This window comes from Apium graveolens, chromosome 3, assembly GCF_009905375.1.
Source record: "Apium graveolens cultivar Ventura chromosome 3, ASM990537v1, whole genome shotgun sequence".
Lineage (NCBI taxonomy): Eukaryota > Viridiplantae > Streptophyta > Magnoliopsida > Apiales > Apiaceae > Apium > Apium graveolens.
In genome coordinates, this window is record NC_133649.1 from 123,857,745 (window position 1) to 123,992,780 (window position 135,036).

A 135,036-nucleotide genomic window follows, 5' to 3' on the forward strand; every position below is an offset into this window, starting at 1 on the left:
AGGCCTATGTGGACTGCATAGAAAAAGGCCCTCATGTTCCAATGAGAGCTGCAACAGGAAACGAGCCATCAGTTCCCAAGCCAAGGCATGAATGGTCTGATCCTGACATTGAACAAGCCAGGAAGGATAAAAAGGCCATGAATATTCTGTTTAATGGAGTTGATACAGACATGTTTGACAACAATATCAACTGCAAAACTGCCAAGGAAGTCTGGGATACTATACAGATAATCTGTGATGGCACTGAGCAAGTTAGAGAAAATAAGATGCAGCTCTTGATTCAGCAATATGAGCATTTTCACAATGAGGAAAGTGAGTCACTCACTGACATTTTTAGTAGGTTTCAAAAACTACTAAATGCTCTCAAATTGCATGGAAGGGTCTATCAGACTAAAGACTCTAATCTGAAATTCCTTAGATCTCTTCCAAAGGAATGGAAACCAATGACAGTCTCATTAAGAAACTCACAAGATTATAAGGAGTTCACTTTGGAGAGACTGTATGGCATCCTGAAGACCTATGAGCTTGAAATAGTAGGATGAAAGGATGGAGAGAGGAAAGAAGAAAGGAGGATCCATTGCACTAGTTGCTGAGTTGGAAAAGGAGAAGGAAGTGAAGATGGAAGCTGTTGAATCAACTTCAAAGGTCTGTGAGAACAAGGGCAAGGGGCTTGTAATAGAAAGTGAAGATTCATTGAGCCAAGATGAAATAGAGGACATTGATGAGCACCTAGCATTTCTTTCCAGGAGATTTGCCAAGCTCAAGTTCAAGAAGAACTTTGGAGCAGCCAAGCCAAATAGAAACATGGTGGATAAGTCAAAATTCAAATGTTTCAAATGTGGCTTGGCAGTGCATTTTGCCAATGAATGTAGAAAGTCAGATTCCAGTAAAAAAAAGTTTGAGTATGTGGATTATAAGCAAAAATACTTTGATCTACTCAAACAAAAGGAAAGGGCTTTTATTACACAAGAAAATGACTAGGCAGCAGATGGTCTGGATGAAGATGAAGATGTCAGCTATGTCAATCTAGCCCTAATGGCCAAGTCTGATGAGACAGAGACAAGTTCCTCAAGCAATCAGGTAATTACCACAAACCTTCCACATTTATCTAAAGCTGAGTGTAATGATGCCATAAATGACATGTCTACAGAGTTATATCACTTGCGTGTTACACTTAAGTCTCTTACTAAAGAAAATGCTAAAATCAAAGAAAATAATCTGTTTTTAAGTGAGAGGAATAATGTGCTTGAGTCCCAGTTTATTGATTTTGAGAAATTAAGAATTGAGTGTAAGATTGCTAAGGAGGAATAAACTGAGTCCTTGAAAAAGGAAGAAATTTTAAAGAAGCAGCTCGAGCGTGAACAAGAGGTGATTAAAGCTTGGAAAACATCCAGGGATGTCCATGCTCAGATCACCAAAGTTCAAGGAATTGAGTCTTTTTATGATGAAGCCTGGAAAAAGAACAAAGAGAAACTAGAATCTAATTTGGTAGATGGTCTGCTAACAGATGTAGACTCGACGGATGATGAGGACTATCCGTTGGATAACAAAAAGTATTATCCGTCGAATGATGAAAATCCTCATCCGTCGGCTGTGAGCAAGCCCATTAGCAAAGCCAAACTAATTAAGCTGAATGAGAAGTATGGGTCTGTTTCCAAGAACTTTGTTTCAGGAGAGTCAAGTCAAGTTAAGAAAGGGAAAAGGCTAATGTTAGTCACATGACTGTCAAACAGTTAAGTGACAGACTTGAGAAAATTGAGGTAAAAACAGAGCCTAAAAGGAAAAACAATAGGAATGGTAAAGTGGGGATTAACAAACACAATAACTACACACCTGATAAATATGCTCCTAAAAAAATCTGTGTCAAGTGTGGTAGTGTAAATCATTTATCTGTTAATTGCAAATCTGCCATGCCTACTCCCATGTCTGTTCAGTCTCAATTTCCTAACATGAATGCATAGTTTGCTAATATGCCATTTGCACCTAATCCTTATTATGCTGCATATAGTATGCCACAAATGCCATTTAACATGCCTTACTGGAATAACATGTTTACACCAAGCATGCCATTTCCTGTTAGTCATAATATGCATGATAATTCTGTTGCAATGAATGGTTTCAAAGGTCCAACCCAAATGACTAAGGATGAATCTGAAATTCCTAAGTCAAATGAGACAAGACCTAAGAAACAGAAAAAGAAAGCTAACAAGGAAGGACCCAAGAAAACTTGGGTACCAAAATTAACTTGATTTGATTTTAATGTGTGCAGGGAAACAGAAGGAATCTTTGGTACTTGGATAGTGGTTGTTCAAGACACATGACTGGTGATTCTACCCTGCTCACAGAGTTTAAGGAGAAAGCTGGCCCAAGTATTACTTTTGGAGATGACAGCAAAGGTTATACTGTGGGATATGGCTTGATTTCAAAGGACAATGTCATCATTGAGGAGGTTGCCTTAGTGGATGGTCTCAAACACAATCTGTTGAGTATCAGCCAGCTTTGTGACAAAGGCAATTCAGTAACCTTCAACTCAGAAGCCTGTGTTGTGACTAATGAAAGAAGCAACAAAGTGGTACTCACTGGTGTGAGAAAAGGAAATATGTACCTAGCTGATTTCAACTCATCTAATGCAGAATCTGTAACTTGTCTTCTCAGTAAAGCAAGTCAAGATGAAAGTTGGCTATGGCACAAGAAGCTATCCTATTTAAACTTCAAGACCATGAATGAGCTGGTAAAGAAAGAACTGGTAAGAGGCATTCCTCTAGTGGAGTTTTCAAAGGATGGACTGTGTGATGCCTGCCAAAAAGGGAAGCAGATCAAAGCATCATTCAGGAAAAAACTTGATTCAATAATTGAAGAGCCTTTGCAACTGCTTCACATGGATTTGTTTGGACCAGTCAATGTATTGTCTATCTCAAGGAAAAGATTTTGCCTAGTAATTGTAGATGATTTCTCAAAGTTCTCTTGGACTTATTTCCTAAAGTCTAAAGATGAAGCTAGTGAAATCATCATCATTCACATAAGGCAAGTCAACAATCATCCTGATTTCAAAGTTAGAAGAATCAGGAGTGACAATGGAACTGAGTTCAAGAACTCTGTCATGAGAGCATTTTGTGAGGATAATGGGATTCTGCATGAGTTTTCAGCAGCAAGGACTCCACAACAGAATAGAGTAGTGGAAAGGAAGAACAGATCACTTATTGAAGCTGCAAGGACTATGCTTGAAGAATCTAAACTACCAACATATTTCTGGGCTGAAGCTGTAAATCTAGAAAGGATAATGCTGTAAACTACCAATAAAACTTCAAATCTACATATTTCTAGATTTGCTTGAAGAACAGATCACTTATTGTGCTTCATTGGTAGTAGATTTGCAAGGATAATGCAGGCAAATTTACTACCAATGAAGCACAAAACTTAACATCTGTCGAGTTGCATAATACTTCATCCGTCGGAAGGCAATCTGCGTTATCCGTCGGGAGACAACCTGCCTCATCCGTCGTTACTCAAAATTCACCATCCGTCGGGTTATCAAAAAGTGCAGGAAGTCAAGACATATCACCTACAGAAAGTTCCCCTTTCTCAAATCATAGATTCACAAACTCAGGGGGAGTTTCAATTAGTCAAAACTCAATTACACATCAAGACAACAATGAGGTTTCTTCATCTAGAGCTAATCTACCTCGACAAAGGAAATGGACCAAAGATCACCCCTTTGAGCTCATCATTGGTGATGTCTCTTCTAAATTTCAAACAAGAAGAGCAACTCAGGAAGAATGTCTATACAACAGCTTTCTGTCAAAGGAAGAACCAAAGAAGGTAGAAGAAGCTTTATTGGATCCTGATTGGATTTTAGCTATGCAGGAGAAGCTAAACCAATTTGAAAGGAATAATGTATGGAAGCTGGTACCCAAGCCTAAAGGAAAGAATCCAATAGACACCAAGTGGGTATTCAGAAACAAGATGGATGAAAATGGCATAGTAGTCAGGAACAAAGCTAGATTGGTTGCTAAGGGCTATTGTCAGCAAGAAGGAATTGATTTTGATGAAACATTTGCTCCTGTTACAAGACTTGAAGCCATCAGAATCTTCTTAACCTATGCAGCCCATGCCAATTTCAAGGTCTATCAAATGGATGTCAAAAGTGCCTTTCTAAATGGAATTTGGAGGAAGAAGTATATGTCAGTCAACCTCCTGGTTTTGAAGATCCAAATTTTCCAGAATATGTCTATTATCTTCTGAAAGCACTTTATGGACTGAAGCAAGCACCTAGAGCCTGGTATGACACTTTATCAAAGTTCCTTTTGGAAAATCACTTCACAAGAGGTACTGTAGATAAAACTTTATTTTTCAGAAATGTTAATGGCTCTAGTATACTTATTCAAATTTATGTAGATGATATTATTTTTGGCTCTACAGATGAGAAACTTTGCAAAAAGTTTGCCAAATTGATGCAAAGTAAGTATGAAATGAGTATGATGGGAGAACTAACTTACTTTTTTGGTTTACAAGTTAAGCAACTTAGTGATGGAATATTCATTAGTCAAACTAAATATATTTTTGATCTTTTAAAGAAGTTTGATCTAATGGATTGCACATCTGCAAAAACTCCCATGGCCACAGCAACTAAGCTTGAATTAAACACTACTGAAAAGTCTGTGGATATTTCAAGTTATAGGGGCATGGTTGGCTCACTTCTGTACTTAACAGCCAGTAGGCCAGATATAATGTTTGCTACATGTTTATGTGCTAGATTTCAGGCTGATCCTAGAGAATCTCACTTGATAGCTATTAAGAGAATTTTCAGATATCTCAAGGGAACACCAAAACTTGGCATTTGGTACCCTAGAGATTCTGGTTTTGATCTAACTGGTTATTCAAATGCAGATTATGCAGGTTGTATAATTGATAGAAAGAGTACAACATGAACCTTTCAATTTCTAGGAAACAAGCTTGTGTCCTGGTTCAGTAAAAAGCAAAATTCAGTTTCTACTTCTACAGCTGAAGCTGAATATATTGCTGCTGGCAGTTGCTGTGCACATATTTTATGGATCAAAAATCAATTGCTGGACTATGGCTTGCAAGTTGAGAGGATTCCAATTTTCTGTGATAACACAAGTGCAATTGCCATCACTGAAAATCTAGTGCAGCATTCAAGGACAAAGCACATAGATATCAAGTACCATTTCATAAGGGAACATGTAATGAATGGTACTGTGGAACTACATTTTGTTCCACGTGAGAAGCAACTTGCAGATATCTTTACCAAGCCACTGGATGAATCCACTTTTTTCAAGGTTGGTAAGTGAGTTAGGTATGCTTAATTACTCTTAAATCTATCTGAGTTATTTTGCAAGTTGAAATGCAGCCAGAAATTTAATTGATTTTTCAGTCTTGGATGAAATTTTGGCTAAGTCAAAATTTACATCTCGACGGATGACCCTTATCCATCGACTTTGATCATCCGTCGACACACTATTTGCTAATAAAAATCAATTACTTTTCTGGAATATCTTATGTCTCGACGGATAACAGTTTATCCTCATCCGTCGAATTGTCTTAATCTCAGCCGTTAATTCCCTGAACATTATCCATCGAGTATACTTACAGTTTGTAAGCATTACACGACGGATAATGAGTGGAATTTTTACAGTTTATTTTTAAACGGCTATTTTAGGCAATTTCTATTGGTTAATTATTTTTATCAGTTATTTTTGAGATAGTATAAAAGCTTATTTCATTGCAATTGTTTTCTTTTATCATTCTCAAATTCAACTGCTCTTATTTCATTCTCTCTCAAGCAATTATTCTCCTTCTCTTCAAGCTTTCATTCTCAAACAATGGCACCTGTAGTAAAGATTATGTCTTAAACTGGGTTCATTTATGAGAAGAACAATTTCACTGCATTGGTCAATAAGGGTATTCAGCAATCAGAGGACTATCACAAGATGATGGACTTTGTGAAGAATTGCAAGCTAAATTACGCCATGCTGGAATCACCCACAATCTTCTGTGAAGTTGTTGAAGAGATGTGGACCACTGCAATCTACAACTCTACTGACAAGACCATCACTCTAACCATCAAAGGTAATGAATTCTGTATCAATAGTGATGTGATAAAAGCATGTTTCAAAATTCCTGATAATAATGTGACTTCACCACACAATGACACTGATATTATCAATATGCTTAATTCCATGCATTATGCACTTCCTACTTATAAACTGAGTGATATTAGGAGAATGGGTCTTAGGAAGGAATGGAGTTTCATGTGTGATGTAGTTACTAGGGTTTTCTCTGGAAAAGTCAGTAATTTTGATTCAGTGAATATTTCCATGCTTAACATGCTATACATGCTAGTTACATATAAATTTTATAATTTCAGTGATCTTGTCTTGTTTGAGTTAGGTTTTAAATTAGGTGAGTTAGCTAAAAGAGGGAAGAATGTGTATTATGCTAGATTTTTCATGTTATTGGCTAACCACCTCCGTGAAGAGATTGTGCTTGAGAACCCAAACAACAAACTGGTTTGTTGGGTTCAAGAGAAAAGACTCATTGCAGATTTGAACAGGGCCAACCATCACAAGGATGTGCCAATGTTCTACTTTCCTGTAATACAGGCACCTCAGGTAAGTGAGGTAAGTTCATCCATCTCTACAACTATTCCAACCTCCACAATTTCTTTGAGTTCAGGAGTAGCTATGGCAACTGTGCCAATGACCAAATAGTTGCCTACCAAAGCCTCCAAACCTACTGCTATTTCTAAATCTAAATCAAAGAAAACCCCCTCTGGTATCTCTCAAAAGATGCCTGTTGAAAAATCCACCAAAGCCAAAAAGGGAAGTGTGAAGGAGGGTAAGTTAGGTGAGAGAAAGGGTGAATATCAAAGAAACCCCAAGAATAAGGTTGGAGAGTTGAGTGAATCCCAGCCTAGCCACACTGCAGTTTCCCAACAAACTGCAGTGCTTAAAAAGGATAAAAGCTCACTTCTAGCTGCATCCTCCCAAAAGGATGTAGTTATTGAACAAAGCTCTCAGCCAAGAGCACAGGCTAAAAGGGTTAGGGACACAAGCTCACCCCAAACTTATACAAGAAAGAAGAAATCTAAAACCTCTGGGGATGCATAGGGCACACACACAGTGCAAACTGGTGCTAAAGACACAGTCCCTGCACTCTCTCAAATTCAGTTTGATGTGGCTCCAATAAATGTGGAGTCACAGCCAAAATCTCTAATTATAGAAGCACCTCATACACCATACTCACCAACAAACTCTCTGGAAGTGGATATGATAAACACTTCAATTCCTGATTCCCCTTCTTTGACTCTGTTGGGGAAGCCAAAATTCAGTGTAAGTGAGCATCATCTTTTAGATGATTTGTTGGCTCACTTGCCAATTCTTTCAGAATCTATTGTGACATCTGTTCCCCAAATATCTTCAATCAGCACAGAGTCAACAATAGTTTCTCTTCCCAATTCATTCATTTCTACTCTCTCGACGGTTATTGCTCATCCGTCGAGTAGTGATTGTATCCCAATGGATAAGCCTAAAAGCAGTTATCCGTCGGATAACATTACCACTCACTCGATGGATATCACTCATCCGTCGAGTATCTCTGCACAACTTCAAGCTTCAATTATTTCAAGTACAGAAAATTTAGTGGTTGTATAGTCACTTTTAGGATTGAGAGAGGAGAGTGTCTTGAGTGAGAGGCTGGGTTGCTCCCAGGCAAAAGGAGAGGAAATGAGTGAAAATCTGCAATCCATTTCTTTAGGATTGGCAAAAGGGATTGAGAATATGGATTCTTATGATATGATTGAGCACCTTAAACGTATGTTTGAAGGACAGGCTCGTCAGGAGAGGTTTGATACTTTCAAATCGTTGTATGCATGTAAGCAGGGAGAACGTGATCTGGTTGGACCGCATTTTCTAAGGATGATTGGGTATATTGAGTACCTTGCCAAGTTGGGTGCCCAAATTGCCGTGGAGCACCAGATTGACCTAATTTTACAATCTTTAAACAACAATTATTCTCAATTTGTGATGAATTACAATATGAATGAGATAGATAAGAACCCCACCGAACTATTGGCTATGTTGAAAACTGCTGAGACCAACGTTCAGAAGACATCCCCTGCTCCCATGTTGATGGTGAATAAGGGGAAGGCCAAAGGAAAGAGTAAATGGAAAGGCAAGAGGAAGATGGGATCTAAATCGAATGCCAATCCGAAACCTGATCCGACCAAGGCTTTGAAGCCTAAATGTGGTGTTCCAAAGGTTGGTGATTGTCACTATTACAAGAAACCAGGTCATTGGAAGATGAACTGTCATGTATATTTGGAGGATCTGAAGAAGAAGAAGGTTATTGTTACTGCTTCTGATTCAGGTATTTATGTTATTGAAGTCAATTTGTCTACTTCTACATCTTGGGTATTAGTTACTGGATGTGGTTCTCACATTTGTATAAATGTGCAGGAACTGCAGGGAAGTAGGACATTGGCGAAGGGAGAAGTCGACCTAAGAGTTGGAAATGGAGCAAAGGTTGCTGCTTTAGCTGTAGGGACTTATCGTTTATCGTTGCCCACTGGGCTTGTTTTAGAACTAGATAACTATTTTTACGTACCTGCGATTTACAGAAACATTATTTCGATTTCTTGTTTGGACAAGAAAGGTTTTTTGTTTTTGATTCAGAACAATAGTTGTTCCTTTTCATTCAATAATGTTACCTATGGGATTGCACGTTTGTTTAATGGTTTATATGTTCTTGATATAGGTACTCCTCTCTATAACATAAATAATGATAATAAATGTATTAAGATGAAAGACTCAAATCAAACATACCTTTGGCATTGTCGTTTAGGTCACATAAATGAGAAACGCATTTCCAAATTACATAAAGATGGTTACTTGGATAAGTTTGATTTTGAATCATACGAAGAATGCAAATCTTGTCTCATTGGTAAAATGGCTAAAGCTCCTTTTACCGGACAAGGTGAAAGGGCCACCGAACAATTAGGACTTATACATAGTGATGTATGTGGTCCATTGCGTACGATGGCAAAAGGTGGCTTTTACTACTTCATTACTTTTACTGATGATTTCAGTAGATATGGATATGTGTATCTTTTGAATAACAAATCCGATTCTTTTGAAAAGTTCAAAGAATACAAGGCTGAAGTGGAAAAGCAAACAGGGGAAAGTATAAAAGTTCTACGATCAGATCGTGGAGGAGGATACTTAAGCCTTGAGTTTAAAGGTTTCTTGAAGGAGTGTGGTATCGTATCACAACTTACTCCTCCTGGAACGCCTCAATGGAATGGAGTTTCCGAGAGGAGAAATCGTACCTTGTTGGACATGGTGCGATCGATGATGAGTCTAGCAGATCTTCCAATAAGTTTCTGGGGTTATGCTCTAGAAACGGCTGCATATACACTAAACCGAGTTCCAACTAAATCGGTTCAAAAGACTCTATATGAGATATGGACTGAGAAACGTCACAACATGTCTTTTATGAAAGTATGGGGATGCGAAGCGTTTGTGAAATGCTTGGTGTCTGACAAGCTGGGACCAAAATCAGATAAATGTTATTTTGTGGGATATCCTGAAGAAACTAAAGGGTATAGTTTCTATAATCCTACCGAGAACAAAGTGTTTATTGTTCGAACCGCTGTATTTCTTGAAAGAGAGTTACTTTCAAAGAAAATTAGTGGGAGGACTATAGATCTCGATGAAGATCGAGTTGTACAAAATAATATTGAACCAAAGTTGGAAAATGGGCAGGAAGTACATCAAGATGTTCCTGCTCCGGAAACACAGGTTGTTCATAGATCTAGTAGGGCTCGTCATGAGCCAGAGAGATATTATGGATTTCTCTTGACTCAAGATGATGATGTAATGCTCATAGATAATTATGAGCCTCTTACCTACCAAGATGCTATGAACAGTCCAGACTACGAGAGATGGCTAGAGGCCATGAAATCCGAAATGGAATCCATGTATCAAAATAAAGTATGGACTTTAGTTAATCCACCTGAAGGGGTAAAACCTATAGGGTGCAAGTGGGTTTTCAAGAAGAAAACTGACATGGATGGTAAAGTACAGACCTATAAAGCGCGACTGATGTCAAAAGGTTTCAAACAAGTTCATGGTATAGACTATGATGAGACCTTTTCACCAGTTGCTATAGTCAAGTTCATCAAGATTTTGCTAGCAATAGCTGCTTACTACGACTATGAGATTTGACAAATGGATGTCAAAACCGCTTTCTTAAATGGGAGCCTTGAAGAGGATGTATACATGATACAACCTGAGGGTTTTGCCGATCCTAAGTTTTCTAAGATGGTCTGTTAGTTGCTTCGATCTATTTATGGATTGAAGCAAGCCTCAAGGAGATGGAATCGTCATTTTGATGAAACAGTCAAAGAATTTGGCTTTATTCAAAATGAAGATGAACCATGTGTTTACAAGAAGGTTAGTGGGAGCCACGTGGCATTCCTAGTACTATATGTAGATGACATATTACTAATAGGGAATGACATACCTTCTCTATATGCTGTTAAGACTTGGTTGGGAAATAGTTTCTCGATGAAGGACTTATGTGATGCTACCTATATATTAGGGATCAAAATCTATAGAGATAGATCAAGGAAATTAATCGGCCTAAGTTAGAGTACATACATTGACAAAGTATTGTATCGTTTCGGGATGCAAGAGGAAAAAAGATGATATGTCCCAATGTCTCATGGGATATTGATCTCAAAAGACAACTGCCCTAAATCATTAGATGATAAGGGCCGTATGAGCAAAGTTCCATATGCTTCGGCAATTAGATCTATAATGTATGCGATGATATGTACTCGACCTGATGTTTTGTATGCCTTGAGCATGACGAGCATATACCAGTCTAATCCTGGCGAGGGTCATTGGACAGCAGTCAAGAATATTCTTAAGTACTTGAAAAGGACTAAAGATTCATTCTTGGTGTAAGGAGGAGATGATAAGCTGGTTGTAAAGGGTTACACTGACGCCAGCTTTCAGACAGACAGAGACGATTCAGTATCTCAGTCAGGTTTTGTGTTTTGCCTTAATGGAGGTGCTGTAAGCTGGAAGAGTTCAAAGCAAGAGACAATAGCTGATTCTATAATGGAAGCTGAGTATATTGCTTCTAGTGAAGCAGCCAAAGAGGCTGTTTGGATACAGAAATTCATAACGGGACTTGGTGTGGTTTTATCGATCACAGATCCAGTTGATCTTTACTGTGATAATAATGGAGCCATCGCGCAGGCTAAAGAACCGAGGTCCCATTCCCGGGCATAGCATATACTTAGGAGATATCACCTCCTTCGAGAGATTAATGAAAGAGGAGATATACATATATGTAAAGTACATACTGATGATAATGTTGCAGACCCACTGACTAAGGCTTTGTCGCAGCAAAAACACGAAGGTCATACTAGTTCCATGGGTATTAGATATCTGGGTGATTGGCTCTAGTGCAAGTGGGAGATTGTTAGTGTTTGTGCCCTAGAGACAACACTATTATATTTATATTATGAAACATTTGGATTATTAATTCTGATTATATGGATTATTCTTTAGTAATTTATTATATCTTTATTTTCTGCGATAAGATGTTAGATTAATAAATGTCCTTGGAATATGATATGTAATTTTATATCTCTAAGTACGTGACTTAGAAATGAGATTATGAGAATAGTATCGATATTCCTAAAGATCCCTAGTCGAGTATTATTATTAAGGGACAATAATAATGTATTAAGACTAGTGTGAATGTTGACTGATGATCACATCTCATTGATCATAGGGGTATAGTGATACTAAAGTCAAAACACAGGCACATGTATTATATACATGGTGCTGGAAGACCCAATGTGAGATTCTACATGTCTGTTGTGTCATAAGTAATTCTCACAGTGATAATGATGTATTGGTCCTTAGACTTGAAATCATTATATTTCTATATGAGAATTAATATACTTTGGTTGCATTAAAAGTTACCTTTGACCGGGTGATGATAAAAGTGTATAGGATATATTATGAATCATATGAGAAATATGAATGATCTAGAAAGGATTTAACCCTCCTATTTTAGGAGTGATATTATTGGCCTCTTGTTTGAGTTAGACTATGAAATGCATGGCCATGATCAAATGTTGGTTTGATGTTATAGTCTACTCATCGATCAAGGAAACCTGGATTAAATTATGAAGATGAAGACACATAACATGCCTCGAGTTTAATCTATAATATATAGTTAAAAGGATTATAGTACATTGTACATTATACACAAAAGGTTTAATCGATCACCGATTTAATTATTATTACTTGGGTAACAATGATGTATTACTAGATGTCGCTCATTGTTTATGATTTTAAATTAGATTTAAAATTGTTGCCAATGTAATAATAACCTAAAGGGTCGCACAAAGAATGATTGGAGGATTATTTAATTTAAATTTAAATGTAAGTAATTCGAATTATTTGTTATTAATTAAGTGTGACTTAATTAAATAAATAGGAAATTCGAATTTAATAATAATAATAATAACTCTAAAATTAAGTTTAGGGTTGGAGGCCCAATAGCTCTTGCCTATATAATATCTTTTTCTAATAGATTTAGGGTTACACATTTTATTTGATAAAACATAAACCCTAGCAGCTTGAAGAGAGATAGAGAGAGCAAGAAGGCGGCCTCAAGAACGTGCTAGTACACACCCATCCTCCGGGAGATCATTCGTGTGGATACCTTCAAGGCATAGATCGTTCCAGTGACGGGCTACGTGGTGATCATTCAAGACCTCCATCTTTCCATTAACGTAAAACTTCTTAAGGTAAACATACTGAACTACGAATTCAATATTATTTTTCGCATGGATCCTGTGGAGGGTTTCGAATTTTAAGATTTAAATTTATGTTTTCGTTGCATTTATGTGCTAAAAACCCTTCAATTCTAATAATGATGAAGATGAGGAAGTTGGAAATTATGCATTTATGGCCTTGGAGAAAGGAGAGTCATCCTCAGCAAAAGCACATGTACCAACTCTTACCACCATTGATTTAAATGTGAGTCAATATAAGGAAACTGTTGAAAAGATGAGCACAGAAATGTTTCACATTCATACAAGTATGGTTGCTACTAATGAGGAAATTAGCAGACTAGCAAAGATCAATGAGAAGCTTGAAAATGAGAAACAAGAAACTGAATTGTTGCTGGTAGAACTTGAAGCTGTGAAACAAGAAAATGCATATCTAAAGAACAAGCTCAAGTGTGCCAATGAGATTGAAGAAATGTTGAGGGAGAAGCTAGAAAAGAATGAAGTCAAGTTGAAATCTTTCAGGAATAAATCTGAGTTGGTTGGAAAATACCATGAGAAGAATAAGCCATGTTCTAATATAGCTATTGGTCTTGATTATTATGCTTTGAACAACAAGAAGAAAGAAATAGGTGGCAAAGGAAAAACAACAGAAAATGAAGATGTTCCAGCTATGCTAAAAAAGGTTGGTTCACCTATGTTCAAGGCATGTGAAGTAGATTTCAGTGAAGAAGAGTTGATCATAAATCAAGAAATTGCTGATGAAGACAATGAGAAGAATGCATAAACAACTCTAACTTCTTCAGCTGAGAAGAAGTACATGGTCAACCAAAATTCCAAGAAACCTGTCAAGGAAATGAAAACTGAAGATGCAAGAAAGAAAAAGAAAAATAGAAATGGGAAGACAGGGATAAACAAAAGCAACAACTTTGCTTATGTTGCAGATGCTCCAAGAAAACAATGTCAAATATGTGGCTCTGTAAATCATCTAACTCACCTTTGTAAAAAGGCTGTTAGCAAGCCAGTAGAAGGAGCATGCAAGTACAATGAAGCAAATATAAATGATCCCCACTCATTTTGTGACAAGTTTGATTGCATCCCTTGCAACATAAAAGTGATGAAAAGTTGCCACAAGCTGAGAGTAGATCTCAAAGAAGTCAATATTAGATCTATAGCTACAAGGGAAAATGCACAAACATCGATGAATGCCATTATTTCTGAGACTTCTAACTCTACTTCTGATAAATCAGTGAACAAGAAGAAAGTACCCAACATTGCTTAGGTTTCTAAACAAACTTCATCCTCATTGTATGCAGGGAAAAATGAAGAAGGTCATATGGATCATAGACAGTGGATGCTCCAGGCATATGATGGGTGATAAGACCATTCTATCACAATTTGAGGAGAAGGCTGGACCTTTGATGATCTTTGGAGACAATAATAAAGGATTCACAATGGGATATGGCAAAATTGTTTCTGGAAATATTGTCATTGATGATGTAGCATTGGTAGCTGGTCTTGAAGTAAATCTTCTCAGTGTCATCCAGTTTGCAGATTAAGGTTTTAAAGTTCTTTTTGATAAAGAAGAATATACCTTCATCATCAAGAAAACCAATGAAGTTTCTCTAAAGGAGCAAGGAAAGAAAGCCTGTTTGTTGCAGACTTGAACTCAACAAATGAGGATGGAATTTGTTGCTTTTACACCGGAAAAGCAAGTTATGGCATAAGAAACTCTCACATCTGAACTACAAGGCAATCAACACTCTGGTCAAGAAAGAGTTAGTGAGAGACATGCCAAAATTAGAGTTTGACCAAATTGAAGTATGTGAAGCTTGTCAGTAAGGAAAAATGAAAAGATCAAGTCACACATCAAAAACTGTGAATTCCATAAGTGCACCTTTGCAACTTATTCACATGGACCTATTTGGGCCAGTAAATGTCTTATCAATTTTAAGAAAGAAATATGCACTTGTGATGGTGGATGATTTCTCAAGGTACACCTGGGTAGAATTTGTGCACTCCAAAGATGAGTCTCCACACATCATAATTGAGCACATAAAGAAGATAGAAAAATAGGCTGAAGATCAAAATTGTGTGAAGAGATTGAGATGTGATAATGGGACAGAATTCAGAAATGTAATACTGAGTGAATTCTGCAAAGACAAAAGCATTGTTCAAGAGTTCTCAGCTGCTATAACACCTCAACAAAATGGGGTAGTTGAGAGAAAGAATAGAACATTAGTATAGGCTGCTAGGACAATGCTGCAAGATGCCAAGTTGCCAACTAGTTTTTGGGAAGAAACTATTAACACTGCATGATACACTCAAAACAGATATCTCATTAACAAGATTCATGGAAAATCACCTTACTCAATCATGTCTAAGAGAAAGCCTACTGTAAATCATCTTCATGTGTTTGGAAGCAAGTGTTATATTTTAAAAGACAACTCTGAATATGTGGAAAAATTTGACTCAAAGGTTTTTGAAGCAATTTTTCTGGGATATTTAATGGAAAGAACTGCCTACAAGGTCTATGTAATTGATCAAAAGAAAATTATGGAGAGCACATATGTGACTTTTGATGATGATAAGTGTCCAGGCTTGGAATACCTTGATGATAATGAAGCTGAAGCCCTTGCATTTGAAAATCTCAACATTGACAGTGATTCTGCTGAAGAGGCTGAAATCAATGTACAACAGATGATGAATGAAGAGACCACTGAACAAGAAAATCATGAAAATAGAAGCTCACCTCATACACCTAAATTTGATAGCACAAACTCAGGGGGATAAAGTGAAGAAGGTTCTACTAGTCATACCAATAATGGAGGAAATGATGGCGGCACCAGTCAACAAACTCATACCACAAAATGGGACAGGAGTCAAAATCCAAATGCAATAATTGGTGATCCCAATGCTGGTGTAAGGACTAGAAGTGCAACTGCTAATGAGTGCCTACATGCTTGCTTTCTGTCTCAAGTAGAGCCTAAGAAAACTAAAGAATCTCTAATGGATCCTGATTGGATATCTGCTATACAAGAAGAGCTTAATCAGTTTGAAAGAAACAAAGTTTGGGAGTTAGTTCCTGCATCAAGGAACAAATGTATAATTGGAACAAAATGGGTATTCAGGAATAAGATGGATGAAAATGGTATAGTCACCAGAAACAAGGCAAGGTTGGTTGCAAAAGGCTTGAAAGGCATATGTCATAGCCTATTTGTTTATTCAAGGATTTAACTCAACTCAAATAAGGATGTAACAAGTAAATATTGGTTCTATCGTCAAAGAGATCTCACTAAGTAACATATGTCAAAGGATTAAGTAACATTGTTCATCTACAGACTTGAGGACTTAATTCACTGGAAGAAGCTCAAGAAATTGATCAAGCCTCAATGATATAAATCAAGATTGTGGATTTAATCAAGTGACAGAGATCTCGTCAGGGTATCAATTAATTACAGGGATTTAATCTGAAGAAAACCAAGACATGGAGAAACATCACAGAAGTTAGTCATTCATGAACCAGACAGTACATCGAGTGTCAACATTGAAGTGGTGAAATGGATTCATGATTTTCAGAAGATTGTCAGAAGAATGGTTGCTGTTCAAGAATAGTATTAATTCTCTATTAATTAATTAAGTCATATAATTTAATTAATAAAATAAATTATATCTGCAAAGATTAATTTATTGATTAATTGAATTAATTGGTTAATTAATTCTAAATTAATATTATGCATTTTTCAGAAATGATTTTGAATTAATATTCAAAATTAACTCAGCAAGACAAATATTTGAACTGGTATGACAATTGGATTGTCATACCGAAAGTCTTTCCAAGTCTTTTTAGATTGTCTTGCCGATAGTCTTTCCAGCTTAAAGGATTGTCTTTCCGATAGTCTTGCTAGTTCAATCAATAGTCTCACCGATTGTCTTGCTAGTTCAAAAGGATTGTCTTGCCAACAAATCAAGTGGTTGTTTGATTACTCAAGTACAAAAGCTGATTTTCAACAGAAGACAATTGAATATCTCAACCAACTGAAGAACACAGAACAAAAAACAGAGAACTTATTGCAATTTCTCAGGACATTAATTTCTAGTATTTATTGTTAAATCTAAACCACTAGAAATCCTTCTCTTGTTCTTGTGTAACTATCTAGCGGATCAAAATCCCTAGAACTTAATCTCAAATTGCTTTTAGCATTTGATCTTTTTATTTCAAAAATAGAAAAAGTTCATGTCGAATTTATTCTAGATTTGGAATAATTTATTTGAGATTAATCCCTTGTAAACGATACCGTTGTTGTAACACCTTTCAAGTTTAATAATAGTTTTATTTAACTTGAATTTTGTTTCACTTTTTTATTCCGTATTTTATTCGATTAAACGGTATAGTTTGTATTCAACCCCCCTTCTACAAATATATTGGGACCTAACAATTAGTATCAGAGCCTTCTGATTAACGAACAAATCAAGATCCTAGACTTTTGTGATTCTTCCACTCCTTAAATTTTTATTTACTCAAAAATTCATAATGACTACACAAAAAGTTGGAACCGTTAAAATTCCACTGTTCAATAAAGAAAATTATATCATGTGGAAGAAGAAGATGCTCTTGTTTTTACAAGTTGCAAATCCCAAATATCTGGACGTGTTAAAGAAGGGTCCAAAAATTCTGATGGTTATTGAACCAGAGGTTATAGAAGATGATGTTGTAATTACCAAAGCTAGAACCTATTTAAAAGATCCTGAGGATTTTTCTCCTACTGAAAAAGAAGAAGCCTCCTTGGATGCCAGCCTTCAATTAATTTTAGTTGATTCCCTTGATCCCTTGATGAACAGACATGTGATGAACTGTAAAAATTCCAAACACATCTGGGAAACTATTGAAGTGATTAATGAAGGCACAGAGGAAGTTCGGGAGAACAAGTTAGAGATCCTAACCTCTGAGTATGAACATTTTAAATCCAATCCAGGAGAAGGAATCACTGAAGTGTTTGAGAGGTACAATGCATTGATCAACAACCTGAACATAAATGGAAAATATTATTCAATCAGGGAGGTCAACAAAAAGTTCCTTTTAACACTGCCAACTCATCTTGAACATAGAATCACTGCCATAAGAGAAGCGAGAGATCTGAATGAGATTTCTTTGGAAAGGCTCTATGGTGTGCTAAAAACCTATGAGTTGGAGCAGATTCAGCAGAAGGAAGTCTACGGAAAAGGAAGAGTGGTCACCACGTCTACTGCTCTAGTAGCTGAAGAACAACAACAACAACAATCTCAACAGTCAGAGAGAATGGTACAGTCTTCCAAGGCTGAAGAAAATGTGATAGTAGCAGAATTTGATCCTCCTACTACAAATCAATCATGAGATGATTTTTACTCCTTGGAAGAACTGGAGCAATTGGAAGATGAGTCAATGGCACTGATTGTTAAGAGATTCTCCTATGTCAGATTTAAGAGGAATCCCAAGTTCAAGTACAAGTCCAACTACAACAGATTCCAGAAAGGTGGATCTTCATCCTCTAACACCAGCAGTAGTGGATACAAAATAGGGATGGTTGATCAGAGCACCATTCGATGCTTTAACTGCAATGAGTTGGGACACTTTGCCACAGAATGCAGGAAGCCAAAACAAGTTAGGAAGAACTCTTATGATTCTAATCAGAAGAGTAAATCTGAAAGGGCTTACCTGGCAAAGGGAAGAAGCTGGGATGATACTGACAGTGAAGATGAAGAAGTTGGGAATCTTGCTCTTATGGCTAGTGATACAAACACCTCATCGTCAAGAAAAGAGGTAAAATTTACTGATGCTGAATTAGTTTATCATCTAGGAGGCTCCTTAGATTGTGCTCGTCGTGATAATGAAATGTTAACTCAACAAATCAAATACCTTGAGAAAGAGGTCAATGAATTAAGGCTTGTGCATATTAATCAAGATAAATTAAAAGAACAAGTATATTTTCTAGAGAATAGAGTTGATTGTTATAGACAACTCGAAACTATTCTCAAAGACAAGATCACCGGTCTTGAGACTAAGGTCAAAGCTTACTTTAATTCTTGCTCTAAGGCTACAGAGTTCTACAATAAGCAAGCTATTAATCAAACATCTGGAGTAGGTTATGATTATAATGTTGCTATTGGAGAATTAGGCATAAACTCCCCTCCTCATGTTTGTGCTAAAGGTAGGGAAGTACCATATGTGCTTAAGGGTATTGATAAACCCCTCTATAAAAAATCAATTGTTGAACCATTTGATGAGACCTCTTTTATTATTCAAGAAGAAATACGTGCTGAAGATCTTGCTAATGAGAAGGTTGTTTCCAAGTCAAGTGTGTCGAAAGTTCCAGTCAAAGTTGTGAAAGCAACTAAGACTAACTCAGACACACCTGAGTTGGATAACAAAAATGCCATGCCTACCATGCATAATTTGCATGTTGCTAATTTCTCTCATAAAGTATGTGGTGTTTCTAATTGCATGTCTTGTGCTTTTAATTTGATGGTTGCTTATTTTAATGATAAGCACGTTTCTAGTGATAAGACTACTCATCGTCAGCATATGAATAATAAGAAGCATAATAGGTCTAAGACTGCTAGTCCTCCTAAAGCTAGAAAGGAGACATTTGTGCCTAAGCCTAAACAGAAATTTGTCAAGGCTGTTTACAAGGTCAAATGTCTAGTCGTTGAGAAAGTTGAGAACATAAAAGTTAAGAATGTTGTTTTGCCTGATAAAGGCCAATTCTACAAGTATGCCGGACCCAACCAAGTTTGGTTCCGAGTTAAAATTAACAAGTAGAATAAATAAAGAAGATAATGATAATAACAATTACATAGAATTAAGCAAGAAATATGGTAAATATGATAAAATAAATTTGCAAATGAATTTTTCATTCATGAAAAATTCATTAGTAAATTCATTCAAGAACAGATCTCAGATATCACTAAAGCTATTCAACATACCCAATTTCCCAACTAATCTGGTAAATGTGGATTCATCAAGAGGTTTAGTGAAAATATCTGCTATTTGTTCTTCTTTTGGAACAAAAAATAGTTCAACAGTACCATTTATGATGTGCTCTCTAATAAAATGATACCTGATGTTAATGTGCTTGGTCCTTGTGTGCTGCACAAGATTGTTGGTGATGGCTATTGCACTTGTATTGTCACATAGAATAGGGATTTTGTTCAATACAGAGCCATAGTCCCGTAGCTGATTCCTAATCCACAAGATCTGAGCACAGCAGCTTCCAGCAGCAATATATTCAGCCTCGGCCGTTGAATTGGAAACTGTTTACTGTTTCTTGCTGTACCATGAGACTAGTATGCTACCTAGGAATTGACAACTCCCTGAGGTGCTTTTCCTATCAACAACACTTCCTGCGTAATCTGAATCTGTATATCCAACAAGGTTAAAACCAGATTCTTTAGGGTACCAAATACCTAGATTTGGTGTTCCCTTAAGATATCTCAAGATTCGTTTAACAGCAACGAGATGAGTATCTCTAGGATCCGCTTAGAACCTTGCACATACGCATGTAGCATACATAATATCTAGTCTACTTGCAGTAAGATAGAGTAATGAGCCAATCATACCTCTGTAGCTTATGACATCTACCTTAATGGAGTTTTCACATGGTCCAAGCTTGACAGCTGTAGTTGACGAAGTCCTTGCTGATGCAGAATCCTCTAGATTGTACTTTTTGAGGAGTTCCTTGAGATACTTAGATTGACAAATTAATTTCCATCTAACCTTTGATTTACTTGTAATTTAAGAAAGAACTTCAGCTCTCCCATCATGCTTGTTAGGTCACACACACTGTAGAGGGGGTGAATACAGTGTATAATATAATCAAATCGAACTTTAATATCTTAAGTAACAGAAAACAAACTTTATTGAAACAATAAACTCTGTTACAGTATGGAACTGTTACCTTTCAGTGATGAACAAATATCACGAGAGCTGCTAGGGTTACAATGAATAATCTTCTTGAATATGATAACACTTATAGTGTAAACCCTATGTCTGTGTTTATATACTACACAGTTACAAGATAATCGCTAATTGATATGGAATATAATTCTGCTTCCTAAAATATATCAATCAGATATCTTTTCTTCCAAGTATTCCATTCTTCACGGAACTCCTTCTTCATGCGTATCTCTTCTTATGTATCTCGATCTTCTTTCCTTTAATCAGCTACTGTCCTTATCTGAACGTCCTTCAGAACTTAAGTTCTGATATCCATCTTCTGATGATTATCTCCTGATAATATAAGTACTGATATCCTTAAGTACTGACTTCCAGTAAGTACTGATTTATCCTGTTAAAGTAAGATCTGAAAACTAAACATAAATCATATTAGCCATGACATTATCAAATATATCTAACAATCTCCCCTAATTTATAAATTAGCATAATATACAAGTTTAATAGATATTTGATGATGTCAAAAACATTAAGTACAAATGCATGAGAATTAGACTAGATAACTACAACTAACAGTCCTTAAAGCTTTACCAATATTTAACTTCTGATAACAACTTCAGTCTGTTCAAATATCAGAATTTAAGCAGTTGTAGATCTTTGACTTGGCTTCATTATCTGATCTCTCTGATGTCAGGAGTTGTTCTGAGATAGTTCTTCAACAAACATCTCTCAGTATATCTAAGTTTATCAATCATTCTCCTTTTGGCATCTTTAAGCTCTGCAGTATCTTCACCAATTTGAAAGATTACAGCTCTGAGATCATTGATCTTTGCTTTTCTTATATTTTGATCCAGTCTGATCAAATAAGCTTTATCAGACTCAAGATTGAATTCCACAGCCCTGTACCCTAGAAAGGTAGTTATAATTTGAGCAGAATTGGGCTTCATTTCAACTATATCACCCTTGTGATCTCTGTACTTTGGAACGTATGTGCTGTCAAACTTAACAGAATAAAGCCTTTTCTGTCTCTGAATCTGATCCTTCAAATAGTTTGCAGCAGTCCCTGTCAATCTGTCATCCACTTGAAGTAAGAATAGTACATGCTCCAATTCTTCAAAATACTTCAACGGAATGGCATTTTGTCTTATATGATAAACCCTACCATCTGTCATGAAATACAACAAGATGTATTCTTTCAAGTAGGTATGGTAAACCATTTGTACAGATTCCAGTTGATTCAATCTCTCAGGAGTTGCTCCAATACCTAGTTCATTCAAGGAAGTTGGATCATTGGTAGTGTTCTATATTCTTCTTTCATCAGCACTTCCCAATCCAGTTTTATCTCTTGCTTCCTTTCCAGTAACTACTCTAGCTTCAAAACCACTTGCAGTAGTCTTCAAAGGTTGAGTCTGTTTTGCTTTAGTGAATCCTGGTAGGAGTGTCTTTGGTCTATCTTCTGATATCAAGTTAACTTGAGCTATGTCAGAGGTTACTTGCTTCTTCTGAATATCAGAACTTACAATTTCTTGACTCTGAACAACTTGAGCCATGTCAGAGGTTGTTTTAAGAACTTTACTTGAAGTCAGAGCAAGATCATCCTTTTCATCAGTAATTTCTTCATTCTCAGGAGGCACATAAACCTTGATAGGTTCACCAACCTTTTCTTTACCCTTGGATCTTGGATCTATCTGTGGTTGTGATCTAGCCAATGTTGCTTCAGAATGTGTCCTTTCTTTGATCACAATGCCTTTGAGTTTTGGAAGTGGCTTTTTACCAGAAGCTTCAGATTTAGATGTGACTTTCTTTGATTTAAGCCTGGCTTCTTCTTTCATTAAACTCTCCAAGTCCATTCCTGGATTTTCCTGAAGAAATAACTGTCTTGACATTTCTTTATCAAGATCTAAAAGTTCATCAGAACTTATCCTTTTACTAGTAGCAGAAGTTATTCTTTTCCCAGTATCAAAACTTGTCCTGTGACTAGCTTGTCTTGATGTGAATCCTCTACCTTGACTATGACCTCTACCCATTCCAGAGCTTCCTCGATCATCTTTTCCATCATCCTTCCCTTTCAGTGTCTTGTCAGTCTTGCATTTGGACTTAATTACTTTCTCCCCTTTTTGGCATCAGCAGGTAATAGAAGAGAGACAAGCAATTCCACTGAAGATTGGATGTCATTAAGTTGTGATTACTGAGAAGCTTGATTTTTCAGAATATCACCAATCTGAGCTTGTTGATGGTCTTGAGTCTTCTCAATAGAAGCAATCCTGTCAAAGGTAGGTTGGAAGAACTTTTTCTTATCAATTTTCCAAACTTCTCCTTGCTTAATAAATTCTTCCTGAATCTTGTGAAGCTCTGCACGAGTAGTTGAATGCAGACCTTGTAGATGTTTAGTACTCAATGCAGTGACTCTAAGCTGGGTTTTGAAATCATCAGAATTTAACATTTCATCAGCTTTAGTCAAGTGCTCAGCAAGATGAATATCATTTGGAACACATGAAACTGAGATCCATTCCTTAGTCCACTCCCGTCCTGCAGGAGTTTCACTCCAAGGTACTGGTGCTTCTCGGGTAACAAACTTCTTAATAAGTTCAGACTTAAGAATAGTTTGTTGAGGAGCATGTCCTGAAGGACCTGCTGCATCAACATCTGCAGTTGGAGCAGCATCACCAGTATCTCCAGCATTTGCAGCATCAGAACTTAAAGAATCAGTATCTTCTGATAAAATAACAGTGTGTGTAGCAATGGAGGCTTCAACATCCTCTAATTATTGATCTGGTTGTAAGTTCTGATCAACAGCCATATCCTGATGCTCACCTAAAGTCTGATCATCAGCATCATGATGCAGAGAAGGTGTTGTAGATAACTCTGGAGTTTGAACAGCATCAGTAATAGGTGTTGTTGAAGGATTAGTTGCTGTTGGAGCTTCTAAGAGAATTACTTCAGGCACAACCAAGGTTTGAACATCAATATCAACACTTGTGCCTGGATCAACAGGAGACACGGATGGTGTGTTAGCCTTTTCAGAAACAGCTTCCTTAGATAGAGTTGATGGAGAAGAAATGACTGTAGCAAATTCCTTGTCTTGTGAGATCAGAGATTCCTGATCCCCTTCCTTAGCTGCTTCCTCTTCATCATCTGAAACTGGCCTTTTTACCCTCTGTTTCTTGTATCTCTTTGTTGATTTGGATTCCTTGGGAGTTTTAGGAACTGTCATTCTTCTAAGCCTTTTGAGAAGCCTAGATCCCCCAATTCCAGAATCCTTGTGAGATGTCTCTTTCTCAGCTTCACCTACAACAGGTTCTGAAGAAGGAACCTGGTCCTCAGTATCAGATTCATCTCTCAAGGAAATCCGTCTTCTCTTTTGAGGTGTTTGAGGAACAGTCTTTGTCCTCTTTGGCTTGGAGGATGAAGGCTTCACAGTAGGTGCTGAGGATGAGGGTTGAATAGTCTGTGAAGTGGAGAGATAGGATTTGAGATATTTCCTGAGGGTAGGTTGAGTAGAATGAGTGGTAGGTGCTGAGGATGATGGTTTTTGAGTGTTTGTTGTTGGTTGGACATCAGAGTAAACAGATCTATAAGTATCAGGATCAGCATTTACTAGGATCTGTTTTACAGACTGAGGAATCTGTAATGGTCTAACCACTGATTTCTTAGCGTCAGCATGTACCAGGTCATTAAAGTAGCGTTTTGCAACTTTAAAAGGTGGGGTTGAGGAACTGACTAATTGAGGTTCATCAGTACAAAAAGTATAAATAAGTTGACAGAATCTAGCAAAATAGACAACATTCCTATCCTCTGTCATCCTATCCCCAATAAAACCAATTATACCAGTTGTAAAATCAAAATGAGTTTGATTTATAATAGCATACCCGATGTGCTGACTCAGAATTGGGATAGCATCAAAATTCGAACATTTGTTCCCAAAAGCTTTAGTGATGCAGTCGAAGAAGAAGCTCCATTCTCTTCTGATATGAGCCCGTTTCAACTACCCAAGTTTTGCCAAACTCTTTTCATACCCCAAATTTGCCATTAACTCCTGAAGAGCTGATTCTTCTGGAATTGAAAAGGTACAACCTTCTGGGAGATGTAGAGCCTTGCGTATTGTACCAGGAGTGACTGCATAAGAAGAATCACCCACTTTGAAAACAATACTAGGAGTGCCATGTCTACCACCATCATCAAAGTGCCCAGTCCGCCAAAACGTCAGAACTTGTTGGCTCGAAAAGACTGAAGGCTGGGTTAATGCATACCCAATCTCACTGTGTGCAAGAAGATCTTGCACAAAATGCAATTCAGATGGAGCTTCAGCATGATCAAGAATTGCAGCATAGTTGTTTGGAACAAACTTAGCTCCATCAATGATTAAATCCTTAGGTGCCATGTGAAAAATTGAGATTTAAAAGTGCCTGTTAGGTGTTTGATAAAATGTCTGTATGAAAAACCAACGTGAGAAGAAGAGAGAAAGAGAGAGTAAAAGCAAGTAGAGAGAAAAAGTATGAAGGAAATAAAAGATTAAAGAAATCCTCTCTCTGTCGTACTTATACTCTGGAAAAAAAAATGTTATCGTTGGACACCTGTCAGACATGCAGTAATAACGGATAGTTACTGGGCGCGAGAAAACAGTAATCATTACTTGCCCACTTGCCTGTTTTCAAGGAAAAACCGTTCCACTTACCCAGATATTCCATTAATCAAGGTGAAATAGTTTTAATTCAAAATTGAAACCGTTCCCACTGATTTAATTATTTTTGACTGCATCATTAATATTCTGAAAATAAATCAAGTGAAAATGACCAAGATAAATCAGATGAGTAAGTGCTGATAAAGAAAAATCAGAACTTAAATTAAAACAGAATTTATATGGTCATCAGAATATGAATAATTATCAGGATTTATCAATGCATTACAAAATAACTTAGAGACAAAATCTTGAAACAAAAACAAATTTCATTAATATATCAAGAGAATACATTCATGAAATTGAAATTACATCAGTACTTATACAAGATTTCCCTAAGCTACTAAACCTAACATCAACAGCCTTAGTCCTAGCTCAAGAAGCAGGGCAAGGCTGATGATGAAGAAAAACAGGAAGAAGAAAATAAATCATTTCTTCTTCCTACTCTCGACAAACAGAATGGCGAGTCGGATGATTCGCTCTTGCTGGCGGAGAGCTTCCAGCCTTTCCTCCTCCAATCGCTCCAGATGGCGATGGTAATCCATATAGAAGAATAGGAGGTGGGTCAGTACCTCCTGTGGGACAAAGTCCCATATCTCCTTAGGAATGGCCGTGACGTGCCATTCCTGCTGCCAATCAGCACGGCTTAGCTCCATATTAAATGTTTGGTAATTCAAAAACATGTTGTATCTGACCATTGTGTTTTTGAAAGAAAAAGTATGAAGGTAAGTTTGTGAGAAAGAATTTGATGAGAAGGCTGATGTGAAGTGGTTGCTTATATAGGCAAGTGAATGCCAGGAGACGCAAAGGAATTTAATGCTGACAGGTAGAATTAATTCTACTTCATCTCCCTAGACTTGGAAAAAGAATAACATTCATTGGAAAGAGAAAACATGGTTTAATGCGCACAAGTAACAAGTAAAAGTAGACTGTTCAAGTACGAATACCATTAACCCTAACCATAGTGACTATTAATCTTCCACTTCAACATATTCTAGTTTGAACCGAGACTGTTATCAAATTTTATCCACAGATAAGTCAAGTAAAGAATTTAGACTGTAATATCAGAACTTAGACTTATATCAAAACTTAACAGTCATCAGAACATAATTTCTTAACTCGAAAAATAAATGCTTATCTGAGTAAATCCTCATACAAGTTCTGAGTTATACTCTTCAGAACTTAATCTTTAGAATATGCAACCATAACTTGTCCTCAGAATTAGTGCAAGGTGACACAATGACTGTTTATCTAAAACAACATAGACCACCACAGTAATTTTCATCATTCAGATGGAGTGATTAGTGTGTGCATCAAGCTAAATAGCAGACAAAGGGTAAAGTCTGATTCACTTTAGTACATCTTAGAAATAAGGCATAACTAAAATTTTGCTAAAGAGCTGTCATTATCCTGAAACCTACTGATGAATGAGTTCATGCTTGAGTCCACCTCAACTGTTTTATGCTAATTTTATGCATCTTTTTAAATTCTATTTTACAGTGGCTTCTCAGTGTAAGTGAGTCACGACTGCTTATCAGAATTTATGCTATTATCAGAGTATTTCTCCAGTAATCATAGAGTGTGAAAAGTCACCAAGAAAATATTTTGCTTTTCTGATGCATATTTACTTAATACCAGCAATGCACTTGGGTCGTCCCTTCCACATTTTTACTCTAGATCTCAAAGGAGTACATGATTTTATTCTTTGATCCTTTTGGTTTTTCTTTTGATAAGTGAGGTTTATCAGCACTTAGTACATTCAGCAGTTTTACTAGTATCAGAACTTAACAGATGAGTAGCATTATTCTAATTTGTGACTTAGTAATAAGATAAACAAAGTAAACTCAACTAAGCTCAATTATCAGAATTTGCTTGTGTCATAAAATTTCCACAGAAATAATTACTTCTTACATGGGATCATTTGTTTATTGAAGACTACTAGGTCAGTATCTAACACAATTATCCTCATAGGATTGAATGGTTACTTAGACAGACATATCACTTATCAGAGTTTAGAAACATATATCAGACAACAGTCAGTACTTAAACACATTTATCAATTAATCACATAATACACAAAGAGATTAAATTCTGTAAATACTGATCATAAAGTATGATAACACAGAACAAGACTAAGCAGATTTAGAGAAAGAACCTGAAATCATTCCAAGTTCATTTACCAATCTTGTAAAAGTGGCTTCACACAGTGGTTTTATGAAGATATCTGCTAGTTGTTGATCTGTTGGAACAAAGTGCAATTCCACTGTACCTTCATCCACATGTTCCCTTATGAAGTGGTACCTGATGCTGATGTGCTTTGTCATAGAGTGTTGAACTGGATTACCTGTCATAGCAATAGCACTTTGATTATCACAATAAATAGGGATTTTGAAATATGTTAACCCATAATCCAGTAACTGATTCTTCATCCAAAGAATATGTGCACAATAGCTTCCTGAAGCAATATACTCTGCTTCTGCAGTTGATGTGGAAATTGACTTTTGTTTCTTTCTTGCTGAACCAAGAAACCAATCTGCCTCCAAGGAATTGGCAGCTTCCACTTGTGCTTTTCCAGTCAATTTTGCAACCTGCAAAATCTGCATCTGAGTAACCTATTAGTTTAAAATCTGATTCTCTAGGATACCACAATCCCAGATCAGCTGTTCCTTTAAGATACTTAAAAATTCTTTTCACAGCTGTTAAGTGAGGTTCTCTTGGATCTGCTTGAAATCTTGCACAAAGACAGGTAGCATACATGATATCAGGTCTACTAGCAGTTAGATAGAGTAGAGAGCCAATCATACCTCTGTAATCAGTAATATCTACTGATTTACCAGTATCCTTATCCAGTTTTGTTGCAGTGGCCATGGGAGTGGATGCACTTGAACAATCTTGCATTCCAAATTTCTTCAGCAAGTTTCTGGTGTACTTAGTTTGACAAATAAAAGTGCCTTCTTCTTTCTGCTTGACTTGAAGGCCCAGAAAATAGCTAAGTTCCCCCATCATACTCATCTGATATCTTGACTGCATCAGTTTGGTAAACTTCTTGCAAAGTCTGTCATTTATTGACCCAAAAATGATATCATCAACATAAATCTGGACCAGAAGTAAGTCCTTTCCATGGTTGAGGTAGAACAGTGTTTTGTCTATTGTTCCTCTGTTGAATCCACTTTCCAGAAGAAACTGAGCTAAAGTCTCATACCATGCTCTAGGAGCTTGCTTAAGTCCATAAAGTGCTTTATCAAGCCTGTAGACATAATCTGGATGTTTGGAATCTACAAATCCTGGAGGTTGTTCAACATATACTTCCTCCTCCAATTCTCCATTGAGAAAAGCACTTTTCACATCCATTTGAAAGACAGTAAACTTTTTGTGAGCAGCATAAGCCAAAAATATCCTTATGGCTTCTAACCTAGCAACTGGTGCAAATGTTTCATCATAATCAATTCCCTCATGTTGAGAATATCCTTTTGCAACCAGCCTTGCCTTATTCCTTGTAATTATGCCATCACTGTCAGTTTTGTTTCTGAATACCCACTTTGTACCAACAACAGATCTATTCTTTGGTCTTGGCACTAGGGTCCAGACTTTGTTTCTTTCAAATTCATTCAACTCTTCCTGCATTGCTTGCACCCAATCAGCATCTTGAAGAGCTTCTTCCACTTTCTTTGGCTCAGTCTGAGAGAGAAAAGAATTGTAAAGACATTCATTTGAAGTACATGTTCTAGTTCTGACACCTGCATCAGGATTTCCAATTATCAAATCAGGTGTATGTGATTTTGTCCACTTCCTTGCAGATGGAAGGTTTTCTCTAGAACTGGATGCTCCCCCATGATCCATGCTGTCTTCAATTTCATTTTCTGATGCTCCCCCTGAAACTATGCTCTCTGAGTTGGATTCTTCAGAATTTAGATTTTCAGCACTAGCAGAACTTGGCTTATCAGAACTTGACGAATCAGAACTTGAAGAGCCAGATGTATGTTCTGATGTTTCTTGAGATGTGGTAAGATCTTGAGTATGCTCCCCCTGCATAGGTGCATCTTCCTTTGACGTAGTCACCACATTTTCAATAACATCAGAGTTTAATCCATCAGAGTTTACAGTATCAGGACTTAGACTGTCAGGATTTTCAGTATCAGAATTTGAGTCTTCATTTTCAAATCTCAGCTGATCATGGTCAATGAAATCTTCAAGACCAGTAATCTTCTTGTCATCAAAAGAGACATTGATAGATTCCATGACCACTTTTGTTCTCAAATTATAGACTCTGAAGGCTTTTGTGGAAAGTGGATATCCAACAAAGATTTCTTCATCAGCTTTTAGATCAAACTTGGATAGTTGTTCAGGATGAGTCTTGAGAACAAAACACTTGCATCCAAATACATGAAAGTACTTCAGATTTGGCTTCTTTTTCTTCACCATCTCATATGGTGTTTTTCCATGCTTGTTAATGAGTGTTGCATTTTGAGTAAAACAAGCAGTCTGCACAGCTTCAGCCCAGAAATAGGTTGGAAGCTTTGCTTCTTCAAGCATTGTACGTGCAGCTTCAATGAGAGTTCTATTTTTCCTTTCAACAACTCCATTTTGCTGTGGAGTTCCAGGAGCAGAAAATTCCTGCTTTATTCCATAGTTTTTGCAGAACTCTTCCATTATCAAATTGTTGAACTCAGTGCCATTATCACTCCTTAAGATTTTCACAGAATCTTTGACCAATTTATCCAGATGTTTGACATGATCAATCAAGATAGATGTAGTTTCACTTTTTGTGTGCAAGAAATACACCCATGTATATCTGGTGAACTCATCCACTATGACCAACGCATATTTCTTCTTTGCAATAGACATGACATTCACTGGACTAAATAGATCAACATGTAGTAGATGATAAGGCTCAAGAATTGATGATTCAGTCTTGCTCTTAAATGAAGATTTTCTTTGTTTGGCTTTCTGACAGGAATCACAAAGGCCATCAGGAGCAAATACTGACTTTGGCAGTCCTCTCACAAGATCTTTCTTGACTAGTTCATTTATATTGTTGAAATTTAAATGAAAGAGTCTCTTGTGCCAATTCCAGCTTTCTTCAATTGATGCTCTACTCATCAGACAAATTGCAGAACCATCAGTACTTGTTGAAAGCTTAGCTTCATAAATGTTACCACGCCTATATCCTTTCAGAACAACTTTGCCTTTAGATTTACTCACAATTTCACAGTGTTCTTCAAAGAAATCAACATGATAACCTCTGTCACAGATTTGACTTATACTCAGCAGATTGTGTTTAAGTCCTGAGACCAGAGCTACTTCTTTAATTATGACATTCCCAAGATTGATATTGCCATATCCCAATGTTTTTCAAATGTTGCCATCTCCATAAGAAACACTTGGGCCAGCCTTCTCCACAAAGTCTGATAGCAGGGCCATATTTCCAATCATATGTCCTGAACATCCACTGTCCAGAACTAGAATGTTTTTCATGTTGCCCTGCAATCACAAAGACCACTAATTATTAGTTTTAAGGACCCAGACTTGCTTGGATCCTTTGGTCTTATTAATTTTGTTAACATTTGCAGCGGATTTAACATCAGAGTTTATGTTAACATTTTTCTTATCAGAACTTACACTATCATACTTTGAATCAGAATTTACACTAGAAGGAACAATGGAAACTTTCTTCAAAAAGGTTTTATTTGATAATAATCATAGTACAAACTATGATATTCCTTAAGAGTATAAATGGAATGCCATAAACTACCACAATGAAAACAAGGATTTTGTGGTTTGTATCTAACAGACTGACTCTTAACTCCTGATTTTGAAGGTAAGGAGTTAATATTCTTATTCTTCCTGCAAAAAGAAGCCAGATGGTTAGAACTTCCACAGTTATGACATGTTTTCCTAGGAGCATCAGGAACAGGTTTATAATCATTGCTTTTATTCACACCTTCCTTTCCATTCTTATTTTTCCTAGGTGATTTTACCTTGTTTGCATTCTTAACATCTTTCAGCTTATGTTTAAGCTGCTTCTTTGTCATTAAGCCTATGTTTACTTTAGCTGTCTTTTCCTGTTTTAGTTTGTCAGAAGTTAATTCCTCTTTAACTTCTGATTTCTCATTTTCAGACTTTACAGTTACAAACTTAACAGGTTTTAACTTTGGCTTTTGCTTAACAACAGGCTTAATTTCTTCAATTCCTTTATCATTCTTATCCTCTCCATAACCTAAGCCCTCTTTCCAGTTTCCACTACTTAGCAAATTTTGAGTTGTTTTGCCAGAGTTAGTCCAAGTCCTGATAATCTCTCTTTCATTTTCTAACTCAGTTTTTAGAGATTCATTCATTTTTAGCACTTCATCCCTAATATAAAAAGCATCATCTCTATCCTTCTGAGTTTGATGGAACATGACTAACTCTTTTTCTAAGAAATCATTTCTTTTCTTAAAAGCAAGATTTTCAGAAGTTAATCTTTCACATGTTAAAGTTTGATCTCTATAACTAACAAACATGGTTTTAAGATATCTTCTCAACTTATTAATATCATCAGTATGAAAAGCATAAGTAGTTTGAGGTACCTTTGTTTCAGCAGCTTCAGAACTGCTCTCAACACTTTCTTTATCAGCATTTGCCATCAATGCATAGTTCTCCTCACTTTCAGAGTTTGAGGTGTCTGTCCAGCTTTTCTGCTTTGTGACAAGAGCCTTGCCTTTGTCACCCTTTACCTTCTTGTAATCAGGAGATATGTGGCCTTTGTCACCACAGTTATAGCATTTAACATTGGTATAATCTCCTCTGTCAGACTTTCCTCCTCTGCCTTCAGATCTTCTGAAATTCTTCTTATCAGAACTTATGCCTTTCCTGGAAAACTTTTTTCCCTTCCTGAACTTCCTGTATGCAATCTTTGTGATTCCTTTCACTATAAGAGCACACAGCTTCATCATCTCCTCATCAGCATCAGTCTCAGGCAAGCTTTCAGAATCTGAGTCATCATCACTTTCAGAACTTGATGACTCAGTTTCAGACTTTATGAAAAGAGCTTTACCCTTGTCTTTCCTTGAGGAAGCTGCTTTGGGGGATTCTTCTTCAGCCTTAAGAGCAACTGTCCTTGACTTTCCTCCTTTCCTCTTGCTTCTTTGTTCCATCTCAAGTTCATGAGTCTTGAGCATTCCATAGATTTCATCAAGAGTTGTTTCATCAAGATTGTAGTTGTCTCTTATTTTCGTTGCCTTCAAATCCCAGCATTCAGGAAGAGCTAACAGGAATTTAAGGTTTGAATCTTCAAGATCATACTCTTTATCAACCAATGACAAATCATTCAAAAGTTTGACAAATCTATCATATAAATCATTCAATGACTCATTAGTCTTTGAGTCAAAATGTTCATACTCTTGAGTGAGTATTATCTTCCTGTTCTTCTTAATTGTGTCAGTTCCCTGACACCTTGTTTCCAGAGCATCCCATATCTCCTTAGCAGTCTTGCAGTTGATTACCCTGTTTGACATTACATTATTAATGGCACTATGCAGTAAGTGTCGTACCTTAGCATCCTTAGCAATTGATGCTATATCTTCAGCAGTATAATCACTCTTCTCCTTTGGTACGGTCTTTGCTGCTTCACCTGCAACTGCAACAGCGAGCTTGGTTGGTTTGTGAGGCCCTTCCTTGATTCTATCAAGGTATTCTGGATCTGTTGCTTCCAGGAACATGGTCATCCTTACCTTCCATATGGGATATTCAGATGGTCTTAGTATGGGAACTCTGATAGTCTCATACCGACTTTGGATTTGTGTCTTTGGAGGTTCTTCAGTTTTTGTAGGCTTAGTTGGAGTTTCTGTGTTAGACATGATTGTGTTTGGATCTTTAACTGTATGTGTGTTAACAGATTATCTCTGATACCACTTGTTAGGTCACACACACTGTAGAGGGGGGTGAATACAGTGTATAATACAATCAAATCGAACTTTAATATCTTAAGTAACAGAAAACAAACTTTATTGAAACAATAAACTCTGTTACAGTATGGAACTGTTACCTCTCAGTGATGAACAAATATCACGAGAGCTGCTAGGGTTACAATGAATAATCTTCTTGAATATGATAACACTTATAGTGTAAACCCTATGTCTGTGTTTATATACTACACAGTTACAAGATAATCGCTAATTCATATGGAATATAATTCTGCTTCCTAAAATATATCAATCAGATATCTTTTCTTCCAAGTATTCCATTCTTCACGGAACTTCTTCTTCATGCATATCTCTTCTTATGTTTATCTCGATCTTCTTTCCTTTAATCATCTACGGTCCTTATCTGAACGTCCTTCAGCACTTAAGTTCTGATATCTAACTTCTGATGATTATCTCCTGATAATATAAGTACTGATATCCTTAAGTCCTGACTTCCAGTATAAGTACTGATTAATGATTAAGTACTGACTTATCCTGTTAAGTAAGATCTGAAATCTAAACATAAATCATATTAGCCATGACATTATCAAATATATCTAACAATGCTCATTTCAAATTTTATGTGCATTAACTTAGCAAATCTCTTACAGAGATTATCATTAGTAGACCCAAATATTATATCATCCACATAGACTTGGACTAATATAGTATCATTCTTTTGCTTTTTAGAAAAAGAGAGTTTTTTCTATAACACCTCTAATAAAGCAATTTTCAATAAAAAATTCAGAGAGAGTGTCATACCATTTTCTCGGAGACTGTTTGAGACCATAGATAGCCTTGAAAAGAAAGTAGACAAAATCCAAATGATCTGGATCTTCAAAACCAGGAGGTTGATCTACATATACCTCTTCATCCAGCTTTCCATTCAGAAAGGAACTCTTGACATCCATTTGATAAACTTTAAAGTTTGAGAATGCTGCGAATGCCAGAAATATCCCGATGGCCTCTAGTCTAGCCACTGGAGCATAGGTTTCATCATAATCAATGCCTTTAGCTTGAGAATACCCTTTACCTACTAGTCTTGCTTTGTTTCTTGTAACCACACCATCTTCATCTAGTTTATTTCTGAATACCCACCGAGTACCAACAGTTTTCTTGTGTGTAGGTCTAGGTACCAGTTTCCAGACTTGTTGATGTTCAAACTAATTAAGTTCATCTTGCATAGCAATCACCCAATCTGGATCCGTCAGTGCTTCTTCAATCTTCTTAGGTTCCATCTCAGAAAGAAATCCTGAGAACAGACATTCATTTTGAGTAGCACGTCTAGTTCTAACTCCAACATCTGGATCACCAATAATCAATTCAAAAGGATGAGCTTTATTCCAGACAGTCTGTCTTGGAAGATTTGATCTTGATGATTCTCCTTGAAATTCATTGGGATGTTATGTCCTACTAGTTGATCCTTCAGCATCTCCCCCTGAGTTGTTGTCAGGTTGACTTGATGATTCTTCGTCAGTAGCAGTGGTATCTCCATGGTTGCCAATGTTTCCATCACCATTAACTTGAGTATCATCATGATTAACATGTTCTTCACCAGCAACAACCTCAGGTTCTTGATCATGTTCTGATTCTGAATCTGACATATCATCAAACTTCAGTTTCTCAGAAGGATCTTCAGTTTGTATATTAGGGAGTTTAGTGTCATCAAATGTAACATTGACACTTTCAGTTACTTTGTGTTGATCAATGATATACACCCTGTATGATCTTCTTCCATATCCAACAAAAATACCCTCATATGCCTTTGCCTCGAATTTACCATGACGATCATCTCCATCCTTGAGCACGAAGCATCTGGCACTAAATACATGAAAGTATTTGATAGAAGGTTTCTGTTCATTCATAATCTCATAAGGAGTTTTCATGAAGTCTTTGTTGATTAGAGTTCGATTCTGAGTATAACATGCAGTATTGACAGCTTCAGCCCAAAAGTAAATTGGAAGACCTGATTCACTTAACATAGTTCTAGCAGCTTCAATCAATGTACGATTCTTCCTTTCTACCACTCCATTTTGCTGAGGGGTTCTAGGAGCTGAAAATTGTCTGGAAATCCCTTTGTCTGTACAGAATCCATTGAGAAGTGAATTCTTGAATTCTGTTCCATTATCTTACCTTATAGCTCTAACAGGAACATTAGAATCTAACTCGATCAACTTGATATGATCAATCACAACTTGTGGTATTTCATCCTTAGAGTGAAGGAATAAAACCCACGTATACTTGGAATAGTCATCAACTATCACAAGACAGTAACACTTCTTTGACATCGAAAGAACATTTACTGGACCAAACAAATCCATGTGCAATAATTGAAGAACACCAGTTATGGAGGATGTGTCAGTGCCTTTGTGACTTGCTTTCTTTGACTTTCCTTTCTGGCAAGCCTCACACAGTCCTTCTGGGGAGAATTCCAGCTGAGCCATACCTCTGACCAGTTCTCTCTTGACAAGAGAATTCATTGATTTGAAATTGAGATGGGAAAGTCTCTTGTGACATAGGCAACTCTCATCTGAAGATGCCTTTGCATAGAAACAATTGACTTCAGGATTGCTTCCAGAGTTCATGTCAGCTACGAACAGATTTCCTTTCCGGATTCCCATCAAGGAGGGTTTTTCACTTATCTTGTGCAGAATCTGACACTTCAGCTTGTCGAATAAAACATTATAGTTGTTGTCACAGAATTGACTAATACTAAGCAGATTGTGTTCAAGTCCTTGCACAATATACACATTTTCAATGATAACATTACCAGCTTGCAAACATCCATATCCCTCAGTTAGACCTTTGTTGTTATCTCCAAAGGTAATCACTGGGCCAGCTTTCTCAACCACATTTGATAGCAGGGCTCTATCTCCGGTCATATGTCTTGACGATCCGCTCTCAAGAATCCACACTATCGGTTCCACCTGTTTAATGCCCTGCAATACAAATGGAATATACCAATATTTTTCTATGAATTTTATTTGCTAAAATTCAACAGAAATCTGTTTTTGGAATAAAATATAATTATTTCTGAGTATTTTAATTTTGTAAATATATTCTGTGTAAGTGTAAATTCTGTTTATATTTGGTTTATAACTGCAAGGACAATCAGCAAGACTTTTGGAAATTGTCTTGCTGAAAGTCAATCCAGTTCATATGTGTTTTATTTAATATTAAATTTTCAGTATAATTTTATACTGGCAAGACAATCAGTATGACTATCAATAGTCTTGCCAGTTATAAAACTTATATTATATATATATTTCTTTTTATTTTGTAATAGAATGATAATCGGTATGACTATCGATTGTCTTTCTAGTATATTCGGTTTAAATTCATATTATTTTATACTGGTATGACAATCGGTATGACTATCAGATTGTCATACCAATTATTTGTATTTTTTTTAAAAAAATAAAATAAAACCAACCGTTTGCCTGGTATGACAATCGGTATGACAATCCCTGATTGTCATACCAGCTGTAGTACTTATACTTACCAGTTGTGTGTATACTTTTCTATCAGTTTTCTCTTCAATTGAACAGACTCCTCGTTTTTTTATTATTATCAAAACCGCCATTGTTCAATCTTCCTGCTCGAGTTTTTACTCAGCAAACCAAACTTCAATTCTGATATATATACACACGTATATACATACAGGAGTGCTGCCAATTTTTTTTTTCTTTTTTTCAGTTCGTTTTGTTTCTTCTCTTTCTCAAATCAGTTCTTGTTTTTTTTGGTATTTCAATTTGGTTTTGTGTCTTGTGAGTTTGCACATCTGATTTTGTGAGTTAAGAACATTAACGAGATACATTTCTTTCTAAATTTTTCGGATATAATTGACTTAATTCGAATTATTAATTTTTTCTTAAAAATTCGAATTTTCTTAATTTAATTCTTAAAATTATGAAAGTGTGTATTTTATTATATTTTTAATGGCTCTCAATTTCCAAATTGTCTCGCATAATCATGTTGGTTATTTTAATCCAGAAAAGTGTGATATGGAAAAATTTAAGCCGTGGATTAGATTTTTAAATGACCATTAGATTGTTAGCTCTGCTATTAAATCAAATGTGCTATTAAATATCGATCTGCTTAGACTGATTTGCACAACTTCTACTGTGGCCGATGATTCTAAATCTTTTTCATTCACTGTGGCAAACACACAGTATGTAGTTGATGAAACAGTCATCAATCGAGCGTTAAATTTTCCAATGGACAATTTCTGTAATTTACCCTCTGAAAATGAGATTTCAAACTTTTTCCATGCCATTCACTATCAGGGGGTGATTAATTTAACCAACCTGTCTAAATCCAATTTGGTTTCTGAATGGGATATTTTCTTCGATACACTTTCCAAAGTGTTTGCCAACTGCACTAAATCCAACTTTCACAACATCACTTCCACTCTGCAGTATATTGGTCTTGCGGTTGTTTTCAATCAAAGGATCAATTTTGGAAAACTACTTTTACCCATTCTTCTGAGATGTCTCACTTCAGCTTTGCGTGATCATTCTACGAATCGTAGGGTTTCCTGCTACTACGCTCGTTTTCTTATGCTTATAGCAGAACATCTTCTCACACCTGAGCATAAGGCTCTTTTTGCTAACTCATCAGTAGCTGAACCCCCTCCGGTAAGCAAAAAGATCTACACTCGCCAAGACACAACCTTCAAATTCATGCAAGTTCCAGTACTTGTATCTGCTTTCATGGCCACTTTCATTCCTTTACCAATTTTCAATCTTCCCGGTCATGAACAACAAGCTCAACCTCCAGTGGTTCAAGCCACCCAGGCACAAACATCTGATGCTCTTCCACTACAGGTAATAATTCCTCACTCTTAAACTATTCCTACTTCTGTTGAAAGATCCCCAGTGGTTGATAGGGCTGACCATGAAGTTGTAGAACCGCAGCTTCAATCCCAGGTCATAGAGCCAAACACAGAGTCACAACCTGTCTCAAACTCTCCCCCACTAGTCTAAAATGTTACCGAGAAGGTTAGTAGGAAGTAGTGTGTTTCTGGATGTGAATGAACCCTCAGCTCTGCCTCCTCCCAAGAAAAGAAGAACATTTACTGAGGCATCTGAAAACCCATCCTTGTCCTCCTAACAGGACATTGACTTTGAAATGGCCAATGAACAGTTACTAGAGACATTCTCTCAACAGGATGAATCTATTGAAATTCGCCATAGGGCCACGAAATCTTGTACTGAGTCAAGCACACTTCCATTACTCACAATGGAAGCATACAGACCAATAGATGATACCCAGGACACAGAGAGAGGAGTGCACATTGAGTCGGTTACAGTGCCTGCCATAGTTACGGCAGAAGAGCAGTCACATGCTTCAGAGGGAAAATCTGACTCTCAACCACCTTTAATAGAGTCATTTTCTCCCCTCCCAGATCCAACACCTCTGGCTCCCTCACGGGATTCTCCACTCGCAGATTTATCTGGTGAAAGTGGAGGGCAACTCGGTCAATCTATCCCTGAAGCAATTCAGACATCTATTTCACATGAAAAGATAGATTTGACTGAGGATCGGGACTCGCGAATTCCCATTGCACCACCACTGACCTCTCTTGAAGAGGCTAGGGTGATTTCAATTGCAGGTATAGAAGACCAGCAACAGGATGGCTCCTCACGAGCAATTATATTGAGAGATACACAAGGACGTGAGTTGAGTGAACCAAACACGAGAGATATTTAGGTGAGCGCACACACAGACACAAACACTGAAAATTTGTTAGCTCAAATTGCTGCTCTGAAAGAACAACTTGCAAAAAGTCAGGCTGAGGCTCAAACATTCAAAGCACAAGTGGTTGAACGGTCTTCTTCTTCCACCTCTGTCAACAATCAGCTGGCATTCATTAGAAATGATATCTCAGCTTTCAAGACCACTGTGATACCAAAGCTTAATTCCATTCAGGAATCTCCAACTTTATCAGCCGACGATATTGCAAACTTCTGCTCTCTCCATACTAGAATGAATTCTCTTGAAGACCTAGTTGAAATGAATCATTCACTGGACTCTTCTAGATTCGTGAAGATAGAAAAAGGGCATGGAACATCTCAATGAAGGGATGAAGCACTTGTATTTCATGATCAAAAATTCTCACTGCCCTAATGAAGAACAAAGGACTTTCTTTGAAGGGCCGTCTGGTGGAGGCTCAGGCTCTGGAGGTAGTGGAGGTCAGGGAGGGTCTAAAGGAAAATCTGTAGAGGATTCCTCAACTAAGGGGGAGAAGCAAGGGAGAAGTGGAAAGGGTAAAGAAAAAGATTCTTCTGCTGGAGACACAAGGAAAGCTGATGATGTCTACTATAGTGGAGAACAAGATGACTTTGATATTTTTGACATTCCCACTGAACCATCTTGGAAGATAAAGATGGTTTCTTTGAAGCTGAGGAGGAAAGTAATTTTGAAGAATGGGAGGAGGAAGCTCAAGTGGATCATGTTTTGAGAAGGAATTTCAGCAGCAGTAGTTAGAGTTGAAGAGAAAAGAAGCAGAACTTAAAAAGATATCTCAGATCATTGACATGAAGAAAGACATCCAACGAACAGAAACTCTTGAAAAGCAACGTCTTCATGACATTAAAGCTAAAGAAAGAAGAAGAGATGTCAAACTGAAGATTGGTGAAAAATGGGATGAAGAAAGAAGACTTATTGATATACCTCAACTGAGTACAAACAATGATAGGGAGTTTCTACATCTTCTCGACAGGATGGAAATTTCTAATCCAAAAAATGATGTGTACATGAGTGCTATCAAGACTAAAGTCTCAAGGATCACAACTGCTTTTGACAGATCTCTAAATGAAATGAGCATATTTATATATTGTCAGAGTGAAGGATATTTCAAGGTATCACTTCATCTGTTGGAGAATCGTTCTTTATCAGAGATTTGGGTTCTTCTCAACAAAGTCAAAAGAAGCTCATAATTGAATGAAGTCCTTTGTGAAAGGCTAAAAGAGTTTGCTAATAGGGCTAGTCCTCAAGTGGTCAACTTGCCTTTTCAAGTAAGATTCTTTAAGTCGGACTGTCTTTAAATCTGCCAGCTCGATTCACAATCCCTTAAAGACTACTCTGCTAAGCATCTTGTCTGGATGGAACATCACTTAAGAACTGCTGGATACTCATCTGAGTTGAAAACTAAAGCTGCTGATCTGATTCAAGCTTATTCTGAAAAGAACATTAAAAGGTATAATCAGTTTAAGAATAAGCTGAAGTCAGTTGGAGTTCAACCAGTCAGACCCGCCAGCTTCACTTCAGAAAAGGATCGTGTCTTTGACAAGGAATTGCTTCAAGATCTGGAAGAAGGTGAATTCGGAAGGGAAGACAACTGAATTCAATTAGCTCAAAACTTAATGTAATATGCTTAGAGCTTTATGAATCAAGATAGAAAAATGTAGTCATATGTTCAGTCTATAGGAACATCTATCTTGTATTCACTTGTAAATTTCTTTTGGAATCTGGAAAATGTTAAATATAATCCAGAACTTTTCTACTATTTACTTTGCATTACTGTTTATATCTTTTTCTTATTTGTTAGTTGAGTTATCCTCTAGGTATTTGTTGTTATTGTCTAACAAACAAACAGGGGGAGATTGAAAGGCATATGTCATAGCCTATTTGTTTATTCAAGGATTTAACTCAACTCAAATGAGGATGTAACAAGTAAATAGTGGTTCTATCGTCAAAGAGATCTCACTAAGTAACATATGTCAAAGGATTAAGTAACATTGTTCATCTACAGACTTGAGGACTTAATTCACTGGAAGAAGCTCAAGAAATTGATCAAGCCTCAGTGATATAAATCAAGATTGTGATTTTAATCAAGTGACAGAGATCTCGTCAGGGTATCAATTAATTACAGGGATTTAATCTGAAGAAAATCAAGACATGGAGAAACATCACAGAAGTTAGTCCTTCATGAACCAGACAGTACATCGAGTGTCAACATTGAAGTGGTGAAATGGATTCATGATTTTCAGAAGATTGTCAGAAGAGTGGTTGCTGTTCAAGAATAGTATTAATTCTCTATTAATTAATTAAGTCATATAATTTAATTAAGAAAATAAATTATATCTGCAAAGATTAATTTATTGATAAATTGAATTAATTGGTTAATTAATTCTGAATTAATATTATGCATTTTTCAGAAATGATTTTGAATTAATATTCAAAATTAACCAGCAAGACAAATATTTGAACCGGTATGACAATTGGATTGTCATACCGAAAGTCTTTCCAAGTCTTTTTAGATTGTCTTGCCGATAGTCTTTCCAGCTTAAAGGATTGTCTTGCCGATAGTCTTTCCAGTTCAATCAATAGTCTCACCGATTGTCTTGCTAGTTCAAAAGGATTGTCTTGCCAACAAATCAAGTGGTTGTTTGATTACTTAAGTACAGAAGCTGATTTTCAACAGAAGATAATTGAATATCTCAATAAACTGAAGAATACAGAACAAAAAGCAGAGAACTTATTGCAATTTCTCAGGACATTAATTTCTAGTATTTATTGTTAAATCTAAACCACTAGAAATCCTTCTCTTGTTCTTGTGTAACTATTTAGCGCATCAAAATCCCTAGAACTTAATCTCAAATTCCTTTTAGCATTTGATCTTTTTATTTCAAAAATAGAAAAAGTTCATGTCGAATTTATTCTAGATTTGGAATAATTTATTTGAGATTAATCCCTTGTAAACGATACCGTTGTTGTAACACCTTTCAAGTTTAATAATAGTTTTATTTAACTTGAATTTTGTTTTACTTTTTTATTCCGCATTTTATTCGATTAAACGGTATAGTTTGTATTCAACCCCCCTTCTACAAACATATTGGGACCTAACAAGGCTATTCACAAGAAGAAGGAATTGATTATGATTAAACTTTTGATCCAGTTGCAAGACTTGAAGCAATAAGGATTTTTCTAGCATTTGCTGCACATTCAAACTTTAAAGTGTATCAAATGGATGTCAAAAGTGCCTTCTTAAATGGTGAGTTGGAAGAAGAAGTTTATGTGAAATAGTCACCCGACTTTGAAGATCCAGAATTTCCAGATTTTATGTACAAACTACTCAAGGCTCTATATGGACTAAAGCGGGCACCTAGAGCTTGGTATGATACATTGTAAAAATTCTTACTTAAACATGGTTTTACTAGAGGTACCATGGACAAGACTCTCTTCTACAAGAAGTATGGTGATGATATGATCCTAGTTCAAATCTATGTGGATGATATTATCTTTGGTTCTACAAATGAAAAGCTTTGCCAAAGATTCTCTAAGCTTATGCAGAGTGAATATGAAATGAGTATGATGGGGGAATTAAGTTATTTTCTTGGACTTCAAGTCAGTCAAAGAAGTGATGGAATCTTCATCAGCCAAACTAAGTATGTTAAAGATTTATTGAATAAGTTTGGCATGGCTGATTGTTCACCTGCATCTACACCTATGTCTACAACAACAAAGTTAGATGAAGATAAAAAGGGCAAGAGTGTAGATATTTTAAGCTATAGAGGAATGATTAGATCATTTCTTTACTTAACTGTAAGTAGACCAGACATCATGTTTGCAACATGTTTATGTGCAAGATTTCAAGCAAATCCAAAAGAATCACATTTGATGGCTGAGAGGAGAATTTTTAGATATTTGAAAGGAACTCCAAACTTGGGATTATGGTATCATAAGGGAACTGGTTTTGAATTTGTTGAATACACAGATGCAGATTTTGTTGGATGCAGGGTTGACAGAAAGAGTACTAATTGAAGCTGTCAGTTTCTAGGACAAAGACTTGTATGCTGGTATAGAAAGAAACAATAATCCGTTTCAACTTCTACAGCAGAGACCGAATACATAGCTGCAGGAAGTTATTTTGCTCAAGTGCTTTGGATTAGAAATTAGCTAATGGATTATGGCCTAGTGTTACACAAGATTCCAATCATGTGTGACAATACTAGTGCTATATCTATAGTGGCTAATCCAATTAATCATTCTAGAATAAAGCACATTGATGTAAGGTACCATTTTATTAGAGAACATGCTACAAATGGTACCATTGAGCTTATTTTTGTTCCAACAGAAAAACAATTAGCTGATATTTTTACTAAGCCTTTGGATGAAACAACTTTCACTAGACTTGTAGGTGAAATCGGAATGCTTAATTCTTCATCCTAAGGCAAGAACTCAACTAATGTTTTGCAGTAGATTAATTTCTAGTAAATCAAAATTCATTTGAATAATTGGAAGTTAACTGAAATATGAATTATAAATATTTCAGAAATCTCTGCATATTTATTTTTCAATATTCAAAAATCAGCTTGGAATTTTTAAAATTTTAAGTAAACTGTCTGGATGTTGATTTTCATTTTCAATATGTAAAATTAGCACAAGGCAGAATCAAAATGTTCAAAAGTATATTGATAACTGAGTTCTCGATAAGTCAAATTGACTTATCGACAAGTCATTTTAAGACTTCTCGAGTGAGTTCTCGATAAATCATTTTCTTGACTTCTCGAGTGACTTCTCGATAAGCTTTATTATGACTTATCGATTAGTCATTGTAGAGTTCTCTAAGTGTCAATTCATAGAGATCTCTACAAGTATAATTTTAGACTATATATAACTCAGAACTGAAATAATTTAATCCAATAAATTATTTTGGTAAAATACTTTTGGCAAAATTATTCTAATTTTATTTTGATTTATTCAAATAAAAATTATAAACAATTCAGTCCACTTTGGACAAATTGGGTATTTATTTGACATCTCAATAAGCTTATTTTTAGTTCTTTACAAGAATAAAACAAAATGACTTATCGATATGTTTTTCACTTCTTAAAATGACTTCTCGATAAAAAAAACTCCAAACGTCTATTTCTGAGTTCTCGACAAGTCATTTACTTTTACTATAAATACCCAGACATCTCGATACACATATGCTTACGCCTTTGAGAACTCTAAGTGACCTAACTTTTTCAATTCCAAACCGATTTCTCTCTCATTTCAAATCCTTTCTCACTAATTTTTCTTACCCATTCGCCCTTATTCAACAACAATGGCACTCAACATTATTAGAGCTGTAATCCCAAAATAAGGAACCAACTATCTTGCTTTCACTGATGCTAACCAAGCCCCTGACAGTTTCAAGGGGTTTGTGAAATTTTTGTCTGAATCTTATCTTGTAGGTGCTCTAATTGCTAACCCAGTCCTATACTTGGATCAACTGCATGAATTCTGGACAACAGCTGTGGTGAGAACTGTTATGAATGACAAATATGTGTCCTTAGTGGTAACTTGCTCAATTGGAGGCCAATAAATAGAGTTCAATGAGCAAGATGTGAATGCAGCTTTGGGTCTTCCAACTGCAAATCTAGTGGAGGTGCCTACACATGACAAGCTAGCCGAGTTCAAGGATTTCATCAACTATGGTAAAAGAATAAACCTGGCAAGTCTGAACAAAACAAACCTAAGGAAGGAATGGTCCTTTGTGTTTGATTCTATAGTAAGGTCCTTCACATGTAGGAAGACATGATATGACAACATCTCAAGTGTGGTGCAGATGCTGGTGTTCTCAATAACTCACAACAAACACTTAAATGTTGGTCTATTAATCCTGGAAGAACTTACCACCAGGCTAACTATGCCCCAATCTTCTAGAGGTAAGGAAATTTTCTATCCTAGATTTATTATGTCTACTTTAAATCATAAAGTATCAGACATACATTTGCTGAATGGTATAGATAACACTAAAATAGGCAATTGTAAGCAAGTGTCCAAAATTATATTTGGTTCACTTACTACAAAGAATAAGGTAACCGCGAGTCTGAAAATCACTCCATTCATAATGGAGAGGTTTAAGACTTACCCATACCCTATGCCTGACATGAGATCAAATGCACAATCTAGTACAACTATGGTTCTTGAACCTGTAGAAGTACAAATACTAGAAAACCAACATGGGCCTTTCCAAGCTGAGACCATTTCTTCAAAACCAAGAGCAGCTAGGAAACTGACCACTTCATCCTCTCAAAAGGGTGAAGTGATTAAAAATAAGAGAAAGAAGATAACCCTTACAGTACTGAATGAGAGTGGTGAGGAACAAACACCAACTGAGTCACCCTTGGTCAAAAAACCAATGAAGGCTAAGCAAACTGAGTTGACCACTCTAGACACCTCTGCATCCTCTCAAAAGGATGTAGTTGTAAACAAGGGACTTGAACAGACTCTAAGGGCATCCTCTCAACATGGTATCTCTATCGAAAAGAGCATTCTCCCAAATGCACCTTGTAAAGAGCCCACACAACCATCAATTGAGAAAATGCAAGTGTATGAAAGGAGAAACAATAAAGGCACACACAAGGAGAGCATATCTCTTGAAGATCCCTCATCCATTCAGGGGGAGCTGCCAACACTCAGTCCTAAGCTATAAAATCTTATATCTAATATTTCTTCTTCCTACACTAAAATACTTGAATCGAATCCTCAAGTGACTTGGTTCAAGAAACCTTGCTCACCACCCAGACACCAAATTTAGTTGGTGAGGGGCTACATGCTGGGATAGACCTTGATGGCACCAACACAAACATAGGGGTTTCATCAGTTTTCACTGAAGACCATGTGACAGACACAAATGCACCTTCATGTGCAAATAAGTCTTCACAGACTGTTAGGTTTGAGGGTAGTACTCCCGAGGGGGAGCTATCTAAATCCTCTCCAATTTAATTAGAGGTTCCTGTTCCAGGAAACAACTCCCCTCAAAACCCTGGCTGAAATTGCTCTGACAATTGAAGCTGGGAGTACAATTGCCAATGACCCTGTTATGGGAGAGGCAAGTATAGCAAATTTAAGTGACAGTTTGGTGCAAGACACACAAGGGTTTGAGGCTGTTGCAAATGACAATAGCACAGTCAAATCCCCTCCAATTCACATGGAGGTTCCCATAACTAGTGAGGAACAACATCCTGCCACAACCACAGTGCAAACTGTGAGTCCAACTGTGACTCATGTCACAGGTGTTCCTGGCTCCTCTCCAATCCAAATAACTGAACCCTCAAACTCATAAAAAACTCATCTAGTCTCTAACTGGCTACAAAAAGCAGCAACTCAACCTACTCCTGAAGATTTCAGGGTTGATCAACTAGCAGGACTTGCACAGATCTCTCAACTACTCCATACATCAGATATGTCTAATCAGAACTATCAAGAAATCATGTTATCCTATCAAATAGATGTGGAGGACCAACATGCCAAAATAGTAGATGAAGCTGGAAAAGATGCAAACTGTGATGCCTGGTTGGATAAGGAGTTCAAGATATAAATGGACACACTCCTTGCACAGTTTAGAGAAGAGTATCTCACTATTCTAGGAAGCAATGCCAGATGCCTGTCTCCATAGGAAGTCTATGATGCATTAAATAAAGTGACTAAAGCTTAAATCAAGGCCTTTCACAATTTTGGAAAGGCCCTCACTGTCACATTAACTGGCCATCAAGATAAAATTATAGGAATGGTGAGGAGAAAGATGGATGAGATAATACCCTCATAGGTAGAGATCAAGAACCAATTCAAAATATTTTCAGAACAAATGTAAAGGTATGATCTAAGTGGGGTGGATAATAGTGTGACACGGCTGAAGGAATCTTTTGTAGCTCTACACAAGGTAGTTCAAGGTCATATAACATATTCTAATAATATAAGGTGGAAGTTGGATCAAATGCACACTGCAAGATACCCTCATTCCCCTTTGGTCATTGACGAAATACAGAAGCATGTGCAAGCTTCATTTGGACCATCTACTTCTACATTTATTTCAGGATCCTCTACTCAAGATATTCAAGATCTCGAGGCATATATTGCTTCTCTAGAGACCTCAAATGCCTCCCTAAATGCACAGGGCCAGGCTTTGACTTCTCTAGTGAAGAGTCAACAAACAGATATCAAAACCCTGGTGGACTCTCACAAGCATCTCCAAATGCAGAATTCTGTTGTTTTGGGGGCCATTATGGGGAAGCTCAACACACCACTGCCCTCACTACCTGAAGAAATAAGGCCAGAATTACAAACTCCCCTACTCATGTGTGTCACCAAGACTAAGGGGGAGATTGAGGCTAGGATTCAACAATCCAGGGATTCTAAATCTAAGTCGAAAGAGCCTATTCAGGTTGGTCAAAGCTCTTCACATGCTCAAGTATTTCATGATGTTGGAAAAGTTAGACTTCTAAAGGCTGCAGAAGGACCAAATCAAGACCAAGAATTCAGTGAACTTCTTGCAGTACTAAGGATGTCTCTTCAAAATAACTACATCACTTAAAAGAAAGCATTGGCCAAAAACATCAACTTCATTAGAGAAGTGGTTGTGAAAATAGATAATTACTTGGAGAAGAGAATTATTGTGAATATCAATGATGGTGGTGTCGACAGATGTTTTCAGATGTCTCTTCCAAATCTTAAAACCTTAAGAGCATCTAAACTGGATGTAATGATTGAAAGAGTAAATCCAGTTATTCCAGAGGACACCCAGCTACTAAAAGAGCTAAAAAATGCACATATAGCAGCTTTTATAGAAGCCTATTTATACAAACAAAGGGGCTGTCTACATCTGTCCAACAACCAAACAATGCAAACATCTCATTGGCCCTAAAAACTGTGTCAGATCAAATATGAGACTGATCATGACTTTGCAGTCTGATCTTAAGTACAAAAGGAGCAAGAAGCATGAGGATGTGGAGATGATAAAGATCTTAGATAGATACCTAATGAACTATGACACCATGTTGACAACCACTAAATTTAACCTAAAAGATGACAAGGATGATGATGAGCAGAAAATGATGAATAAAAACCTTCTAGCTCAAATCCAAGTCAATCTTCAAGAGTAACTGGCAGCAAGGATAAGAAGCAGGATGCGAAGAAAGGAGATGACAAGAAGAGAGATGAAAGGAGGAGGAAAAAGAAGAATGATAATCCAGGACCACACCAACAGACCCTAAAAATCCAAACCAACCAAGCTCAACCTTCAAAGCCAACAAACTCATACACTGAACCACCTCCTACCTTAAAGCCTAAATTCTCATACAAACAAACTGCTAACACCTTTCTAAAAATACCAATCACCTCAAGCCAAACATTTCTCAAGAAAATCACAAACCTACCTCCTGTCAAGCCATCACTTAATATTCACTACAAGTCTATTGGGAGAAAATATAAGAAAGTGTAATTTACTGAGAGGGCCATCTGGAACTGTTACAAGCAAAGTGATTTTCTTCCTCTAAACTGGTGCATCTCAGATGAAGACTATTTTCAACATATGCTGAAGAAATGGTCAGAGTTTGGGTTATAACACTAAGGGAAATAAGAATCTACTATTAGGATGGGTCCTTCACTTTTCTTGGCAGCAACTTAATGGACACCTTTTCAACCACAGAGATCAAGAGAGTGATAAGCTTACTAAAGGACAAGAATACTGCAACCAAGGCTTAGAGATCTGTTTTAGCTGAATGGGTGATAGAAAGGGAAGAAAGAAGAGCAAGAAACAAGGCTGAAAGTTAGGAGAGGAAGAGAAAGTATGATGAGGAGATAGAAATGTTTATTAAAAGATCTGATGATCTCAAGGCAAAAGGGATGAGCAGAGTTACCAAGGATGGAAGATTTCTAAATGTCAAAGCTGGTTCAGTCTCTAGATTTATGATTGATTTGCTGAGTGGTTACTCAAACTTATGGAAGCTCTAAGAGGGATACCAATTATAGAGGAACTGGAAATTCTTGTATACTTAAAGGACCTTATTAGAGAAGAAACAGGAGATACAGTATTTGTCTAATTGTAGCTTGGGGTTAGTCTTGTTAACATGCATGATTTTGTGATAAACAATCTTCTCACAAATTGGGGGAGATTATTGTGCAAAACATTCTTGTACTATAACAAGACAAAGTCAAATTGGCAAACCTAAGTAAGTTCTATTGTAATCTAAGTTTGCATTTTGTATTATAACATTTATGTCTGTAAAAATGTAAATAGACTAGACTGGAGTATTTTCTGTAAACAGTCTCAAGCCTAAGAATAAGATCTGGAAGAAGATCATGAAGATCATGCCTCAGAGAAAGTGTGAAGAAGCTTGGAGTTGAATAAATCTGTTTTGTGAAAAATATTCTAAGTCAAGAAGTCTACAAGTCACATATTGTGTGTTATAGAGAAGTCATTCGAGAACTCCAGAATGACTTATCGAGAAGTCAAGAAAATGTAACCTCTGGAAAAATTACGTCTATATTATATCATATTTATAATAAATTATGTGTATTAATGTGTCAGTTATGTGTAATTAACCGTCAAACCCTAATTATTATATGTTACGTGCATTCTGTGTCGTCCCAGTATTTATAAGATATTTTTCAGATATTATTTGCATTTATAGCTTCCATATTAAAAGTTATACGACCCGAATCATGATTTTATAGATGATATTTCAAATAAAATAATGGGCCCTATTTTTCATCAAACGACTTTTACCATCGCATTATTCTGAACATCTAGGTATATTATAAATTTTCTCGTTTCGCGAAAAGTGACTTTTTCGGGCCCCATTGGGTGTTAAAACCCCCACAAAAATCACATTTTTATTTTTATAAAATTATAGGACTTTCATTTATACCATTTCTTTGTATTTTTGTATTATTCACAATTTTTAAGAAATTTTGGCATATATATTGTATATATAATATTTATAAATTAATTTTTAATACTCAAAAATTATAAATTTAGGGGCTTATTAATTTTAAAAGATGTAGAATTAGGGCCTTAATTTTAATTAGGAGTATTAATTTCAATACTATAAATAGCCTAATTATCAATTAATTAATTAAAATTCAGAAAAATCAGAAAATTCTCTATTTTTCGAGTCGGGATTTTCAGAATCGGGTCGAGAATCAAACCGTGATTTCCAGCTGATTTCTGCATCAAATCGTGTGATTCAAGTACTCAAATCGAAGGTTTTGATCTGTTCTTTCTGTTTCTAGCATCAATTTCACGTTTTAATTCATTGTTCTTGATTTCTGATTAATAGGGTTTATGTTCGAATTAGGGTTTTTTGATTCTAGGGTTATTATGATGTTTTGATGATTGATATAGCTTCCTGATGTTATTTGCAATCGATTCATGGTGTTTAATTCAACAAATCACGTCTGGATAGCAAAGTTCGATTATTAGGGTTTATGTTCGATTTTCAAAACCTAGCTTCGTGATTTCAGTGAATATTTAGTTCTTGTAATGTCAGGGCTTTGATTATTTATGTTCATAGCTTTGATTTGCACTATAAAACATTAAGTTTCATGTACGATTCTGTGATTTTGATTTGTGGTCGGAGTTAATGTCGGTTTTGGTCGGAGATGGAGATTCAAGGATGTTTTTGGTATGTTTTGGCTTGAATCAGAAGGGTGAAGTGATTTGGAATAATTTGGACTTAAAAACCGAACCAAACGAAGCTGTTTTGGGCATGAATTAGGGTTTCGGGAATCCTGGTCGGTCGCCGGATTCTGGGCAAATCCCGGCCAGTTCATCCCCAACCCGGGATGTTCTTGGTGACCCGGTTGCAACCCGGTTTGCAACCCGGGTTTGATCTGTTTTTGTCAGAATTCCAATTCTGACAACTGTTTCTGGAAATTATTTTTATTTTTATTTTAATTATAAAATCAGTTTTATTTATTTTATAAATTAATTAATTAATTATTTATTTAATTGATTTATATTATAAATAATTCTGAAATATTTTCTAAAAAAATCAGATATAATTATTTTCTTAATTAATTATTATTTATGTATTATTTATTTATTATTTATTAATTATTTAAAAATGATTAATTATTTTGATAATTAATCAAATAATTTTCAATAAATCATAATAAATTCATTTTAATTCGAAAAATTATAGAAAACTCATTTTTAGTTCTGATTTTTCTTAAATAATTATTTAAAAATTATTTTAGGATTTAAAAATTAGTAATAATTATTTATATTGATTAATAAATTGAATTATCAGTATTTAATTGATATTAATTAGACTGTTAGTCCGATTCGAGCGAAACGAAAGCCCTTTGACTCAGAAAAATGAATTATTTTTATTAAAATTAATATTAAAACCTAATTTCTTCTAGAAATTAGGTGACCTTGTTATTTATTTGATTTTAAGCCGAATCACGTACCAAGACGAGTCCGATAAATCCCGAAAAATAGGAAATGAGCCAGATAATGATCGGTTAAGCGATCAGCGAGTCGATTTTGATTCTAAACATCATTTTTAACTATAAAAATGATTATGTGGCTTATGTGCTTATGTGTATAATGTGGTTACTCGAGTCTTACTTGCTAATATATAATATACGAGTCAGTCATAAGGGCATGGGTAGACAATAGGAACGATGTGAAGTCGGTTCGAGACACAATTGAAGTACGAATTGACTAAACCAGTCTATTTCTTTAACAGAAGCTAAGCCAGCAGGGCAGGTTGAGCCGGTGATAGACGAAGGTGACATAATTGAAGTGAGTCGCGCAGAAGGCAAATTTTTCCCCTATTCTAATTTCAGAATAGTGATATTCCTCAGATTCATATCACACTTGCACTCTTTTAATTATTGTTCATAAACACTGATACACACTTGTTATTCTCTTGATTATATTTCATTTTTATTCTTGATTTTTCCTTTTTCTTTGAATTCCTTAATCATATTCCAATTGATACGCATACACATTGGTATATTCTGGTGATTAGAAAATATCAAAGCATACCAATTGTTCCGGTTGCTACTCCATGGACTGGATAGTGATATTTTAGGGATTAGGTTTTACTTAACCCTAAGGACCGGGACATAACCGGATCGTTGAGATGGGCCGTAGTGCCTGGGTGCCCGACTAGATCTATATAGTGGGATATAGATCTGCACTATATCCTGGCTGATCAGTAGGGTATAGATGCGAACTTGTGTCCAGTTTAGTTCGTTTACATTCGCCAGCAGTGGCCTTCTTTCTATTCTCGCGGGGTTGTATCTTTGTAGATATACCCAGGTTACCGATTCATTTAAACTGCTTTAACACTGTTTATAATTTTCGGCCTTATTGAGCAATTTTAGGCTCACCCCTTTTTGTTGTTATTCACCTTATTGTTTTCAGTTAAGAAGGAATATGAAACCTATCAGGACTCGAGTGGTAAAGAAGCGGGTCAAGCCTCGGGATCCTCTCATACCCAAGGTGCTGATCCCAATCTAGGAAGAAAGCTTTGAGTTACCCGAACAGGTGGAGTGTAGATAGTTAGTGTGTGTGTTTGAATAAAAGATGAAATTAGTTTAAAATTGGTTAGACAATGGTTTATAATAAAGAGAGTTTGTATGATTTTGAATTTGGTTTGTAATAAAGTAGTTATTGGTTCTTATTTTCATACTTCAACCTAAAAAGATCCTGGTTAGTGTTAAAGGGGTTTAGATATATTTCTTTATTATTTGTTATTCAGATTGTACATGTTTGGTGATTAGCTAGTAACCCCCAGACTTATACCCCGGGTCTGGAGGGCGTTACAGGTTTGGCATTAGAGCTGTAAGTTTGGTCCCTGAAAATAAGAACATTAGGATTAAGATAAGATATGGAGATCACATAGGATAAAAATAGTCAACTAGGAAGAGTAGTGTTAGGATTTAGGAAAGATTAGGATATGAAGGTGTTAGTTCTAAGAATGATTTAGTGACCTTTTTTCTTTCTTATATTATTAGATGGCATCTTCAGGATATTCAAGTTCATCCGAGAGGACTGTGACAGGATCAGTTACATCAGTGGTTCCACCAGTGTCTGAGTATATGTTTCCACCTCTTCCACCTCCTCCACTATTGCCTCAGGAGCCAGCACCACCAGTGCCAGGGATAGTTCATGATCCAGTAGAGTTGTTTGATCTGTTAGAGTTCTTCGAGCCGATGTTTCCACCTCCATTTCCAGTAGAACATCAGTTCATGCCAGTGATTGAGCCAGAGCTTCCACAACCACTAGTATTACCTCCTATTCCAGTACAGGCTCCAGAGCCAGAGATATTACAGATGGTTCCAGTCGAGGGTATGGGTGAGCATGAGGTAGAGTTACAGTTGGGATCCCTGTTGGATTTTTAATCGCAGCGGGACGTGGAAAAACACTTTTACACATACAAAATCCAAATAAAAGCATATAAATCGTGAATAAAAATTCGAGGGATCGAATCTAACCTTTAAAAATAATTCAGAGATAACGATCAGAGATCCTTAGCAGTTGCTCCTCAAGTGTGAAGCACTCCACCGGTATCCACCAAGAAAACGACTTTTAGGAGGAGGAGGAGGTGGAGAGAATTTGGTTTTCTAAAACTTTTGGGTTTCTGGGGTAAGAATAAAATAGGGTCTATAATAGTATATTTATAGGCAAAATTTTCAGCTGAAATTTTCCCATAAATATTATTATTATTATCCCATTTATTATTCTCATTAATAATTAAAACACCTTTTAATTATTAATCCTTTTTCTAAACACTTTAGAAATAATTCTCTCTCTTGATTTAATTTCCAAAAATTAAATCCTTAATTAATAATATTAAGAACTTTTCTTAATTAATTTATAATCAATTAAATCTCATTTAATCAATTATTAAATTTGCCAATTAATTATTTATTTCACAAATAAATAATTATTTAGCCATTATTAATTAATTCCTCCACCATTAAATCATTCTCTTTTTATGGTGTGACCCTGTAGGTTCAATATTAAGCCGGTAGTAGAAATAAATAATAATAAAACTATTTTATCATTATTTATATAAATTCTCTAATTTATTAAATATGATTAATTAATTAATCACATTTATTCTACATCGTGAGTGATGCTTCTCAACATATCGCGACTATCCAGATAATATGAATTCACTGCTTAGAATACCAAGAACCTGTCAGTGAATAGTTACCGTACAATAAACTCCTTCTACCCTACAATGTCCCGATTAAATGCAAGGCATGGATCTCGTGTCAAGCCTATCTAATTTAATCACTTGCTTACCATTTACTATGCGTAGTTCTATGCAAATTAGAAACTCCTTTCTAATTTCATTTACTCTGGCCAGAGATTCCTGAACTAGCATAAGTGGATCAGCCTTGAACATTCACTTCCTTCACTGGAAGGGGTAGATCCTTTATTGATCATACACTATCTTCGTGTACAAATTCCTATACCCAGAAGAGCCCTAATAATTGTCCCTGGAGACTAAGAACTAAACCAAAGCATAGTTCAGTGTACACAAGATGACTATGATGACCTCAAGTCTAAGGATACTTGTACAACTATCACTAAGCGAACAACTGCTGAGACGTGAGTGAACTCCATCAGTTGTTCAGCTGGGCGAGTCATGTTCAGTGAACTTATTCTATAATAAGCACCTACATACTAGCTATAGTGTCACCACACAAATGTCTATGAGAACAGACATCCTTCATAATGAAGCAAGCATAGTATGTACCGATCTTTGCGGATTATTAATTACTAGTTAGTAATCCTATGACCAGGAACTATTTAAGTTTAGAGTTATCATCTTTTTAGGTCTCACTATTATGATCTCATCATAATCCATAAAAAGCTTTACTCTAAACTATGATATATCTTATTTAAACACTTAAATAGATAAGGCCCGTAATAAAAACAAAACAAGTCTTTATTAATATCAATGAAATCAAAACAGATTACATAAAAGTTATTCCTAAATCCTAATACATGATTGGACTTAGGACATATTCCTTTCAATCCCCACAACAGGGTGTTGTAGGGATACCAAGAGTTCAGTCACAGAAGTCAGTAGGACATGTTGCACAACCACACATGGTACCGTAGCATGACTACAGTATGATGAGAGATGACGTCGAGTATTGGAGAGCCCAGTGTAGGGAGGTTATGCACTTGTTTGATCAGAAAGACCGAGGACCATTAACCGCGCTACAGCTAGATTATATGATGAGGCAAAGGTTACAGTCTACCTTGATGAGTACTATATGGGAGTTAGATGCTTTGACACATGACAGGCCGCCTTCTTTTGTGGAGTTTTATAGGATTTTCCGTTTAGCACAGACGTTGGTTCAGATACTCCGAGATGAGTTGAGGCGTATACCGCCGGGATTATGAGATTTTGACTACAAAGGACTGACGTAGTGGAGATGACAGATGTACATAGATGCAGCCTAGTATGGTGTAGTGAGTAGTGTATTTGTGTAGTAGTTAGCCTGACTTGTATACCAAGCATTCACACCCGGAGCTGGTGTTAGATATATAAAATGAACTTTTTAAATTTTCGTTTATTTAAATTTCAGTCTTTACAGTTTAACAGCATTTACCTTTATTTTATTGTTTTACAGCTTTTCGTATTTTAAATTCTGGAAAAAAAGAAAAAAAAAGAAAAAAAAGAGAAGAACAAATATTTCATTAACTATTTACATTTCCTGCCTTTATATTAAAGTAAACTATTTATACTTCTTGGTTTTATATTAAGCAAACTGTTTCCGAACTATTATCCAAATTTTGTTAATACATGATAAATTTTGTTTTCTTACCTACTGTCAATTGTTTAATAAACTGTTAAAAAGATATCACTTGTTGTATTATCAGCAAATGACACCCAAGATAAAAAAACTAGGACTGAGACTTCTAACAGCAACTCCGAAGAACAGACCAATGATACCATTACCCAAATATTCCATCTGATGCAACAACAGATGGTAATGATGCAACAACAGATGCAGCAACAACAGCAGCAGATTCAACAACAAATGTTACAACAGCCATCGCGTCCTGAGCCCCAGATGCCACCAGCTATACCTATTGTTACTTTCAAACAGTTTCAGTCGGTTAAACCTCCAGAATTTGAGGGAACAGCAGATCCTATTAAGGATACCACTTGGTTGAAAGAAATAGAGAAATCATTTGCGCTAGTGAAGGTAGGTGAAGACCAGAAGACTGATTTTTCTAGTTACTTGTTGAAAGGGGAAGCAAATTATTGGTGGGAATCTAAGAAGGCTTTAGAAGGTGAAGATGTTATTGCATGGGATATGTTTAAAGAGCTGTTCTTAGAAAAACATTTTCTTCGCTATGTGAAGAATCAAATGCAGATTAAGTTCTTGGAATTAAAGCAGGGAAGTATTCCGTGACGGAGTATGAAGCCAAATTTACTGAATTGGCTAGATTTATTCCAGAACAAGTTGATACTGAAGAAAAACGAGTTCAAAGGTTTCAAGAAGGATTACGACCGTGGATCCGTGGACAAGTTGCAGTTTTTGAATTAACGACGTATACCGCCGTAGTCCAGAAAGCCGTGATTATTGAGGGAGAAAGCGAAAGATCTCAGAAGGAAAGAGGACATGGAAGTTTCCAAAGCCACTCCAGCAGGAAGCCGGGATTTCAAGCCCGAACAAATTTAAATTTCAAAAGAATAGGACAAGGTATCTAGAAAACAGGTAATCATTTCCAAGCCCCCAGCCAGCAGGGAATTGTCAGAGTCCTAGTGTCGTACTGTAAGATTTGTGGACAAAAACATACTGATGTCTGTATCAAAGCGGATGTGACATGTTTCAAATGTAAGTAGAAAAGACACTATTCTAACGAATGTCCAACGAGAAAAATAACAGAAGTTACCTGCTTCCAGTGTGGAAAGAAAGGGCATATGCTAGGAATTGCAAAGGACCAGCAATGACAGCTGGTATTCCGAAAGTGTTGACATTACCTCCTTCACCGCTACTTAATCAACCCAGAGCAAGGACTTTCAACATGACAATGAAAGAAGCAGTGCAACGTGCTAGTGTAATTGTAGGTACGCTTTTGGTGAATTCCGTAGATTCAAAAGTATTAATTGATTCTGGAGCTACTTGTTCATTTATTTCTGAAGTATTCCTTGATAAGTTATATTGCGAAATTGAATGGTTGGGCGAGACGTTAATTATAAAATTAGCGAATGACGACCAAGTTCCGGTAGATCGAGTGTGTCCTGCATGCGATATAGAAATAGCCGGACATCATTTCTCCGTAGACTTGATTTTTTTTTAAGTTAGGAGAGTTTGACGTCATTTTGGGAATGGATTGGTTTGCTTTTCATAACGCTCAGATCGATTGCGCGAATAAGAAAATAAAATTGTGAACTGCAGAAAATGCACCGGTAATATTCAAAGGTGAAAAACAACGGAAGAAATTTCTGAAAGTAATGTAGAATAAACGATTGCTTCGACAGGGATGTGAAATATATATAGCCTACGTGTTAGATACCGAGAGAGGAAGTCCCAAAATAGAAGACATTCCAGTTGTATGTGAATTTCCTGACGTCTTTTCAGACGAGCTTCCAGGGTTACCGCCAGACCGAGAAATTGAATTCACGATTGATTTAGCGCCAGGTACAGAACTAGTTTTGAAAGCTCCATATCGAATGTCACCAGTCGAGATGAAAGATTTGTTAACGCAATTGCAAGATCTTCTAGACCGGGGCATCATAAGATCTAGTGTATCCCCGTGGGGTGCACCGGTATTGTTCGTGAAAAAGAAAGATGGCAGCATGCGATTATGCATTGACTATCGGGAATTGAATAAGCTCACTATCAAGAATAAGCATCCTTTACCAAGAATCGACAATTTGTTCGATCAGCTAAAAGGAACCGCATGAGTTTCGAAGATAGATTTGAGATCGAGTTATCATCAATTAAGGATTAAAGCGGAAGATATCCCCAAGACTGCATTCCGTACTAGATATGGACATTATGAGTTTATGGTAATGGCATTCGGTTTGACCAACGTGCTAGCATCATTCATGGATCTGATGAACAGAGTATTCAAGAGGTACTTGGATAAATTTGTGATTGTATTTATCGATGACATCTTGATTTACTCAAAGACGGAAGAAGAGCTTGCCGAGTACTTAAGGATTGCTTTGGAAATTCTAAGGAAGAAGCAACTGTACGCAAAATTCTTGAAATACGAATTTTGGTTGAAGGAAGTACAATTTTTAGGGCACATCATCAGTAGAGAAGGCATTCAAGTTGATCCAGCAAAGATTAAAGTTGTGTTGAATTGGGAATGACCGAAGACACCAACCGAGGTACGAAGTTTCTTGGGATTGGCAGGATACTATACAAGATTTGTCAAAGATTTTGCGAAAATAGCAACGCCACTGACCAAGTTAACTCAAAAAAGTGAAAAGTTCGTATGGGATGACAAATGTGAAGAAAGTTTCGAAGAGCTGAAGAACCGGTTGGTAATCACACCAGTACTCGTATTACCAGACGAGCATGGAAATTTTGTCATTTACAGCGACGCTTCATATCCCGGATTAGGATGTGTACTGATGCAACACGAAAACGTCATCGTATATACTTCGAGACAACTAAAACCTCATGAACATAAATATCCTACGCAAGATCTGGAATTAGCAGCAATCGTATTTGCATTGAAACTTTGGAGACACTATCTCTACGGTGAAAAATGTGAAATCTACATGGATCATAAAAGTTTGAAGTACATCTTTACGTAGAAGGAACTGAACATGAGACAACGCTGATGGCTAGAATTGATTAAAGATTACGATGTTAAGATCAATTATTATCCAAGAAAAGTGAATGTTGTGGCAGATGCGTTGAGCCAGAAAGAAAGATTGAATCTGTTAACTTCATGTGAAGAATTAGCCAAGGAATTTGACAAGTTGGAAATCAAAATTCGTGTTCCCAATGAATCTACTAAAGCTATCTATGCTATGACTTTTCAACCGGAGTTACTAAAAAAGATTCGACGCTGTCAAGAAGAAGTGATGAGTCAAGATGACGACTTAACAGGAGAAGAAATTACAACCCAGAAGGATAATGAAGGAATCTTACGCTTTGCATCAAGAATCTGGATCCCTAATGTGGCCGAGCTAAAAGAAGAAATATTGCGAGATGCGTACAGTTCGAAGTATTGCATACATCCAGGAAGTACAAAAATGTACCGCGTTCTAAAGGAAAACTTTTGGTGGCCAAATATGAAGAAGGAGATAGCAGAATGGGTAAGTAAATGCTACACATACCAGCGAGTTAAAGCAGAACATCAACGTCTGAGTGGATTATTGCAACCATTGGATATTCTGAAATGGAAATGGGAACATCTAGTGATGGATTTTGTAGTAGGACTTTCGAGAACTAAAGCAAATCATGATGGGATATGGGTAATCATTGACAGACTAACAAAATCGGCACATTTTCTACCGATTAATGAAAGATTTTCTCTCGACAAGCTAGTGCACTTGTATCTCAAGGAAATTGTGATGCGACATGGAGTTTCAATATCTATCGTGTCTAATCGAGATCCCCGTTTTAATTCAAGATTTTGGAGACAATTTCAAGAATGTCTTGGAACTAAATTAAACATGAGTACCGCTTATCATCCGCAAACCGATGGGCAGAGTAAAAGAACTATCCAAATAATTGAGGACATGTTAAGAGTTTTTGCGATTGATTTCGAAGGTAGTTGGGATGAGCATTTACCTTTGGTTGAATTTTCTTACAACAAAAGCTATCATGCAAGCATTGGGATGCCACCATACGAAGCGTTATATGGAAGAAAATGTAGATCACCAGTTGTTATGGATTAAAAACTAATATATACAATTGCTGTATTTATTACTAAGGAACGTGAGCTTCAAGGCTCGATTTGACTGCTCTTGTGTTTCATGACTCAATCTGCCTTAACAAGATGCCTACGTACCTTGCTGATTGCCAAGGATCAAGTCAAAAAACGTAAATCTGATTTGTGGGGTGAGGCCCCTTATATAGATGCTGGTGGTCCTCGAATTGGACTTGATATAAGAGACTTGGTGGGCAAGTCTCATAATTAGAATGGACTTTGGAGTCCTAAATAGTAGGAAACTGATTCCTTATCCTTTTAGGTCCCTCTGAGGCTAATCTGCAAGGATTTATATCCTTATCGGGACTCTTCTCAATAGTTGATTTTCCCTTATTAATTAATTATGAAATTAATTAATATCAAGGTTTCTAGGCCTTCTTTGTTCCATCAGGCCTGATCTGGTCCATCAGGCCTGATCAATGTGTTGACCTTTTTGGTCTGAATGTCATACATCTTCTTATTGGGCCTTGCAGCCCAAACCATTTATAATTACTGTAATATTTAATTATGTAACCATGATTTATTTATCCCTATCATTTGCCCCCAACTTTTGGGAAACCGTATAAGATTTTGCGAAAGTTAAGTTCATTTATTCCCTTACAGTGTATCGTTTTGCGTAAAGTGTGGAGCGACCTACACGTTTACAATGATTTACCTTGTACGCGGCTCCAGGGTTTCTTAAAAAACTTCCTTCCCTATTTTCTTACCTTTTCCCTATTTTTAGGAATTTTCTGGTATTTTTTCAGGAATTTTCCCTTTTTCCAGGTTTTTTCCAATTTTTCTGCAATTTTCCACAAATATTTTCAAATTTCCAGCCCTTTTTCGACCAGGATCCTAATCGAAATTTCGACCTGGATCCTAGTCGAAATTTGGGTCAGCTTTACAATCCTGGTCGAAGGACTTTGACTAGGATCCACGACCTGGAATTCGACCAGGATCCTAGTCGATCTTTCGACCTGGATCTAGGTCAAAATTTTGTTCTTGATTTGATTCCTGGTCGAAAGGTTTCGACTAGGATTTACGACTTGGTCTTCGACCAGGATTCTAGTCGACTTCTGAACCCCATACTTAAAAAAAGTTGTGCTTGATTCGACCTCAATCCTGGTCTTGATTTCGACCTCAATCCTGGTCATGGTTTTGACCTCAATCCAGTTTAATTATAACCGCAATTTTCGGGTGTCTGTTCGAAGGATTTCGAGCATAATTCACGATTTGAAATTCAACCTGAATCCTGGTCTTTTATACCCGTTATTTTCGGGGGTCTGTTTGAAGGATTTCGAGCAGAATTCACGACTTGGAATTCGACCTGAATCCTGGTCTTTTATACCCGTTATTTTCGGGGGTCTGTTCGAAGGATTTCGAGCAGAATTCATGACTTGGAATTCGACCTGAATCCTGGTCTTTTATACCCATTATTTTCAAGGGTCTGTTCGAAGGATTTCGAGCAGGATTCACGACTTGAAATTTGACCTGAATTATGGTCTTTTAGGGCTTCCATCTAATCCATTTTTAATTGGGCCTCTGTTTGGGCCTAGCCTTCTTTTTTGGGCCTTACATCTTTTAAGGCTTTTATTAGGGCATTGTATTTTTCCAAATCCTAATTGGATTTGGGCCTTTTTAATTCTTACTGGGCTTCTCCCAAATCCTAATTGGATTTGGGCCTTTTAACTCTTATTGGGCCTCTCGGATCTGGGCCCTTCAACTCTTATTGGGCATCTTATTGATCTGTGCTTAATATACCAAAAATACCCTGTTTAGAATTCTCTAGAATTCTTTGGAATTTTCTGGAACGTTCCTTTTTCTGGGCTTTTTTCTTTGGGCCTCTATCCTTAATGGGCTTTTGTCCCTTCGACATCACTTTCCCTCCTATATAAAGGAGTGAAGAGAGTCCACTGCTCCTCACTTTCTCATTTCCAAATTCTTCTCCTTTCTTCTTCTGTTAAGAATCTTAGAGCAATAACAGTAAGTCGGAGTATCCAAGCCTTTTTTAGGAGCATTTCTTCAGGTAAAATTCCTCCCTTTACTCCTTGTTCATGTTTTTATATTGCGTGCACTTCTAAAATTATCTCTTTATGTGCCCCTTTTTTTTCCAGATGGCTGATAAGAAAATGATTCGTTTGGCCAAGATGAACGTGGCCAGAAAGTTAAACGAATTCTCAATTCGATCAAGGTACACTTCCTTGATCGATATGATCAATACCCGAGGCGATGAGTACCCGTCCGATGCGCATCTAGACGTGCACGACCATATTAGTGCCTTGCGGGATCCAAAGGAGCTGGAAAAATTGAGTAGCTGCTTCAGAATCAACGAACCTTTCAAACTGGTTCTTGCAGGTCCGGCCGATAAGGCCTGTCAGTGGAAGAAGGACGCATTATGTGTCTACAGGTATACTCTAAGGGCAGGTATCAGACTCCCCTTTCACCCGTTCATCCCTCTTTTGCTAGCTGATGTGGGCATCAGCCCTTGCCAACTCCCCCTAATTCTTGGAGGCTCATTCTGTGCTATCTGTCGCAATGCGCCAAGCACAATGTCCGCACTTCTGTTGCTGTTTTCAGAAAGATTTTTCAGTTCAAAAACAGCCCTGATAAGAGTCCGGGTTGGGTTTCTTTAAACCAGCGCCCTACTATTCCCCACATTGTGAACGGGAAGTCATCCCTGACAACAACTTGGGGTGGAAGAAAGATTTTTTGTTCGTCTTTTGGGAGGGTGGCGATTGGGGCACCCTATTTCGATCGTCTTTTGGGCTTGCCGTTGATGGGAGCCCAAATGATATAATTTTGTCTGAGGAGGAGGCTAGAGCTTTCAACCTCCTAACGCAAGATAATGGGACTTCCCATTCTTGGGATCTTATCAGGGAGACCGTTCTTGTAGAACGCGGCCTTTCTCCTGTCCCTAAGAAAAGTAAGTTTCCTTCCTTATTTATCTCTTTTTTATTTCCTTCATTTTCTATTATACTGATTCCTCAACTTACTTATCTCATTTGTTGCAGTGGCTGAGAAAATTGAGGAGGCTACAAAGCCTAAAGACCTGGAGATAACCAGGATGAAGCATGCTGGAAAGGTCTTTAAAGACCCGTGCCTTGGGGATCGCTTCCCGGAGTTCCTACTCCAAGCAATGGAACCAGGCGAAGAAGGCCTCAACCAAGTTTTGCGCACCAAGCAGAAGCCAGGGTCTTACTTTCAACCTACTTGGGGAATCCGGGGCAAGGATTCAATTGTTGGCAGCACAACGCTTGCCAAGGAATGGTCTAAGCATTCCATTTCCCCGGTCGACTATCAAGACTTTGTCCTTCAACAGGACCTAGAGGGGAACGAGCTTTTTGGAGCTCAGGCTTTTGCTACGGTACGTCTTTTTCCTTTGCCCTTCATAGTTGCCTTTCCGATTTTCCCGTCTCATACTTTTGCTGTGTTTCTTGTAGGCGAACGCTCATTTTCAGGGGGCGATTCACCAAGCCAAGGCTTGGAAGGTTGGCCTGGAGGACGCGAACAAGAAGTTGGAGGAGGCCAACCAAAGAATAGAGGCCCTTGAAGCTCAACTTGCCTCTTCCAATTCTGACCTGGAAACGGCCCGGGCCGAAAACGATATCCTGAAGGCTCAAAAGGATAAGGCCTTTGACGGCTGGATGGACACTCAGGAGTTTAAGGACTTAATGGTGGAGCACGACGCCCTCCTACACCCAGTTAGCTATAAGGAAGGCTGGGATGCTGCTATGGAGGTCATTCAGGATGAATTTCCAGAAGTCTTCGAGCAGTCCTCCATTCCTTGCCCTGTGCGAGTTCCAGAACTTGGGGGTGTTACAGACAAGCTCGCTGACCTGATCAAGGATGGCCCGTCGGGCAGCCAAGGCCAAAAGAGGAAAGAGTTTGAGTCTAGCTCCGGAGAGGAGGAAGCTTCTTCTGAAGAGGAGTCTGAGCCCGTTGCAAAGAAGGTCAGGGTGGAAGAGCCTCCAAAGGCAGCGTCTCAGAAACCATCGTCTCCCGCAGCATCCAAAGCGCCCGAAGGCAGTTCTGATGAAACCTCTACGGGGACTACCGAGGGGACGACTGAGACGTCCGAGGGGATGACTGAGACATCCGAGGAGACTTCGGATAGTGGTTTCGAAGAAACCCAGCCTTCCAAGGCCTAAGTTTTTTTATGTGTTTCTTCTTTATTAGACAATATCTGAACTTTGTAATTGACTTTTTGTATTTTGCCCAAATATCGTCATATTTCTTTCTTGATTTCTCAAACTCAAGTTTATAACTTGGTTTTATCTTTCTCAATGCAATCAAATCTAATAAGCCAAGATTAAGTCGAAGATTTTATGTTATAACTTGGTATTCTGGATACCTTACATAAGATGGGTTCAACCCTGATAAACATATCTTATATATAAAAAACCCTAAACAAGCAAAGCTTCAAGGTGCTTTTAAACCTACTTGTCATACTGACAAGTGAGAATCGTACTTCAACTATTTTACACATAGTAAACCTTCAGGTTTTGTGCATGCCAAGTTCTCGGGACTTCAAAACCATCCATAGTCTCCAGCTTGTAGGTTCCTCTACCCTGAACGCTCTTGACTTTGTACGGCCCTTCCCAATTTGGGGCAAGTTTCCCTTTCTGCCCTACACCAGAAGCTTCCACTTTTCTCAAAACCAAATCACCTTGTTTAAAGAATCTTTCTTTAACCCTTAGGTTGTAATAGAACGAAGCTTTTTTCTGATATTCCATTATCTTCACATATGCCTCATCTCGTACTTCATCAATTAGATCCAGGGCTAACCTTTGCCCTTCTTCATTTTCCTCAGCATTAAAAGCTTGAATTCTGGGGGAAGAATGTGATATCTCTACAGGAACAACTGCTTCTACACCATATGCTAACATGAAAGGAGTTGCCCCAGTCGTGACTCTACAGGTAGTCCTATAGGCCCATAGTATGGGGAGTATTTCATCCACCCAATTATTCCTTGACTTCTCGATCCTCTTCTTTAGTCCATCTAGGATTATTCGATTGGCCACTTCCGCTTGCCCATTGGCTTGCGGGTGAGCCACAGATGTGAATCCTAACTCAATTTCATTTTCCTCACAATACTTCTTGAATTCCTCGTTATTGAACTGTGTTCCATTGTCAGTGACTAGGATGCGGGGAATTCCATACCGGCACATTATACTTTCCCATAGAAATTGTGCGACCTGCTTAGTTGTGATCTTGGCCAAGGGTTTGGCTTCAATCCACTTGGTGAAATAATCAATGGCCACAATCAAAAACTTTCTTTGTGCCGTGGCCATGGGGAAAGGCCCCAGAATATCCATTCCCCACATAGCAAAGGGGATGGACGAGTTGATAGAGGTCAGCATCTCGGGGGGTTGTCTAACAACATGTGCATGCTTCTGACAGCGGTCACACTTCTTCACATATTTTTTTGCATCAGCCATCATTTCTAGCCAATAAAAGCCTAAACGGGTTATCTTATGAGCCAAGGCCCTGCCCCCCAAGTGTTGCCCATAAATACCTTCATGCACTTCTTCAAGAGCCAAGCGTGCCTCATCGGGCCTGAGACACCTTAAGTAAGGAACCATGAAAGATCTTTTGTACAGAATCCCATCTATCAAAAAGTACCTTAGTGCCCGAACATCTAACTTCCGTGCTTCAGTTGCATCGCTTGGCAACCAATCGGTTTAAATGTGAGCCTTAATGGGATCAATCCATGACGTCCCCAGGCCTATAGGAGCCACAAGCTTAACATCTATGCTTCGTGTCTTCAAAACACGGAAGTACACACTTCCTGAACTTTCTTCTATCTCGGATGAAGCAAACTTTGATAATGCATCTGCCTTAGCATTTTCCTCCCTTGGAATGTGCTCAACATGGAATTCATTAAATTGGGTCATCACAGCCCTTACTAGGCAGACATACTTAGCCATCGTATCATCCCTTGCCTCAAATTCTCCCTTTACCTGGGATATGATCAGCTTCGAGTCTCCACGGACCTTTAAGTTTTTGACTCTAAGTGTTCCAGCTATGCCAAGACCAGCTATCAAAGCTTCATATTCTGCCTCATTATTTGTGGTTGGGAAGTCTAGCTTCATAGTATACTCAATTAAGAACCCATCAGGGCTTTGTAAAACCAATCCTGCTCCACTGGAGTTTGTTTTTGATGCCCCATCAAAATAGAGAACCCAATATTCTTTCTCCTTATCATCCTTCTCTTTGTCCCCATTATCGACTCCCTTGTCTTGAGGTATGGTATCTTCCTGCCCCTGACTTCTTGGTTGGGTATGGTACATTCCACCACGAAGTCAGCTAGTGCCTGGGCTTTTATTGCCGTTCGTGGCTTATACTTGAGATCGAACTCTCCCAGCTCTATAGCCCACTTAATCAATCTCCCACTTGCCTTGGGACTGTGAATGATATTTCTCAGGGGCTGATTTGTTAGTACCTCAATCTGATGAGCCTGAAAGTAAGGATGCAACTTTCTCGAAGCCATTACCAAGGCTAGAGCAAATTTCTCAATAGTTGAATAATTCAACTCAGCACCATGTAGAATTTTGTTGACATAGTATATGGGTTTCTGGATTTTCAATTCCTCCTTAACCAACACAGCGCTCAAAGCACTTTCTGAAACGGCTAAGTACAAGAATAAAACTTCATTCAAAGCTGGCTTGGCCAACAATGGGGCCTGGGCCATATACTTCTTTAACTCTTCGAATGCCTTCTGGTTTTCCTCATTCCATACAAAGTCCTTAATGTTCTTTAGTGACTTGAAGAATGACAAACACTTGTCTCCTGACTTGGAGATGAATCGTCCTAGCGCAGCAACCCTTCCTGTGAGCTTCTGAACATCCTTGATGGTTTTTGGTGGTTCCATGTCAAGATTGCCTTTATTTTATCAGGGTTAGCCTCTATCCCTCTCTTGGAGACCATCGATCCCAAAAATTTTCCAGATCCTACTCAGAAAGCACATTTTGTAGGATTTAACATCATCTTGTGGTACCTCAGGACCTCAAAAGCTTCCCTCAAATGGGTTATATGATCAGTCTTTACTAGACTCTTGACTAACATGTCATCAACATAGACTTCCATAGTCTTACCAATAAGATCCTTAAAAATTTTATTTACCAACCTTTGATAGGTGGCTCCTGCATTCTTAAGACCAAATGCCATAACAAGATAACAATAAACACCAAAGTCAGTGATGAATGATACCTTTGGAATGTCATCCTTGTGCATCTTAATCTGATTGTATCCGCTAAATCCATCCATGAAACTCAGCATCTCATGCCCAGCAGTGGCATCAATCAAAGTATCAATCCTTAGCAACGGAAAATAGTCTTTAGGGTATGCATCATTCAGATCAGTGAAGTCTATACACATCCTCCACTTTCCATTAGCCTTCTTCACCATTACAGGGTTTGCTAACCATTTCGGAAATTGAATCTCCTTAATGAAACCAGCCTCTAAGAGCTTCTCTACTTCCTGTTTTATAGCCTCTTGTCTTTCCGGGGCAAAGTTTCTTTTCTTTTGTTTCACTGTCTTCCGGCTTGGATCCACATTTAACTTGTGAGTAATCAGCTCCGGGTCTATGCCTGGCATATCAGCCGCTGACCATGCAAACACATCACTATTTTCTTGCAAAAATTTCATCAACTTCCCTCTAAGGGGCTCCTCTAATGTGGCTCCAATGAAAGTCATCCTCTCAGGATTCTCAGGGTCTAAAGCAATCAAAACCAAGTCTTCTGCTGGCTTTCCTCTCTTCTCATCATTTTCTCGGACATCCATATCTTTAATAGGAAGAACCTGCCCCCCGACTCCATCTGCCCTCAAAGAGGCCACATAACAGCTTCTAGCCATTTTTTGATCTCCTCTCTCTTCTCCAATCCCGTCCTGGGTGGGAAACTTCATGACTGAATGATAGGAAGAAGGGACTGCCTTGAAGGCATGTATCCCTGTTCTTCCCATGATAGCATTATAGGTTGAACTAGCTTTTACCACCACAAAGTCCAACATCTGCGTTGCTTGCCTTGGTTCCGTACCTATGGTGGTTGGCAACTTGATTATCCCTTCCACAGGACATTCTACTCCTGCAAATCCATATATCGGCATGTTGGTTGGTGTCAACTGGGAGTCGTTATACCCCATCCTTAGAAAGGCGTCATGGAGCAAGATATCCACTGAAGCACCATTATCCACAAGGACTCTCTTGACCGGGCTATTTCCTATTATCGATGTTATGACCAGCGGGTCGTCATGAGGAAACTTCATACCCTCTAGGTCAGAATCATCAAAAGCCAATGTTACTTCTGTCCCGGCCCTCTTCGGGGCTTCTCCAACAATATGCATAACCTCTCTAGTATATGCCTTTCTGGAATTTTTGGATAATCTAGCAGCAGTTGGACATCCAAAGATCGTGTTTATCACAGGCCCTCGAGGTCGCGGCCCTCCATAAATTGTGTTTATAACTGGTCCTCTAGGCCGGGGGTTTTGCCCCTGATCGTCTTGGTCCCTCCTACGATCTTCAAAGTTCTTCCTTCCATTATTATTCCTGTCCCCTCCTTCTCCAGTGTATTTGTTCAATCTTCCTTTTCGAATGAGGAACTCAATTTCATCTTTCAGCTGCCTACACTCATCGGTGTCGTGACCAACATCTTTGTGAAATCTGCAATACTTTCTCTTGTCTAGCTTGGCAGGATCAGCCTTCAGGGGCTTAGACCAACGAATATCTCGATCTTTCTCGATTTCCATCAAGATCTGGCTTCTAGGAGCATTCAGCTTAGCGTATTCGATGAACTTTTGCCCAGGTCCTCCCTTCTTGGGGGTTGAATCAGGGTTTTGCTCGGTTCTAGGATACTTGTCCTTAGCGATATACTCCAGATCAGTCTTCCGCTTCTTGCCTACAGCGGGCTCACTACGGTCTTCCTCATGCTTTCTTCGACTTTGATATACTTCCCTGCCCTCTCCTGGAGCTGCAACATGCTTTCAGGGGGGCGTTTGGCCAAGGACATCTTAAAAAAATCATACCTAGTTCCTTGTTGCAGTGCTATCATGGCTACCTTATCATCAAGGTCTGGGACTTTTAAAGCCTCCTTTGTGAAACGATTCAGGTAATCTCTCAAGGATTCCTTTTTCCCCTACACAATGCTCATAAAAGATGCAGAACTTTTCTCATGAACTCTCCCACTGATGAATTGCTTAATAAAAGCCTGGCTTAATTCTCTGAACGACACAATAGAGTTTGGGGGCAAGCGACTGTACCACCTTTGAGCCATACCCGACAGGGTTTGAGGGAAGGCCCGACACTTTATAGCATCATTCACGGGCTGCAACAGCAGTGCATTAGAGAATGTTCTAACATGATTAGCGGGATCTCCCGTGCCATCATAAGCTTTGATAGTTGGCATCTTGAACTTCCTTGAGATATGGGTATTCATTATTCCTTCAGTGAAGGGTGGAGTAGGATCATCAGGATCTCCAAGGGGAAAAAGATTGTTTGGATCAGCCCTTAGGACAACAACCCTTCTCTGCACCAGACCGTCCAGGTCTATGATGGGAGGAGGATTTCTCACTCTAGGAGGTGCTTGGGGTCTGGTAGTCTGGTGCGCCTCCAAGTCGCGCCTCAGCCTTTGAATCTCAGCCTCATGAGCCGTGATCCTTTCCTGCACTTCTTGGGGATTCGCCCCTTGGGTGCTTTAAGGGTGTTGGCTTCCATCAGCCATCGGCTCTTTGCCAGCATGCCTCCTTCTTGGGGCCACTTCATTATCCGAAGATTCGGAGTCTCTCTCAGTGTAAGGACCAGCAAATTCCCGATCCTCGGGGATAGGAGCCAAACCTCGTATATAGGGGGGCGATTGCCCTCGTGCTTCACTTTGCCCATAATGTCCGCTTCTTCCAACCTCGGGGTAAAGGGGCATCCCATAAGGGGGGTTAGTAGTAATAACGGTTGAATATTCATACCCGATGGGTCGAGAATTCACAGGTACATGTACTTGTTGAACTTGAGGATTCGTACCTTGAATAGCCGGTGGAATCGTCCCTTGTGGCTGAGGTTGAGTTGCCCCTATCTGGGCTTCCCCTTGAGTAGATGCATAAGTTGAGTGAGGGGGTATCTCTACGGTTGACGAAATCACTTGGGCTGTCCCCGATGGTGTTCCTTCCTCCAGAGCTCTAATTGTTCTCTGTGTTCTCGCCATGGTTGTTGTTGTGCTTTCCCACAGACGGCGCCAAATGTTATGGATTAAAAACTAATATATATAATTGCTGTATTTATTACTAAGGAACGTGAGCTTCAAGGCTCGATTTGACTGCTCTTGTGTTTCGTGACTCAATCTGCCTTAACAAGATGCCTACGTACCTTGCTGATTGCCAAGGATCAAGTCAAAAAATGTAGTTCTGATTTGTGGGGTGAGGCCCCTTATATAGATGCTGGTGGTCCTCGAATTGCAAGTCTCATAATTAGAATGGACTTTGGAGTCCTAAATAGTAGGAAACTGATTCCTTATCCTTTTAGGTCCCTCTGAGGCTAATCTGCAAGGATTTATATCCTTATCGGGACTCTTCTCAATAGCTGATTTTTCCCTTATTAATTAATTACGAAATTAATTAATATTCAGGGTTTCTGGGCCATCTTTGTTCCATCAGGCCTGATCTGGTCTATCAAGCCTGATCAATGTGTTAACCTTTTTGGTCTGAATGTCATACATCTTTTTGTTGGGCCTTCCAGCCCAAACCATTTATAATTACTGTAATATTTAATTATGTAACCAGGATTTATTTATCCCTATCACCAGTATATTGGGATGAAGTTGGAGAACGCAAGGTTTTGGGTCCAGAATTAATTCAACAGACTAAAGAAAAAATAAAACTTATTCGAAAGCGACTAGATGCAGCACAAGATAGATAACACAAATATGCAGAGCAAGCTAGGGAGGATATGGACTACCCGGAAGGAGAGCACGTGTTACTCAAAATATCGCCATGGAAAGGATTGACCAGATTTGGCAACAAGGGTAAATTGAAGCCATGATACGCCAGACCATTTGAAATTTTGAAGAAAGTGGGAAAAGTTACGTACGAATTAGCTTTACCGCCTCATATGCAGCATATTTATAATGTGTTTCACGTGTCAATGCTTAAGCGATATAATCCCGATTCTAGGCATGTAATAGAGTATGAACCGTTAGATATCCAACCTGACTTGTCTTTTGTAGAATAGCCGGTAAAAATTTTAGATCAGCAAGAGAAAGTGTTGAGAAATAAGTATGTATCTCTAGTGCGAGTTTTGTGGAGAAACCCTATGGTTGAGGAATCAACCTGGGAACTTGAGAGTGAGATGTTAGAGAAATATCCTTATTTGTTTTCCTAGCGAGATTCTAAGGACAGAATCCTGTTAAGTGGGGAGGATGTAATGTCTGGAAAAATTACGTCTGTATTATATCATATTTATAATAAATTATGTGTGTTAATGTGCAATTATATGTAATTAACCGTTAAACCCTAATTGCTATATGTTAAGTGCATTATGTGTCGTCCCGGTATTTTTAAGATATTTTTCAGATATTTTATTTTACATTTATAGCTTCCATATCAAAAGTTATACGACCCCATCATGATTTTATAGCTGATATTTCAAATAAAATAACGGGTCTTATTTTTCATCAAACGGCTTTTACCATCGCATTATTCTGAACATCTAGGTATTTTATAAATTTTCTCGTTTCGTGAAAAATGACTTTTCCGGGCTCCATTGGGTGTTAAAAACCCCACAAAAATCACATTTTTATTTTTATAAAATTATAGGACTTTCATTTATACCATTTTTTGTATTTTTGCATTATTCACAATTTTTGGGAAATTTTGGCATATATATTGTATATATAAAATATTTATAAATTATGTTAGGTCACACAACACTATAGAAGGGGGTTGAATATATTGTTTATACAATCAAATCGATTTCAACACAAGTATGTAACAAAGATCAAGTATATTCAAATAAACTCTGTTACAATGGAACTGTTGTTCTCTCTCAGTGATGAACAATATCACTAAGAGCTGCTAGGTTATAATGAATAATGTTCTCGATTATAATAACATTTATAGTGTAAACCCTAAGCTGTGTTTATATAGTACACAGTTACAAGATATCTTCTAATTGATATGGAATATAATTCTGTCTCCTAAAATATATCAATCAGATATCTTCTACAATTCTTCTAGTCCTCTAACTCTTCATATCTTCTTTTGTTTTAGTCCAGATCTTCTCCTGTAAATCAGCCACATTCCTTATCTGAAGTCTTCCCGCACTTAAATCCTGATATATATCTTCTGACGCCTTAAGTTCTGATATTAGGTTCTGACTTCAGTAAGTTCTGATTTCAGTAAGTCCTGATAAGTCCCGTTGTTAAGTTCTGAAAACTAAAAACAAATCAGATTAGACATGACATCTCAAATATATCTAACAATCTCCCCCAACTTGTAAATTATGAAAAATACACAAGTTAATAGATTTGATGATGTCAAAAACATTTAAGTACAAATGCAATAAAAGTTATTTAGACAACTAACTACAACTTACAGTCCTTGTAGCTTTAACCAATCATACTGAGTCAATCTGAATCCAAAGTGATTCTTGACAAAGTTTGATATCAGCTTTTCTTCTTTATTCCTCAGGACTTGAGCTATTGTAGCTTTGACTTGCTCCATCTCTTCGACTTCCAATCTGCTAGATTGCAGTCCTAAGTACCGAGAAATGGTTTCTTTCTAAACCATCACCAAGTCTGATTACTCTTGGATGGGAAGAGTCTTCATTGTAGCACATACATTTCTCTTTCAGAATCACTTCAAGTTTAGCAGAATCCTTCTTTATTGGAATTTCACTTCCATCATCTTCAATTATATTAGGAATAAATTCTGTAACCCTTGATCCAGAAATTCTTGCTTTATCCCTTATAGTCTTCATGATGAAATTTGACCATCTCCTAGTAATCTCAGACTTTATTTTTAAAAGATAATGAAAGAATTGAAGTACTTTCAGAGATTTGTTCAGCACATCTGATTCTGACATTTGATATGTTCTTCCATCTTCAAGAAATAGAATCAGATTTTCTTTGAAATTATGCTTATCATGAGCATCCAGTACCACTTGAACAGATATAACCTTATCAAGGTGTTTCTGTGTAACTTCTTCAAGAGGTTTATTAGTTAACAAAAATGGATCTCTTGTAAGTACTTCAAATCCTGTCTTGATTTTGGCTTCTTCAGAACCTAGTCCAGCTCTGTCTCTTACTTCTCTGGATTTCAATCCAACAGTCATGAAATCAGATAGCAGCTGGCTTTTCTTAGGATCTGATGGATTAACATTCTTCCATAGGAGTTTTCTCTTATCAGTAACTGTTAATTTATTCTTATCAACTTGAGCACTGTCAGAGGTTGATGTCTTGTTGACTTGATCATGATTTGCTGTTTCTTCTGTAGCTTGCTATTCTTCATTCTGAACAACTTGAGATATGTCAGAGGTTATCTTGGTTTCTTCTGATATCTTCCTTCTTTTCAGAGTTTGAACAGTTTCATCTACTACAGCAGCATCATCAAATACTTGAACCAGTTTGTATACTGGTTTCATCAGGATTTGAGGAATCTTCATCTCCTGTGGCTTTGTAGGTTCATCAATCTTTCCTTTCCCCTTATCTTTGGGATCATTTTCAACTTGTGATCTTGTCTTGGGCTTTGAAGCCTCAGAATTTGACTTTTCCTTGACCACAATGCCTTTTTCCTTAGGCTTTGGAGGTTTCTTTGCATCAGAAGCTTTAGACTTAAGATTTTTCTTCTCAGCTGCAAATCTAGCTTCTTCCTCCTTTAAATTCTCTAAATCCATTCCAGGATTATGCTTGAGAAAGAGTCTTCTAGAAATTTCTTTATCAAGTGTCTGAATCTTGAGATCTTTGTAATAGACTGTAGTCTCTCTTCCCTTGAGCTTCAGAGTTTGCAAGAACTTCTGAGAGTCTTAACTTTCAGCTTAAATCAGAACATCAGAACTTGATCTCAGATTTTGATTATCAGAACTTGCTATCAGAGCTTGAGCATCTACAGCTTCAGAACTTGTCTTCTTCTGTGTAGAAGTAGAAGATTTTCTAACATCAGTAATTAGTTTCCTGGAAGAAACTTTGCTGCTTTGCCCTTGACCTTGACCTTTTCCCTTGCTAGGGTTTCCCTGGTCATCTTCTTTGTCATCCTTCTTCTTCAATACTTGACTAGTTGAGCATTTGGACTTAACTACCATCTCCCCCTTTTTGGCATCATCTGGTAGTAGGAGAGAGAGAAGAAGTTCTACTAATGATTGAATTTCATTCAGTTGAGCTTGTTGAGAGGCTTGATTCTTCAGGACCTCAATAATTTGGGCCTGTTGTTTTTCTTGAACCTTCTCAATTGCTTCAACTTTCTCATGAATAGGTCTGATAAGTCTTGACTTGTCTAATTTGAGAGTCATATCTAGCTTTTCAGCTGATTCCAGAAGTTTATCAACCTTGGCATGAGTTGTGGAGTGCAAACCTTGAAGATGTTTAGTACTTAGAGTTGTGACTTTGAGTTGTTTCTTGAAATTAGAGTTTGTTAATAACTCATCAGCTTTAGCAATATGCTCTGTCAGAATTTTTGAGCTTGGAATGAAATCAGATTCATTCCACTTCTTGGTCCACTCAAACCCTCTGTGAGTTTCTTCCCAAGGAACAGGAGCTTCTTTTTCAACAAACTTTTGAATCAATGCCTCCTTTCCAAGAATGGGAACATTTACTGGGAGCACTGTCTCCAGAACTTGCTAACATCTCCTCATCTTTTGATAACACCAGAGTTTGTGTAACTGAAGGAGATGCTGTAGCAGCTTCATCTAAATTCTGATCTTCAGGTTTCAGATCCAGAATTGGTGTAGATGGTAACTTAACCTGTAAGATTGGAGAATTAACAGTAGATGGATGAGCTGCAATTGGAGCTTCCAGATAGAGCGCAGTTGGAATGTTCAGCCCGTGGATGTCAATTTTAGGACTTAATCCTGAATCTTCAACTGTTGTTTCTTTAACTGGAGAGACAGGAGGTGTAGTGACTGTTTCTGGAACAGTGTCTTTAGCTTGGGATGGGGATGGCAAAGCTTCAATTACAACAAGTTCTGATGAGATCAGAGATTCATGATCCCCTTCCTCAGCTTCTTGAGTATCCTCAGAATGAGGTTGTGCCAAGTGCCTTCCTGCTCTCTGTTTCTTTGATCTCCTGGATAGTGAAGGAGTTGCCTGAGCAGCATCAGAACTTATAGTTCTTTTCCTCTTCAAAATATTTGAACCCTCAGCTTCAGTCTTTTTCTGATTGGCTGACCCTTCAGCTTCTACTGTCACAGGTTCTGATGCATGAACCTAGACTTGCTCCTCTTCTTCATCAGACTCATCCCTCAGTATCATCCTTCTTCTCCTTGGTGGAGATTTAGGAACTGATTTTGCTCTTGAAGGTTTGGGTCTTTATGTTGTAGAAGATGGTTGTGGGTGAGATGATTGTGCAGGTTGGAAATATGTTCTGACGGTAGGTTGTGGTTGAGAAGTTTGAGCTGTTTGTGTAGTGGTTGTAGGTGCTGATGGAGGTTGGGATGGTTGTACATCAGGATATATGGCAGTATAGGTGTTTGGATCAGAGTTTACTAAGACTTGTTTGACTGATTGAGGAATTTGGAGGGGTCTTAGTACAATCTTCTTATTATTAGTAGATAATAAGTCAGTGAAAGCCCTTTTAGCAAGTTTAAAGGGTTCAATTGTCTCACTAAAATTCTGAGGTGCATCAGGACAACATAAACTGTATATAAGCTGACAGAATCTAGCAAAATAAACTGTGTTTCTACCTTCTGTCATCGTATCACCTATGAAACCTAGCACAACACTAGCAATATCAAAATAAGTTTGATGAATTAGAGAATACCCAATTTGCTGACTCAAGATTGGTATAGCATCAAAGTTGGAGCACTTGTTGGCAAAAGCTTTTGTAATACAGTCAAAGAAAAAGCTCCACTCCCTCCTGATGCGGGGTCTCTTCAATTGACCCAGCTTTTTCAAAGACTTTTCATAGCCCAGACTTGCCATCATTTATTGAAGAGATGGCTCATCAACTATTGAACTGAAAGTGCAGTCTTCTGGAAAATGTAGTGCTTGTCGAACAGTTGATAAAGTCACCACATGCTCATCCTCCCCTATTGTAAATATGATGCTTGGGGACCCATTTGCACCACCATCATCATATACTCCCGACCTCCAAAACTCCAGAATTTGCTTCCCTGAGAGAGCCTGGGGTTGGGTCAGTGCATAGCCAATTTCACTTCGAGATAGAAAATCTTGGATGAAGTGAAGTTTTGATGGAGCCTCATCCTTGGAAAGAATAGCCATGTAGTTATTAGGAACAGACTTGGCTCCATCATAGATTAGATCTTTGGGTGCCATTTCTGTAAAGAAATAAGTGAGAAAGTGTTTGTTTGCAAGGTGTTTAATAAAATGCCTGTAAGAAAAATGGCTTTAGAGAATATTAGAGAGTGATAATAAAAGAGATTATAGAATCAGAAAAGTAGGTAAAAGATTGTAAAATCTTTTAACTCCCATATATATACTCTCTCCACTCAATAGCTCTTTTTGGAAGTAAAACAGACATTTTACACCTTTCAGCCAGTAAATAGTTAAAGCAGTAGTTAGTGGGCACGAGAAATAAGCAGTAATTATTGTGCACATGCAGTTGTCAAGGCAAACACGTTTCTCACTAACCAAATGATTATGACTGTTTTTATCTCACTTAATTATTTTCTGATAAAATATGACCGTTACAGTAAAACCACAAATAAGTCAAGTAAATAAATAATGCCACATAAACATCAGAGTTTCCATCAGGATTTGCATCAGAACTTGACTATTATCAGAATTTAACGGTCATCAGAATATGGCTTCTGTACTAAAAAAGTGAATATATGTTTCTGTGATTCTTCATACAAATACTGACTTGTTTCCATAGAGTTTAATCATCAGAACTTTCATCAGAACTTGTCCTAAGAAGTTATGCAAATAATACTCAACTGTTTGTCAAAAACAACTTAATCACCACAGTAATTTTCATCATTCATATGGAGTGAGAGTGTGTGCATTTGCAAATGATCAGAAAATGATTATAGTCTAATAAACTTCAGTATATCTTAGAAATAAGGCATAACTAAGAAAAGTGCTTAAAATCTGTCTTTAATTTTGAAGTCTACTATAGAATAAATATATGCAAGAGTCCACCTCAACTGTTTGTGCTCATTTTATGCATCTTTTGACATTCTTTTTACAGTGGCTTCTCAGTGTAAGTGAGTCACAGTTGCTATCAGAATTTATGCTATTATAAGAGTATTTCTCCAGTAATCAGAGAATGTGAAAAGTCACCAAGAAAAATTTATTTGCTTTTCTAATGCATATAACTTAATACCAGCAATGCATTTGGGTCTTCCCTTTCACATATATTACTCTAGATCTCAAAGGAGTACATGACTTCAATTTTCTTTTCTTTTCTTTTCTTCAGATAAGTGACGCTTATCCAGCATGTAGTTCATCCTTAAGATTTACTGACATCAGAATTTGACAGATAAGAAGCAAGAATCTAGTTTGTGACTTAGTAATAAGATACACAAAGTAAATTTGACTAAGCTCAAAATCAGAATTTGCTTGTGTTAATGAATTTCCACATAAACAACTAATTCAAACATGAGAATTCTAGTATGTTGAAGACTACTAGGTCAGCATCTAGCACATTAATCCTTATTGGATTGAATAGTCACAGAACATTCAAAACACTATCAGAGTATATGGAATCACATCAGATAACAATCGGTATTTAATATATTATAGTTTAAGCACATATTACATGGAGATAAGATAATCTGTAAACACTGATCATAAAGTCTGATGCATGAGAACAAAAACTAAGTAGATTTTGAGAAAGAACCTGAAACCATTCCAAGTTCATTTACCAGTCTTGTAAAAGTAGCTTCACATAGTGGTTTGGTGAAGATATCTGCTAGTTGTTGATCTGTTGGAATAAAATGCAATTCCACTGTACCTTCCATCACATATTCCCTTATGAAATGGTACCTAATGCTGATGTACTTTGTCATTGAGTGTTGAACTGGATTACCTGTCACAGCAATAGCACTTTGATTATCACAGTACACTTTGATTATCACAGTAAATGGGTATTTTAGAAAATTCTAATCCATAGTCCAGTAACTGATTCTTCATCCAAATAATCTGCGCACAACAGCTTCCTGCAGCAATATATTTTTCTTCTGCAGTTGATGTGGAAATTGATTTCTGTTTTCTGCTAAACCAAGAAACCAATCTGCCTCCAAGAAATTGGTAGCTTCTACTAGTGCTTTTCCTGTCTATTTTGCATCCTGCAAAATCTGCATCTGAGTAACCAATTCAATTAAAATCTGATTCTCTAGGATACCATAATCCCAGATCAGCTGTACCCTTGAGGTACTTGAAATTCTTTTCACAGCTATTAGATGAGGTCCTCTTGGATCAGCCTTAAATCTTGCACAAAGACAGGTAGCATACATGATATCAGGTCTACTTGTAGTTAAATAGAGTAAAGATTCAATCATACCTCTGTAGTTAGTAATATCTATTGATGATCCAGTATCTTTATCTAACTTGGTTGCAGTGGCCATGGGAGTGGATGCAGTTGAACAATCTTGCATTCCAAATTTCTTGAGTAAATTTCTGGTGTTCTTGAATTGATTTATGAAAGTACCTTCTTCATTTTTCTTGACTTGAAGTCCCAGAAAAAAGCTAAGTTCTCCATCATACTCATTTGATATCTTGACTGCATTAGCTTTGCAAACCTTTCACAGAGTTTGGCATTTATAGAACCAAAGATGATATCATCAACATATATCTATACCAAAAGTAAGTCCTTTCCATGGTTGACGTAGAACAGTGTTTTATCAATTATGCCTCTGTAAAATCCACTTTCTAGAAGAAATTGAGCTAAATTCTCATACCATGCTCTTGGAGCTTGCTTAAGGCCATAAAGTGCTTTATCAAGTCTGTAGACATGATTAGGAAATAATGGATCTACAAATCCTGGAGGTTGTTTAACATATACCTTTTCTTCCAATTCTCCATTGAGAAAAACACTTTTTGTAATAACCCCCAAAATTTTGAACTTTTTGTAACCCTTATGAATAGTGTTTTTACTGAACAAGAAAACTTTTCATGCCACACTATGTAGGGGTTCTTATATGGATATTCTGAGATTTTATTGGTACTCTATATGATATATAAGTGTATGTAAAGATCGTCAGAATCCAAATCCGAACACTTTGATTTTTCCCGAAAATCCACCAGATATCGAAAGAATTGAGTATAAGGTAACAGGATAAAAAGAATTTAAATTCAAGGATTTTAATAGAGGATCATAAAAAGGAATATAATGTATTGAGAAAGGTTAAGGGAACCTAAATAATAGATTCCGGGTATGATCCCTCAAATGATAAACGAAAATGAAAGTTAAGCGAACCGTATAACAGATCAGCGGTCATTAGCCAAGTAATTAGAAGCTAATCAAAGAGATTAGAGGGGATGATGTCATCCAACCAATAAGAAGAGGGCAAGTAAGGGATGATGACATAATAAGGTGACATAAGCATGACATAAGGGGGAAGGAGGTGTGGTTGATTTAAAACCACACAAAGTTCATGGTTAAAAAGGTAATTAACCAAAATCAAACTAAAAACAACCAACCAACAATCATTTCACCCAAAACACAAAAAAATCATTTCATTTTCTTCATCTTGCTCTCGGATTTTTCTTCTTAAACCAAGGAGGAAAATTTCAAAACCCTAGCTACACACCTTCAAAAATCAAGAGGTTTGTTTCTTTAGCTTCCATAATTCATAACTTAGATGAGCCATAAGTTTAAGCTCAAGATTCCATGATTTTCATAGCTAATTAATTCACCAAAGATTAGGGTGAATAGTGTTTTCAAATTTTAACTTTGTGTTTCTTGATTTCATTTGCAAGATCAAGGTTATATAAGGATAGATCAAGGTTCTTTGACGCTCCCTAGTAACTTTCCACCCTCCAAGAAAGGTATAAATCTTCTCATCCTTTAGTAATAAGTTTGAATGTTGAAGTTTGGAGATGGTTTGGATGGATGAGTAGTAAATTGAATGATAATAAGCATGATTTGAGCTTAATTGTTAAGTAGTATTAGTTGAATTTGGAGATGTTATAATATATGATTGGATTGAGATCCTTGAGATTATTATGACTAAAATCAGTAGCTTTGATGTGTATCGTGAGTTGTTAATTATTGGTAGTTGGATTGATGTGAATTGCAGTGTTTTAAATTTGGGAAATCGCGTAAACATAGCCGTCGTAATGTCCGATTTACTTTAGACTGCTTTTTTTCATAACATTAGGACCCGAGAACTCCCCGCTAGGTTTTGGCCATTGCCATGATTAGTTAGTTCATGTTACGATCTTCGTTTTGATATGTGGTTCGTTTGATTCCAATGTACGGTTTAGGAGAAATGGCCATTTTAAGTAACGACGTTTCGCGAACCAACCATTACCCCTCGCCTTACTTTGAAACATAGGTTAAAGACCTTAAAGGACTAATTGGAGTATGAAACATTTATGTAAAGTGTAATAGGCAGTTGGTAAGACACTCGCGAAAGAACTGCCTTAAAACTCGTAATGGTTAATTTATTAAAAATGGTGGAGCCGAGGGTACTCGAGCGACTTAAGAGAATCAGTAAGTGCGAAGCGAGCGTTAGAGTCTAATTTGGTTAAAGTATAGATTTACAAGTGACTTTGGTTTAATTACAACTTATATGTTGTTTATAGGTTACCAGACTCGTCCCGAGCCATTTGTAACCCCCAGTCGCTCAGGCAAGTTTTCTACCCGTATAACTGTTGTTGTGATGTACATGTGTATATGCATGATCTTGTGATAAATGCATATTTGTTATTAGCAAATTCTTGCGATATATTGTAGCATGTGATATGGTATATATGCATGCCTGTTTCATATTCTTGATTTATAAATCTGTTGGTTCAAATGCTTATTCTTTGCATAATACCTATGCTAGAGATAAGCGGTATTTGCGTATACCCTTAGTATAGGGGATAAAAAGGTGAACATTTTTCTAAACCGGGAGTCGATATTCCTGAGTATAATATATATATATTTTCATATATATATGGATATAGTTTTTAAAACTATTAATCGAATAAGGTTTACTCGATAACTTTATACTATTTAATGAATATTATTTCGAATATTCATTCGGGGGCTTATGACTCCTTTTATTTTATTTTAATGAATATTATTTCGAATATTCATTCGGAGGCTTATGACTCCTTTTATTTTATTTAATGAATATTATTTCGAATATTCATTCGAGGGCTTATGACTCAGTTTATATTATTTAATGAATATTATTTGAATATTCATTTGAGGACCTATGACTCCGATTATTTGCTGAGATATATTCTTTATTTTATTAAAGAATAAGGTGTCGATAATCAAACTTACTTTTGATTATTCAAATAAAGATAGTACTTTCGTATAAGTATATCTTTGGTTATTTAATACTCGTTTCAAGTATAAGTTTTACAACTTCTACTTCAATTATTTGTATAAAGATTATTCTTTATGGGAATATTATTTAAATAATAATATTCAGATATTTTGTAATATATTGGGACTGATTTGCTTTATTAAATCAGCATTACTCCAAACACTCTTTAAAGTGTTTTCGAGTCCTTAAAATGATTTTCAAAAGTAAGAGCGGATCCCCAAACTCAATTTTTTTATATATATTTAAGATCTTCCTTTTTAAAGAGGATTTAAATACTCGCTCAAAACCAAAGGGATCCGGCTCTGTGGTGTATTTTATATTCGCAACAAGGTTGCAGGTTTTGGTAAATGAATTAATTACTTACCCAACGTTCGGGAAGTAAGTTTATCTATCGAGTCGGCATAAGCAACATGGGCTCAGTGGGCGTCCATGATAGTGTAAGTGGCTCAGTGGGAGTCCATCAAATGCGTAAGTGGCTGAGTGGCAGTCCAGCATAAGGTCCTATTGCGACCAGGGTGATGACCAGTGGGGAATTCGTCCATCTACTAGTAGAAAAGGTTACTTATTGGTATCTTTGCCTGATCAACAAGATATCGGGTTTATGCCACAATTCTTTTTCCTTCCAAAAATTTATTGGATGTTACAAACTCTGTTCATACCTTACATGGCAGAGATTTTCAGGAAATGTATAAAGAAGATGTATATGTGGATATATATATCGGAACTTAATGAAGTATATCATAACTTCATTTCCTTCAATAATACTTCAAAGGTTTAATCTATTCAAATCTTGCCTTGTAGTCTCATCTATGTGATGAAATGTTGAAAGCTCATTATACTTTGAACAACGGTAGTTCAAGTAGCTTTATAAATGATATAAGTATAGTGAAGTAATTGGTAACTTCATCCCTTATTTTTACTTATATCCAGTAAGTAATTATCTTGCACTTGATAAAAGATTCTAGTAAGTTATCCTTTTAGATACTTGCATTATTGTTTACACTATATATTATCTTGCGAGCTATAATGCTCACTCTTGCTTTATTTCTTCATCACACAACAACAATTAAAAAAGATGGCCAGACTCAAGCAGACCCAGCGCAAGAGCGTGGGAAGCGCCCTGTGCCTTCCCGTTGAGATCATAGCTGCTATAGCTGCAGAGGTAGATCTATCTGTAGATCAGACCTTCTACTTTTGGGAATCAATTATGTATAATTATAACTTGTGGCAGATAATGGCAATTAATTATAAACTTATTAAGTAATCATTTTGGGTTGTAATAACTTTTAAATTGTGGATTCAAAGACTTGTACTTATTTCAATTTCATTTCTGAGACTATAATGGGTTGTGGTGTGTGTTAGTGTGGGGTCACAGCTTGAGGTTATTTATTATTAATTCAGTTAAGTGATATTGTGGAAAGAAAGACCGTGACGACCCGGATCCCTGACCCCGGATCTGGGGGTGTTACGGAAATGGTATCAGAGCTAAGCGTTATAAACCTCAGAGATGATGCGACTATATAATAATAAACTCACAAAGATAATAAGAACTCTTGCCAAGTTAATGGTCGGACTACTTAAAGTAGTGCTAACAGTTAAAACCCTTACGGGAACCCTTATAAGTATCATGATAGTAACTTAGCTCGTTTAATGTGTAGGCTCACGAGATGGAGGACCCTGAGATGTTCAAGCGTGAGCATGATGAGGCACTGCTAGATGTCGAGGATCAGGAGGAGCCTGAGATGGAGGAGGATGAGGAGGACCCCTCAGAGGAGTCAGAGACAGAGGTCATTGCTATTTCGGATGAGGAGGACCCGGATGAGGTCCCAGTAGCTGAGGAGCGTGTCGGACCTATGGTAGTGTACACTGGTACCCCTTTACCCACACTTCCGGTGGTCAGAGCTCCTACCCCTCCACCACTATCTTGGATCCCCTATGATGACAGTTCAGAGACCCATACTTCCGAGCCTAGGCAGACCGAGGAGGCACCCCCAGCGGCTCCGGATTCACCACCTCTCGACCCTGCCCATAGGCAGTCTTTGTTAGCCCACGGCTATGTTCAGGATATAAAGAGGACCCGAATGGCTGTTGCTGAGGCCCGGCTGGATGAGGCCAGGAGGGAGTTGGATGCGGAGAGGGCGGGTAGGCATACCCGAGCTTATGAGACTAGGGCTGCTATACCCCGATCCTTGAGGAGGGAGCTGACGGGGATAGAGCTCAAGTCCCGAGCGAGACTCAGATCGCTCTAGGGGGACAGGCATGGTAGGATCTCCAGGCGGCAGGCCGACTATATCTTCCGTCATGCGATGGAAAGGGTATGGGAGCTGACCCGCTCCGGTGTGTGATTCAGGACTGATGATGGGATAGTCTAGTTGTCTAGTTAGTCGAGGCCTTAGTAAGAGCCAATTTTCCGGGATAGTTGACTTGTATATAGCATCCCTTTTTCTGACTAGACAGAGAGACTATTGTGTATGACTTTTGGGACAGATGGCTGTAGCACTGTTGTACTTTTGACCAGATCAAACTATGTATTTCTCGTATTATGTATATATTTGTTTCCTTTCAGTTCAGTTCCTTAGTGACGAGATCACTGTTTTTATCATTATTTTTACTGTACTTCTTATTAGAACTGTCATAATATAATAGAATTGTGAGATACATTCTCCCCATTATAGAACTGTGCAAGGCACAATGTTGTGTATGATTGTGACCTAACGTTGAATTTCCCCAAATAATTATCAGTATCATGCCGCCAAGAAAGATTGGAACTAGGGCGAACCCTGGATCTGAGGACCAAGGAAGCCATAACCAGGACGGTAGGAACCAGGAACACAGTGAAGAGGAAGATGAGGATTATGTAGAACAGGATGACTCCCTGTATAAAGAGGAAGAGGAAACATATGATGTTGAGGGATTTGAGATAGAGGCTGAAGAAGGAGAAACTGAGGTTGAGCAACCAATACCAAACCCAGGCATGGATCCCATGGGCCAGTTCATGCAACTACTAAGGTAGAACTTGGAACATCAACCCAACCCACCCCCTCAAGGAAATAACAATGCTGTGGCAAACTCTTTCAGGGCTTTTAAGTCCCTTAAGCCACCTGAGTTCCACGGATCAGCCGACCCAGTTGAGGCAAGGGCATGGTTAAAGGAAATGGAGAAATCCTTTGAGATTTTGAGTACCGATGAGGCACAGAAGACTATATTCTTGGTATTCTAAGCAGTGAATTCATATTATCCGGATAGTCACGATATGTTGAGAAGCATCATTCACGATGTAGAATAAATGTGATTAAATTGAAAGGAATATGTCCTAAGTCCAATCATGTATGAGGATTTAGGAATAACTTTTATGTAATCTGTTTTGATTTCATTGATATTAATAAAAGACTTGTTTTGTTTTTATTACGGGCTTTATGTATTTAAGTGTTTAAATAAGATATACCATAGTTTAGAGTAAAGCTTTTTATGGATTATGATGAGATCATAATAGTGAGACCTAAAAAGATGATAACTCTAAACTTAAATAGTTCCTGGTCATAGGATTACTAACTGGTAATTAATAATCCGCAAAGATCGGTACATACTATGCTTGCTTCATTATGAAGGATGTCTGTTCTTATAGACATTTGTGTGGTGACACTATAGCTAGTATGTAGGTGCTTATTATAGAATAAGTTCACTGAACATGACTCGCACAGCTGAACAACTGATGGAGTTCACTCACGTGTCAGCAGTTGTTCACCTAGTGATAGTTGTACAAGTATCCTTAGACTTGAGGTCATCATAGTCATCTTGTGTACACTGAACTATGCTTTGGTTTATTTCTTAGTCTCCAGGGATAATTATTAGGGCTCTTCTGGGTATAGGAATTTGTACACGAAAATAGTGTATGATCAATAAAGGATCTACCCCTTCCAGTGAAGGAAGCGAATGTTCAAGGCTGATCCACTTATGCTAGTTCAAGAATCTCTGGCCAGAGTAAATGAAATTAGAAAGGAGTTTCTAATTTGCATAGAACTACGCATAGTAAATGGTAAGCAAGTAATTGAATTAGATAGGCTTGACACGAGATCCATGTCTTGTATTTAATCGGAACATTGTAGGGTAGAAGGAGTTTATTGTACGGTAACTATTCACTGACAGGTTCTTGGTATTCTAAGTAGTGAATTCATATTATCCGGATAGTCGCGATATGTTGAGAAGCATCACTCACGATGTAGAATAAATGTGATTAATTAATTAATCATATTTAATAAATTAGAGAATTTATATAAATAATGATAAAATAGTTTTATTATTATTTATTTCTACTACCAGCTTAATATTGAACCTACAGGGTCACACCATAAAAAGAGAATGATTTAATGGTGGAGGAATTAATTAATAATGGCTAATAATTATTTATTTGTGAAATAAATAATTAATTGGCAAATTTAATAATTTATTAAATGAGATTTAATTGATTATAAATTAATTAAGAAAAGTTCTTAATATTATTAATTAAGGATTGACAACGATCAGAGATCCTTAGCAGTTGCTCCTCAAGTGTGAAGCACTCCACCGGTATCCACCAAGAAAACGATGTTAAGGAGGAGGAAGGAGGTGGAGAGAATTGGGTTTTCCAAACTTTTTGGGTTTTCGGGTTCGATGTGGGTTGGAATAAAATAGGGTCTATAATAGTGTATTTATAATCTCACTATTATGATCTCATCATAATCCATAAAAAGCTTTACTCTAAACTATGGTATATCTTATTTAAACACTTAAATAGATAAAGCCCGTAATAAAAACAAAACAAGTCTTTTATTAATATCAATGAAATCAAAATAGATTACATAAAAGTTATTCCTAAATCCTCATACATGATTGGAATTAGGACATATTCCTTTCAATCTCCCACTTGTACTAAAGCCAATCACTCTGGTATCTAATACCCATCCTGTCATTATGACGATCAAAGTGACTTTCATAAAGTAGCTTTGTGAGTGGGTCTGCTATGTTGTTATGTGTGTCAACTCTAATTCAATACAATACAAGAAATGTTACCGCGCTCCCACTAACCCTTTTGTAGACGCATGGTTCATCTTCGTTTTTGATAAAATCAAACTCTTTGATTGTCTCATCAAAACGAATGTTCCATCTTTCGAGAAGCTTGCTTTAAACCACATATGGTTCGCAGCAGCTTACACACTAGGTTTTCATTTCCCTTGGAAAGAAAACCATCTGGCCATCTGCCAGATTTCATAGTCGTAGTAAGCAGCATTCGCAAGCAAAATCCGAACTGATTTTAACAGGGCTACAGGTAAAAAGTTTCATCAAAGTCAATCCATTGCCTTTGTTTGAATCCTTTTGCCACAAGCCTGGCCTTATAGGTCTCCACCTGGCCATCTGCTATAATCTATCTTTTGTATACCGTATACATAGATTCCATTCTGGATTTCATGGCACTATGCCATTTCTCTGAGTCAACACTACTCATAGCCTCATTATAGGTCACAGGGTCGTCATTATCAATGATCGACAACTCATTGTCATTCTCAATGACAAGGCCATAATACCTCTCAGGTTGGCGAGACACTCTCCCTGATCTATGAATGGGCTGTTCCACAAAAGGTTGTTCAGTCAGAACAGGTGTTTCCACTTGAACCGTAGTAGTTTGTGCTTCTTGAACTTCATCAAGTTCAATTTTGCTCCCACTGTTTCCTTCAAGGATAAACTCCTTTTCCAAGAAGGTAGCATGTCTGGATACAAACACCCGATGATCGGTGTAAAAGTAATACCCTAAAGTCTCTTTAGGATATCCCACAAAACTACATTTTACGGATCGATATTCCAGCTTATTTGGGTCGACTTACTTGACATAAGCTGGACATCCCCAAATCTTAACGTGTTTAAGACTCGGTTTCCTTTCTTTCCATATCTCATACGAAGTTTGAGGAACAGATTTTGGAAGGCACCTTATTCAGTAAATATGCTGAGGTTTCCAATGCATAACCCCATAGGAATACTGGAAGATTTGCATAGCTCATCATGGACCGAACTATGTCTAACAAAGTTCGATTTCTCCTTTCAGATACCAATCTGGAGGAGTCCACTGGGAGACTATACCATTTACTTTGAGATAATCCAGAAACTCTCCATTCAAGTATTCACCATCTCGATCTAATCGAAGAATTATAATACTATGTTTGGTTGTTTCTCCACTTCATACTTATACTCTTTGAACTTTTCAAAGGCTTCAGACTTGTGTTTCATCAAACACATATCCGAATCTAGATCTATCATCTATGAAAGTAATGAAGTATGAAAATCCACCCATGGCTTGCGTAGACATTGGTCCACATACATCTGTGTGTACCATTCCTAGCAAATTTACAGTCATCTCTCCATGTCTACTAAATGGAGACTGCATTGCCACTACAAAGTGAGATTTTCATCATCCCTTTTCTTTTATTAGTTTGTTCAATCTGAAATAAATTATGTTACATACATACAGACCATTATTTAAAGTACCACGTCCATAAAGAATATTATATCTAAGAATAGAACATTCATTATTCTCAATAATAAATGAAAATCCAGCCAAGTCTAACATGGGAATAATATTCCTCACAATCGAGGGAACAAAATAACAATTATTTAAAACAATAGTCTTGCCCGTAGGCATATGTAAATGAAATGATTCTACATCTTCAGCAGCAACTCTTGCTCTATTTCCCATCAGTAGAATCACCTCCTCTTCCTCAAGAGTCCTACTTCTCCTTGGTCCCTGCAACAAATTGCAGATTTGAGAACCACAGGCGGTATCTAATACCCAAGTAGAAATTTGATTTAATGACATATTCACTTCTGTCATGAACATACCTGAATCAGAAGCGGTAGTCTCACTACCCTTCCTCTTCTTCAATTCTGCAAGGTAAACCTTGCAGTTCCTCTTCCAGTGCCCCACCTTGTTACAGTGAAAGCAAACAACTTTGCTCTTGGGGTCTTCAGCTTTTGGTGGAACCGGCGTTTTCTCACCTAATTTCTTCTTCTTGGAAGAGTTCCTCTTCCTTTTCTTAGGATTGGAACCTTCACCAATTAGAAGAACAGAACTCTTCTTAGGGGGAAAATTCGATTCCGCAGTCTTCAACATGTTGTGGAGTTCAGGCAGGCTGACATCCAACTTATTCATGTGAAAGTTCACAATAAACTGCGAGAACGAACTCGGAAGCGATTGCAAGACCAAGTCTTGGCTCAGCTCCCCATCCATGGCAAAACCAAGTTATCCAAGACGTTCAATCAAATTGATCATCTTAAGTACATGGTCGTTCACAGATGATCCCTCAGACATCCTACAACCGAACAGCTCCTTCGATATCTCATATCGAGCTGTCCTCCCCGCCACATCATACAACTCTTGTAGATGCAAGAGGATAGTGTGAGCATCCATATGCTCATGTTGCTTCTGTAGCTCAATGTTCATGGAAGCTAGCATGATGCATTGAGCAACATTTGCATCATCTATCCACTTACGATACACAACATGTTCATCATTATGTGCATCACTAGCAGGTTCAGTAGGCTTAGGTGAGTCAATCACGTATTCCAGCTTCTCAATCCTGAGAACAATTCTCAAGTTTCGAAGCCAGTCAGCATAATTAGGACCAGTCAATTTGTGAGCATCTAGTATGCTCCTGAGTGATAGTGCAGAAGATATAACGTACAAAGTAAATCTGTAAATGATAAACACATAACAACACTTAGCAAATATTCGATTTCATTTCAAAACACTATATGAATCGGGTCTTTATTCATAAGTGGCTCCCACTAGTTTTCCTAATTTATTCAACCCCCTACGTGAAAAATTAAGCATTCATAATGCTAGTGGGAATAGGGTTCCTACATTCCATCACACAACCTCGGCTGTGGCACGAAACACCATGTAATGTTCAATAGGCAGACAACTCTTGTCAATTACATCTAATGTTATTCCCTAATCAAACTTTAGCCTCTTGAATAATTGAGTCACGGCTGTGGCACGATAAACTCAATATTCTAAGTCAAGTCTAACCCAACATTCCGTACAGTTGAATCAGTCCCCAAAGGCCCACGGCTGTGGCACGTAACGACCTTTAGATTCTTATTCAATGTACACATCTCTATGTAATAGACAAGTATTTCTTATTTCGAAATCAAAGCCCTCGGCTGTGGCACGAAACGACAATGATTCAAAAATAAGAACTACTTTCTACCATGTTGGAAGGCTATGACGGACACAAGCCCGTTGTGTCATTGGCCAATTACTACTTGATATTATTTAATTTTAGAGGGATTATATTACGTTACAATCATAATCATATTATAAAGAGATTAATCCTTTTAAATTAAATATTTCAAATCAATAATCAATAATCAGATGATTCCCAGATCGGGTGGAGCATTGTCAAGAGGCGTCACTTAATAACCCTTTCTTACAGATAGAAATCTGTTGTTGACAGAATCATCCTTTCTCTCATATCGAAAATTTATATTCAATTACGTGTTTCACAAACACAAGAATCTCATGATTGTATTCATAATATTATTATTAAGGTTATGAAATAATTTCACTATACTAGGTTGTCTAACAAACGCCTTATATTTATTTAAGTTCACCTAAATCTATCATCGTATGATAAACTAAGCATATATCACATATATCAACATGAATAAACATCAAGGTAGGCATGTTACATCATCTAGCACATAGAACTAAGCATTATACATCTCTATGTATCACATAAAGCATTTAAAAGCAATTAAAACAGTCAAAAACAACTTTAAAACACTTCATGGAAATATAAACAGTTCAAAACTTTTATATAAACTAAAATTGATCACTCCATTAGATCCGTCTCGAAAAAACGAATCCAACGGTATATTGCACGCCTAAAACGTAGTTACGAAACTCCCAGAAAATCAATTTTAAAATCAACAGAAGGGCTGTAACGCATTACAGGAACGCGTTACAGGAATTGTAACGCATTCCGGTGATGCGTTACACCCTTTTTCAGCCATTAAAGGGTGTAACGCATTCCGTGAATGCGCCACAGGTGTGTAACGCATTCCCGGAATGCGTTACACCCCTATATATATATTTTTTTTTCGCCGCCTGACTTTTCTTCTCGGTTAACGTGCATGACAGACCTGCCATGTCTGTCTCCTCCGTGCCATCAACAGAAATACAGCAGACCACAGCAGGTACAAGCAGATGCAATATATATATACTTACAATCAATTTATATATATAAATATATATGATTTATTTAATTACGAATTTAATTGATACAACTTCAAAAATTCATAATAAAAAATCTATACATCATAAAATTATGAAAAAAATACCCAGACGATCTACAACACCTGTAGAACCCAGATCAACATTCAAAATTATTCTGAGAAACGATTTCTCATCAGACAAAATTAATCCATGATATAACTTGTAAAAATCATAATTAATTCATACAAGCACATAAAATTCTGAAATTTTTACCACAGATCTATATGCATACAACCTTGTTCTGATACCATTGTTGGATTTTAAACGCAGCGGGGGCATGGAAAAACACTTTTACACATACAAAATCCAAGTAAAAGCATATAAATCGTGAATAAAAATTCGAGGGATCGAATCTAACCTTTAAAAATAATTCGGAGACAACGATCAGAGATCCTTAGTAGTTGCTCCTCAAGTGTGAAGCACTCCACCGGTATCCACCAAGAAAACGATGTTAAGGAGGAGGAATGAGGTGGAGAGAATTGGGTTTTCCAAACTTTTTGGGTTTTCGGGTTCGATGTGGGTTGGAATAAAATAGGGTCTATAATAGTGTATTTATAGGCAAAATTTTCAGCTGAAATTTTCCCATAAATAATATTATTATTATCCCATTTATTATTCTCATTAATAATTAAAACACCTTTTAATTATTAATCCTTTTTCTAAACACTTTAGAAATAATTCTCTCTCTTGATTTAATTTCCAAAAATTAAATCCTTAATTAATAATATTAAGAACTTTTCTTAATTAATTTATAATCAATTAAATCTGATTTAATCAATTATTAAATTTGCCAATTAATTATTTATTTGACAAATAAATAATTATTAGCCATTATTAATTAATTCCTCCACCATTAAATCATTCTCTTTTTATGGTGTGACCCTGTAGGTTCAATATTAAGCCGGTAGTAGAAATAAATAATAATAAAACTATTTTATTATTATTTATATAAATTCTCTAATTTATTAAATATAATTAATTAATTAATCACATTTATTCTACATCGTGAGTGATGCTTCTCAACATATCGCGACTATCCGGATAATATGAATTCACTGCTTAGAATACCAAGAACCTGTCAGTGAATAGTTACCGTACAATAAACTCCTTCTACCCTACAATGTTCCGATTAAATACAAGGCATGGATCTCGTGTCAAGCCTATCTAATTCAATCACTTGCTTACCATTTACTATGCGTAGTTCTATGCAAATTAGAAACTCCTTTCTAATTTCATTTACTCTGGCCAGAGATTCCTGAACTAGCATAAGTGGATCAGCCTTGAACATTCGCTTCCTTCACTGGAAGGGGTAGATCCTTTATTGATCATACACTATCTTCGTGTACAAATTCCTATACCCAGAAGAGCCCTAATAATTGTCCCTGGAGACTAAGAACTAAACCAAAGCATAGTTCAGTGTACACAAGATGACTATGATGACCTCAAGTCTAAGGATACTTGTACAACTATCACTAGGTGAACAACTGCTGACACGTGAGTGAACTCCATCAGTTGTTCAGCTGTGCGAGTCATGTTCAGTGAACTTATTCTATAATAAGCACCTACATACTAGCTATAGTGTCACCACACAAATGTCTATGAGAACAGACATCCTTCATAATGAAGCAGGCATAGTATGTACCGATCTTTGCGGATTATTAATTACCAGTTAGTAATCCTATGACCAGGAACTATTTAAGTTTAGAGTTATCATCTTTTTAGGTCTCACTATTATGATCTCATCATAATCCATAAAAAGCTTTACTCTAAACTATGGTATATCTTATTTAAACACTTAAATAGATAAAGCCCGTAATAAAAACAAAACAAGTCTTTTATTAATATCAATGAAATCAAAACAGATTACATAAAAGTTATTCCTAAATCCTCATACATAAAAGTTAGATTCGATCCCTCGAATTTTTATTCACGATTTATATGCTTTTATTTGGATTTTGTATGTGTAAAAGTGTTTTGCCATGCCCCCGCTGCGTTTAAAATCCAACATATATTTGCTACCTACCTTTTGAAAGGAGAGGCCAACTACTGGTGGGAGGCCAAGAAAAACATGGAGACAAATGCTATTATAACCTGGGAGAGATTCAGTCAGTTGTTTTTGGGAAAGTATTTCCCGATGTTTATGGAAAACCAGATGGAGCTCAAGTTCTTGGAGCTAAAGCAGAATAACTTATCTGTAGCAGAGTACGAAGCGAAATTTACTGAGTTATCAAGGTTTGTGCCGGAATTTGTGAGCACCGAGGAAAAGAAAGCTAGGAGGTTTCAGCAGGGACTGAAACCGTGGATTCAGAATAGGGTGGCAATCCTTGAGCTTACGGATTATGCCACTCTGGTGCAAAAGGCAACAATTATAGAAGCCGGAAGTGAACAGATGCAGAAGGAAAGAGAGAAGAAGGGAATAAAGAGGAAAAGTATGAGCATGGGTGGAGGTTCCGCAGGAAGGAGCTTCCCAACTAGATTTAATCGAGGAGCAGTGTCCCTACCGGGAAAGAACATTGGGTTTAAGCAGCCAATGAGCGTGAATGTGAGCCAGAGTGGCCAGAAGTCAAGAATGTCCTATTCCAACCAGTCTCGACCCCCATTGCCAGCCTGTAACACTTGTGGAAGGATGCACACTGGGGAGTGTAAAGGAAAGCCAGTAACCTGCTTTAAGTGCGGTCGAGAAGGTCACTATTCAACTAAGTGCCCTTCATCAACCCCTGCCGTCATTCCAACCACCACTTGTCATCAGTGTGGACGCCCGGGTCATTGGAAGAGGGAATGCCCAATGAACAAATCAGCAGCTTCAGGAGCCAGCAGGGCTGCCTCCAATAAGCCACCTACTGCGAGGACTTTCAACATGACAGTCCAGGATGTTATGAAAGACTCAGATGTGATAGCAGGTTCCCTTTCTCTAAATTCAGTCAGTGCAAACGGTTTATTTGATTCGGGAGCAACTAAATCTTTTATATCAAAGGACCTTGTGCGTAAGTTAAGACTTAAGGCTGAACCCTTGATAGAACCCTTGCAAGTAGAAATAGCCAATCATGAAATTATTCCTGTTAACCAGATTCACCCCGCATGTGAGTTAGGCATAAGGGAGTAATCTTTTAGTGTTGATCTTATTCCTTTTAAATTAGGGGAGTTTGATGTAATTTTGGGAATGGACTGGCTATCTAGCAATGATGCTCAGATAGACTGTAAGGGGAAGAAAGTTAAGTTAAATATCCCAGGAAAGAAAGAAGTTATATTTAGAGGAAAGAGGCAGACGCAGAAATTTTTGACTATGGCCCAGGCCAGAAGGATGCTACGAAAAGGAAATGAGGCTTACCTAGTCTATGTGGTGGACACGCAGAAGGAGGTGCCCAACTTACAAGATATTCCGGTAGTCAACGAATTTGAAGACGTATTCCCACAAGACCTTCCAGGATTACCACCCGATAGAGTGATTGAATTTGCTATTGAGTTGGCCCCAGGGACGGCGCCAGTTTCAAAAGCACCTTACCAGTTAGCCCCATTAGAAATGAAGGAATTAGCTACCCAATTGCAGAAACTTTTGGATAAGGGTATGATAAGACCCAGTGTGTCTCCGTGGGGAGCACCAGTGTTATTTGTAAGGAAGAAGGATGGGAGCATGAGGCTGTGCATCGACTATCGAGAGTTGAACAAGCTAACCATAAAGAACAGGTACCCGTTACCTAGAATAGACGATCTGTTCGACCAGCTAAAGGATGCTGTTTATTTTTCCAAGATTGATCTGAGAACTGGATATTACCAACTAAAGATTAAACCCGAAGATATTTCCAAGACAGCGTTCCGTACCAGGTATGGGCACTATGAGTTCTTGGTAATGTCCTTTGGATTAACCAACGCCCCAGCAGCTTTCATGGACTTAATGAACAGAGTATTTAAGAAGTACTTGGACAAGTGTGTGATAGTTTTTATCGATGATATTTTAATCTACTCAAGGACTGAGGCAGAACATGCAGAGCATTTGAGGATAGCTCTAGGAATACTCAGAGAGGAATAGTTATTTGCCAAATTCTCGAAGTGTGAATTCTGGCGGAATGAAGTACAGTTTTTAGGACATGTGATCAATAAAGAAGGAGTATTGGTCGACCCCTCCAAGATAGAGGCGGTCTCAAATTGGGAAAGGCCAACCACACCCACAGAGGTAAGGAGTTTTATAGGATTGGCCGGATACTATCGTAGATTTGTACAGGACTTTGCAAAGATCACAGCCCCTTTGACACGACTTACTCGTAAGACAGAGAAGTTTGAATGAACGGAGAAATGCGAGAACAGTTTTCAGGAATTAAAGAAAAGGTTGGTAACGGCCCCGGTGTTGGCATTGCCAGACGGAAAAGGAGATTTTATGATATATATCGCACAAAGGATTAGGGTGTGTGCTTATGCAGCACGGTAAAGTGATTGCGTATGCGTCGAGACAACTGAAGGAATACGAGATTAGATATCCTACTCATGACCTTGAGCTCGCAGCAATAGTTTTTTCCCTAAAAATTTGGAGGCACTACTTGTATGGAGAGAAGTGCGAGATTTTCACAGATCATAAGAGCCTCAAGTACATATTTACGCAGAAAGAGCTCAACATGCGCCAGAGGAGATGGTTAGAGCTAATCAAGGACTATGATTGTGAGATTCTTTATCACCCGGGGAAAGCCAATGTGGTGGCTGATGCCCTTAGTAGAAAAGAAAGACTCAGAATGATAACGACTTCGGAAGAATTGATAAAGGATTTTGAGAGAATGGAAATAGAAGTAAAGGTAACCAGAATCGGAACTGAAAAGCTGTTTGAGATATCAATGCAGCCAGAGTTATTAGAAAAGATTAGATTGTGCCAAGAAAGAATGATGAATGAGGGCAGATAGTCAATGACTGGAGAAGAGATCCATACTGAGAGAGACAATAAGGGGATAATGAGGTATTCCTACAGGATTTGGGTTCCGAATGTTCAAGAACTTAAAGACGAGATTTTGGATGAAAGTCATAGTTCAAGGTATTCCATTCACCCGGGAAGCACCAAGATGTATAGGGATTTGAAGGAATATTACTGGTGGCCCAACATGAAGAGTGACGTAGCAGAATGGGTAAGCAAATGTTTGACTTGCCAAAGAGTAAAGGCAGAGCACCAGAGACCCAGTGGACTTTTACAACCCCTGGAGATTCCCGAGTGGAAATGGGAACAAATAGCGATGGATTTTGTTGTAGGCTTGCCAAGGACAAAAGCCAATCATGACGCCATATGGGTGATTATAGACCGACTGACAAAGTCAACTCATTTCATTCCTATCAATGAGAGATACACAGTCAATAGACTGGTGGACATTTACCTTAAGGAAATAGTGACGCGACATGGAGTTCCAGCGTCCATTGTCTCAGACCGAGACCCCAGATTCAACTCCAGATTTTGGAGGAGCTTTCAAGAGTGTGCGTGGACCAAGTTAAATATGAGTACCGCGTACCATCCCCAGACGGATGGGCAGAGTGAAAGGACCATCCAGACACTAGATGATATGTTGAGAGTCTGTACAATAGACTTTAAAGGAAGTTGGGATGATCACTTGCCGTTGATCGAGTTTTCTTATAACAATAGCTTTCATGCTAGCATCGGAATGCCGCCTTATGAGGCCCTGTACGGAAGAAGGTGTCGATCTCCCTTATACTGGGATGAAGTAGGGGAGCGGAAGATGCTCGGACCCGAAGTGGTCCAAAGGACCAAAGACATAGTGGATCTTATCAGAGGGCGGCTTGTAGCAGCCCAAGACAGACAGAAGAAGTATGCAGACCTAGACCGAAAGGACAAGGAATATGAAGTAGGGGACTTAGTACTACTAAAAGTATCCCCTTGGAAGGGATTAATGAGATTCGGAAAGAAAGGAAAACTAAGCCCAAGATACATTGGACCTTTTGAGATACTAAGACGGATTGGGAAGTTGGCTTACGAGCTAGCCTTACCCCCGAACCTACAACAAGTTCATAATGTGTTCCATGTGTCAATGTTAAGGAAGTATCATCGGGATGCCAGACACATAGTGAAGTACGAGCATGTGGATATGCAACCAGATCTGACTTACGTGGAGAAACCAATAAAGATTTTGGATAAGAAGGAGCAGGTGCTTCGGAACAAAGTGATCAAGCTAGTCAGAGTGCTATGGCAGAATCATAATGTGGAAGAATCAACTTGGGAACTAGAGAGCGCAATGCTAGAAAAGTACCCCCATTTGTTTACTATTTGATTCCGGGACGGAATCCTTTTAAGGAGGGGAGACTGTAATAACCCCCAAAATTTTGAACTTTTTGTAACCCTTATGAATAGTGTTTTTGCTGAACAAGAAAACTTTTCATGCCACACTATGTAGGGGTTCTTATATGGATATTCTGAGATTTTATTGGTACTCTATATGATATATAAGTGTATGTAAAGATCGTCAAAATCCAAATCCGAACACTTTGATTTTTCCCGAAAATCCACCAGATATCGAAAGAATTGAGTATAAGGTAACAGGATAAAAAGGATTTAAATTCAAGGATTTTAATAGAGGATCATAAAAAGGAATATAATGTATTGAGAAAGGTTAAGGGAACCTAAATAATAGATTCCGGGTATGATCCCTCAAACGATAAACGAAAACGAAAGTTAAGCGAACCGTATAACAGATCAGCGGTCATTAGCCAAGTAATTAGAAGCTAATCAAAGAGATTAGAGGGGATGATGTCATTCAACCAATAAGAAGAGGGCAAGTAAGGGATGATGACATAATAAGGTGACATAAGCATGACATAAGGGGGAAGGAGGTGTGGTTGATTTAAAACCACACAAAGTTCATGGTTAAAAAGGTAATTAACCAAAATCAAGCTAAAAATAACCAACCAACAATCATTTCACCCAAAACACAAAAAAAATCATTTCATTTTCTTCATCTTGCTCTCGGCTTTTTCTTCTTAAACCAAGGAGGAAAATTTCAAAACCCTAGCTACACACCTTCAAAAATCAAGAGGTTTGTTTCTTTAGCTTCCATAATTCATAACTTAGATGAGCCATAAGTTTAAGATCAATATTCCATGATTTTCATAGCTAATTAATTCACCAAAGATTAGGGTGAATAGTGTTTTCAAATTTTAACTTTGTGTTTCTTGATTTCATTTGCAAGATCAAGGTTATATAAGGATAGATCAAGGTTCTTTGAGGCTCCCTAGTAACTTTCCACCCTCCAAGAAAGGTATAAATATTCTCACCCTTTAGTAATAAGTTTTAATGTTGAAGTTTGGAGATGGTTTGGATGGATGAGTAGTAAATTGAATGATAAGCATTATTCGAGCTTAATTGTTAAGTAGTATTAGTTGAATTTGGAGATGTTATAATATATGATTGGATTGAGATCCTTGAGCTTATTATGACTAAAATCAGTAGCTTTGATGTGTATCTTGAGTTGTTATTGATTGGTAATTGGATTGATGTGAATTGGAGTATTTTAAATTTGGGAAATCGCGTAAACATAGCCGTCGTAATGTCCGATTTACTTTAGACTGCTTTTGTTCATAACATTAGGACCCTAAAACTCCCTGATAGGTTTTCACCATTGCCATGATTAGATAGTTCATGTTACGAGCTTCGTTTTGATATGTGGTTCATTTGATTCCGATGTACAGTTTAGGAGAAACGGCCGTTTTAAGTAACGACGTTTCGCGAATGAACCATTACCCCTCGCCTTACTTTGAAACATAGGTTAAAGACCTTAAAGGACTAATTGGAGTATAAAACATTTATGTAAAGTGTAATAGGCAGTTGGTAAGATACTCGCGAAAGAATCGCCTTAAAACTCGTAATGGTTAATTTATTAAAATATGGTGGAGCCGAGGGTACTCGAGCGACTTAAGAGAATCAGTAAGCGCGAAGCGAGCGTTAGAGTCTAATTTGGTTAAAGTATAGATTTACAAGTGACTTTGGTTTAATTCCAACTTATATGTTGTTTATAGGTTACCAGACTCGTCCCGAGCCATTTGTAACCCCCAGTCGCTTAGACAAGTTTTCTACCCGTATAACTGTTGTTGTGATGTACATGTGTATATGCATGATCTTGTGATAAATGCATATTTGTTATTAGCAAATTCTTGCGATATATTGTAGCATGTGATATGGTATATATGCATGCCTGTTTCATATTCTTGATTTATATATCTGTTGGTTTAAATGCTTATTCGTTGCATAATACCTATGCTAGAGATAAGCGGTATTTGCGTATACCCTTAGTATAGGGGATAAAAAGGTGAACATTTTTCTAAACCGGGAGTCGATATTCCCGAGTATAATATATATATATATTCATATATATATGGATATAGTTTTTAAAACTATTAATCGAATAAGGTTTACTCGATAACTTTATACTATTTAATGAATATTATTTCGAATATTCATTCGGGGGCTTATGACTCCTTTTATTTTATTTTAATGAATATTATTTCGAATATTCATTCGGAGGCTTATGACTCCTATTATTTTATTTAATGAATATTATTTCGAATATTCATTCGAGGGCTTATGACTCAGTTTATATTATTTAATGAATATTATTTGAATATTCATTTGAGGACCTATGACTCCGATTATTTGCTGAGATATATTCTTTATTTTATTAAAGAATAAGGTGTCGATAATCAAACTTATTTTTGATTATTCAAATAAAGATAGTACTTTCGTATAAGTATATCTTTGGTTATTTAATACTCGTTTCAAGTATAAGTTTTACAACTTCTACTTCAATTATTTGTATAAAGATTATTCTTTATGGGAATATTATTTAAATACTAATATTCAGATATTTTCTAATATATTGGGACTGATTTACTTTATTAAATCAGCATTACTCCAAACACTCTTTAAAGTGTTTTCGAGTCCTTAAAATGATTTTCAAAAGTTAGAGCGGATCCTAAAACTCAATTTTTTTTATATATTTAAGATCTTCCTTTTTAAAGGGGATTTAAATACTCGCTCAAAACCAGAGGGATCCGGCTCTGTGGTGTATTTTATATTCGCAACAAGGTTGCGGTTTTGGTAAATGAATTGATTACTTACCCAACGTTCGGGAAGTGAGTCCATCTATCGAGTCGGCATAAGCAACATGGGCTCAGTGGGCGTCCATGATAGTGTAAGTGGCTCAGTGGGAGTCCATCAAATGCGTAAGTGGCTGAGTGGCAGTCCAGCATAAGGTCCTATTGCGACCAGGGTGATGACCAGTGGGGAATTCGTCCATCTACTAGTAGAAAAGGTTACTTATTGGTATCTTTGCCTGATCAACAAGATATCAGGTTTATGCCACAATTCTTTTTCCTTCCAAAAATTTATTGGATGTTACAAACTCTGTTCATACCTTACATGACAGAGGTTTTCAGGAAATGTATAAAGAAGATGTATATGTGGATATATATCGGAACTTAATGAAGTATATCATAACTTCATTTCCTTCAATAATACTTCAAAGATTTAATCTATTCAAATCTTGTCTTGTAGTCTCATCTATATGATGAAATGTTGAAAGCTCATTATACTTTGAACAGCGGTAGTTTAAGTAGCTTTATAAATGATATAAGTATAGTGAAGTAATTGGTAACTTCATCCCTTGTTTTTACTTATATCCAGTAAGTAATTATCTTGCACTTGATAAAGGATTCTAGTAAGTTATCCTTTTAGATACTTGCATTATTGTTTACACTATATATTATCTTGCGAGCTGTAATGCTCACTCTTGCTTTATTTCTTCATCACACAACAACAATTAGGAAAGATGGCCAGACTCAAGCAGACCCAGCGCAAGAGCGTGGGAAGCGCCCCGCGCCTTCCCGTTGAGATCATAGCTGCTATAGTTGCAGAGGTAGATCTATCTGTAGATCAGACCTTCTACTTTTGGGAATCAATTATGTATAATTATAACTTGTGGCAGATAATGGTAATTAATTGTAAACTTATTAAGTAATCATTTTGGGTTGTAATAACTTTTAAATTGTGGATTCAAAGACTTGTACTTATTTCAATTTCATCTCTGAGACTATAACGGGTTGTGGTGTGTGTTAGTGTGGGGTCACAGCTTGAGGTTATTTATTATTAGTTCAGTTAAGTGATATTGTGGAAAGAAAGACCGTGACGACCCGGATCCCTGACTCCGGATCTGGGGGTGTTACACTTTTCACATCCATTTGAAAGATTTTAAACTTTTTGTGAGCAGCATAAGCGAAAAAGGTTCTTATGGCTTCCAATCTAGCAACTGGTGCAAATGTTTCATCATAATCAATACCCTCCTGTTGAGAGTAACCTTTAGCAACCAATCTTGCTTTATTTCTTGTAATTATGCCATCACTGTCAGTTTTGTTTTTGAACACCCATTTTGTGCCAACAATTGATCTGTTCTTTGGTCTTGGCACTAGGGTCCAGAATTTATTTCTTTCAAATTCATTTAACTCTTCCTGCATTGCTTGCACCCAATCAACATCTTGAAGAGCTTTATCCACTTTTTTTGGTTCAGTCTGAGATAGAGAAGAGTGATAAAGACATTCATTTGATGTTGTTGTTCTAGTTCTGACACCTGCTTCGGGATCTCCAATTATTAAGTCAGGTTTGTGTGATTTGGTCCACTTTCTTGCAGATGGAAGTTGATTTCTAGAACTGGATCCTCCCCCATGATCCATGCTGTCTTCATCAGCATTTTATGATGCTCCCCCTGTAGTTATGCTCTCTAAGACTTCAGAATTTGAGTTGGATCCTTCAGGATTTGAAGAATCAGAGTTTCCAGAATTATCAGAATTTGGCTCATCAGAACTTGATGAATCAGAATTTGAAGAGTCAGTGACAGGTTTTGATGCTTCTTAAGAGTCTTGAGTTGTGGTAGGATCTTCAGCTTGCTTCCCCTGGACAGGTGCATTTTCCCTTGGAGTAGTTACCACAATTTCAATGACATCAGAATTTAACTCGTCAGAACTTACATGATCAGGATTTAGGCCATCAGAATTTACAGAATCAGAATTTAAATCTTCATTTTCAAATCTCAGCTGATCATGATCATTGAAATCTTCAAGTCCAATAATCTTTTTATCATCAAAAGATACATTGATAGATTCCATGACAACCCTTGTTCTTAAATTGTAGACTCTGAAGGCTTTTGTGGAAAGTGGATATCCAATAAAAATTCCTTCATTAGTTTTTAGATCAAATTTTGACAGCTGTTCAGGATGAGTCTTAAGAACAAAACACTTACATCCAAATACATGAAAGTATTTCAGATTTGGCTTCTTTTTCTTCACCATCTCATCTGGTGTTTTTCTATGCTTGTTTATTAGTATAGCATTCTGTGTAAAACAAGGAGTCTGCACAGCTTCAGCCCAAAAGTAGGTTGGCGGCTTTGCTTCATCAGGCCTAATTCGTGCAGCTTTAATGAGAGTCCTGTTCTTTCTTTCTACAACTCCATTTAGCTGTGGAGTTCTAGGTGCAGAAAATTCCTGTTTTATTCCATGCTCTTTGCAGAACTCTTCCATGATTGAATTCTCGAACTCAATGCCATTATCACTTCTTATTATTTTAACATAATCTTTGACCAACTTATCCAGCTTTCTAACATGATCAGTTAGAGTAGATGCAGTTTCATTCTTCTTGTGCAAGAAATACACCCAAGTGTATCTTGTGAACTCATCCACTATAACCATAGCATATTTCTACTTTGCAATTGATATGACATTGACTGGACCAAATAGATCAACATGTAGTAAGTGATAAGGCTCAAGAATTGAGGATTCAGTTTTGCTCTTGAATGAAAATTTTTTTTGTTTTGCCTTTTGACATGAATCACAAAGGCCATCAGGAGCAAATACTGATTTTGGCAATCCTCTCACAAGATCTTTCTTTACTAGCTCATTTATGTTGTTGAAATTTAAATGAGAGGGTCTCTTGTGCCAATTCCAGCTTTCTTCAATTGATGCTCTACTCAATAAACATATTGCAGAACCATCAGAATTTATTGAAAGTCTGGCTTCATATATGTTACCATGCCTGTAACCTTTCAGAACCACTTTGCATGTAGAATTACTTACAACTTCACAGTGTTCTTCAAAGAAATCTACATGATAACCTCTGTCACAGATTTGACTCATACTTAGCAGATTGTGTTTAAGTACTGAGACAAGAGCTACTGATTCAATGATGACATTCCCAAGATTGATATTGCCATCTATATAAGAAACTCTTATATAAGAAACTCCTGGTCCAGCTTTCTCCACAAAGTCTGATAGCAGGGCTTTATTTCCAGTCATATGTCCTGAACATCCACTGTCCAGAACTAGGATATTTTTCCTGTTGCCCTGCAATCATAAAGACCATTATTGGTTAGTTTTAAGGACCCAGACTTGCTTGGATCCTTTGGCCTTTTTAAGTTTGTTAGCATTTGCAGCGGATTTAATTTCAGAGTTTATGCTAACATGCTGTTTATCAGACTTTATATCAGACTTTGCATCAGAATTTACACTAGAAGGAATTACACTAACTTTCTTCAAAGAAGGTTTTATTTGATAATAATCATAGTACAAACTATGATATTCCTTACAAGTATAAATGGAATTCCATAAACTACCACAATAAAAACAAGGATTTTGTGGTTTAAACCTAACAAACTGACTCTTAACTCCTGATTTAGGAGGTAGAGAGTTTATATCTTTATTTTTCCTGCAAAAAGAAGCAAGATGGTTAGAGTTTCCACAGTTGTAAAATTTCTTTCTAGGAGCATTAGGAACATGCATATAATTATTACTTTTATTCACACCTTCCTTTCCATTCCTTTTTTTTCTAGCTTCCTTTACCTTGCTCATATTTCTAATCTCTTTCAGCTTATGCTTAAGCTGCTTCTTGGTCATTAAGCCTATGTTTACTTCAGCTGGTTTATCCTGTTTTAATTTGTCAGAAGTTGACTTTTCTTTTACTTCTGTCTTAGAATCTTTCATCTTTTCAGGATCAGACATAACAGTTTTTGCTACAAATTTAACAGGATTTACCTTTGGCTTAACAGTCAGTTTAACACAAATTGGCTAAATTTGCACGGTTCCTTTCTCACTTTTATCATCTCCATAACCTAAGCCCTCTTTCCAGTTTCCACTACTTAGTATATTCTGAGTTGTTCTGCCAGAGTTAATCCAAGTTCTGATGATCTCTCTTTCCTTTTGTAAATCAGTTTTTAGAGATTCATTCAATTTTAGCACTTCATCTCTAACATACAAAGCCTCATCTCTTTCTTTCTTAGTTTGATGAAGAAAAACTAATTCCTTTTCTAAATAGTCATTTCTGTTTTTAAGAGCAAGACTTTCAGATGTTAATCTTTCACATGTTAAAGTCTGATCTCTAAAACTAATGAACATGGTTTTAAGGTATAATCTCAACTCAGTAATTTCATCAGTATGAAAAGCAAAGGTTGTTTGAGGTACCTTCAATTCAGTGGTGTCAGTACTGCTATCAGCATTTGCTATCAAGGCATAGTTCACCTCATCTTCAGAATCTGAAGTGTTTGTCCAGCTTTTTTTCTTTATGACAAGTGCCTTGCCTTTATCACTTTTTCCTTTCTTGCAGTCTAAAGATATGTGGCCTCTTTCACCACAATTGTAGCATTTGACATTTGAGTTGTCTCCTTTGTCAGACTTTCCTCCTTTGCCTTCAGACTTTCTGAACCCTTTCTTATTAGAATTTCCACCTTTCCTAGAAAACTTCTTGCTCTTTCTGAATTTCTTGTAGGCTATCTTTGTGATACCCTTCACCATAAGAGCACACAGTTGCATTATCTCTGCATCAACATCAACTTCAGATAAACTTTCAGTTTCTGAATCATCATCACTAGAATATGATGACTCTGAATCAGACTTTATGATGAGAGTCTTTCCTTTTCCCTTCTTTGAGACAACAACTTTAGGAGACTCCTCCTCAGCTTTAAGAGCAACTGTCCTTGACTTTCTTCCATGCCTCTTGCTCCTTTGATCCATCTTAAGTTCATAAGTCTTGAGCATACCATAAATTTCATCAAGAGTAGTTTCAGTAAGGTCATAGTTGTCTCTTATGGTAGTAGACTTCAAATCCCAATTTTTAGGAAGAGCTAAAAGGAATTTTAGATTTGAATCTTTAAGATCATATTCCTTGTCCACCAGTGACAGATCATTCAAGAGTTTGACAAACCTGTCATATAAATCAGTTAATGACTCATCAGCTTTTAAGTGCTCATACTCTTGAGTGAGTATAGTCCTCCTGTTCTTTTTGATTGCATCAGTTCCCTGGCATCTTGTCTCCAAAGCATCCCATATCTCCTTTGCAGTCTTGCATCCAATTACCCTGTTAGACATGACATTATTAATTGCACTATGCAGCAAATGCCTTACCCTTGCATCCTTGGCAATAGATGAGATATCTTCAGGTGTGTATTCACCTCTCTCCTTTGGTATGGTCTTTTCTGGTTGATCAGCAACTGCAACAGAGAGCTTGGTAGGCTTATATGGTCCTTCATTAATTCTGTCAAGGTACTCTGGATCTGTAGCTTCCAGAAATATAGCCATCTTTACTTTCCATATAGGATATTCAGATGCTTTCAGTATGGGAACCCTAATAGTCTCATATCGACTGTGGGTTTGAATATTTTGAGTTTCTTGAGTTTTGGTGGGCTTCGTTGGAGTTTGTGTTTCTTCAGACATGATTGATTGTTTGGATCTTTACTGTATGTGTGTTAACAGAATAGCTCTGATACCACTTGTTAGGTCACACAACACTATAGAAGGGGGTTGAATATAGTGTTTATACAATCAAATCGATTTCAACACAAGTATATAACAAAGATTAAGTATATTCAAATAAACTCTGCTACAATAGAACTGTTGTTCTCTTTCAGTGATGAACAATATCACTAAGAGCTGCTAGGTTACAGTGAATAATGTTCTCGATTATAATAACACTTATAATGTAAACCCTAAGTTGTGTTTATATAGTACACAGTTACAAGATATCTTCTAATTGATATGGAATATAATTCTGTCTCCTAAAATATATCAATCAGATATCTTCTACAAGTCTTCTAGTCCTCTAACTCTTCATGCATATCTTCTTTTGTTTTAATTCAGATCTTCTCCTGTAAATCAACCACATTCCTTATCTGAAGTCTTCCCGCACTCAAGTCCTAATATATATCTTCTGACGCCTTAAGTTCTGATATTAAGTTCTGACTTCAGTAAGTTCTGATTTCAGTAAGTCCTGGTAAGTCTTGTTGTTAAGTTCTGAAAACAAAATACAAATCAGATTAGACATGACATCTCAAAAATTATAAAATTAGGGGCTTATTAATTTTAAAAGATGTAGAATTAGGGCCTTAATTTTTAGTAGGAGTATTAATTTAACTACTATAAATAGCCTAATTATTAATTAATTAATTAAAATTCAGAAAAATCAGAAAATTCTCTATTTTCCGGGTCGGGATTTTCAGAATCGGGTCGAGAATCAAACTGTGATTTCCAGCTAATTTTTGCATCAAATTGTGTGATTCAAGTACTCAAATCGAAGGTTTTGATCTGTTCTTTCTGTTTCTAGCATCAATTTCACGTTTTAATTTGTTCTTGATTTTCGATTTCTATGGTTTATGTTTGAATTAGGGCTTTTTGATTCTAGGGTTATTATGATGTTTTGATGATTGATATAGCTTCCTGATGTTATTTGCAATCGGTTCATGGTGTTTAATTGAACAAACAATGTCTGGATAGCAAAGTTTGATTATTAGGGTTTATGTTCGATTTTCAAAACCTAGCTTCGTAATTTCTGTGAATATTTGGTTCTTGTAATGTTAGGGCTTTGATTGTTTATCTTCTTAGCTTTGATGTGCACTATAAAATGTTAAGTTTCATGTACGATTCTGTGATTTTGATTTGTGGCCGGAGTTAATGTCGGTTTTGGTCGGAGATGGAGATTCAGGGATGTTTTTGGTATGTTTTGGCCTGAATCAGAAGGGTGAAGTGATTTGGAATGATTTGGACTTAAAAATTGTACCAAACGAAGCTGTTTTGGGCATGAATTAGGGTTTCCGGAATCCTGACCGGTCGCCGGATTCTGGGCAAATCCCGGCCAGTTCATCCCCAACCCAGGATGTTCTTGGTGACCCGGTTGCAACTCGGTTTGCAACTCGGGTTTGATCAGTTTTTGTTAGAATTCCAATTCTGACAACTGTTTCTTGGAAATTATTTTTATTTTATTTTAATTATAAAATCAGTTTTATTTATTTTATAAATTAATTAATTAATTATTTAATTTATATTATAAATAATTCTGAAATATTTTCTAAAAAAATCAGATTTAATTATTTTCTTAATTAATTAATATTTATTTATTATTTATTAATTATTTTGATAATTAATTAAATAATTTTCAATAAATCATAATAAATATATTTTAATTCCAAAATTATAGAAAAATCATTTTTAGTTCTGATTTTTCTTAAATAATTATTTAAAAAATATTTTAGGATTTAAAAATTAGTAATAATTATTTATATTGATTAATAAATTGAATTATCTGTGTCCAATTGATATTAATTAGACTGTTAGTCCGATTCGAGCGAAATGAAAGCCCTTTAACTCAGAAAAATGAATTATTTTCATTAAAAATAATATTAAAACCTAATTTCTTCTAGAAATTAGTTGACCTTGTTATTTGTTTGATTATAAGCCGAATCGCGTACCAAGACGAGTTCGATAATTCCCGAAAAATAGGAAACGAGTGAGATAATGATCGGTTAAGCGATCAACGAGTCGATTTTGATTCTAAAAAATTATTTTTAACTATAAAAATGATTATGTGGATTATGTGCTTATGTGTATAATGTGGTTACTCGAGTCTTAATTGCTAATATATAATATACGAGTCAGTCATAAGCGCATGGGTAGACAATAGGAACGATGTGAAGTCGGTTCGAGACGCAATTGAAGTACGAAATGACTAAACCAGTCTATTTCTCTAACAGAAGCTAAGCCAGTAGGGCAGGTTGAGCTGGTGATAGACGAAGGTGACATAATTGAAATGAGTCTCGCAGAAGGTAAGTTTTTCCCCTATTCTAATTTCAGAATAGTGATATTCCTCAGATTCATATCACACTTGCACTCTTTTGATTTTTGTTCAAAAACACTGATACACACTTGTTATTCTCTTGATTATATTTCATTTCGATTCTTGATTTCTCCTTTTCCTTTGAATTCCTTAATCATATTCCAATTGATACGCATACAAATTGGTATATTCTGGTGATTATAATATATCAAAGCATACCGATTGGTCTGGTTGGTACTCCATGGACTGGATAGTGATATTTTGGGGATTAAGTTTTACTTAACCCTAAGGACCGAGACATCACCGGATCCTTGAGATGGGTCGTAGTGCCTGGGTGCCCGACTAGATCTATATAGTGGGATATAGATCTGTACTATATCCTGGCTGATCAGCAGGGTAAAGATGCGAACTTGTGTCCAGTTTAGTTCATTTGCATTCGCCAGCAGTGACCTTCTTTCTATTCTCGCGGGGTTATATCTTTGCAGATATACCCAAGATATAACCAGGTTACCGATTCATTTAAACTGCTTTAACACAGTTTATAATTTGCGGACTTGTTGAGTAATTTTTGGCTCACCCCTTTTTGTTGTTATTCATCTTATTATTTTCAGTTAAGAAGAAATATGAAACCTATCAGGACTCGAGTGGTAATGAAGCGGGTCAAGCCTCGGGATCCTCTCATACCCAAGGTACTGATCCCAATCCAGGAAGAAAGTTTTGAGTTACCTGAACAGGTGGAGTGTAGATAGTTAGTACGTGTGTTTGAATAAAAGATGAAATTAGTTTAAAATTGGTTAGACAATGGTTTGTAATAAAGAGAGTTTATAAGATTTTGAATTTGGTTTGTAATAAAGTAGTTAGTGGTTCTTGTTTTCATACTTCAACCTAAAAAGATCTTGATTAGTGTTAAAGGGGTTTAGATACATTTCTTTATTATTTGTTATTCAGATTGTACAGGTTTGGTGATTAGCTAGTAACCCCCAGACTTATACCCCGGGTCTGGAGGGCATTACAGAAAAGCTACTAGAGAACTCAGAGATATCAACAAGCCAAATTGAAGACATGAAGAATAGAGATATCGACAAGTCATTTCTTCACTAGAGAACTATGAGATATCGATAAGTTAATTGGTCACTAGAGAACTCAGAGACATCAATAAGCCAAAGTGAAGATATGAAGATAAGAGATCTCGATAAGCCAAATTCTATTTTAGAGAAATCAGAGACTTCGATAAGTCAAACAACTATAGAGTTATTAGAGATCTCGATAAGTCATTATACTTATCGAGATGTCGAGTTCTCTATATGAAGAACTGGAGATCTCGATGTAAAAGCTCAAGTACAGAATGCAGATCAGTTTAATATCCAAGTTTATCAATCAACAAACAAATCAATTACTGATTTGAAAAGTCTACAAAAGCAGCTTGAAGAGTACAAGATCAAAGGCCAATATTAACCGGCAAAGTAAAGTCACAGGCATGCAAGATTAACAAAGATACATTAAGCCAGAAATAGAAAGATTTGGTTATCGAAAAGTAGAGTTTAGTACAAGCTGTTGCATACTGTGTAAAACCCAGTGTTTTAATGATCTATAAAGTAAATACTGGATGATTTGTTTTAAATGTAACAATTTTATATAAAAAATCTTGTATTCTCTCAAGGAAGAAGCTAAGATCTTTAACAACAAAGCGCCTAAAAATTTTGTAGCAAAACATTCTTAATTTTCATATAAAATTAAGTGAGTTTTGAAAGATTTGTGTTCACCTTTCTTGTTTAAATTTAGTATTAACACATTTTACTACAAGGTTTTACTTTACTTTGTTCATCACCATAAATACTTCAAGAAAAGCAGAAAAACACCAAAACACATTCACCCCCATCTGTGTATAATTCATTACCTAACACTGGGTACTTTGAAGTGGAGGGTACTCTAGGGTCCGCCCGAAAATCTATAATTATGAACAATTATCGTTTCGTTAGATTCCTTTCGTATTTATCGTTACTTGTACCTACGCGATACTTACTAATCGTTCACGCAACTCACTTTACTCTTATTATTCCAATAAGTACAAGTACTTGTCATATTCGCTTTATTTTCGAAATCCCTTATGTCCGTTAATGTCTTTTATATTTTGTCCCTCGGCTCTCCTCTCGATTCTTAAGGGTTTTTATTCGCGCGGTCTCGGTTCCGACATTTTTATAAAACTGAAAAATCCATATTTTCACTTGAACTTTTAATGATAGTTAATAAACTCTATTTATTACTCTCTATAAAAATTTCATGATTTTTTTATATTCTTAAGTCGATTATTTCTATTTCTAAAGTTCGTAATTCATAGCTGTTTTTGTCGCGTAAATCGTTTTTATTAAAACAGTCGTAACTTTTGATCTGTAAATCGAAATTAAGCGATTCAAGCGTCTAAACGATCTTCATAAAATATTATATCATAATCAAGTCTTATTTTTCAAGAAACTACAGTTTATAATTTCTGTAACTCTGCAGAAAAAGGTTGTGATTTGTCCATTTTAACGACGTTACAATTATATTTGTCAAAAATGACAACATCAAACCGACCAGCTTCCCAATTTGTGAACACTAGAAAATCTCCCAGGTTGAGATTAATATCTGGTGGAATTTTATAAAGGCCAAAGAACCTCTTCTCATAATTGCAAATAAAACATGTAAACACTGCATCCAAAGGGAGAGAGTAGAGAACAACTTCGAGGATATGCTTGCCAAATCATGCCAAGAAAGAAGGTGGAATATCCTGCATCGAAAGTGAAAACATATTAATCCTATGTATTCCTATTATGTAAATAAAAAGAACTGCCCGATTTAAGCATTTTACAAGTTTATAAAAAAATAACTTACAATTATGCCATCATAGATTGTATTCTCATTAGCTTCAACTAAAAGTTTCTATCCAGCTCCAGCAACATTGGCTGATCACGTTTATAAAAAGTACAATTACAATCATGACTTAAAATAATGCGAAAGTGCAACCATACAGTCAAGAGCAGATTACAGTATTACCTTGCTTCACCACGTAGAAATTTGGTTCTTCTGGTATGACATACTTTATTTCACATCCCGTGTCATCAAAAATGTAACCCCGGAAATTTCTTTCACCTCTATAACAGAGAAGAAGTTTACAACCAATACCTTCTGTGAAAACTTTGATGAGTTCCCCAACTCCACTCAGGCATTCACTGTTTTTCTCATAAGAGAATTGTAGCTCTTGGTCACTTGGTAAGATTATTAATCCATTAGCAGGAAGATTTTCGCCATATTTAGAGGCAATGGGGATTGGTAATATCTGAAGGCATAAATAATGACTTATTCATTAACTCATTTATCAAAGTCAGTACACGTATTGGGACAAAATATTAAATTATTTACCAATTCATCCGTGAGAGGTTGAATTGTTGGATCAACCTGAATGATGAATGCTGGAATTTTGACAGGGTCCCAGTTTTGCTGCTGAGATGGAATAATAAAAATAACTATAATTAGCAACTACAAATCAAGTCTCATCGTCCATTTAGTAAAACCTGTTCGATGCAACAATTAATCTTACTATTTTTTAACTTCTACTTGAAGCATAATTATTTTTAATGGATTATAGGATATTGTAATAACTCTCGCTACTGTGAATCAATCAGATGCGAAGTCCAGGCGCAATGGTAAACATCTCTCAATACAATCATGACAGATACTTTTCCAAATCAATATACCAGAATTCAATATCTATAATGACTGTCCCAATACTAAAGCAATATAACCAAAATCACAATATACTTAAAATCCAAAACGGATTCAAACTATCAACCACATACTTAAAAAATTTAGATTGATTTATTCGCCATATTAGTCAACATAGAATATGGCAATACTGTATGCAAAAATACCCAATAGGAATCAATACAGAATCTTATCATGAACTTACATTGTAAAATTTATTAATCTTAATAACTAATTTTATAGAAGCATGAATGTAGGCTATCCAGAATACTTATTTATAAGCAAACATGAGCAGGATTGAAAAAATCAAACATAATAAATATCTATTGGAGATTTATATTGAATCATCACATTCCTAATTCAATGAGAGAGTAAATGCATACCTCCATGACTGAAGTAGAATGATTAGATGGAAAAGTTCTCAGTCGATGCTCTGTGGAGAGTTTAGATTGCGGTTGGGTGTTAGTATTGACTTTGAATGGGGCTTTGCATGCAAGGGTTTATTTTGATCAAGATACCAAAAACTACTGAACCACTGAAAAGTCAACCACTACGCATCTCTATGTGTAATGATTTATATTTATTTAATTGCAAAGATGTAATAAAAAAATTATAAGCTATTACATAATTACGATTATGAAGTAAGATTACATATTTTAGGTACACATTCGAATTATGTAATTATGAATATATTTAAATTTTAAAAATAATAAACAAAAATAACAAAAAGTTATTATTTGGCTAAAACAAAAAAATCTTTATAATTTTTTTGAATTTTATTAAATTTCTAACATTATGCTACAATCTTAAAATAAAAGTTAACAATTTGTGTTTTTTAATGCAAAAAGTTTATTTAGCTGAATATTTCCTTATTACGGATTACAAAAATTACTATTTATTCAAGTTTTAACTTTTGTATTTTATGCCATAATATCTTCACAATACATAGTACTAATAACCACCAACTTTAATAGATTATGTGTCATTTTGTTATCCATGTTCACTCATCTTCTCATTCTACATTTGCAATAGCTTCCAAAATTATATCAGTACCATTTTTAATTTTCAACAACCGGACTATATATATGTTTTTACAATAAGATGCTTTGTAATTGTAATTGTTATGGATTAAAAACTAATATATATAATTGCTGTATTTAATACTAAGGAACGTGAGCTTTGAGGCTCGATTTGACTGCTCTTGTGTTTCGTGACTCAATCTGCCTTAACAAGATGCCTACGTACCTTGCTGATTGCCAAGGATCAAGTCAAAAAACGTAGTTCTGATATGTGGGGTGAGGCCCCTTATATAGATGTTGGTGGTCCTTGAATTGGACTTGGTATAGGAGACTTGGTGGACAAGCCTCTGAATTAGGATAGACTTAGGAGTCCTAGGAAGTAGGAAGCTGATTCCTTATCCTTTTAGGTCCCCTTGAGGCTAATCTATAAGAATTTATATCCTTATCGGGACTCTTCTCAATAGCTGATTTTTCCCTTATTAATTAATTACGAAATTAATTAATAATCAGGGCTTTTGGGCCTTTTTTATTCCACCAGGCCTGATCTGGTCCATCAGGCTTAACCTTTCTGGTCTGAATATTATACATCTTATTATTGGGCCTAGCAGCCCACAGTTTGTACAATTAATGCAGTGTTTAATTATACAATCATAGTTTATTTATCCCTATCATTTGCCCCCCAACTTTTGGGAAACATTGATTAGGTTTCGCAGAAGTTAAGTCTATTCGTTCCCTTACAGGGTTTCATTTTTGCGTAAAGTGTGGAGCGACCTACACATTTACAATGAATCTTCCTTTTATTCAGAAATTATCTTAATTTCCAGGAATTTTTCCCTAATTTTCTGGGATTTTCCCTAATTTCTGGATTTTTCCCTAATTTTCTGGGATTTATCCTTAATTTCTGGATTTTTTTTCTAATTTTCTGGGATTTATCCTTAATTTCTGGATTTTTTTCCCTAATTTCCGGGATTTTTCCCTAATTTTCTGGGATTTTTCCCTAATTTTCTGGGATTTATCCTTAATTTCTGGATTTTTTCCCTAATTTCCGGGATTTTTCCCTAATTTTCTGGGATTTTTCCCTAATTTTCTGGGATTTATCCTTAATTTCTGGATTTTTTCCCTAATTTTCTGGGATTTATCCTTAATTTCTGGATTTTTTCCCTAATTTCCGGGATTTTTCCCTAATTTTCTGGGATTTTTCCCTAATTTTATGGGATTTATCCTTAATTTCTGGATTTTTTCCCTAATTTCTGAAAATATTAACATTTTTCAGAAATTATTTTAAGGAATTTCCTTATTTTTTTATAATTTTCCAGGATTTTTTCTTCCTTTTCTTTTTTTTTTTTACAATTTTCGACCAGGAATCCATTCGACCAGGATCCTGGTCGAATTAGCCTTCAGATTGCCCTGGTCGACAGGGTTTCGAGCAGAATGTTTTCGACCTCAATTCCTGGTCGAATTTCGGCCAGGATTTTCACCCCCTTTTTTCCTTTTTTCCTTTTTTTTTTTGTCGACTAGGAATTTTTGTCCCTTTCGGTCAGGATTCCTGTGTTTCTGACCGAATTAACCCTCCTTCTAAGCCCTGATCGAAGCAATTTCGATCTCAAGAGTTTCGATCTGGATTTCTGTACACTTCCTGGTCGAATAGGTCCAAATCCTGATCGAAATAAACCTTTTCTTCAGCCCTGATCGACAGAATTTCAATCTCAACTCATTCGAATAGGATTTTCTCCCCTTTCGGTCAGGATTCCTGTTTTTTGACCGAATTAACCATCCTTCTAAGCCCTGATCGAAGCAATTTCGATCTCAAGAGTTTCGATCTGGATTTCTGTACACTTCCTGGTCGAATAGGTCCAAATCCTGATCGAAATAAACCTTTTATTCCTATTTTCCTGGGCCTTTATTTGGGTTTTGTTTTTTTTTTTTTAAATATAGTGGGCCTTATCCTGGGCCTCCCACTTTTAATTATATAGGCCCTTTTCTGGGCTCGCTTCTTATTGACCATCTTTTCCACAGGCCTTTTAATTGGGCCCTAGTTCTGGGCTTTTCAATTTAATTTGGGCTGACATTTTGGGCTCAAATTCAGGCCCATTGCTTTTAGCCGGGTTTTGGCTCAAATTTCTGACTTTCCAGAACTTCTATGGCTCTCTTTGGATTCTTCCAGAAATTTCTGTAAATATTTATTTAATTTAAATTTCGTTTCTGGATCCTTCCAGAACATTCTTTTCTTGGGCCCAAATGGGCTTTTCTAGGCCCAACTAGCCTTCTTTGTGACTATATAAGAGTGGGATGGGAGAGTGGAATCCTCACACCTTCTCATCTCATTTCTTCAATCATCCTAGAAATTTCTAAACTCCTCCTCTCTCAAATCCCCTCCTTTAGCCTTCCAAGTCTTTTCCAGTCTTTACTAAAATGGCTGACAAGAGTTCCGAGAGGGCGGCCAAGATAGCCTCGGCTTCAAAACGAGGTAAGGATATCGAGATCCGCTCTTCATATATGTCTTTAATTGATATGATTAACACTAGGGGGGATGAATATCCCTCCACTGCACATCTCGACTCTTTTAATCATTGTAATACTTGGCACAACATAGACTTCAATAAACTAAATGCTCGTTATAACGTCCTTCCTCCTCTTAGATTAGTTCCAGTCTCTGGTGGTGATCGTACTTGCCACTGGAGACCCGATACTCTTTTCATTTACACAGATGCCCTTAATGCTGGGCTTAGGTTTCCTTTTCACCCCTTTATTCCTCATCTTTTGGCTGATTTACAAATCAACCCGTGTCAGCTTCCTCCAAACGCCTGGAGGAACATTCTATGTTTTATGGTCTGCTGTCTTAGGGAGGGCTTTCCTCTTTCTGTAGCTGTTTTTAGGAAAGTCTTTCAGTGTTACAATAGTTCTTCCAGTATCTGCGGCTGGGTCTATGTCAATCAAAGGCCCAAAAGCAAACATATCTTTAACAGTGCCTCTATTCCTGATAATAATCAAAATTGGAGGAATAGTTTCGTCGGGTTACGTTGGGAGAATGGTGACTGGGGCACACTTTTTCGATCTTCCTTTGGGAAGGTCAGTGATGGTAGCCTCAAATCCATTCACTTAACTCCTGAAGAAACTATTATTTATAATGGGCTTACTCAGGATGATGGCACGACCACCAGCTGGACTCTCTTAGAGGAGTTTTCCCTGATTCATGTGGGACTATCCTCTGTTTCTCAACAGGGTATTTTTTTTCCCTTCTCAATTTTACTTCATTTCATGCATTATTAACTTCACTTATTTTGTCCTTTGCTTTGTTTCAGCTGCTAAGGAGATTAACGAGGACAATGTTCCTTTGGTTGAGGAAACAGCTAGGATGAAGAAAGCTCGGCTCGCAGGCCTAGACACCCGGGGAAAGGCCACGGAGCCTATCTTTTTGAAGAAGCACAAAGAGCCTATAGGGGAGGCCTCAACTGAAGGAGCTGGAGGCCATGGTACTCCTATCACTGCTGCTGCCCCTACTGCTGCTGCCACAGGCGCCTTTCAGCCTCTCTGGGGATTCCGCCGAGGGGACACCGTAGTTGGTTCCACGAAACATGCTTGGGATTGGTCTTACCATAGCGTGACCCCCAAGGATTTTACTGATGTGGTGGCCACCCCTGATCTTGAGAGGATCAAGCTCATGGGAGCTCAGTCTCTGGCTTCGGTATGCCTTCTCTTTTTTGAACTTATTTTTCGTTCTTGTAGCATTTTCTTGCCTTATACTTTGTTAATTGCTTTGTTTCAGTCTAACGCCTATTTTCAAGGCGCTGTGAGGCAAGCCGAATCATGGAAGCGGGCTTCTGATAAGGCCGATAATGCCCTCAGGAGGCAACAGAAGAAGTATGCTACCCTGGAGAAGAAGCTCAAGCGCAAGGAGGAAGAACTCAGAGAGTCTAACGCCGAGCTGGTGGTACTTCGGGCGGAGAAGGATAAAGCTATAGACAACTATCTGGACTCGGAGGAGTTTGCCCAATCCATGAGGATTAGGGATGATTCAGTCTTTCCCGAGTTTTTTAGGACTGGTTGGGACACGGCCCTTGGGACCGTGAACGAGGCTTGTCCTGATATTAACCCGGCGGACTACATCTGCCCTGATGACGAGGCTTTGCTACAGAGGTTTCGTACCCGAGTAGTTGTCTCGGACCATGTTCCTCAGGATCCACTCCTTCCTCCTCCCGAGTCTTCTTCCAGACCTGCTGAGGACGACAGCTCTTCCTCCTCCTCCGAGATGACAGAGACATCCAGCGAGAGTGGAGAGGACGATGATATGGATGCCGAGGGTACTTCAGCTCCTTAGAGCTTTTTCAGCCCTGCGTGGCTTGTTTTTTTTTATTTTCGAGACTTTATTTATCAAACTTTTGTAACATCTATCAGATCTATTTCATTTATCACCTTTTATGCTTGCATCCATGCATTTGATTTTTATTTGTTAGGCCACAAACATACTTTGAAGAACTTATGAATTTCATAAAATTGTCTGGGATTCGTCCCTTACACAAGTCTTAATAAACTTCGTAATAAAACTAAAACATATAAATCCTAAGCAAACAAAGCTTCAAGGTGCTTTTCAACCTACTCGCCATCCTGACGAGTGAGAATCGTATCCGGCTTCCCTACACATAGTAAACCTTCAGGTTTTGTGCATGCCAAGTTCTCGGGACTTCAAAACCATCCATAGTCTCTAGCTTGTAGGTTCCTCTACCTTGAACACTCTTGACTCTGTACGGCCCTTCCCAATTCGGGGCAAGCTTCCCTTTTTGTCCTACACCAGATGCTTCTATCTTCCTCAAGATTAGATCGCCTTGTTTAAAAAACCTTTCTTTAACCCTTAGGTTGTAGTAGAATGAAGCTTTTTTCTGATATTCTACTATCTTTGCATGTGCTTTATCTCGCACTTCATCAATTAAATCCAGGGCTAATCTCTGCCCTTCCTCATTTTCTTTCTCATCGAAAGCCTGAATCCTTGGAGAGGAATGTGATATCTCCACGGGAACTACTGCTTCCGCCCCATATGCCAACATGAAAGGAGTTGCATCTGTCGTGACTCTACAAGTAGTCCTGTAGGCCCATAATATTGGAAGTATCTCATCTACCCAATTATTTCTTGACTTCTCGATCCTCTTCTTTAGTCCATCCAGGATTATCCGATTTGCTACCTCTGCTTGTCCATTGGCTTGCGGGTGAGCCACAGAGGTGAATCGTAACTCGATTTCATTTTCTTCACAATACTTCTTGAATTCCTCATTGTTGAATTGTGTTCCATTGTCAGTGACAAGGATACGGGGAATTCCATATCGGCACATAATGTTTTCCCACAGGAATTATGCAACCTGCTTAGTAGTGATTTTGGCCAAGGGTTTGGCTTCGATCCACTTGGTGAAATAATCAATGGCTACAATCAGAAATTTCCTTTGTGCCGTGGCCATAGGAAAAGGCCCTAGAATATCCATCCCCCACATGGCAAAGGGAATAGGCGAGTTGATAGAGGTCAGCATCTCAGGGGGTTGTCTAACAATTGGTGCATGCTTCTGACAGCGGTCACACTTCTTTACATATTCTTTGGCATCAGCCATCATTTCTGGCCAATAGAAGCCTAAACGAGTTATCTTATGAGCCAAGGCCCTGCCCCCCAAGTGTTGTCCACAAATACCTTCATGCACTTCTTCAAGAGCCAAGCGTGCCTCATCGGGCCTGAGACACCTCAAGTAGGGAACCACGAAAGATCTTTTGTAAAGAATCCCATCTATCAAAGAGTATCTTAGTGCCCGAACAGTTAACTTCCGTGCTTCAGTTGCATCACTTGGCAACCAACCGGTCTGAATGTGAGCCTTGATGGGATCAATCCATGACGTCCCCATGCCTATGGGAGCCACTAGCTTAACATCTATGCTCCGTGTCTTCAAAACACGGAAGTACACACTTCCTGAACTTTCTTCAATCTCAGACGAAGCGAACTTTGATAGCGCATCCGCCTTAACATTTTCTTCCCTTGGAATGTGTTCAACATGGCATTCATTAAATTGGGTCATCACAGCCCTTACTAGGCGGACATACTTAGCCATCGTATCATCCCTTGCCTCAAATTCTCCCTTTACCTGGGATATGATCAGCTTCGAGTCTCCACGGACCTTTAAGTTTTTGACTCTAAGTGTCCCAGCTAGACCAAGGCCAGCTATCAGGGCTTCATACTCTGCCTCATTGTTTGTGGTTGGAAAATCTAACTTCATAGCATACTCAATTAAGAACCCATCAGGGCTTTGCAAAACCAACCCTGCTCCACTGGAATTTGTTTTTGATGCTCCATCAAAATAGAGAACCCAATATTCTTTCTCCTTGTCATTCTTCTCCCTGTCCCCATTGTCGACTCTCTTGTCTTGAGGTATGGTATCTTCCTGCCCCCCGACTTCTTGGTTGGGTATGGTACATTCCACCACGAAGTCAGCTAGTGCCTGGGCTTTTATGGCCGTACGTGGCTTATACTTGAGATCGAACTCTCCCAACTCTATTGCCCACTTAATCAGTCTCCCACTTGCCTTGGGACTGTGAATGATATTTCTCAGTGGCTGATTTGTTAGCACTTCAATTTGGTGAGCTTGAAAATAAGGACGCAGCTTTCTTGAAGCCATTACCAAGGCTAAAGCGAATTTCTCAATGGCTGAATAATTCAACTCAGCACCATGCTAACAAATCCTAACAAACTAATGGGTAAAGATTACGCCATCTGGATTAACATCAATCATGTATCTAAATCCATGACTGACGTACTAATCCTCATACATATACGGTTATATATATCCATAAGATATGGAATAGAATGAGACGAGCATCATAAGGTCAACACATGTTCTATGAGTGCTTAAATTGGGTAGCCCTTTAATAATCATTTGTTTATTGTTAGCCTTTAAGATTACAGGCATGAAAAATAATCTTGCATCAGTTGATAGCACTAGGACTGATTGGAGGGTTCGTGTACGTATTACTCGAATGTGGCCTTCATTTTCTCGCATTCAACAATTCTGATGTGTTAATCTAATTTTTCTTGATTCAGAGGTAATATCGTTCACTTTGTAAAGTAGTAGTATTTGATCAATGTTTATATATAAAAGTTTCTAAATGAACTTGTGTTATGCTGGATTGTCATGTCTTTGCATTTGTAAATCGTGTGCTTTAGCATGATGTTAGCAATATCATACTTGAAGGAAACAAATATGATATTCACAACTTTATAGTTAATGGAGGCTGCAGGACTTTTGAGACCTGTATCTTCTGATAAGATTATTAATTTTGCACATGATAACATTGTCCATCCTATTCCGTTTGAAGTAAATACCATTCCAAGACACAAGTTTGAACTTAAGACTATTCCTGGGATTTCTGAACTTGCAATGTCACTTTCTGAGCATGTGCCTCTTGTAAATGCTATAGTTATTTTTTTTATCTTATCACACGTTTGTTTTTTTATTTTAAATTATCATTTAACAATTCTAAATAGTAAATATTTGATAGATATTGTTGGCGTGGCTCAGAACATTGAACCAGTAAAGCAAGTTTGTACATGATTTGGTGAAAAAAGTTTCTTTGTTTTGAGTTATTTGATGGCAGGTTAGACCATGATTTACTAATAAAATATAGTCTAGATCGGTGTTTTCCAATGTTAATATGATAGACTCATTATTTTTGTTTCAATATCAGTAACGTGTTAAGATTTTTTCTTGGGATCAATTTATTGATGATGTAGCAACAACGCTTGAGGGAAATGTTGTGTATCCTCCAATAGTGATCTTGACAACAATGAGGCCACTAATCCAAAATAGTTCCATTTACTGTCAATCTACATGTCTTTACTCTAAAAACTATAATCGTTTTTCATGGTCTAAACTAAAGATTATTGTTACATTGCTTCTAATAGGTTCACTGCAGATAAGAAGTTCATCATGTTCTCAGATTTATTTCAATATTAATCATTTGGCTATTGAAGTGTTGAGGCAAATGTATAAACACTTTTTGAGAGATGTAAATTATTACTTGGTGGAGAGATATAAACATGAATGTGAGAGGTATAAACTCTAATGCACATGTTGTGTACTATTATGTTTACATGATACTTGGTGGAGCGGTCTAAGTAAACTACTTTTTACGTGAACTCTTTCCTACGCATTTGCAATCATTTTAGTCATAATAATATTTAGCCAGATTGTATTATGGAATGTCTGTTATTTTGCATTACATATGAACTTTATAACTTTTTAAAGATGATTGTTTTGAGATTTCAGTATTCAACCAATCTTTTTTTCCTGGATTGAAATAAATTATAATGTAGGCTCATATGAGTGTTTTATTCATCTGTTATATATCATTGCCTAATTCAATGTATACTTATGACATGTAAATGTAGTATTACATCTGGCTATTACAAATGGGACTAATATACAAAACTACAGATGAGACTATATTTCATGTAGATTGGTAGACAAATCCAAAATATTTTAATTTATCAAAAATCCAAAAATGATTTAATTTGAATATAGATAACAACAATGTTCACTTTAATCCAAAAGTCTTACAAACATTTTCTCCATTATAACATTGTTACTAATTTATACTAACGTTGATTACAAAATAACATACTAACATTCTTCAAATAATATACTGAAATATGAATTATATATTATGATTATAATCATCCATTAATATGCAAATTTTAGCACTTGCTTCAATCAACTGATCAGCCCGAGCATTCAAATTAGCAAGATGTTCCTTCCACCCATCGCCAAACCTTTGAAAGCCACTCATCATTTATGCAACGTTTAGTTTCAAGGTTGTCTCATGACCACGCAGAGAGGTGGACGTATCACTTAGGAATCTGAGTGAATTTTCCATATAAGACGGTGGAATTTCATCACTGCTTTGGGATAATTCTCCATATTTTTTTCTTGATCCATTCTGCAAAATATCTTCTATGTTGCTATAAAGGAAAGAGATAAATTTATTCAACACACTTACCAAGCATCGGGAAAATATGAAAAAAATACATATGTAATAAATACTCGATTTGTTCCTCGAGGTCAACCGAACGAGCAAACAAATCACATTGCCTACTTTCCATGGATGCATACAACTCTAAGAAGAAAATATTCACGTCTTCCAAATCAGTGTTGAATTCTGCTGAAGTGACATCTAATTTATGCAACTCTTGCATTGCCACATTTTTAATTCCTGACCATCGTTTCCTCTTTGCGCTGCGTGAAATCATGTTTGCCCAAATATATGAGAAGGTTTTTCTGTCTCCGTGTTTGTATGTTAGAGGTCATTTACCTTTTGCTTATATAACCATAAAATGTTGATTAGTTAATTAACTGCAAGTTAGTTACCAATAACTTTGGCAACTGCAAGTCTCTATTCCTCTCATCATAAGCATTGATCTGGGAGTGAGACTTTGACAACAAATATTCTGTCCACAAATCATCATCCATATACTCCCAAACGTGAGAATTTATGACAAAATATAAAAAGATTCAAATATGAAATATAAAAAGACTTTTATAAAGAAATGAATTTAGGAATTCCCTTTAATACTATCACTCAAAGTAACATGACACAAACGCATAAACACTCAACATCTAACTGATATCCTAAAGAAAGAATATTGAAAGATTTAATTATTTTTACCTTATGATATTACATCCAAGATATCATCAATCTCAATGATTTCTTCAGAACATGAAGGAAACACGAAATCTTTAAAGCGGTAAGTTCCATAACAATTAAGAAGGTGATTCATGCATTCCATATTATAAACAAAAATTTCAAAGTCCAAGATACCCAAATATTTAAAAATCATAATATAACTCTCATGTACATATACTTCCGTAAAAACTGATTCATCCCATAAATCTTCATTTTCGCAAAACAGAATTGAAATTTTGCACGCATTCCACCATCGAGAAAGATTTTTAAGTTATTGGCAAGTTTTTTACCATGATGTTAGTAAAACACATGTGGTACTTCTTGCGTAGTAAGGTTATTAATTGATCCAAGATCTCATTTCAGTTATTGAGTACATATATAATAAAAACAAAATACAAACATACCACGACCCCGAACTGTAACGTGTGATCTGTAATAATATTAAAAAACTTTCCACAATATTGAACATCATCTATCTCACCTGTTTAAATCTAACACAGGAAACAATTTTAAAATCTTAGGTTTTTAATCATAAACTAAAAATGACAAAATACCTCAATAATTTCCCTCTTTTGGAATGACAGATTCATCAAAAACACATATTTTAAACTTCAGAGCTTTAGCAGTATGCTGGAGAGCAATGGTATCACCAATTTTAATTTTTGTATCTTAAATAAACCAATTCCACTCCTTAGTAAAAAATATTGTGTCATGAACTTACTTTACATGAATATGCCATTCTTGATCTTCAAAACAAATTATAATGAGTGGAGACTTTTCACATAACCCAATTTTGTCACAAATATCTGAATTGATAACCTAGACGGTACAATAATATTATGGGCAACACAATAAACTACAATATTTTAAAATAAATATGTAAATATGTATGTCTATTTGTTACCTCTGTGAATGCAGTGCCTAACAAATGTTTGCCTTCAATAAGTATGTGATAAGCAGTGCGAAAATTAGTTGTAGCATTATAAGAAAAAATGGTATTAGTCTTTATAGATCGGTATCAGTCCACATCAAGTCAGAATCCCATGAAACTTCTGTATATCTCATTTCCACCGCATACAGATTATATACTTGAAAATTAAATTGCGCTCCTCCTTCAAATTCCAGTAGAACCATGTGGTAGGGTTTCATTAAGTAGAAAGTCATCATATCTGACAAATCTTGGATGCTCTTCGATTTTATGTGATATTTTCCCGTCCAAAGAATATTCAAGGGTCCTAACAACTTAACCTCAACATGGAGGTGACTACCATAGTCTACATAAAATGGCAATGGCAGAAACTGCATAATTTGCAAAAAGTAAGCAAGATAAACTCCCTAATATATAAAAATTACTATAACAATTACAATGATCACATAAAGAGCAAACGAACTTGAATAACGTACAGAGATACAAGCCAATACATACCAATTGCCCCTTTATGTAAAACCCATTCATATTTGTACAAACAAAACATATCTGAACTACTTTTAGATCCATTTCTGCATCAATTTACATTCAATGATCAATCTAACATCAAGTTCTTATTGTAACAATGACTATAAATTATAAGGAAAATGAACAATTCACATCTTTAAAATTAAGTTCCCCGTTGAAATACTATGAATTATAAATGTATATTTGGCAAGAAAATTAAAAGGAGGTTGAGTGACAGTCAGAAAGTTGAGACAATTTGGGTGATTTGGTAGGCTAGGCACAATGGTAGGTACTGGTTAGGGGCTTGTGTTTACATCTCTTTTAATCAATCACCCAAGTTCTTGACTTTCAATTCTATGAAGAACATGCGTCATGTCAAAGACTGAGTATGAATGGTTTTTTTTCTTGAAGTCGTACTTTATCGTTTTAATAATTACGTATTTGGTATCATTTTTTTTTCTAATCCGGTGTTGAGACCAACTTGCGCAACTCAACTAATTCGGGGGAGTGATAACACACTTGGAGCAAATCAATTCACTTACTTCCGTGTCTTCCAGTAAATTCAAACTTCTTGTTATTTAGTATCAATTTCATTTGCTCTGTCCAGGACAATTGTAAATTTTATTTTAAAAATGTACCAGTTAATTGTTTACTTTTCAAAATAATATTTAGTTCTCTAATTCAATAAATTTCACTAAAATTTTCATTTTCTCCTCTTCTTTTATATATTTAATATTAATAATTGAGTGGAACGAAACGAGAACGAACCAAATAAAAAATTAGAGTAATATCTCGATAAATGAATAATCTCGTCAAATAAATATTTTTTTGCGATCTCAATATAATAAATAAAATATAACTTTAACTACAATAAATTGATAATCTTATTAAATAAATAAAATTTGCAGATTCCGGGCATATTTATCTAACAAAATTTAACTATAGTAGTAACCTTCTTTCACTTGAACTGTATCACTTCAACATATGCAGGCCACAAGTATTGGTAACCAATTCTGATGCAAAATCTACATACGATTTCATAAAAAGATTCATAACTGTCTATTCTGCCAAGTGTTCCATCTTTTTTGTTAGGAGTAGGGTTAATTTCCTTGTCCACATACAAACAACTGAAATTGTGCTCGATTAATTTCGTAAAAATAAATGAATTAATATTGCGCCCTATTAATCGGTAGCAAGTTATTTTCTAAATTTAATTTAAAGCAATTTTTTTAACTTCTCGGGCAGAAATATATTCTCCAACTTAAAATTAAAATTACTTATAAACAAATATTAAGTCAGTGGCTTTTTAATTTTTTGTCTCTTGTTTATGTTGCAAGATCATGATCTCAGTGAAAGGATTAGTAAATTGTATGGAAACGTCAATGAATTGCTACCTCGAGTTGCCATTGAAGACTTAATTGCATGGCTAATCATTAAATTAGTAATTAGGTTAGGCATGTGTTGCATACTGAGAAGAAAACTTCCATTTCCGTTTAGCTAGCTAGGGTGTTAAAATTCAATGAATTAGGTTAATTAGTTTTTAGTGCATTCTTACTTATGTTAGTGATGCAGACCTAGATCATTGCTTTGTCTCATGATAAACGAGTTCCAAAGATCAGTAAACGACACACGAATGCATAACGTTGGTGTGTGTGCCATGTATGTGCTCATCTGATGATTTTCTTCCGCACATGTCTGTTGTTGAGAGTCAGTAGAAAAGTAAACGCACATAAAGAAAACGATAATTAAAATCACGCGTTGAGCGGAAATCAACCCAATTGCTATAAAATCTTAACTTTGCAACCAGCGACTGAACAAGATCCGAGTGAGCACCATTTGTTGCTCGGAATCTTTAAAAATTACTAGTAGTTGTTTTTTCTTTTCGTTTGAACATTGGAAGATTTTTGAAACGTAATCAATTAAGCAACCAAACTATTGTCCAAATTATGTGATAATTTAACTCCAAATCTAATAAAATCATGCTTCTTCCGAAGCTTACACGCACGCACGAAAAAACGAACAATTTACTGTGCAAATGCAAATCCGCCAATTATATTAAATAGTATTTCTTCTATCCCATTCATTTATATATAATTTTATATTTGAAAGGTCCTTATCAATTGTATATATTTCAAAAATTTTAATATAAAAATTAAATATATACATTATTTTTGTCTAATACACCCACTTTATACATTAAATATTAATTAATATAATTATTTTTTTCTATTTTTTATCATTAAATTATATTTTTCTTAACTCCGCCTCATACCACGGAGGGAGTACGCACTTGTTTTTCAGTTGAATTCTTGATTTGGAAAAAAAAAGATCAACTTTCGATAATATGACAATTCACAAAGAGATGATAAAAATAATTGACACATCTCTGTTTCTGATTTTGCAAACATGTTTCCCCGGGATCAGGGATGGAATAATTGTTTTGAGCTGGAAGTTTTCATGATTTAATTATATAGTTGGAGAGAATCATCAAACAATCTCATAACTAATTAAGGTACTTTTTAAAGTAAAGTGATTCATCGTGGAAGCTGTCTATATTTTACCAAGCGAAGCTGTCTATATTTACCAAGCGTTCATCTTTGTTGATTCCTCTGTTAAGCACTAGGTTGTTCGGATAAAGGGTTAATGACAATTGTTTACCGCCTTAATGTGATTTCTGATATTATAAGCCTACTGCACCGGATTTTGACCGAACCGGACTTTTTGGAATTTGATTTTAACCGGTTAGGACTGAGTTTTCTGAAAATATCAGAATTTGTTTAGGTCCTCTAGGTTGGCAGGTCTTTTTTCAGATAAATGGGTTTTTTTCTAATTTAAATCAGACCGAGTTCTATTACATATTCTGAATACTATATATGTTAGCAACAAGATCATTGTAATATGTACCCGTTCTCCCGGTAAATTTTTAACATTTGAAATTGAGGGTCCGACACACATTTTAAGGCTCTTGTGTAGTAGAGTTTCATAACTTATTTTTAAAATTTTCGTTTTTTGAATAAAAATTTGGACATTTATTTTTTTTCAAATAAAAAAAGTTTTTAAAATAATTTATGTAATTATAGCAGATAAAAACCTTAATATGCGCGTCGAGCACTCTATTTCAAATGTTAAGAATTCATTGGGACGAAGAGAGTTTAAGTTTGCATGAAATATTTTATGAAAACGTTATTTCATTAAAAATATTTAAGTCCGCCAAAAAATAAAAAGATTTATAGAATAATAAGTTTTATCAATGTTATCAAAATATATATACTGTACTTATTATGTTTTCTTTCATTAATCCTGCAATAAAGTATAAAAATAATATTATTAATCATGAATATGTAAAAAATATTATTTATATTTATAGTAAATATAAATTCATAAATATATAAAAAAATATATTAGAATAATTAAATTTTAATCGGTTTTTTTTCAGAGTTTTAATTGGGCCGCGCCAAAAATCGGATAGAGTTTTGCCTAAAAATATAGGATCCGTCGAGATCCCAAGTTCGAACCGTCCCGGCCGGTCCCAACCCAGGTTTTGATCAGAACGGACTTGACCGAATTTTGATTAAATTCGATTGGATCAGATTTTCGAACCCAAACTTAGGTAAAGATCATGTTCGTCATCACCGTCATAAAATAATTTGAAAGTCCGGTAATAAGGTAAATGGCCAGCTTGATCAGTAATTTTGAACGGCAAAGTAGGAAGTAATTTTCCAGGCATGTGTTGTGCAATGAGACAAGGGAATTGAATGCATTAGATTAGGGCCCTATTTGGCAAATCATTTAAGTCAGTTTATTAATTTATAAGCCCGCAATAATTTATTAACAAGTGTTTGTCGACCCAACTTAAAATTTGAATTTATCACTTATAAGCCGGTAAGATAAATGTTGGTAACGACATACTTTTTCTCAACTTATTTTTGATTTTTGATTTTTTATCAATTTTATTTTTAAAATATATTTTTTAAATGTTAATCTAACTTAAAATATAAGAATTAAGATAATTATATTTATAAATTATTTATTTTATTTTATTTAAACAAAATAAATTTTGACTTATAAGTTAAATTATTTAAACATTTGTATAACTTATAAACATTTATCGACTTATAACTTATCAGTCATTTATTCGATTTAAATTATAAGTTACTTATTTTAAAATTTCTTATACGGGCACTAGCTATAGGTTATTAGCGTGGTTAAAATCTTTATTGCACTTGTTGATCTAAAGCTGACACATAGCCTTTGTTTTGAAATAAACGAGTAAGATCAGTACACGACAAAAAAATACATGGGTGATGATATATGCACATCTAAATTGATTGTTGTACACCCTAATTTTTAATATTACAAAACTAACCTCAAACATTCAATGAATACTTACTTTGATGTTTTCATTTGCTGCTTTATTCACATGTGTCTTTCCGGTATATCTTTTTGCCTTTTATTATACAAATTTTTTATGTTTAATTTTTAATTTTCTAATTTATATATATATATTAGTTTTTTTAAATATACCTTTTATTTCATGTTATATTATACGTAAAAAATTTACTCTCTCCGTTCTTCTCGTTTCTTTGTGGAGAGGGTGTCTGACACGCATTTTAAAGTACATAAAAAATATAATTTAAAACTTTTTTTTTACGATTTTATGATTTTAAATAAAAATTGAATGTTTAAATTTTTATTCAAAAAAATATTAAAAAATTTATGCAACTATACTTTATATGTGTCTTAAAATGCGTGTCGGGTACTTTCTCCGGAATGTAAATAAATGAGAGATACGGAGGAAGTACTATTCTAATGTAACCATACAAGAATAATTCGGATATGGATATATGCCTATGTCCATGTCCGTATTCGTAATTGTCGAATTCAGATACAAATAATATCTACTTTATTTCGGAGATGTATAATATCCGTTTTTTCTCGGATATAAATGCAAATTTTTTTAACGGATATCTGATTTTTTGAATATTTTTGATGACCCAACCTTATTAATGATGATTTTATAATATTTTTTTAGGATTAAACTGAAATAATATGTTTATTTATGTACAAGTCATGAACACTGAAATCTCCTTATTCTCGAAAGATTCCATTTTATTATTACAATGACATTATATATACAATTTGTATTTACTCTAAATATAATATTTATATAAGAAATCGATAATTTTAATTTATTTAAATCAACATTTGTACTTGAATTATCTTTATCAATTATATTAATTTGGACACAAAATATTAATTTTAAAAAAATAATAGCTCTAGATATTCATATGAATAATAAGTTTAAGCATTTCCACCTCTCTAACGCTAAAACTAATATAATAGTAATTAAAGTACTAATAGTTCGTCACTTACTCTAAGATTTATTCGATTTGTGTAGCAGACGCCAGGCTGGAGCAAAGTAGCGAATGAATTGACAAACAGTTTGAATGGAAGGAGGATAAATAAGGATATTATGGTCTAAGTAATTAATTTAGGGTGTGCAACAATCAATCGGGGTATGCATATATCATTACCCAAATGCATATGCTCTCTGCTCACAACACGACGATTGTTGGAAGTGTTGGGCTTTTTATTAATCTTAACGTATGGGCTTAGTTTATTATGTTTTATTTGAATAAGTCAGCAGCATTATACACGTTTGTATGCATCTGAAATAGTCGTTGGTAGTTCAGTTTTATTAGGATTGTAGTGGAGGAAAATCAGCAACTATTCCTGGTTTTTCGTAAGTTCATTTTGCTTAAGTATTTTGTTTTCTTTCTGTAGTTTTTAACCTTCATTTTTATGTAATCTTCATTCAGTAATATCATTTTGGCAAGTTTGCTTTATATCTTTTAGTTGATACGATTCTTGGTTTGTTTTTCAATATCTGGTATCAGAGCTTCGTTTATTCACTGAACCAGCTGATCAGTTATGGAGTCGACAAAGGGGAGGGAGAGCTCATTTGGCCTGAGCTATCCAATGTTGACAAAGACAAATTACGCAGCCTGGTCCATGAACATGAAAGTTATTATGCAGGCATATGGTTTGTGGGAGGCAATTGAACCCAAGGATCCAAAGGTTGTGGCTGAAGACAAGATGGATAAACGGGCGCTAGCTCTCATATACCAAGGAGTACGTGACGACATTCTGTTGTCACTTGCAAAAAAGAGAACATCGAAAGAGGCATGAGAAGCAATAAAGATTATTAGTCTGGGTGCAGAAAGAGTGAAAATGGCTAAAGCTCAGACCCTCAAAGCGGAGTTTGAGTCACTTACTATGAAAGACACTGAGCAACTTGATGATTTCTGGATGAAATTGAATGGCTTGGTGACTAATATCCGAGCATTGAGAGAGAAAATTGAAGAGAGATATGTAGTGAAGAAAATATTACGAGCTGTGCCCACCAAGTCCCTGCAGATAGCGTCCGCCATTGAACAGTTTGACAACCTTGATGTGATATCTGTAGAAGAGATAATTGGTTCTCTAAAAGCCCATGAAGAAAGGCTACAGGGAAAGAATGAGGCTGGTGGTGAACAACAACTTCTTCTCACAGAAGAAAAGTGGGCGAGAAAAGAAAAGTCAGATGGACAATTGCTTCTCACACGAGAAGAGTGGTTGAGAAGAACGGGTAAATGAGGAACATGCAACAGTAGTGAAGCTCGTGGGAAAGAGTTTGTTCGAAGCTCACGAGATAGAAGTAAGATACGGTGCTTCAATTGTAGTGCGTATGGCCATTTTGCCGCAAAATACGGCAAACCGAGGCGAGAAAGAGAACAGAAGAGTGAGGTGAATCTGGTGCAAACTAATGATGATGAGCCAATATTATTGCTGGCAAAATGTGAAGATCATGAAGGGGAGAAAATTATGCTAACTGAAGAAAATGTGACCCCAAAGCTAAGTCATGTAACAGTTGAGAAGAATGGGAGTTCAAATGTATGGTACCTTGATAACGAAGCAAGTAATCATATGACGGGCCAACGGGAAAAATTTCAGAACTTGGATGAAAGTGTGACTGGTACGGTGAAGTTTGAAGACGGATCGATGGTGAAGATTCAGGGGAAAGGCACTGTGAGCTTCATGCCTAACAACGACGAAGAACATGTCCTTAAAGAGGTATACTTTATTCCCAATTTGTGTAATAATATGGTCAGCTTGGGTCAATTGTGTGAGAGTGGTAATAAAGTCGTTATTAAGGGTGAGTTTTTGTGGATATATGATGATAAGGACAGACTATTTCTCAAAGTTAAAAGGTCCACAAATAGATTATACAAAGCAATATTGAGAGATAATAAGGAGCTGTGCTTGTTGACTAAAACAGAGGAGACTTCACGTTTATGGCATTCGAGATTGGGTCATGTTAATTTTAGGCCATGGTGCTTATGTCGAGGAATAATATGGCTCGAGGTCTACCTGAACTTACACACCCAAAAGGAGTTTGTGAGGGTTGTCTGATGGTAAAACAAGCAAGACGTCCTTTTCCGTCTCAAATTAAATTTTCTGCAAAAGAACGACTAGAACTGATTCATGCGGATATATGTGGCCCTTTTTCGCCATCAACAACAGCTGGTGTTAGGTCACACACACACACTGTAGAGGGGGTGAATACAGTGTATAGTACATTCAAATCGAACTTTAAGAACTTAAGTAACAGAAAACAAACTTTATTGAAATAATAAACTCTGTTACAGTATGGAACTGTTATCTCTCAGTGATGAACAATATCACGAGAGCTGCTAGGGTTACAATGAATAATCTTCTCGAATATATGATAACACTTATAGTGTAAACCCTATGTCTGTGTTTATATACTACACAGTTACAAGATAATCGCTAATTGATATGGAATATAATTCTGCTTCCTAAAATATATCAATCAGATATCTTTTCTTCCAAGTATTCCATTCTTTACAGAATTCCTTCTTCATGCATATCTCTTCTTATGTTTATCTTGATCTTCTTTCCTTTAATCAGCTACTGTCCTTATCTGATCGTCCTTCAGCACTTAAGTTCTGATATCTATCTTCTGATGATTATCTCCTGATAACATAAATACTGATATCTTTAAGTCCTGACTTCCAGTATAAGTACTGATCAACAGTTAAGTACTGATTTATCCTATTCAAGTAAGATCTGAAAGCTAAACATAAAATATATTAGCCATGACATTATCAAATATATCTAACAATCTCCCCCAACTTGTAAATTAGCATAATATACAAGTTTAACAGATATTTGATGATGTCAAAAACATTAAGTACAAATGCATGAGAATTAGACTAGATAACTACAACTTACAGTCCTTAAAGCTTTACCAATATTCAACTTCTGATAACAACTTCAGTCTATATAAATATCAGAATTTAAGCAGTTGTAGATCTTCGACTTGGCTTCATTATTTCCTGGTCTCTCTGATGTTAGGAGTTGTTCTGAGATAGTTCTTCAACAAACATTTCTCAGCATATCTGAGTTCATCAATCATTCTCCTTTTGACATCTTTAAGCTCTGCAGTATCTTCACCAGTTTGAGAGATTGCAGCTCTGAGATCATTGATCTTTGCTTTTCTCAACTCCTGATCTAGTCTTATGACATATGCTTTTCCAGACTCCAGATTGAATTCAAGTCCCTTAATACCAAGATATGTTCTGATCTGTGCAGTATTAGGCTTCATATCAACAATATCACCATTGTGATCTCTGTACTTTGGAACATATGTGCTGTCAGACTTAACAGAATAAAGCCTTTTATGTCTCTGAATCTGTTCTTTTAAGTAGTTTGCAGCAGTCCCTGTTATTCTGTCATCCACTTGAAGTAAGAAAAGTACATGCTCCAATTCTTCAAAATACTTCAATGGAATGGCATTTTGTCTTATATGATAAACCCTACCATCTGTCATGAAATACAACATGATGTATTCTTTCAAGTCGGTATGGTAAACCATCTGTACAGATTCCAGTTGATTCAATCTCTCAGGAGTTGCTCCAATACCTGGTTCACTCAAGGAAGTTGGATCATTGGTAGTGTTGTGTACTCTTCTTTCATCAGCACTTCCCAATCCAGTTTTATCTCTTGCTTCCTTTCCAGTAACTACTTTTGCTTCAAAACCACTTGCAGTAGTCTTCAAAGGTTGAGTCTGTTTTGCTTTAGTGAATCCTGGTAGGAGTGTCTTTGATCTATCTTCTGATATCAAGTTAACTTGAGCTATGTCAGAGGTTACTTGCTTCTTCTGAATATCAGAACTTACAATTTCTTGACTCTGAACAACTTGAGCCATGTCAAGAGGTTGTTTTAAGAACTTTTCTTGAAGTCAGAGCAAGATCATCCTTTTCATCAGTAATTTCTTCATTCTCAGGAGGTACATAAACCTTGATAGGTTCACCAACCTTTTCTTTACCCTTGGATCTTGGATCTATCTGTGGTTGTGATCTAGCCAATGTTGCTTCAGTATGTGTCCTTTCTTTGATCACAATGCCTTTGAGTTTTGGAAGTGACTTTTTACCAGAAGCTTCAGATTTAGATGTGACTTTCTCTGATTTAAGTCTGGCTTCTTCTTCCTTTAAACTTTCCAAGTCCATTCCTGGATTTTCTTGAAGAAATAACCGTCTTGACATTTCCTCATCAAGATCTAAAAGTTCATCAGAACTTAACTTTTTACCAGCAGCAGAACTTATTCTTTTCCCAGTATCAGAACTTGTCCTGTGACTAGCTTGTCTTGATGTAAACCTTCTACCTTGACTATGACCGCTACCCATTCCAGAGTATCCTTGGTCATCATTTCCATCATCCTTTCCTTGCAGTGTCTTGTTAGTTTTGCATTTGGACTTAATTACCTTCTCCCCTTTTTGGCATCAGCAGGTAGTAGAAGAGAGAGAAGCAATTCCACTGAGGATTGGATTTCAGTTAGTTCTGATTGCTGAGAAGCTTGATTTTTCAGAATTGCATCAATCTGAGCTTGTTGATGATCTTGAGTCTTCTCAATATAAGCAATCCTGTCAATGGTAGGTTGGAAGAACTTTTTCTTATCAATTTTCTAAACTTGTTCCTGTTTGATAAAGTTCTCCTGAATCTTGTGTAGCTCTGCATGAGTAGTTGAATGAAGACCTTGTAAATGTTTATTACTCAATGCAGTGACTCTAAGCTGAGTTTTGAAATCATCAGAATTTAACATTTCATCAGCTTTAGTCAAGTGCTCAGCAAGATGCTTTTCAGTTGGAACACATGAAACTGAGTTCCATTCCTTAGTCCACTCCTGACCTGCACGAGTTTCACTCCAAGGTACTGGTGCTTCTCCGGTAACAAACTTCTTAACCAGTTCAGACTTAGGAAGAGACTGTTGAGGAGTAAGTCCTGAAGGACCTGCTTCATCAGCATCTACAGTTGGAGCAGCATCACCAGTAACTCCAGCATGTGCAACATCAGAACTTAAAGAATCAGTATCTGCTGATAAGACAACAGTGTGAGTAGCAATGGAGGCTTCAACATCCTCTAATTGCTGATCTTGTTCTAAGTTCTGATCAACAGCCATATCCTGATGCTCACCTAAATTCTGATCATCAGCATCTTGATGCAGAGAAGGTGTTGTTGATAACTCTGGAGTTTGAACAGCATCAGTAACAGGTGTTGTGGAAGGAATATTTATTGGTGGAGCTTCTAAGAGAATTACTGCAGGCACAACCAAGTTTTGAACATCAATATCAGCACTTGTGCCTGGATCAACAGAAGACACAGAAGTTGTGTTAGCCTTTTCAGAAACAGCTTCCTGAGATGGAGTTGATGGAGAAGAAGTGACTGGAGCAAATTCCTTGTCTTGTGATATCAGAGATTCCTGATCCCCTTCCTTAGCTGCTTCCTCTTCATCATCTGAAACTGGCCTTTTTGCCCTCTGTTTCTTGTATCTCGTTGTTGATTTGGATTCCTTGGGAGTTTCAGGAACTGTCATTCTTCTAAGCCGTTTGAGAAGCCTAGATCCCCCAATTCCAGAATCCTTCTGAGAAGTCACTTTCTCAGCTTCACCTACAACAAGTTCTGAAGAAGGAACCTGTTCCTCAGTATCAG

At 36.6% G+C, this 135,036-nt stretch overlaps 1 protein-coding gene across 1 annotated transcript; it reads left to right on the top strand.

The window, feature by feature from the left end:
- The first annotated feature begins 63,755 nt into the window (after nucleotides 1–63,755).
- On the top strand, nucleotides 63,756–121,288 carry LOC141714559 (uncharacterized). Its single transcript, XM_074518073.1, has 5 exons — nucleotides 63,756–64,047; nucleotides 107,999–108,070; nucleotides 116,357–116,526; nucleotides 116,608–117,041; nucleotides 121,258–121,288. The coding sequence occupies exons 1-5, from the start codon at nucleotides 63,756–63,758 to the stop codon at nucleotides 121,286–121,288; spliced, it is 999 nt and encodes a 332-aa protein (XP_074374174.1).
- Nucleotides 121,289–135,036: the final 13,748 nt, after the last annotated feature.

Coding starts and splice junctions, on each gene's coding strand:
- LOC141714559 (XM_074518073.1), top strand. CDS start 63,756: ATGGAGGTCATTCAGGATGAATTTCCAGAAGTCTTCGAGCAGTCCTCC. Junction 64,048..107,998: donor AGCATCCAAAGCGCCCGAAG/GCAGTTCTGATG, acceptor TTTCTCTAACAG/AAGCTAAGCCAGTAGGGCAG. Junction 116,527..116,607: donor GAGCTCAGTCTCTGGCTTCG/GTATGCCTTCTC, acceptor GCTTTGTTTCAG/TCTAACGCCTATTTTCAAGG.